Genomic DNA, 144179 nt, shown 5'->3' with positions numbered 1-144179 from the left:
TTCAATGAATACCTTGAGTTATTCCCGCCACATTCAAGAAATACCCATCATAACACTAACAAGTCATTCATGACACATTCAATGAATACCTTCCTATCACATGACATCTCAAGTCATAATATATCATTACCAAATCTTGGGGCATTGAGAGTTTTAAAGGTGTGGTCGACTTGTTGAAAATATTATTCTCAATTCACTTATCATTGTACTAGCATTAATCATGCACAACTATTTATCAAGCGCGCACAAAAGTTATTTTCACGCATCAATGCAAATCAATCATGCATTTAAATATCATTGGACGCAACACAAATGGTCATCAATCAAATGCAATAATTAAGGTAAGTAGTTCCTCCACTGAGGCGCCTTAGCTTCCCAACAATAATACAAAGGCATTTAGTTCCTCCACCGAGGCGCCTTAGGTTTTAACTAAACTAATAACCAGCCAAACATATTCTATACTTACCGCATTTCATGCTTAATTACAAAGTGGGTCGTCTTTACACAAGTAATTATTTTGACCCACCCTTCTGCCAAACCTTTGTGTATGCAACATAAATTATAATAAAACAACCATATCATATACCTAATTCCAATCATCTCATTGAACCAAATTTCACAACCACCATCAATCATTTATTATAGATTTAACGTACACTTTGATATATCATCACAATTATTGTTTAGAGTTTCTTTAAGTGTCTCTAGAACTACATTGTCTCTATGTCTTATCTAGTTTCCCTGACTACCACAATCGCTATCCAACGTCGAACATGTACATTCACATGCCTCCCCTTCATATAATGAACAACTCCGTGCGTAGCTACCCTAAGCGGGATATCGCGATACCGGTAACCCCTCACACGAAAAGCCATTATGTGAGTAATCGCCACTATTATTCGGCATAAAATATATCGGCGGCGTCTCGTTTTAATTTTGCTAACGGAAAAATCAAGCCACTATTCGGCTACACCAGAAGGACCATTCATATTCACTGAAACGCCAGAAGGGCCAATCAAATTACTTACGCCCGAAGGCCATTCAGATTCTGAAGCGCCCGGAATGGCCAATCATATCACATCACCCATCATGTTTCGACCCCACCACGTGGCAAACGTCCATTGGTAGGAGTCTCCACTTTATTCAGCGATCGACGGGGCTAAAGCCCATTCGCAATACCATGGATCAATGTACAGCCCATTAACTCATGTGTCTAAAGGTTGAACCTTAGCCACATGGCTTGCCACTAATATACATTGATTTATGTCCGATTCATTTCTTATCAAAGAGATAATTATCGGTTGAAAGTTATAGTCTATCACAATTACTTAAGCTACAAGGACTCTACTCTACCTATATAAATATCAAACTATTTTTCATTGAACTTCGTTCTTGAGACTTGATCCCACCGATAATTTGGGTGCGTGAGGCAAACGAAAGGTACAGTCTCATCATTCTCCCTATCACCGTCATTTTTCTAATTACTTTTCTACGTTCTTCGTCTTTTTTATCAACACTTGGTGTTTTGATCATATTTGGTCGAAACATAATTGGCGCCGTCTGCGGTTCTTATACTACACCCTCGATCACGTTCATGAAAAGTTATGACGCATACTCGAAGAGCTCAAGGTCCCGATGTGATTATTGACGATCATCACGAACATGATGGTCAAGGACAACTTGGCGCTGACAACATAATACCTTCTAATACTGTCGTTCCACCAATGCGCCAAATTATTCAGCGTGAGGTTATTGCCTCTGACGATTCTTCAGTATCTGATGCGGATAATGTAAGTCATATGTCTCGAGAAGCACTTCTTCAAAAGTTAAAGACTATCCATGAAAGCGTAATAATTACTACAAGCGTCATCTTAAACGACGCGGCCCACTCTTGTAGATGATGTTGTATCTGTCACACCACAACGTCACACACGCCAACGACATAATAGTATGTGGGATCGTTTAAGTGTGAGGATGAGATTCGCGATATTTGCAACAGCCATCAACGAAGTTAAGAGTAATGGGCTTACGAATTCCCGACCTCCTCCGTAGAAATCTCCACCCACTTGGTCACGTTCTCGGTAGGCAAGGTAATCGCTAATAATCGTCCCGTCGCACCCCACGATCCTACAAATTTTCGGCAAGTCCCAAGAATTGAATGGCGAAACGAGAATAATGATTGCACTCATGATCGGAACCATCGAAGATGGTGAAACACTTCAAAGAACGCGGTTCTTATCATTCGAACATTATCGTCGAAAGCCCAACGTACCATCCACAATTATCGACGACGCGAAACAATGAATCTTCGCCGTTTTCTTTCTCGTTATGTTCTTCTCTCATAGGCGTCATCATTGACTATGATCACGATCCAACAGAGATCTGGATCGATGACTCCTCAACGTGTCGGAGAAATGATTAAAAAGCTCTTCGGGACGGCGATCATTTTGAATCGACACTTGAAAATCTGGCGTTGAAGATGGTATTTTGGACAAATTTTTTCTCGCCCGTCAAAGGGCTACTCATAACAAAGACTTCAAACAACCGAGTTTGATCAATATGATGATGTCGAGGGTTGCCCTATGCTTCATGTGATTAATTTCACAAACAAACTGGTTTTATCGGAGGTGATGATGCTTTAAAATGTAAACTTTTCCCTTCTACATTAAAAGGGAAGCGTTGGTATGGTTTAGCGAATTATCTCCGCTCTCGTCGATTCAAGGACTTAACGAAAAGTTTTCAAAGCGTTTTCATCATAATCTCAAACGCCCAAATGGAGTCCGAAGTTCTTTTCAACATCAAGCAACAAGCGTGAGGAAACTCTCTCAGTAGTTTTATGTGGCGTTTCCGCCAAGTGCTGCGGTGAGATTTACGAACAATCCGATCTAATGGTGGTTTACGCTTTTAAAGAAGCTATCTTGTTTGATAAAGATGGGTTATATAACTCTCTTGTTAGGGATATTCCATCTTCCCCGACGCGTTATACCGGCCGAAGTTCAACAATTTATCAATGTTGAAGGCGACACGTTTTGCTCGAACTTTCGTGACAAAGATAATAAAGGAAAGGATTTCGGTGATCAGTGAAATAAATAGAAGAATCCGACTTTTGATCAACGGCAACCCGGTCGAAGCCTCTCGTATAAGAAAGAAGACTCCACGCGGCGGGACCAGGAAAGCCTTTTAACCGATTTTGAATTAACTCCGCTTAATACCAAATATCGCGGTAGTTTACGACAAAATCAAGGATAAGAGTCTACTCACTCCGCCATTTCCCTTTGCGACGACACTAAAACAACTTCGCGATAAATCGTTATGGTGCAAATTTCATAATGATTATGGTCATGAGGCGAGGAGAATTGTCTTTTTTTAAGGGAAGAATTGAAAAGCTTGCGAGAATGGGAAACTTGATCAATATAATGCGAAGAAAGTAACAACTCAAGCTTTAACTATCACGATCACAATGTCATTAAGGTTGGACATGTCATCATTGATTCATTGTCCAATACTCGAAAACCGCTTCGTCGTTCTAAAGTCAAATATCCGTCTAATTTATGCGAAGTTAACGGGATCAATTTCGTGGAAGGTTTTCGCGACGGAGACTATTGAAGATGAACCATTATGTTTCATCGACCAAGATCTAATGGGTGCATGTTCCTCATTATGATCTTTGTCGTGATAACTGGCATTATATCGATATGTATCGTGTACAACGATATAATAATCAACACTAGTAGTTCAGCTAGCGTCATGTTTTTCGGGTGTTATCGCGGTATTCCTTTTATTGATAACTTGGTCACCCACGAAAATCGCGCTATCGTTGGTTTTGATGGTACCGCTACTCATTTCGTTGGAAAGGTGTCTCTCCGGTCACTCTTTACGAGGAAGGAAGTCAATATTGATTTCTTATTGATGAATTGTAAATCCCCTTACAATGTCATCCTTGGTCGAGATGGATTCATTATATGGAAGCCTGTCGTCTCAACATATCATCAAGCCATCAAGTTCCCATTCAATAAAAAGTTTGTAAGTTGCGATCAACCGGCATCTCTAATTTGCCCGCGATAATGTTCTCGATGATTATAAGAAGTCGAAGTTGTTGGACAAACTATTTTGAGTTCCAATGCCGTCAAATAGTAATTACGACATCAGGGACCTTCGGTTTACTCTGCCAATAGAAATGTTGAAGGACCCCGACCGGTCGATCCACTTTTAGAAGTTCAAATTGGCCAACTCCCCTCAAGAGACTACTTTTATTTCAGCCGAACTTCGTAAGAGGAGACAACAAGAGCTTATTTTGTTATTGCGCGGAAGAATAATCATGTGTTTGCTTGGCGAATAGAGCAAATGCCTAGTATAGATCCTTCGCCGGTGGCTTGTCATAAACTTCGACATTGATCCTAATGCAAAACCGGTTCGACAAAAAGCCCGAAGGATGGCCCCGATAGAAAGATGAAAGTGAAAGACTAAATCGACCGTCTCTTGTCCATTAACTTTATAAGGCACGTGACTTATCCAACATGGATGTCAAATGTTGTCGCGGTGCCTAAAAAGAATGGCAAATTACGTGTTTGTATCGATTTCACAAATCTCAATAAGGCTTGTCGGTTCATCCATATCCATTGCCTCATTATATCTGAAATGGTCGATGCAACATCCGGTTTTCGGCGTTTGTCTTTTTGGATGCTTATTCGGTTATCATCGATTCCGTTATTCATTGAGGACTAAGAGTTCATTCATTCATTAGGACCAAGGCATTTTTATCGTTACCGGATAATGCCTTTCGGTCTGAAAAATGCTGGAGCCACATATCAAAAGCTAGTCAACACTATTTTTTCTGACATACTTGGAAAGACAATCGAAGCATACATCGACGACATGGTTGTCAAATCTACAGAAGCACCTGATCATCTTACAGATTTGCAAGCTGTTTTCGACAAACTCTCCAATTTCAACATCGTTTGAATCGGTTAAGTGTTCTTTCGGTTTATCATCCGGTAAATTCTTAGGATATATGATGACTAGACGCTGAATTGAAGCAAATCGGATCAGATTCGAAGCTATCCTTGAAATGCCTTCTCCGATGTCAAAGAAAGAAATTCAACGACTTACGGACGCTTTGGCTGCCCTAAATCGCTTTATCTCTCGGTATTACGATCGATGCGTCCTTTTTCCAAACATTGAAAGACGATCAATTTGACGGAGGACCGTGAACTTGCATTTCGTCATTTGAAAGCATACTTAGTCCAACCTCCGTTCTTGCCCGATCCTAAGGGCGGGTGACTATAGGTTCGTATTTAGCCGCCACTGATCATGCCGTAAGTGCCGTCTTATTTGTCAACGGTGGTGATGGTCGTCCTATATTCTTTGTTAGCAAGACTCTTACAACTGCTGAAACAAGATATTCTCGAGTGGAGAAAATTGCATTGGCTTTGGTTCATGCTGCCCGACGTCTTAAACCTTATTTCCAGGGACGAGTCGTCAAAGTTTATACGGAATATCCACTGCGAAAGCTTTTTCACAATGTCCATGAATCAAGTCGCCTCACAGAATGGGAAAGTTACCTTAGCGCTTTATAGCATTGTGTTTGAAACTTACCGAGAGAAAGGACAAGCTTTGGCTTCGCTTAATGGCTGATTTTCCAATTGAGGATATTCTTATGTCGACGCGATTACTAGGCGAAGAGAATGTCGCCGACAACACGCCATTACCTCTCGGGACGATGATTTGCCAAACTTATCAGATGTATTTGTTGATTGTTGGATTGTTTACACTGATGGTTCGCATAATAAGTATGGCTCCGGTATTGGGTGTGTAATCTTACAACCGAATGGAGAAAAAATTGAGAAGTCAGTCGTTTGGGTTTTGACGCTTCAAATAATGAGGCGAAAGCACGGTTGTCATTTTTGCGGCGTCTTCGCTCTTCACTTGGGGGCAACTAAACTACAATTATTCACAGATTCTAAGTTAGTCGCTAGCCAGTTTGGTGGATCGTATGCAGCTCGTGACGATAGAATGGCAGCTTATGTGGACTTAATTCATCGGATTGCTCGAAATTTTGATTCTATCGATTAATGCGGCGTCCAGCGTTATGGCGTCGCGACATCGCGGATTCTCTCGCTTATTTATCCGCGGCAGTTAAGTCAGATAAGCCTCGCCAGATTACCATTGAATTTCAAAAGGAACTGAGTATTGATCTGTCCATCGAGGATATGCGCGATATGTACATCACTCAGAGTTGTTTTTTCATCAAGACATTTTTCGATGAATCACGCGTTATGCCAATTTGATATCTCCTGTTTCGGGCATGGCGTGATCTTGATAATCAAGCTATCATTGTAGAGAAAACGCTTGATCCACAACTTATGCTATCAGATGACCACAATGATCCTGTCAATGATATTGTCTCGGTCCATACCGATGACGATCATGAAGCTGACAATGCTCCAGAGGTTCCTGATATAGAGCTAAGTTTTCCACTTACACCTTGTGACGAAGATGATTGGCGTCTTCCTTATATCACATATTTACATAATCACATCTTGCCTCCCGATCATAAAGTAGGTGATCGTGTCAAACGCGATGCTTGGAAATATTGTCTCATATCGACTTCGAACGGTCTGTTGCAACTTTATCACAAAGGCACAAGTCTTAACCCTATGCCGTTGTCTCGGCCATTTGAAGGTTTTCTCGATCTGGCGGAAATTCATTCAGGCCTATGTGGGAACCACTCGGGCGTAAGTCTCAAGCTCATAGAGCAATGACACAAGGATCTTGGTGGTCGTACATGCAAAAGGATGCTAAGAGTTTGTCCGAGAAGTGTGTTCCTTGTCGAAATATGCTAACATGGGAAATCTTCCAAAGAGCGAAACTTCATCCAATCTTGAGCCTTGGCGTTTGCAAAGTGGGGTCTTGACATCGTCGTCACACCCCAAATTCGACAGTAATTTGAAAACATTATTTGTCCCCGACTCTTGATTTCGAGGTGTGGACGACTCTCCACTCCCAAAACCCATAAACAGTTTTAAAATATGCGGATAATTAAAACCAATAAAATTTCAATTATACATAAGTCCTCTTCATTACAAAAATCCCAATTAAGATTAGGTTACAAATCTCTTTTCAATAACTCTTTAATTAAAATATACAAATGAGAATACAAAAACATTGTCTAGACTGAAAAGCTATATCACCTCGAGGAAAAACAAAACGTATCAGGAGATGTAACGCTTAATGCAAACCACAAGCAAAGCCGACCCAACCTTCTTCAATACTAAACTGTCAAAACTTATCAACTATGTTCATTGAATGAACACACCGATAAGCAAACATGCAAATCGATTGACGATTATAAACAATCTTTGGTATGAGTAGCCCTAAAATACAAATATACTTATACATATATATATACACAATCCACAAGGCAGTTAGTTCCTCCACCGAGGCGCCTTAACTTTCAACGACTAATATAACATACTCAAGTACAATAATTAAGGCAGGTAGTTCCTCCACTGAGGCGCCTTAACTTCTCACTAACCACACAACAAACTATACACATCATAAATAAGGCATGTAGTTCCTCCATCGAGGCGCCTTAGGTTCTAAGTAAACAAATAACCAACCAAACATATTACCATAATTAGATTATTTAAGGCTTTTCTTTGTGTGTCCCTAAAATCACGTCGTATCTATGTCTTACCTAGTTTCCACGGCTACCACAATCGCTACCCAACGAACATGTACATCCACATGCCTCCTTTACATAATGAGCCACTCCGGTGCGTAATCACCTGGCGGGGATGCGCGACAGGGTAAATCCTCACACGGAAGCCAAATCTATGTAAGCAGTGCCACTATTCGGCATAAAATATTGCGCATCATCGTTCTATTTTGCGAACGGAATAATCAAGCCACTATTAATTTACGCCCGTAGAGGGCGCCGAAGGCCATTCGGATTAAGCGAAACGCCGGAAGGGCGGCCGAAGGCGCCATTGATTATTGAAACGCCAGAAGGGCCAATCACATGAGTTGTGGTAGTCAGGTTCTAGGATTTTCGTTATGTAATTTATTCAGGTGTCATACATTAATGACTCATAAACATTCCACTATATCACGTACAGGTCAATTACCTTATTGCACTAATCCATAATATTTAGAAACATCTCAATTATATCTCATAACCACTTTCATTCTTTCACGTGCCAATATATTATTGCACTACACCACACTCCCGTGGGCAAATATTCACCGATACTATATTAGCATCTCACATATAAAATAATGGAGTGTATATACACTTCTCCAAGATATTGCATTAATATAACTATCCCAAAGATATTATATCATGTCACAATGCTTCAACGATCGTGATACATCTTTATTATAACGATTAGGAATATAATGTCTCCTAACATCTCAATATCGTCACGTCAAAAATACACAACATCAATGTCACATCTTTCTTAGATAATGACAACCAAATATATACTAGCTTCCACAAAGATTTTATTACTATATGTGTCCATATAACATACAACATAAAACGAAGACAATTAGCACAAATTAGGCGGTCCCGGTCAGTCCACAATCAAAGCCCAATATATATATGTTTTACACACTACTCACGTCAAATCTAAATTAGATAATGACCAACCAAGTTATATAATCTCGACAATATTTTATATAATCAAATATGTGAAAAACTAGAAAAGTCAACCTTCCACAGTCAACGGTCAAAGTCAAACGGTCAAATGTCAAAGTCAACGGTCGACGGTCAAAGCCAAAGTCAACACATCATGGTCAAAGTCAAAGTCAACACATCATGGTCAAAGTCAACACATCATGGTCAAAATCAAAGTCAACCCATCATGGTCAAAGTCAACACATCATGGTCAAAGCCAAAGTCAACCCATCATGGTCAAAGTCAACACATCATGGTCAAAATCAAAGTCAACCCATCATTGTCAAAGTCAACACATCATGGTCAACGTCAAAATCAACACGTCATGGTCGAAGTCAAACTGTCATTGTCAAAGTCAAACCGTCGTTTCCGTGTTCGACAGGTTCATGGTCCTAGCCATGGTTCATAGCTAAGGTCAAAGGTGCATGGCTCATGGGCTCATGACCAAGGTAATGGTTCGGACCCAACTGGCCAAGCCCAAACCTTAGAACCCGAAAGTCTAAACATTGGAAAACCCACATAGATCTATTTTAAGTCCAATGGGTGGTCCCAAGCAATATTAGAATCCGCCCAAAACTTTAAAATCGAACGGCCCAAAACACAACCGAAGTTCGGCCCAAAAATTAAAATGAAAACGGGTCCATAAATTTAAGCCAAATTGGTCCAAAACTTAATATAAACCGAGCCCAACAACTTAAAATAGAATCAGGGCCCAAACAAAACAAGCTAGGGCCCAAGAACTAAAAACAGTTCTTGAATGAAATAATTAACTTTTGGCCCAAAAGACCGAACTTCGGCCCAAGCCCAAGTTCGGTCATCTTCTCAACGGCGACCACCACCACTTTGAATTCCGGCCACCGCTCGTCCACCTCCATCATCCTAGCGGTTTTGACCCAAATCAAAATCCCTATAGCTTTAATGAAAGCTCCACCTCGATTTGCTAACTCCATCTCCTACCTCCAAACTAGATCTAGATAAAATTGGCCACCATTAAAGCTTGTTTCAAGCTTAAATCGACGACCAACCATCCCCACTACCACCAAACATCATCCCATCAACCCACCATACAAAACACGGTTTAAACAATTGTTAACAACGATAAACCCTAAGTCCGAAGAATGGCAAGAACGCCATTAACGCCTCAACCAAGCTTTGGCAGCCCGTTCGACGGCCATACTACACTACCCCACTTTAATCACCACTAACCAACATCACCACAAAACAGCCCAACCACGGTTCACCAACCGCCATTCTCGGCGTCCTTGAAGTTTCCGGTCCTAAAGTCGGAAGCATAAGCGGCTATAAGGCATATAACCAACGCGATTTGGTGCTACATCCCCCGACATCCGTGCGACACACACAAAGAGGAGCCGCCATTGACGCTCTCTTGAGTTCAACAGTTCAAAAGCAATAAATCCAATCACTTAACAAAAGATACCCTAACATTATCTAGTTTAAATCAATTCGACAATATCGCCGAATAACTACAACCGAACAAACCGAAAATGAATAGAAACAGTTGACAGTAGAATTTTGTCGGTATACCAGAAAAACTATAAATCCGGTGAAATAGCAACAATAGCTACTCACCTGTCTGAACAGCTCCTACGAATTCCTCCGAGTCCGAGCCGTCGCGCTCCACCCTCCAGAAATCCAGCTTTTTCCTCTGCCTCCATTTTCATTATTTTATTATTCTCTGAACCCTATTTTCTAGAAAAATGTGTTTATATACTTGGGTCCGAAACCCAAGCCCAACACCATTTCGGCCCAAAACCAGCCCACGATTATTCGAGTCCAATCCGGTGAATTTTGAAAATAAAGAATTTAATTAATTAATAAAATAGAAAAAATTATTTAAAAAATCGAGTTACATTGACTATACACATCTCAAAAGGATCTCGTCCGAGATTGAGGAAGTGAAGCTATCTGAACAAAAGCGTTGGTTATTAACTTAGAACACGTACAAGAATGCGCGTTGATTAAACTTAAGCAAGATAACATTGGTATTAATTATTTTAATTAATTACGAATACATGTCCTCATGCCATTACAAAACCTACTACCGGTTTAAGCTGTCTATATTAAGACACATTATTCTTTGTCACTTAAACGCAAGATAAACATATCATTTCTTTTTAGCATGCAGTTTCTTGACACGTAGCAAACTCTACGAAAATAATATTCTACTTAACTAATCAATACTATAGGGTAAGTTCATCCATGCATGAAACATTATGGAGTCTTTCATATCATGCATAAAAGAAAAATTAGTGTCCTAGCACACTTAAAACAAAAGTCACTCATGTCATTGATACTACAATAAACTTTATATTACTTTAGTCATGCTCTCAGAAATATTAAATTTAAAACAACCCTTGAATCCTAATCCATGCTTGCATTTGGATCAAATATAGCGTATCCAAAATAATTTTTCATATCCATGTATCAAAATCATATAGACTGAAACCAAACAAGTAAGAATAAATACTTGAATATGCAAAATCATGTGAAACTAATTTAACGATATTAATCAATCATATCGCCACGGTAATAGTTCACCTATATACAATAATATAAAATGTGTATACGCAAGTATACACATCTCAAAGAATACACGCGTGTATGCAAAGTATACACATCTCAAAAAGAATACACGTGTATACGCAAGTATACACGTCTCAAAAAGAATACACATATATTTTATTTATTATTCTTTCTATTTATAATTAATCACATATAACAAATTAATCTCTTATACTTCAAAACACTATTCATCCATTAAAGTGTACGAGTGAGGCGAGATAGTTCCTCCAAAACCGAGGCGATTAGTTCCTTACTCAGTACATCACAAAACCACCAGATAATACAGCTCATTCAATATATATTAAAGTATCTCATAGTTTATTGAATAATAACATAACACTCCAATACAAAATTCACAGACATGTGGTCGTACTTAATCCATACTCCACGTGAAAATGAACACAAACAATAAAACCACATTATAGCAGCACACATCATTTTGATCAAATCCGTTAATAATTAACATATTACACATATAACTACTCCTCATATTATAAGGAAAATAAAAGCATTTCATATGCACTCCACAAGCAACTAATATAAATATACACCTTACACATACCATCAAATCAAGAAAAAATATTGACTCTATTTATTTCTGTATCTTTTTCATTTTTTTTGTAAAAATAAAACAATTAGCGGAAATAGTTTTGAAAATATTACTTCTTAAACACTACCCATAAACCACGATCCGAGAATCACCTAGACTCACCTAAGTCTAAGCTAACCAAATGCTCTGATACCAAACTGTCACACCCCGAATTTTGACAGAATTCGGAAAAACATTATTTGTCCCCGACTCTTCGATTTCCGAGGTGTGACGCACTCTCCACTCCCAAAACCCATAAACAGGTTTTAAAATATCGCGGATAATTAAAACCAATAAAAATTTCAATTATACATAAGTCCTCTTCATTACAAAATTCCCAATTAAGATTAGGTTACAAATCTCTTTTCAATAACTCTTTAATTAAAATATACAAATGAGAATACAAAAACATTGTCAGGACTGAAAAGCTATATCACCTCAAGGGAAAAACAAAACGTATCAGGAGATGTATTATTAATGCAAACCACAAGCGGCAGACCAACCTTCTTCAATACTAAAACTGTCAAAACTTATCAACTATGTTCATTGAATGAACACACCCGGATAAGCAAACATGCAAATCGGGTCAAGATTATAAACAATCTTTGGTGTGAGTAGCCCTAAAATACAAATATACTTATACATATATATATACAACAATCCACAAGGCGGTTAGTTCCTCCACCGAGGCCTTTTTAACTTTCAACGACTAATATAACATACTCAAGTACAATAATTAAAGGCGGTGGTTCCTCCATCGAGGCCTTTAACTTCTCACTAACCACACAACAAACTATACACATCATAAATAAGGCATGTAGTTCCTCCATCGAGGCCTTTAGGTTCTAACTAAACAAATAACCAACCAAACATATTACCATAATTAGATTATTTAAGGCTTTCTTTTGTGTCCCTAAAATCACGTCGTATCTATGTCTTACCTAGTTTCCGACTACCACAATCGCTACCCAACGAACATGTACATTCACATGCCTCCCTTACATAATGAGCCACTCCGTGCGTAACCACCGGCGGGATGCGCGACACCGTAAATCCTCACACGGAAGCCAAATCTATGTAAGCGATTGCCACTATTCGGCATAAAATATTAGCATCATCGTTCTATTTTGCGAACGGAATAATCAAGCCACTATTCACATTTCGCCGAAGGCCATTCAGATTAAACGAAACGCCGGAAGGGCCAATCACATGAGTTGTGGTAGTCGGGGTTCTAGGATTTTCGTTATGTAATTTATTCGGTGTCATACATTAATGACTCATAAACATTCCACTATATCATCGCATGTGTCAATTACCTTATTGCACTAATCCATAATATTTAGAAACATCTCAATTATATCTCATAACCACTTTCATTCTTTTCACGTGCCAATATATTATTATCAGACTACACCACACAGGTAGGCAAATATTCACCGATACTATATTAGCATCTCACATATAAAATAATGGAGTGTATATACACTTCTCCAAGATATTGCATTAATATAACTATCCCAAAGATATTATATCATGTCACAATGCTTCAACGTATCGCGATACATCTTTATTATAAGCGTATTAGGAATATAATCTCTCCTAACATCTCAATATCGTCACGTGTCAAAAATACACAACATCAATGTCACATCTTTCTTAGATAATGACAACCAAATATATACTAGCTTCCACAAAGATTTTATTACTATATGTGTCCATATAACATACAACATAAAACGTAGCACAATTAGACAGTCCACAGTCCACAATCAAAGCCCAATATATATATATGTTTTACACACTACTCACGTCAAATCTAAATTAGATAATGACCAACCAAGTTATATAATCTCGACAATATTTTATATAATCAAATATGTGAAAAACTAGAAAAGTCAACCTTCCACAGTCAACGGTCAAATGTCAAAGTCAACGGTCGACGGTCAAAGCCAAAGTCAACCCATCATGGTCAAAGTCAACACATCATGGTCAAAGTCAACACATCATGGTCAAAATCAAAGTCAACCCATCATGGTCAAAGTCAACACATCATGGTCAAAGCCAAAGTCAACCCATCATGGTCAAAGTCAACACATCATGGTCAAAATCAAAGTCAACCCATCATTGTCAAAGTCAACACATCATGGTCAACGTCAAAATCAACACGTCATGGTCGAAGTCAAACTGTCATTGTCAAAGTCAAACCGTCGTTTCCGTGTTCGACAGGTTCATGGTCCTAGCCATGGTTCATAGCTAAGGTCAAAGGTGCATGGCTCATGGGCTCATGACCAAGGTAATGGTTCGGACCCAACTGGCCAAGCCCAAACCTTAGAACCCGAAAGTCTAAACATTGGAAAACCCACATAGATCTATTTTAAGTCCAATGGACTGGTCCCAAGCAATATTAGATACTGGCCCAAAAACTTTAGACTGAACTGGCCCAAAACACAACTGAGTTCGGCCCGAAAAATTAAAATGAAACCGGTCCATAGGCTAAGCCAAATTGGTCCAAAACTTAATATAAACCGAGCCCAACAACTTAAAATAGAATCCGGGCCCAAACAAAACAAGCTAGGGCCCAAGAACTTAAAACAGTTCGGCCCAAATGAACTAATTAGCTTTTGGCCCAAAGACTGAACTCGGCCCAAGCCCAAGTTCGGTCATCTTCTCCAACAGCAGCCACCACCACTCGAATTCCGGCCACCGCTCGTCCACCTCCATCATCCTAGCGGTTTTGACCCAAATCAAAACCCCTATAGCTTTAATGAAAGCTCCACCTCGATTTGCTAACTCCATCTCCTACCTCCAAACTAGATCTAGATAAAATTCGGCCACCATTAAAGCTTGTTTCAAGCTTAAATCGACAGCCCCCAACCATCCCCACTACCACCAAACATCATCCCATCAACCCACCATACAAAAAACGGTTTAAAAACAATTGTTAACAACGATAAACCCTAAGTCCCAAGAATGGCAATGCGCCATTAACGCCTCCAACCAAGCTTTGGCGGCCTTTACTTTCGACCTCTACACTACCCCACTTTAATCACCACTAACCAACATCACCACAAAACAGCCTTCAACCACCGGTTCAGCCAACCGCCATTCGCGTCCTTGAAGTTTCCAAATCCTAAAGTCGAAGCATAAAGGGGCTATAAGGCATATAACCAACAAAGTATTTGGTGCTACATCCCCCGACATCCGTTAGAACGCACACACACAAAGAGGAGCCGCCATTGACGCCTCTCTTGAGTTCAACAGCCCCAAAACGCAATGCGGTACCCAATCACTTAACAAAAGATACCCTAACATTATCTAGTTTAAATCAATTCGACAATATCACTTAATAACTACAACCGAACAAACCGAAAATGAATAGAAACGGTTGATGGTAGAATTTTTGCCGGTATACCGGAAAAACTATAAATCGGTGAAATAGCAACAATAGCTACTCATTGTCATGCGACAACTCCTACGAATTCCTCCGAGTCCGAGCCGTCGCTGCCCACCCTCCCTCGAAATCCGGCTTTTTCCTCTGCCTCCATTTTCATTATTTTATTATTCTCTGAACCCTATTTTCTAGAAAAATGTGTTTATATACTTGGGTCCGAAACCCAAGCCCAACACCGACTCGGGCCCAAAACCAGGCCCACGTATTCCGAGTCCAATCCAGCGAATTTTGAAAATAAAGAATTTAATTAATTAATAAAATAGAAAAATACGTATTTAAAAATACGGGCGTTACAGCTATACACATCTCAAAAGGATCTCGTCCCGAGATTCAGAAGTGAAGCTATACGAACAAAAACGTTGGTTATTAACTTAGAACCTGTACAAGAATGCACGTTGATTAAACTTAAGCAAGATAACATTGGTATTAATTATTTTAATTAATTACAGAATACATGTCCTCATGCCATTACAAAACCTACTACAGTTTAACTGTCTATATTAAGACACATTATTACTGTCACTTAAACGCAAGATAAACATATCATTTCTTTTTAGCATGCAGTTTCTTGACACGTAGCAAACTCTACGAAAATAATATTCTACTTAACTAATCAATACTATAGGGTAAGTTCATCCATGCATGAAACATTATGGAGTCTTTCATATCATGCATAAAAGAAAAATTAGTGTCCTAGCACACTTAAAACAAAAGTTACTCATGTCATTGATACTACAATAAACTTATATTACTTTAGTTAGTCATGCTCTCGAAATATTAAATTTAAAACAACCCTTGAATCCTAATTCATGCTTGCAAATTTGGAAAAATATAGCGTATCCAAAAATAATTTTTCATATCCATGTATCAAAATCATATAGATCAAAACCAAACAAGTAAGAATAAATACTTGAATATGCAAAAATCATGTGAAACTAATTTAACGATATTAATCAATCATATCACGACGGTAATAGTTCACCTATATACAATAATATAAAATGTGTATAATGCAAGTATACACATCTCAAAAGAATACACTGCGTGTATGCTAAGTATACACATCTCAAAAGAATACACGTATATGCAAGTATACACGCCTCAAAAAAGAATACACATATATTTTATTTATTATTCTTTCTATTTATAATTAATCACATATAACAAATTAATCTCTTATACTTCAAAACACTATTCATCCATTAAAGTGTAATGAAAGTGAGGCGAGATAGTTCCTCCAAAACCGAGGTATGATTAGTTCCTTTACTCAAGACATCACAAAACCACCGGATAATACAGCTCATTCAATATATATTAAAGTATCTCATAGTTTATTGAATAATAACATAACACTCCAATACAAAATTCACGGACATGTGGTCGTACTTAATCCATACTCCCGTGAAAATGAACACAAACAATAAAACCACATTATAGCAGCACACATCATTTTGATCAAATCCGTTAATAATTAACATATTACACATATAACTACTCCTCATATTATAAGGAAAATAAAAGCATTTCATATGCACTCCACAAGCAACTAATATAAATATACACCTTACACATACCATCAAATCAAGAAAAAATATTGACTCTATTTATTTCTGTATCTTTTTCATTTTTTGTGTAAAAATAAAACAATTAGCGGAAATAGTTTTGAAAATATTACTTCTTAAACACTACCCATAAACCACGATCCGAGAATCACCTAGACTCACCTAAGTCTAAGCTAACCAAATGCTCTGATACCAAATCATTACACCTCAATTTTGATTGAATCGGAAAAACATTATTTGTCCCCGACTCTTCGATTTCGAGGTGTGACGACTCTCCACTCCCAAAACCCATAAACATTTTTTAAAATATGCGGATAATTAAAACCAATAAAAATTTCAATTATACATAAGTCCTCTTCATTACAAAAATTCCCAATTAAGATTAGGTTACAAATCTCTTTTCAATAACTCTTTAATTAAAATATACAAATGAGAATACAAAAACATTGTCTAGACCGAAAAGCTATATCACCTCAAGGGAAAAACAAAACGATCCCGGAGATGTAACGCTTAATGCAAAACCACAAGCAAAGACTAACCTTCTTCAATACTAAACCTCGTCAAAACTTATCAACTATGTTCATTGAATGAACACACCCCGATAAGCAAACATGCAAATCGGGTCAGCATTATAAACAATCTTTGGTGTGAGTAGCCCTAAAAAAATACAAATATACTTATACATATATATACACAATCCACAAGGCGCTTAGTTCCTCCACCAGGGCTTTAACTTTCAACGACTAATATAACATACTTTCAAGTACAATAATTAAGGTGTAGTTCCTCCACCTGGTTTTTAACTTCTCACTAACCACACAACAAACTATACACATCATAAATAAGGCATGTAGTTCCTCCATCGAGCTTTTAGGTTCTAACTAAACAAATAACCAACCAAACATATTACCATAATTAGATTATTTAAGGCTTTTCTTTGTGTGTCCCTAAAATCACGTCGTATCTATGTCTTACCTAGTTTCCCGACTACCACAATCGCTACCCAACGCGCCGAACATGTACATCCACATGCCTCCCTTTACATAATGAGCCATTCGGGCGTAACCACCTCCCGCGGGATGCCGCGACACCGTAAATCCTCACACACGGAAGCCAAATCTATGGCAAAGTGCCACTATTCGCATAAAATATTGCATCATCGTTCTATTTTGCGAACGGAATAATCAAGCCACTATTCTATTTCCCGGAAGGCCATTCGATTAACTCGAAACGCCGAAGGGCCAATCACATGAGTTGTGGTAGTCGGTTCTAGGATTTTCGTTATGTAATTTATTCAGGTGTCATACATTAATGACTCATAAACATTCCACTATATCACGTACAGGTCAATTACCTTATTGCACTAATCCATAATATTTAGAAACATCTCAATTATATCTCATAACCACTTTCATTCTTTCACGTGCCAATATATTATCAGACTACACCACACTCCGGTGGCAAATATTCACCGATACTATATTAGCATCTCACATATAAAATAATGGAGTGTATATACACTTCTCCAAGATATTGCATTAATATAACTATCCCAGCATATTATATCATGTCACAATGCTTCAACGTATCGCATACATCTTTATTATAACGTATTAGGAATATAATCTCTCCTAACATCTCAATATCGTCACGTGTCAAAAATACACAACATCAATGTCACATCTTTCTTAGATAATGACAACCAAATATATACTAGCTTCCACAAAGATTTTATTACTATATGTGTCCATATAACATACAACATAAAACGTAGCACAATTGGGGGCAAATCCGGTCCCACAATCAAAGCCCAATATATATATATGTTTTACACACTACTCACGTCAAATCTAAATTAGATAATGACCAACCAAGTTATATAATCTCGACAATATTTTATATAATCAAATATGTGAAAAACTAGAAAAGTCAACCTTCCACAGTCAACGGTCAAATGTCAAAGTCAACGGTCGACGGTCAAAGCCAAAGTCAACCCATCATGGTCAAAGTCAACACATCATGGTCAAAGTCAACACATCATGGTCAAAATCAAAGTCAACCCATCATGGTCAAAGTCAACACATCATGGTCAAAGCCAAAGTCAACCCATCATGGTCAAAGTCAACACATCATGGTCAAAATCAAAGTCAACCCATCATTGTCAAAGTCAACACATCATGGTCAACGTCAAAATCAACACGCCATGGTCAAGTCAAACCGCATTATTGTCAAAGTCAAACCGTCGTTTCCGTGTTCGACAGGTTCATGGTCCTAGCCATGGTTCATAGCTAAGGTCAAAGGTGCATGGCTCATGGGCTCATGACCAAGGTAATGGTTCGGACCCAACTCGCCAAGCCCAAACCTTAGAACCCGAAAGTCTAAACATTGGAAAACCCACATAGATCTATTTTAAGTCCAATGGACTGGTCCCAAGCAATATTAGATATCGCCCAAAACTTTAGACCGAATCGCCTAAAAACACAACCGAAGTTCTACCGAAAAATTAAAATGAAACCGGGTCCATAGGCTAAGCCAAATTGGTCCAAAACTTAATATAAACCGAGCCCAACAACTTAAAATAGAATCCGCCCAAACAAAACAAGCTAGGGCCCAAGAACTTAAAAACATTCGCCCAAATGAACTAATTAGCTTTTGGCCCCAAAGATCAACTTCGCCCAAGCCCAAGTTCGGTCATCTTCCAACACCAGCCACCACCACTCGAATTCCGCCACCGTTCGTCCACTCCATCATCCTAGCGGTTTTGACCCAAATCAAAACCCCTATAGCTTTTAATGAAAGCTCCACCTCGATTTGCTAACTCCATCTCCTACCTCCAAACTAGATCTAGATAAAATTCGCCACCATTAAAGCTTGTTTCAAGCTTAAATCGACAACCCAACCATCCCCACTACCACCAAACATCATCCCATCAACCCACCATACAAAACACGGTTTAAACAATTGTTAACAACGATAAACCCCAAGTCCCAATGAATGGTAATAACGCCATTAACGCCTCCAACCAAGCTTTGGCGGCCTACTCGACCGCCCTACACTACCCCACTTCAATCACCACTAACCAACATCACCAAAAAACAGCCCAACCACGGTTCACCAATACCGCCATTCTCGTCCTTGAAGTTTCCAAGTCCTAAAGTCGGAAGCATAAGCAGGCTATAAGGCATATAACCCAAATGATTTGGTGCTACATCCCCGACATCCCTGCGAACACACAAAAAGAGAGCCGCCATTGACGCTCTTTGAGTTCAACAGTTCAAAAACGCCTCAAATCCAATCACTTAACAAAAGATACCCTAACATTATCTAGTTTAAATCAATTCGACAATATCGGCGAATAACTACAACCGAACAAACCGAAAATGAATAGAAAGGTTAATGATGGGAATTTTTTGTTCAGATACCGAAAAACTATAAAACCGGTGAAATAGCAACAATAGCTACTCACCGTCAACGACTCCTACTTAATTCCTCCGAAGTCCGAGCCGTCGCTGGCTCCACCCTCCGTAAATCCAACTTTTTCCTCTCCTCCATTTTCATTATTTTATTATTCTCGAACCCTATTTTCTAGAAAAATGTGTTTATATACTTGGGTCAAAACCCAAGCCAAACACCGACTTCGGCCCAAAACCAGCCCACGTATTCGAGTCCAATCCAAATAATTTTGAAAATAAAGAATTTAATTAATTAATAAAATAGAAAAATAATTATTTAAAAATACGGGTTACATCGTCGGTCCTCTTCCAAAAGCTCCGGCGGTGTTCGTTTCTTACTCGTCGCGAATCGATTATTTTACCAAGTGGTGAAGCTATGCCCTTAGCCCGGATCCATGCTTCGGATGTTAAAAATTCTTATGGCGAGACATTGTTTGTCGTTTCGGTATTCCAACATCATTGACTTGAGGACAATGGCAAACAATTTGATCTTTGAAGAAATTCGACAATTTTGTTCGACTTGAAGATTAATCACAATTTCAAGACCATACCATCCTCAAGCTAATGGACAAGCCGGCTACTAACAAATCCATTCTTGCAATGCTCAGCGACAACTTCAACAGGCCAAATGAAATTGGGTTAAGGAACTTCTAGCGGTTATGTGGGCTTATCGAACCACACCTAAGCATTCATTTGGATTTTCTCCATTTAATCTTGGTTATGGTACCGAAGCGGTCTTGCCTATTGAGAGTTGATGACACCAACCACATTTAACTTCTAACGTGGAATTGAGTCGAATGATCAAGCACTTGCTCAAGCCAAAGCCTTGATAGATGAGACAAGAGATGTTGGTCTTCAACAAGGTTAATTGCGTTATCAAAGGCGATATGAAACGAAAATATGATAAAAAGTTCGACTTAAAGTGTTTGAGAAAGATGATCGGGTACTCTCGGTCGAAAAGACGAGGTTGATAGATTAGGTAAATTTGAGAAAACCGGACAGTCCATACATCATAGATAAATACGCCACCAAAGGATCTTATTTTCTCCGAGATTTAGATGGGAATGTTCTCGATAAGCCATGGAATGCGTTTCATCTGCGCAAGTTCTATAAGTAGATTTTCGTTGTGTTTTTCCGTTATCCTGGAGAAATAAAATAATACAATATTTAGTTTGTTTCCAGTTCAGGCATGTATTATCCGTTGTTATCTTTGCATTTTTTAAGACTCGGTAATCAATAAAGAAGCAGTTATTTCACTTCAGTTCCAATTGTATGATTTTGGTTTTAGCGAACCTTATAATCGCTACAACAAAATCTGGTGAAATTACCACGTTTAATTTCGTCGATCCTAAGTTGAACGCTTTACGCCGCTTAGTCGTTACTATCGCTACAACAAAATCCTGGGCGAGATTACCACGTTTAATTTCGTCGGTCTAAGTTGAATCTTTATTCGCTCACTTAGTCGTTACTATCGCTACAACAAAATCGGGCGAAATTACCACATTTAATTTCGTCGCCTAAGTTGTTGATTCGTTACGCCACTTAGTCGTTACTATCGCTATAACAAAATCGGGGAAATTACCACGTTTAATTTCGTCGGTCTAAGTTGAACGCTTTTACGCTTAGTTAGTCGTTACTATCACTACAACAAACTCGCGAAATTACCACGTTTAATTTCGTCGACCTAAGTTGAACGCTTTTACATTAGTCGTTATTATCGCTACAACAAAATCCGGGCGAAATTACCACGTTTAATTTCGTCAGTCTAAGTTGAACGCTTTTACACTCGCTTAGTCGTTACTATCACTACAACAAACTCTGGCGAAATTACCACGTTTAATTTTGTCAGTCTAAGTTGAACGCTTTTACGCTCGCTTAGTCGTTACTATCGCTACAACAAAATCTGACGAGATTACCACGTTTAATTTCGTGGGCCTAAGTTGAACATTTATTACTTCACTTAGTCGTTACTATCGCTATAACAAAATCCGGCGAAATTACCACGTTTAATTTAGATCGGTCTAAGTTGAACTATTTGTTACGCTCACTTAGTCGTTACTATCAAGCTAATAACAAAATCGGGCGAAATTACCACGCGTTTAATTTCGTCGGCCTAAGTTGAACGCTTTTACGCCGCTTAGTCGTTACTATCGCTATAACAAAATCGGGCGAAATTACCACGTTTAATTTCGTCAGTCTAAGTTGAACGCTTTTACGCTCGCTTAGTCGTTACTATCGCTACAACAAAATCGGCGAAATTACCACGTTTAATTTCGTCAGTCTAAGTTGAACGCTTTTACGCTCGTTTAGTCGTTACTATCGCTACAACAAAATCTGGCGAAATTACCACGTTTAATTTCGTCAGTCTAAGTTGAACGCTTTTACCGCTTTAGTCGGCATTACTATCGCTATAACAAAATCGGGCGAAATTACCACGCGTTTAATTTTACAATGGGGCCTAAGTTGAACGCTTTACGCCGCTTAGTCGTTACTATCGCTACAACAAAATCCGGGCGAAATTACCACGTTTAATTTCATGGGTTGAACGCTTTTACGCCGCTTAGTCATTATTATCGCTACAACAAACTTACGGCGAAATTACCACGTTTAATTTCGCCGCCTAAGTCGAACGCTTTTACGCCGCTTGTCGTTAATATCGCCTCGACAAAATATGGCTAAATTACCACGTTTAATTTCATCAATCTAAATTGAACGATTTTACGCCGCTTAGTCACATTTCACGCTATGTCATCATCGATGAAGTGCCCGTTTCGTTTCGCCGTGGGTTAGATCGGAACATTTTTTCGCTCAATCTAATTTTGCAAGCTTAAAGTTAGCATTGGGGGAGTTTCATTCTATTTCGTGTCATCTATATAATTCAACAACATTGTCAGTTTTCCACAGGTATGTTATCTAACATCACAATGATATTCAATAGCCAATACATACTTTATTAAAAAAGAATTTTTAGCTCTATGGTATTACATTCACGCAATCACATAATCATTGGGTTGGGAAAAGCCAATGGTTTCTTATCAGTTTTTGTTTATACAACTCGTACAACTCTTTCCGTTTTAAGCGAAACTATATGATGACTTTATTATTTTTTCTAAGACACATTGTGCGAACTTTCTACGAAAAAATTTTCCGGCGAAATTTTAAATTCGACTTCATTATTTTTCTAAGGCATTGTTTCGATCTTTGTACGAGAAATTTTCCAAGCAACAAATTTCAACAGCTTCATTGAGCCAATCTTTCTGAGCACAACTTTCCGACAGCTTCATTATTTTCTCTAAGGCATTGAGCCGATCTTTCTCAACGAAATTTTTGTAAGCTTCTTTAATTCTTCTACGGCATTAATTGACACCTTTTTGCGCGAAACTTTTATCCGTCAACTCTTTGAATATATTTTGCTCGTAGTACCGCCCGTTTCTCCGAAGCGGTAAAAATTCGCATTACGTCAAATTCCTGTTTAAAATTTTCTCCATTTCGACACTTTTCTTTGTAGACTTTTCGTCGATATCTTTCGCCCGTGTAATAAAGTTGTTTCTACCTGCAAAAAAACAACAAAAACCCGGTCAGATAGCTCAAAAACCGGATGCACTAGCTCCACAAGGGTGAACCGGGTCAGCTCAAGGCAACACAGGTACGGTGCCATTCCTTTGCTGTCAAAGCACCGTATCATGTTTTGTTATTTCATTCCGGATACACTTTGGCTATGTTAAAAAGAGCATGTACGGTGCCCCTCATTAACTGGCGATGCACCGTATCATATTTGATAACATAAACTTTGAACATAAGCGCCAGTATTTCTTCCTCATCGTCTTCTCCAGCTGAAGATCACTACAGAAAAAAAAAAAAACACAACTTTCACCGGCGATGATGGGAGAAAAGCTTGCTGATACGCTCCAAATATCTTTTCCATACTCCAACTAAAATCACTTTCACTAGTCTATCCTTGTGATGTCCCGATTTGACTCTGAAGCTCCAAAGAGTATCACCTGATGCAACAGTTTCGACGGAAAAAAACAAGGAAAGAGTAAGAAGCATATTGACAGGATAAGCAATTTGCCAGAAGCAGTTTTAAGCAAAATAGTTTCGTTGCTCGTCATGACGGATCAGCGTTACGAAGGTTTCGGCTATATATCCCGATTGATTTTACACCAATATCTACCAGTCATGCTCATTCATGGATAAATAGTGTTACGGTGGTACCTAGGATGACAAGAAGGGCAGGAAGTCGAGAAAGTATAACCGGAAAGCATGTTATGAGCTTCTTCAACCAGCTTAAAGGCGGTATCTGCACCTGGAAATTTGTTGTTATCGGGATGAAGAAGGGAAACAAGCTTCCGTTATTGCTTCTTCATAGATGCCTTATCCACTGTATGCACAACTTGAAGTATACCATAACAGTCTCTGTATTTAAGCTGAGCGGAGCAGTGTACCTCACAAACTGCCAACATCTTCTCTATGTTTTCCAGAGTTGGATAAAGTCGCTTGGCAATCAGTGCCATCTTCCTCGCTTTAATAAAATCTTTGTTTTCCATCTTCTCCTCCACCATATTTTGGGCTCTTCTTGCCTCTTCTTTGTTGCAATCCATTGTTTGTAAATCAAGATCCAGTTTTATAGACCTCAATAGTCCGAATTGTTTGTAATTCCTTCACTTCACACCCAACTTCGAACTTATCTAGTTAGGTACATTTATTTCGGTACACTTCTTTTGTGCCCACCTCTCAGTCCAACTCTAGACCTCTAGTTAAGGTTTCGATCATAGTTCGGAATTTCAACTAATTACGTTCAAATATTATTCCAAGTCCATCCCCATTCTTATCTAATCCAAACTCTTATTTAATCCGAATTCTGATCTAATCTAAATTCTGATCTAATCCAAACTCTTATTTAATCCGAATTCTGATATAATCTAAATTCTTATCTAATCCGAATTCTTATCTAATCGAAAGTTCCAGTTTTAGTCGCTAAAGTCTTCACCTTCGAATCCAATTCGTATTTACCCCTTTTCTTCCCATTATTACTAAACTCCCCCTATATTTAATTTTAACTGTCTAATCCTAATATCGTGATTCTACTGGCATGCGTAGTCGAAATCAATTTTCGTATTATTACGTGACACGTTCGGTACAGTTTTCGCCAATCGAATTTTTTTGCAATTTTATTTCTGTGCATATTTTATTTTTTTTTCTGTGCATTTTCGGCCATCTTTTATTTAACTACATTGCGTCCCGTATACGTTGGTTTGATATTATTTCGTTCCCGCTAATTCACAAATTTTTTCCGATTGTCCGTTTTTCTATCGTTTACGTTCACACGACACTTTGTTATACATTCCGCTTACTCTTTTCTTATTCCAAGTTTTCCTTGATTTTTCTTCTCTTCTTTGCCATATGAACTTTGTTCGCATGACAAAGAGGGGATGTTTCGACCCCACCTACGCGGGCAAACGCCCATTGGTAGGAGTCTCCACTTTATTCGTTTAACCGTGCGGGGCTAAAGCCCACCGCAATACCATGGATCAATGTATGGCCCATTAACTCATGTGTCTAAGGCTGAACCTTAGCCACATGGCTTGCTACTAATGTACATTGATTTATGTCCAGATTCATTTCTTATCAAAGAGATAATTATCAGTTGAAAGTTATAGTCTATCACAATTACTTAAGCTACAAGGACTCTCTACTCTACCTATATAAATATCAAACTATTTTTCATTCAGAACTACGTTCTTGAGACTTAATCCCACCGATAATTTGGGTACGTAGGCAACCGAAATGTACAGTCTCATCATTCTCCCTATCACCGTCATTTTTCTAATTACTTTTCTACGTTCTTCGTCTTTTTTATCAACACTTGGTGTTTTGATAATATTTGGTCGAAACACATCACAAGGGCCAAATCACATGAGTTATGGTAGCTAGGTTATAGGATTTTCGTTACGTAATTTATTCAAGTGTCATACATTTATATCTCAGAATAATTCTTGTTCTATCTCATGCCAGTATATTTAATTGTACTGCACGTTTCTCGTTATAATAAAATCCACATTATCATGTGCCAATTCTATTCATTGCACGATATCCAAGCATCTCTATTTCAAATCTCAAAACTTATTATTTCACGTGTCAATCATATATTGCACTACACCATATGGAATATCTCAAGCTTTCATAAATACTACAATTTATTTAAGTAGCAACTCATAATAGTAATCAATCATGTAATGTATTCGTTCAATATAGTTATGCGAACTCAATTCACCATCAAAGGCACGCATTATTTCTATTTGTGCATAATATAAATAGTATATAAATAATCAAAATATATGTCCATTCTACCAATGTCAAAATGAAACGACTTTAAAAAGAAAGAACAACTCAGGTCCAAATATCACGCATAATTATTCGAGTCCAAATCACAAGTCAAGTCAAACTGATCGACCGTCAAAAGCCCAATATTTATATGTTTTACACACTACTCACGTCAAATCTTAATTAGATAATGACAACAAGGTTATACAATTTTCGACAATATTTTATTACTACATTTGTCCATATTCTTAAATATGTGAAAAATTTGAAAAAGTTAACATTCCACAGTTAACGGTCAATGTCAAAGTCAACCTATCATTTCCATGTTCAACAAGATCAGGGTCATAGTCATGGTTCATGGCTAAGGTCAAGGTGCATGGCTAATGGGCTCATGACTAAGGTAATGGTTAAGGTCATGGTTCGGACCCAACTAGCCAAGCCTATGACTCAACCAAATATTCAAATAATGTTAGCCGGATCCAACATAAAAGCCAAACCGAAACCGGCCCAACACTAGATTTAGCCCAACTAGAAATATCTAAAGGGAACAGATCCACTTAAAACAATAATGAACCAGCCCACAAAAATAAAAGAAAACCGGCCCATGTAAACAAAATTAGAACTGGCTCCAACCAAAAATAGAACCGACCCAACTCAAAAGATAATTTTTGGCCCAACACTAACAAAATAGAACTGACCCAAAGGAAAACCAACTAAGCCCAAGCCCAACCAAAATAGACTTGCACTGGTGAGATGGGGAGCACTGGATCTCTCTCCTTGTCATCTCCTTCCCAGCGCCAGCAACTAGTTTCCCAGCCACCACAAACCTCCACACACCACTCTACACAAACTCGGCCACCGAAATTGGTGAGGGTGAAAAACCCCACAACATTAATTAACACACAACACACTTTTGTCTGCTGTCGAGATCACTCAAACTTAGATCTCGACCTCCATCCACCACCGTCCGACGACTTCACACATCCCCACTCGACAGCCCTCGCCCACCCCCACTACCACCCAACATCATCCAACCAAAATAACAACAGTTCACTTAATCAAATCTACTGGGCGATTTCTCTAGTCGCCATTAACACCGGACTCAAAGCTTCAATCCGCCCTACTGTCCAGCCCTCAATCAACCTTCAACAACCAATAACCAACCAATAACCAATATCACAACAAAAAAAGGAGTTCAAATCATAATCCGAACGATTTCTTGCGACGCCATTACTGGCCTTTCAAGCTCTAACAGCCCACCCAATTTCAATCCCGACGTCCAACCAACACACCACATACAAAACATAATAAAAGTTCAAACAGTATATAGGGACGACTTCTCTGTCTCGCATTTTATCAATAGCTCTGGACAAAATTTTTGGAGACAGAGTTCCAGAGACAGAGTTGGTTCTTCAAACAATAATCAATATGGTAAACGTAGTTAACCCGAAATAACATGTCGTACTAAAACAGAACCATAACACACCAAAACAGAATCCTAATACAGTATGTGAACAGAAAAGAAATCGACGGTAACAAGAATTTTATAAAATAAAAAACCATAAAAATATCTACTCACCTTAATCAAAAGCTCTATGAATCCCTTGTAGTCCGATTCGTCGCACTCCAACGCTCTAAAAATCAAACTTTTATCTCCGCTTCCATTTTTTTTTATTTTATTTTAATCCAAAAACCCTATTATCTGGAAAAATGTATATATACCTGGGTTTGAAACCTAAGCCCAACACAAACTCGGGCCCAGAAATCAGGCCCACGTATCCCAAATCCAATTTAGCGAATTTTAAATTAATAAATAAATAAATATATACGTATTTTAAATACGGGCGTTACAGTCAAAGTCGATGGTCAACAACCACAGTCAACAGTCAAAGTCGATGGTCAACAGACAACAAACTCGTGTTCATAGCCATGGTTCATGGTTCATGGTTCATGGATCAGACCCAATTCAACTAACCATGGTTTAACCAACATATCATCAAGTTCTAAACCAATCTACCCAAAACCCAAAGACTAAATCCCAATAGTCTTTAGCCAACCCAAATGAACTTAAACAAAACTTAAGCCCACAAGTTTATATCTCGCCCAAGCCTACTAAAATTTGACAGATCTAATTCCACTAAACAAGACTTAAGTCCAAAAGTCTTTATAACCCGGCCCAAACTAACTCAACAAAATTTAAGCCCAAAAGTCTTTTAACTTAAAATAGGCACAATCCCAAAAGTCTTTAGCAACTTAACTTACTAAGGCCGAGAGCACCAGATCATGCTCTCGGTTATCTCCTCCAACAGATCAAAACTTTCACCGATCAGCCACCATAAAACACCAAACTTTGTCCACTCTAAACCCACCGATTTTAATCCCCCCTAAAAACCCAAACTTTTGACGTAACAAAAACCTAATTCCCTCACTCCTCAAAAATTCGATATCGACGCCATTAACGCCCCCTTCGGAGCTTCAACAACACCCACCCAATCAACCAACATCCAAACATCAATCCCTTAATCTCCCGACATCAACCAACAACTCATTCAATCAACCAAATCAATTAGTTCACACCACCATAATAAATGACAATTAATAACCGCGAAACTCCAATAATTTAACTTAACAAATTTTTGTTAGTATATAACCATCACATTAGAGTCAAGTAAATTTGAATTGTTATCAATTCACTTGTTCAACATACGCAGACAATTCGCAGACAGAGCATGCAAAATAACCATGGAACATCACAGACTGAATATAGCTTCAATTCTTCACAGTTTTAAAGTCAGTTTTATATAAACAGTAAACTTTTTGTATCGAGAGAACATTCAATAGAAAATAGAAAATTCAGTGAAAGATAAAATCTACTTACGTCTGTTGTGTTTACGAGCGGCGTGAAATAATATTAACTTGAGAACGAAAAATGCCACGAAACAATCGTCAGAAAGCAATCCTAATAATCTTCTTCTTTCTCTCTGTTTTCCACCTTGTGTAAAATTCTCTCTCTCTCTGTTAAAACTCTTGTGTAAACTCTTTCTTTTTCAAAACCCCCAAAACAAGGAAGAGGGTTTATCTCTTTACCCACGTTTTCTCTCTCCACTAATCTTTATCCTATTTTGTTTTATTTTATTTATTATTATTATTATTATTATTAATATTAATCATATATTATAAAAATAATAAATAAAAATATCCGAGTGTTATAAGCCACAACCCAAATTTTTGTTTGCAAACTTTCACTACCACACCCCCACGGCCCTAATTTAGAATTCTGGATCTGTCCCCCTCTTTTTTTTTGTAACTGCAATTTTATTTATGTGCTATTATGAAATGTACAAACAACCCTTAAGTCATTGAAAAGTAAACTATTAGCACAATGTGAAAACCTAATACTATAGAGAAGTGGTACGTGGTCAAATCCACTGAGCTAGCAGGTAAAATTTCTCTCTCCACCATCGGATGTGATCACCATGAAAGATCCGATGTCCCTGTTTCAAACTTTCAATACCAGTGTTTATACTACAGGTACCAACTAGCAACGTCGGTAAAAATGATACCAAAATTTTGGGGCTGACCCGTCAACATCAATGAGTTACTCACCTTATTTAAATCAGGTTTGCTAATAAAAAATGAAATTCTAGTGTTAGGGTCGGAAAATCACATATATATTATTACCGTAGTCCCATTTTAAACATCAATATGAGAAAAATGAGCTGTTACGTACTTTTACCGTTTTACGAAACGTAAGTAAAACAAATACAACAACGCATTAAGTAGATGGCAAAAAACACAGACGTAGACATGACGTGGCAGTAAAATCCGAATCTGAACAACTGTTAATACGAGGAATATTTATTTTGCACCAAGTCTTTATCCTTAAAATTTATCTTTAAAAACCAAATTCCATTCCCTTGATCCATTACTTTACTTGGGTAAAAAATAAAAAAATATTGTTTTTGTGGTGGGGTAAAACATTATATTCAGATCTGAAAGTTGGTGTTGTGTTGAGGTTACGTAAATAATAAGCTTTGTTTTTCCTTGCTTATTTTACAAGTTTTCTGTCTTTTGGTCGTTTGGTCTGTTTTTTTTTTTTTTGTTATAAGGTTTCTTCTCTCAACAATTTTTGTCTAATCAATTAAAAGTATGTGAATTTCAAGTGTTGGGTGTTTTTTAGTTTTGTGTTTGGATTGGTAGTAATTTGATTTGTATTGTGTGTGTGTAGGTGAATTTTGAAAGAAATGGCTAATGGAAATCATCAAGCAGTCATTAAACCACCACCATCTCCTTCCCCTTTGAGGAATTCTAAATTTTTTCAGGTAAAATTATATTCTTTTTTCGTTATTAATGTCATTTCATCGAGAATTGAGGTGCATTTACATTTACACGTGTGGGAATCCTACTTTCATAGTAGATCTTGGCATTGAGATTGAGATGTGATCGCTTTGCGTGGTAGTGTTTAAATGAGATCTGTGATTCCGTCCTTACATTATTGAAATCCTACTTTAGTAATCGAAACCAAATAGAAATTGTTGAGGTTTTGATATTAAGAGCTGAATTTCTGTTCAATTGTTGACTTGTTGTAATGGCATTATGGTTTAGTGCACCCTGAAATGCTTTCTAATTTTGGCTAGTACATTTATTTCCCAGGTTTTTGCTATTTGTTTATAGCAATTGTGAAAATCTTGTAATCATTCTCGCCCTGTTAACTTTTTTTAGTCAATGTGTTACTGAAAAAAGAAAAGTGGGTGGTTTCACATTAAGAGGAGAATGCATACCAAAATGCTATTTGCATGAAAATATATAAACTTTTCCAGCTCTTTGGCGTATAACACATTTCTTTTGGTGTTGCGGCTACTTTTTTAGTCAATGTGTTACTCTTACAACTTCTTTTTCTTCTCTGTTTTTTTTTTTTGTTGGCAGTCCAACATGAGGATTTTGGTAACTGGGGGAGCTGGGTTCATTGGTTCTCACCTGGTGGACAGACTAATGGAAAATGAAAAGAATGAGGTACTCAAGTTCCCTCTCTTTTTACATTTTATTTCTTCATAATAACCATCTGTAATAAAATTTGTGTAATCAGAGATGTAATTGAGTAGTGTGTATTTGATCTTTAAAATTTCTCTTTGTATGTTTCTTGTTGCACAGGTTATTGTTGCTGATAATTACTTCACTGGCTCTAAGGATAACTTGAGTAAATGGATTGGTCACCCAAGATTTGAGCTAATTAGACATGGTATTTTATCTATATTATTTGTTCTTTGTAACCCAAATGCAAACTGTAATGAATTGGCCCTGAGTATGTGTGTATTGTGGTAATTGTTACTGTGTCTGTTTGTTTGTAAAGCATGATATAGAGAATTTTATTTATTGTCATGGAAAACTTTGCCTAGATAGGATAAATTGTTGAAATAGCCAACCGTTACTTCTTGACTGGGAAAAAGGTGTGATTCCTATTGACTTAATTTTATTAAAGAAATTTTGTTACTTTAATGGTTGATCCCGGCAATTTGCTAACTTGTATTAATTAGAAGAATTGAATCTAAGTGAGTGACTGAATCTATCATTATAATAAGAACAGAAATATTTCTGCTGTTTTTTGTTCAAGATTGGGACTGAAAGATAACTAATGGATCCCAGTTAGCTAAATTCCTGTTAATCAATAGAATTGATCTTTGGGGATGGTTATATGAACTCACTAAAATGAACTCCACCACTTAACTCAATGAACTAGAAGCTGATTTTTGGTGGAGATGTTTTCTACACAATAGAGATCATCCTCACAAAAAATCAGCTCATTTGAAGATGTACAACCTCATCAAAAATCATTTAGAAAGTTATGAAATTATCCAACGGTCCAGATTTTTTTAATTTCGATACAATTTTTGACAAGGTTAGACATATTCAATTGAGCTGATTTTTGGTGGGGGTGTTCTCCATCGTGAGATGTACACATCCACAAAAAATTAGTCCTCAGTTCATTTTGTAAGTTCATTTTTATGAGTGGAGTAACTTTGGAGTCGCTATAAGGTGGAGTTCATATAACCATCCCCTTGATCTTTTGTCCTGTTCTACTTTTTGGCTTCTGGCTCATTTGGTCATCTTAAACCACATTGGTATTATTCTAGTGGGCGTGTTTATTCTATAACTTTCTTCTCATTATTTTAGTAGGTTTCGTCTGATCTAATTAATAACAAATACAAATGAAACTATCTGAAACTAGATCTGGTTGTCATCCGTGAGTTTTGTGTTTTTTTTCTTGCAGATGTTACAGAGCCACTGTTGATTGAAGTTGATCAGATATACCACCTTGCTTGTCCTGCTTCTCCAATATTTTACAAATACAATGCTGTGAAGGTACATAAATCTTTACTTTGTGCCTATATATTAAATACTCCGTCCTCTACAAAGCTGTATCGAGGGTGGAATTCTGAATCTGTTATTTTGTACACCAATTTTTCAACTAAGAACGATTGCAAATGATACAAGAGCCATATCCAAATTGTTCAGTGTCAGTACTGCACCTATTATAGAACTTGGGCAAATAGATATTTTAAGAAGTCAAACCATTACCTCTATCTGTGTTCAGGAATTTGCTGTCTTACCTGATTTACAACTAGAAGATTATTATTGATTGTGTTTTAGCATCACATACTCTATTTATGCGGGTATCTACACTGAGTTACAATTGAAATGAAAGCATATTTATACTGAGCATCTTTAGGTTTCTCTCCTTAAAAGTTTAATCAAGATATGTTGCGACGTGCTAATAAAACTTGTACCGAATGTTTAAGCTCCTTAGAATGTAAAATTTGGTGTTATTTTATAAATTAATCTGCTCAAATTACGTTGAAGAGTTATGCTTGAGAAAGAGCTGAGAGGCAGTCATAAACGGTTACTTTACTTTCGGCCTGATTTTCAATTAACTCTCAGCAAAATTGCTTTTGCAGTAGGGGTACTTGTTTAGACCCCCTTTTGGCCTGATTTTCAATTAACTCTCTGCAAAATTGCTTTTGCAGTAGGGGTACTTGTTTAGACCCCATCCATAGTTTGCCTTGTGCCTACTTAACTTGTAGCACGGTTTATTGTCTTAACTGCATTGCCCTGGCATGTGGAATCTATTTTGACTTGTGTGTCTCATCTTTCCAATTGTTCTTTCTGCATGTTGTGATAGTTCTACAATGTTTTACTGATTAGAGATGTGTTCAAGTTTTAGGAGATGGTCTGATTGATTTTCTGTATTTGATCTTGATCAGACAATAAAGACAAATGTCATTGGTACATTGAATATGCTGGGACTGGCTAAGCGAGTTGGAGCAAGGTAGAGGGACTAAGCAATTTCATCCTTACCATAACTTATATCGTGATATATCTGCATTTTTTTAATTGATCTTTTGGGACTTTCTCGACAGGATTTTGTTGACATCAACTTCAGAGGTGTATGGTGATCCACTTGTGCATCCCCAGACTGAGGATTATTGGGGGAATGTTAACCCAATTGGTACTTTCGCGTCTCATCGCCACTGTCTTGTTTTTTAGCTGTGTTTGTGTTTCAAAGATGCAATTGCCTGTGAGTTATTTTTTTACAGTCATGGTAGAGGATCACAATTACCTCACATTCACCAATTGACTGCTCAATTCCATTCTCAGTGATTTTATGTTATGGACAAGTTTGGACATAGATTATGTTTATGCTCAGCTAAAAAGACAAAAGGATGGCCGTAGTAGTACCTATACTAAATTGTAACCTAACTACCTATTGAACATTCATAATACTATTTTATATGAAGTACTTGCTCACTAATGAGGTGCTTTGTTATTGTATTAAAGGAGTCCGAAGTTGCTATGACGAAGGAAAGCGTGTTGCTGAGACCTTGATGTTCGATTATCACAGGCAGCATGGCATCGGTAAAATTGTTTAACCTTATTATTTTTAAAGTTAATGCTTTGGTCATAAACAACCAGGGATGCAAATTCTCATTGCTCCTATGTGGGTGGATTGTTCAACAGAAATCCGCATTGCGAGGATCTTCAATACTTACGGACCAAGGATGAACATAGACGATGGGCGTGTTGTCAGCAATTTTATAGCTCAGGCACTCCGGTAAGTTGAAATATTTTTTTCATGAAATTGTATCTTAATGTAGTGCTGTTATGTTCACAAAGTTAGACCATCGATAGCTCATTATCATATTTTCAGTTATCAGCTATATGTTGGTGCTGCTTACATTTTAATCTTGCTTGTTCAGAGGAGAATCACTAACTGTTCAAGCCCCAGGAACACAAACGAGGAGTTTTTGTTATGTCTCTGACATGGTAAGATTTTTTGGTATTTCTCATGGAACTCCAGGAAGCATAGAATTGGTCTAATGTAGATGTCCGCCTCTTATTTTTTGTTTTCTCTCATCAAAATTTGAAGGTTGATGGACTTATGCGACTCATGGAGGGAGACAACACTGGCCCAATCAACGTTGGTAACCCAGGTGTGTTAGACGCTTCTGAAAATATATTCTAGGTATATTCATTGTTTGGCTTATGACTTTCTTCAGCCTCTAAGTATTATTTTGTGTATATTGTAGGTGAATTTACAATGATGGAACTTGCTGAGACAGTGAAAGAGGTTGGTAATATTGTTTTTGGTTGATTGTTGGATAGCAATTTTGTATTAAACAAAATAAAAAAATAAAATAAAATCAAGTACCTACTCTGTCACATTTTTCCAAAATATTGGCACCTCAGCCCTACTGAGTAATGAACTTGGAAGAAGTTGTAAATTTGAAAGATTATATAAGAAATGATGTGGTTGAAACTTAAATTTTATCCTAGATGGGATGATGGGATGTATTCATGGAATCGATGTCCTTGCCACTTAGTTTTATTTAAAACTACTTGGTTTGGTTGCCAACATGTATTTTGGTTTTCAATGAAGAGTCTGAGTATTTTCACTTCTGTACTTAATTTTTTGAATATGTCACACTGTTCTAAAAATCGGTCTAGGCGGTCTCTAGGCGCTAGGCGGTGCCCAACCGACTCGCCTAGGCCCTAGTCATTTAAAAAATCGGTGAACCGACTAGGCGGGTCTAGGCGGTCTAGTCAAGTTTTTTTTTTTTTTTTTTTTTTTTGAATGATTAAATGTCGAAAAATAAAGGCCCGTATAAGCCTAAAATTTGAATGAGTTTAAAAGACTCAAGTCTAATGTAAATTATATGTCACTATAACAAAGAATATGTTTTTATATGAAGTCAATATTCCTCAACTATTACGCATTTTTGTAATAAGTATCTTTGTTTGTGTTTATTTTTTGAGTTATGATAAACGATTTTCTTCATTTCTTGTAGGATATGTGTGTATTACTATATATATTAGGAAAAAAAACCACCTAGCGCCTAGCCCGTCTAGGCACTGCCTAGAAGGCCTAGGTGCTAGGCGCTCTCCCACCGCCCGACTACCGCCTAGCGTTTTTTAGAACACTGATATGTCATAGCAGGTGCTGTTTAATTGGGAGTACTTTGCAACATATTTAGTCACTCTGAGTTCTAGCTTGATATGTTTCTAATAAACAGTTTTTTTTTTTTTTTTTTGATAATTAGAGGGGAAATTACTCTGTTGTTGATTTATGTTTTCATTGTATAGCTTGATCTCATTTTGCTTAATCATGTAATGCAGCTCATCGATCCTGAAGTGAAGTTGGTAGTAACTGAGAACACTCCTGATGATCCACGACAAAGGAAGCCAGATATTTCGAAGGCAAAGGAGTTGCTCGGATGGGAACCCAAGGTCAGTTTACGTGATGGCTTGCCTTTAATGGAGGAGGATTTCCGCCGAAGACTTGGTGTTCCCAAGAAGTGATACTACTCAGATGGTGGTTTTGAATAAATTTTTATAGGCGAAGTCCAATATGTGTTCCCTTATAATATTATTATAGATAATAAACGGTGACTGTGTCATGGTTTCTTGTGGTTTACTTGAATTTGAACTACATTAGCTCTATAAAGATAGGAGGTTTGCTTTTCTGGGTCCAATGAATTCTTTGTCGCCCTAATTTTTGTTTGAGTGGACATAATAATGACAGTAGTGATAATTGTTATCTTTGTTAAGCCTGTTACTTTTTTCTGTTCCGATGGATTTTTTTTTGGCTAATACTTCACCGCCCTGGTCCTAGTCATCATGGATGTCATGGAAGGTTGTAGTCACCATGACATCCATGAAATCGCCAACCCATAGATCTTTAAAATTGCAAGAAGGGCATAGATCTTGTTAAACGAATCCATTGCAGAGCTAAGAGATTGATTTTACTCTTAGTGACAGATGGATAATATAAGATGCAGTGATGTTATATTACTTTGGAAAATTTGATCCAACTGCAAAATTTGGTGACCGTATAAGCTCTGTTTGGCTGCAAAAGAGTTGGTATTACGTAACATGGTTTTGGTGATACAAGCAGGTAGACGGTAGAGGTACAAGTTAAAGATGATATTCACAGAAGAACCATATAAACAGTGGCCACCACTATCTCTGATAATAATAGCCAGCATACAATTTGTTTTTTTTCACTTTACCCAGTGGTGTCAAAGTTACGCTTGAAGATCCACCCTGGTAGTGGAGGAACCAAGTAGCAACAGTACTAGTAGAGCCTGTCCCATCTTCTTGGGCTGAACACGACTATACCCAAAGAAGACACATATGTGTGAGTGTCGGAGTGGCCTCCATACGCAGTGGTAAAGCTCTGATTGGTCCTTCCTGACCAAATTTCTGAAGGTGAATAGCATAAATGATATGACTAAGCACGTCTGAGTTGTCTCATTTTGCCGCCCACAGAAGTACAAATAGGATCAAAGTTAATACGTTGAAGGATAAAGTTTTTAGATTTTTGATAGGGGGCAATAGGTTTTGCTCCATAATTTACCAAAGGTAAGTTGGAACAATGAGTTCTAGCTCTACATTGAAGGCAGACGTTACAGAAAGTTCCTAGACATTGTATTGCACCAAATGAGCATGTCAGCATTCAACCAACACTGGAAATTGGTTTGCTTAACATTCTCAAAATAGGAGTAGGTAATACTGAAATAAACAAATCAAAGGCTAATGAGCTTAGCTACGCTGCATGTTAAAAACAACAGGTTCCACCAGAGAAGCTTATACACTGGGAGTCAACATTGGGAGAATCACACTACTAGTCAACTAAATTACTTATTCACATTCATCGTCCAAACCAGGCATCAGCATCACGTCAGCACCAGTACTCCATAATGCTTCAGCTTTCACAACATGCTTTCATCGAGTAAAAGAGGCATCATTATGGATTCACTGAAAGTCTGAAACTATGGTATAAGTTAAAAAAACACTTGGAGTGATAAACGGCATTCATTGCCTGCTTCTTTTGCTGTTGATGTATCCACGAAGATGGCCTATCTGTTATCGTGCACTCCTGCAGTCCTACTTTGCCTATAGACATCCTAAACCCCCTTTCCTCCTCAAGGTGGGAATGGATCTCAAGACCTTGCTCCCAACCTCCAATGGCTTGACCACTAGCATACTGAACACCTCCAACCGCAGATCTACTTACTACTACATAAACTACCTGCAGTGCTGCTATCCTTCCACATAATCTGGATGGATGGCCAGGTCCCATATTGGACTTCATCTTGGAAAGATTTCAGATGGAGTATAGGCCGAAGAACAGGATTTTAAGCACAGTTATTTCGTATCATATATTTGCAGGTTTGCTATACGACTATATGTTCAACAGTTTTGAAGGAGCCTGTTCTATACTTAAAGCCTTAAAGGCGAAAGTAATGTCAGTTGAAATGTAGAGGGTTTTGCAGGAGAACTTTCAACCTAGACGAGACACTCAGTTAGTCAGTTGTATTTGTTTAAACTCCAACTTTAAACAACTTCACCACAGATATTTCTAGAACCAAAACCATTTCAACGTCTCCTATCATCATTTGAGAAATAATTTAAACCACGTAGAAAAATAAATTTCACCCAAGAATCACCATTCTCTTTGATAAATTTAATGTTTCATACACCTCGAGTTCATCACATGTGCACACACTACCATCCGATACTTATTTACATTCCCAGAAACAAAACAAAAACCCAACAACAACTTTAAATGAAAATGAGCAAGGCACGCTTTTTTAAAAAAGAACTAGCAAAAATACTACCAAGTAAGTGCTAAAAATGATAGCTGAGCGGCTAAGCCTCTGCAGCAACTTGAATCTGTGGTAATTTTTTGTTGCCTTTTATTGGCTTCTTCCCTTCTTCATCACCTTCTGTTTTCTTTTCGATCTTCACAAATATAGGTTGAGGTTGTGCCATAACCTGCCCGGCCTTTAGACCACCCCATTTTGTCTCACTCTGCAAATAAAATGAAGTGCAGTCTTATTATATTACAAGAACTATAACAAACTAAACCGTTTCCCTTAATAACTTCTACTATCTCCACTACTTAAATTAAACATGGTTAAATAAGTGCTTGAATCAAGTAACAGGGACGGTAAAACGTGGTGGTAAAAGCAAACAGAGAGAGAGAGAGAGAGACCCATGTAAGAGTGTCAAACTGATCCTTTGAGTAACCAAGCTGTGAATATATCCTCAAGCATAAATTAGGAGCAACAGGAGATAAAGCAACTGCGATGATCCTCATAGCTTCCAGTATAATCACGAGATCCTACACAAGAGACACCAAAGGGTTACCCTCAATTAAAATGAGAACACTTGAACAAGAAAATATTCACAATCTGTCTGATGGCTAGACAAGTTGCACAGGATACACCCATATTAAACTCCACTTGTCACAGAAAAAAAAAAACACTTTGCAAAAGGAAACACTGGATGATCAAGAATAGCTGCCTTTAAATGCAGTTGAATTTATTCAAAATGTATCCTTATTACTTCATACTCTTTAGTCTTTACACATTTCTGTTTGAAAACACGTGATGGATAAAAATGTATTCAAGAGAAAAACCTTTGCAGCAGCTTCTGAAGCCACACCTCCTTGCTTAAAAAGAGACCATGGTGCGTGCTCATCCATGTATAGATTTCCAGCATTTCCTATTTCTAGCACAGCCGCACAAGCAGAAGACAATGAAAGTTTCTCATAGTGGCCTCTTGCTTTTTCTACCTACATAGAAGAGGGAAATGGTAAGTCACTAATCACTTGTTCAACACCAATTAATCAACCGAAAAAAATGCAACCAAATACACAAAATGCAATTTACAAACTACAAATGTAGGCAGAGTGGTCACCCTTTGTTATGGACAAAAAATGTGGTTACGTCATTAGTTGAGGTGTTTCCATTATAATAGGAACTACGATCTCAAGATTATGACATAATGGTTTCCATTAGTTGAGGCAGCACTATTATCGTGTTCCTTGTTTATTTAATTATTTCTACTTGGATATACAAATTGATTTTGGTGTCTCGAAATCATTTCTTCTTATTGCCTCGTTACGATTCCTGTAATCTTGTGTTCCTTCCTACCTTGTGAGCATTGAAACTGTACAAACACTTTTTGCTAATTATACAGTAGGACATTAGGTTTGTAGAAACCATACAATGAGCCTTACTTTCAGAGTCTCTTCTTGGAAGCACACATAGGATAGCTACCTCAATGAGGATAACAGGCGTTAAGCAGAAGAACCTCCAAACTTTTGCATACTCCTCTCAGAGGTGTGAGACGTTTCAGGGTATATTCGTACCAACTTCTCCAGGATACCGAAAACTATACATAGACCTGAAACTCTATGCCGGAAAGGGCATCCAAAGATCCTTTGGAAGCAAGGGATTGTTCATTTCTTTGTTTTTCTAACCCACCCACCCACCCCCCCAAACTTCTTTGTTTCACACAAGCTCTCTCAATTCAGAATACGAATGGCCTTGGAATCTTCGGTACACCACCTACAAAAGTCTTTACGAGCTCTGTCTATCTTATCAAAAATTTCCTGAAGGACTGTATAAACAGACAGGGAGAAGACAATTTTCATCCATTGCTGGCTTTGTTATACATCTTGTCCAGGGCATAACCAAAATTTCCTCCCTTTCTCTGATAGAAAACAATTGGTACAAGCAACTAGTTCTCATTTGTGTTGAACTTTTTAACCCCAACTCTCATCAGCATTCTTTGATGTTTCATCCAACACTTTTGCTCAAGAAAGCAGATTTGTCAAAATTGACCACTGTCCAGAGGCGTCTTAATATTCCTCCATGATTCTTTTCACGTTACCAGCTCCTTCCAATGAGGCTTTTGCAGATTTGTTAATGGGTTTTCTAAAAGAAACAGCTCAGAGAAATTATTCCCTTAGGTGCTTCCACACAAGAAAAACCCCATTCATCAGAAAACCGATCCAAAAATTTCCACTCTGCCTTGTCATATATGCCTTCGCACCCAACTTAAATGCCAACCAACCCTGCTTCTTATTATATACAACTCCACAATATATAATGAAAAACTATCTGGCCAGCCCCATATTACCTACACAATTTTACTCCTTCACAAAGGCTCCTTGAAAGGGAGAGGCATTCTTTATAAAGACGACATAGAGTTAACTGGAGATTCAGACTGTCATAAAGCTCGGAAGTTCTAATTTAGCACAGTATAGCATCTAGGTTTTACCAGAATTGCTTGTGTGTGCATGCAACATCTCCAATGCAAAGAACTCAACTTAACGGGATGGTTGTAGAACCCAATTCATTTGCAACAGATGAAATTAACTTTTAAATAAAGAAGCAAGTGGTAGTCCTTACGAAGTTCTCTACATTGACTTTGAAAGAATTTCCTTCAGCTGCAGAAGTCGAATCGACTGCCAATGTTGATTGACAGTTTTTCTTTAGAAGCCCAAGTGTTCGATTAAGAAGATTACCTGGAAAACCGTGTAAAGTTAAAACTATGTTAATTTCATACATCTCTCACAACAATAAGAACTAGGTTTAAAACATGACAGAAATCTATGACGCTAAAAAGAAATATCTTATCGTATCTATGGTCAGCTGTACAAATCTTGTTCCACCAGTCAATGAATCAAATATCTGGAAGGTCATTTTATCCTAAAATTGTGCCTTTCAATGTTTAAACCAACTCTTTGAGGGTCCTCCTTTGACCAACTCCACAAACCAGCCATGCAAAGTTGCCCTTTTGAAAACGATATTGGGATAGAAAAGTTATCTCGTTCAGAGCCTTTCTGATTCAGTCCCACAATTTCCTCTCACAAACATGATCTAAAAACTGTCAAGCAGTAGTCAGACACATATACAGGACATAGGGACCCATCGCCACCTACAAGATCCTATGATCCCAAATTAACCCTACTAATTACCTTTTTTCAGTAAAAGATCCAATGACCTAATCATGAGTGATAAGTATAACTCCATATGGAGTTGGCTCAGTCCGTGTTGTTTTCAAATTCTCATAATATGTGGGACAAGTATGAAGGTAACAAAATAAAATGGAATGCTTTGAATACGTCAGTAGTTTGAAGGCTTTCTAGTGAACCAATATTACCATGACCCAACCACCCAAGCATCTTCTTCAATCTATTCTTATAAACTATGAAATAAATGATACAGAAATGGGTGTAGCAAAAAGTATAAACAGACACGCAGTTCAAGGTCCAGTCACCAATATTTGTAGTCACTTGTTTGACTACTGGAACCCAATATGCTTTTTCTTATCAGTAAATAAGAAAAATAAGAAATTGCCCTCACACAGGATCAACTGGAGCCCAACATGCTCACATGTACTTTAACAGTGGTCGTTGATTTTACCAAATAGGTTAATTTGGTTACTACAGTTAACCTAATTAATCAAGTATGTCTTAGGAACACTATCCGCATCATTGATAAAATAGCTCAGAAGTACACATACCAATGGTATTGGCAAGATGCGCATTGACAGTATTTATGAAACGGTCTTCTGAATAGTCGCCGTCACTTCCAAATTCCATTTCCCTCAGGAAGAAGTACCTAACTGCGTCTGACCCAAATCTATGCACCAAATCCTTTGGTTCAAGTGTATTACCAAGAGATTTCCCCATCTTCATGCCATCCTATAATTTTCAAAACAAAAACCAATGCTGCATGAAATGAAAATAAATACATGAGATATAACATCAAAAACCCCTTTTGTTCAACAAAAACATGCTCCATTTTTCAGTTCACAAATTCAAAATTGTTGAATTTTTGTCTACATGAAAGTTAGAGATAAAATGAGCTACTGAGGAAGCAACAAGGTCAAACACCAAATAACCATATCGTCATTATTTTAATTATCGAGGGCTGAAAAGTCCAAAACAGGCCCTGAAGCATAAAAGACCACTGAAACCTTCAAAACCACTTTCTGAACAAAATTTAAAATATGAAATCCTCACACGTATTTCAAATATAAACAAATGTAATTACATTAAATCACCACTGTACGACGGCTCAAGAACACCAGGTACATGTCCTCACAAATTTCCAGATTCCGAAAGATCAGCACAAAGTTTTTGTTTTGCATGATTGTCAAGAACATTCTATGCAATTTGACAAAATAATTCCAGAAAAAGCTACAAATAACCAAGATTCAATGGCAAATAAAAAATGTGGATACATGAACTTGAATGAAAAGAATACCTTCGTCAGGAATCCATGTCCAAAAACCATCTTAGGAAGGCTGAGTCCAGCAGACATTAACATAGCAGGCCAATAGACTGCATGAAACCGCAAGATATCCTGCAGAGAAATAAGAAGAATCTCTTTCAGTGACTGCCCATGAAGGAAAATACAGAATAAGAGAACTGCTGCAGCTTGAAACTTCAGAAAAAAAATAAGTTCATTTTCCTAATAGGATTTTCGATCTATTACAGAACAAGATGGCAGTTATCTTGCAAATTGCAACTAAATATAAAACTTGTGATTCATAAAGATCTGATGAATGCAATATTAAAATTGGGCATCCAACTCAAAATTAATTAGCAATGAGTATAGAGACCCCAGGATTTTATATTATTATGCAAGGCTTTACATACCCAATATGGGATTAATAATCTCAACATGCCCCCTCACATGTGGTGTATTTTGAGCCAAACACGTGAACAGTTTTTAAATGGGTGATGTGGAGCACATAGGCCCTGCACTGATACCGTATTAAATTTGAGCATCCAACTCAAAACCTTTTTGGCAAAGAGTGGAGAGGCCCTGGGATATTTATATTATCATGCAAGGCTTTAGATACCCGATATGGGATTAATAATCTCAACTTGCGAAAGTACGAAACTGACATAATTAATCTCAAGTACCTAATATATTCACCTACAGTTCATCAAATTTGAAGAAATTAGTAAAGGGAGTGAGCTCAAGAACGAACTACAAGCAATCCCAGTCATACCTTGCCTATTAAGTGCAGTGAAGCAGGCCACCCTGAAGATACTGCGTCCTGTAAAGAGGCTGGTTTCTCCTCTGCTGATAGTGCTGATATATAACTGTTGAACAGACAGGATATTTACAGTAGAAGACCGTATCATGTAGTAATCATAGTCTAACAATGATTCTATTTCATACTTCAACGGAGAAATTATTACTAGTCCGAAAATAGTAAAATTGGAGGCTTTGCTCTATCTATCTAGAAGAATATGTTCAAATTCTTCCGATACAAAAAACTTAGCTAAATGGCATGCATCCTACAAAAAACTTAGCTAAACGTGGAGCCATAAATTTATTTTGAAGTGCAGACACAGATGTAAAAGCAGTAAGAAATATATAAATAAAAACAAATTGAAGCAAAACAGAATCAGTGAGCTTGATGTCATAGATGAAGTAAACTAGCTATTTGAGAGGTCCATCTCCCAGTTTAATCCAAGTTTTGCAAGTTGATATAGTGCAAGTTCTAAATACAATACACCCAAAGTTTTCATTATTTGCAGGGAGTTCATCCTATACAATAGGTTGTGTGCCTACACATATTCCAACAAATTGCAACCCCAATCACAGGGCGTTAGCCTTGACAAAGACTAACCAAACTTCAACAGACTACTGTTTAAGTAATGTTGCCTCTCATGGTAAACCCTTTATAAGCTATGTAAGAAGGGCAATCCATATTCTCCATAAAGCCTGTCTCTGTTACATGTTCAGGTTGGAAACACGGACGCATTACACATACTAACTATGGTTTTTTATAACCATAAAGAGACTAACAGCACAACTTACTTATGTGGTCGCAACTTCACCGCATGCAAAGTAATTTATTAGGAATAAGACGCTTTGTAAGGTCTTGAGCAAAACAAACAATTGTGCGACTAAAGAATAGTAATAGTATTTTGGACTAGGTTATTGCCCCCTACTAGATGGGATGATTAGATTTATCCCCAGCAGATTGGAAACAAGGGTCTCTCCCCACCCCCACCACCCAAACATGGCACATCCAAGTCAATTTTGGGTTGACCGTAAACCATAAACCTTGTGGTCAAGGTTCATGAAACCAGACCACTTCCCTTCGCAACCCAAAACAACCTTTGACTTTGCCAGGACCCAATCCATCATACTTAAATAATTACACCGGAAACCATATGTCATCATACGACGGATTGTGTTCCTCTTCATCCTCAGCCCCACAATCACTAACCACCAGTGCTATGAAGCACATACATTCCTCTAGAGGCAAATTATTGGTGTCTGACATGTATACATCACCTTCGCCCCCCAATACGTGTTCAACATGTGTCCAACACACGCAGGGACACTTTTTATGTTTTTTTTTAGTGATAGAATACTTTAAAAGAAAACATGGCCAGTTAGGGGTTCTATGCTCGTGGATTAAGAAAAAGGAGGCACAACACGCGACTGCACTCGAAGATTGACAAGTCCTTTTTATTGTTATGTTTTCAATTCTTATTGTTATGGACTTCTATTTTGTTGGAACTTTGCTTGCGCTTTTGGACATGTATGTTGCTCCTTAATTGGACATGTTTTGAACTGTATTTTGATTTGAATTTGGTGGAGAGTGTTTAATTTCAGTTAATTTTTTTAACATGTTCATGACGTATACATGTCCTACTTTTTTGAAAAATGTCGTGTCCGTCTCACGTGTTGGTGTCCATGCTTCTAGACCACCACCCTCCATAACAACCGGCCACACCACAAAAAATTACACCAAAATTTACAAAACCTCATAACTAAAAATCTCAAACTAACAAACCCCATCACTAAAATCAACAAATTAATAAGGTGTTGAAGAATTTAACAAAATTGCATCACTAAAAGAAAATGGAGTTGAAATATTTAACCAATCGATCCATTGACTATTGTTATTAAGAGATACAGAGACTCCAACAAGTCTTGGTTACTACAATTCACTGGAAATAAATACTAGTTAATGATTAGGATTACCCCCCCTATCTGTAATTATAACAACTAGGAATACCACCTACTTACCCCTAGTATTTTTTTTTTAAAAAAAAAGTAAAAAAGAAATAGCCGTGTCTTTGTGTCCTACGGGTCTAAATGTTTGTATTTATACTAGCCTGGGGAACCCTTCATATAGATCACCTTGTCGGGCACTGACTCGCCTACCTGTGTCAACATTACTTAGTTTACAAGTAGTGTGCAATTGTAATGGAAAAATAGGTACTTCCTGGTGTGCATTTACTTGTCTAGACATCAAAAGTATGATCTAAAACACCTCCAACAATCAACTCCTGCATTATGCAATGTTGCATCCTAACCTCAAGTATTGTTGTCAAGCTAAGATGCCTAGCTTCAGATGAATATGTTTGTAAATAACTGAAGAAGAGACTATACCCCAATAATGCATCGAACCAAACATAAATAGTTTGCTTATTGTCGTTGGGCACAGGAATACCCCAATCCAGAAATGCGCGGGAAATAGAGAAATCTCTCAGGCCACTCTTGATCCAACCTTGCACCTGAACAAGTTTATGCTTTAAAGATATTATACCTCAAAGAGTTTTAAAAATCCACAAGCATACTCAAAGATGTCTCTTGAGGATAAATTAACTAAAGTTGAAAGAGCAGTTTTGCATAAACAAAGAAACTAAAAGAAACTTTAGCATTGACAATGAACGTACCAAAAGGAAGTATGAAGCAACCCATTCAGTAGAAAATATATGACGATGAGATATTAAGTTAGAAAAAAATAACAATTTAAGGCATATTGTGAGCAAATGTTTATATTAAATCATGAAATTTTAAAATGAAGCACTATCTCAGTTTCAGAAAGACCAAAGGCGGAATGAGGCCATGCAGTGATCCCTAATAGCAGTTAAAAGATTGTGCTTATAAGTAGGCAGTAGAACTTAATTGTCCTTTTTCTTCCTCTTCTTCTTCTTCTTCATTTTCATTTTTATTAAATACATTTCTCATTCGATCTCTAGTTTCAATACTAATATCAATTCTACCAAGTTACAAGGAAAACAAACTCACAAGTCTCTCACCTCATTTAGACGGAAAGAAGGCTGCACGAAATCTGGATTTTTCACGAGAACTTCCTCCAGAGACTTTTGATATTTTGACAAGGCAAAGAAGTAGTTATCCTCTTTCCTTGGGATGCAAGGCTTTAAATGGACAGGACAATTGTTGTTCTCAAGCAATTCTTTTTCCTCCTGTGGGCTTAACATAATAACAGATACAGAAAAGTACAACCAATGTTACATACGAAATACAAGAACGATTCTCACTAAAAAGAGGAGAAAAAAAATAAAAAAAAAATAAATAGATATCTTGATAAGGTTGCCCCCTCCGCTCAAGTAATTGTCAAAGACAGTCTTAAAAGACCGAGAGAGCTCCCTTTACAGTAAAACTATCACTTGATATGTCCAACCGCAAGTGAAGAAACCAAACCAAAGAATAACATTCTAAGACAAGGACGACTGTAAAGAATCGAAATACAATATGTATAAATTGAACATGATAGAATGGTTAAACTGCAAAGGGAACAGTTACCAAGAGCATAGAAGTACGTGTGGCATACATCCAAGAAAATAAATTTTGAAACTGGTTTGTCTTACGAGTCACAACGATTATCAGACCAAAATGACTCAATTGGATGGCTAGAACCTCAATTCTCACATATGCTTCTTTGAGCTCATGCTTTGAGATACAAACATTAAGCATGATTATTCAAGCACGCAAATATTTTCAAAATGCAAAAGTACCACCTTGTACTCCTCACAGTTAACGCAATAAAGACCCTCATATTCTGCACGGTAAATGTCACCACTGGTTAGAACTCTAGAGTAAAATTCCTTAACAATCGCTTCATGGCTTGGATCAGTTGTTCGAATGAACTTGTCATAAGCAATATCTAGCTGTAAAGACAAAAAAGAAGAAGATTTACAATGCGTTTACATAAAAAAAAAAAACAAAAAAATCATTACTTACATCATTCCAAAGCATCTTATAAGCATGAGAAACATTGTGACAGTGTTGACTAGGAGTGGAACCAGCAGCAGTGGCAGCTGTAGCAATTTTCTCCCCATGTTCATCCGTGCCCGTAATGAATATAACGTTCTTTCCCACTAATCTCTGCCAAACAAAAAACGAACAAAAAAATAACAAGTGGCCACCCACGATATAATTCAAACATAATGAAAATGAGGGTGTGTAACCTGGAAACGAGCTATAGCATCAGCAGCAATGGTAGTATAAGCACTGCCCATGTGAGGTGGGGCATTTACGTAATAAAGTGGTGTTGTTAAAACAAATGGCTCCTGTTTCTTCATCTGTTTCTCTGTGTTGTTATTATTCACGTTCAAACTGCAAAACAAAGCTGCTTTCGAACAAGGAAAAAGGTTTTGAGGATGAGGAAAGAATCTTGTGTTTGTACAAGTGACTAGTGAACAACTGAGGAGCAGTCTCACTGCCATGTCTTGTTTTCTCAAGGATTACAAAAAATGCCCATCGCCCACAAGTTTAACCGGGTAGTAGGGGTGATAATTTAGCCCACGGGCGCTCAACCCGCCCCGACCCGGCCCTCAAAATTGCATGTTAAAACCCTCAAAAGTTAGCCCCCCTGAGGGGCGGGCCGGGCGGACTAGGGCCTAGGCTCTGAAGCATGAGCCCGGCCTTCAATAAGCCCTCACTTGGCTCTCATACGTTTTTTTTTTTGTTATTTTACATTATATAATGTACTAGAGATAATACTTGCTAAGCAGTGGGGGCGTGGCGGAGAGTGGAGAAGAGAGAGGGAGAGATGGGTTTGTGGGTGGGGAGAGAGAGAGAAGACTGAGAGTTAGGATTTGGTTGAGAGGAAGATGGAAGGAAGGAGAGAGAGAGAGAGAGATAGGTGAGACAGAAACCTACCAAACTATATTTTGTCTCCATCGATCTCACTCGCTAAAAACGTTAATTTCTGCTCACTTGAGTATACTATAATTATCTAAGTTGTATAAAAAAAATTACTAAATTAGTTTACAATAAAAGATAAATTAGAACATAAGATAACATATGTGTTTTTTGTAATTAATTAAATGATAGGTATATAAGTCATACATAAAAGCAAATCTAAAAATGTGTAGATATTTTAAAAATATCATCTATTTCACCATTTCTATCTTTTTTTTTTTTTTCAAAAGGCATAAGAATTAGTTTTATATACTTAGTTAAAATTGATATACATATTCAAAGTATGATAAAAATCACAAAAAAAAAAAAGTAAACTAATAAAGTATAATTAGATCGGCCCCGCATTATCGGAAAAAAAATAAAAAAAAAAAAAGACCGGGCCGACCCAGCCCTCATTTGGCCCTAAAAAATGAGGGTTGAGAGGCGGACGGGTTAAGAGGTTTGAGTTTTCATGTTTGACCCTACTCGACCTAGCTCTCAATACAAAATAGGGGTGGGCAGACCCGACCCTCAATTATGAGGGATTTTATGGTTTGAAACTCAAGCTAGCTCAGCCCCACCCTTTTATCACCTCTACCGAGTAGTAAGGAATATGGATCCGGGTCGATGGGTTGGGCCTAATTGTTTTGTAGGCCCAATTGGGTGTTATATGAGTTGTTAAATGGTTATATAGCACCCCAAACACCAAAATATCATTTCAATGGGACTGCTAGAAGGGTCCTAAATATGGCTGTTGTGATAAACCCAACCAAATTTGTGACTTTCAGCTAGCAGCTGTCATAATAAGTTGTCGGAGGATGGACGACACAGTTTCTGCTGTCTATATGTTAAATTTCAATGGACGACACACTTTTTGCCGTCTGTGTTTTAACTTTCAACTTAAGTTACGAAAATATTAGACGGACGGCACACTTTCTGTCCGTCCATATCAATTTGGCACTTCAACTTTAGAACCTCCATTGGAATTGTTTTTCGGTTTTCACATGCCAAATTTGACTTGCCTAGCTAAACCTGCTAAAAAAACTTAGGTGGCACTTTATACCAGCTCTCCATTGGACTTGCTCTAAAGGGAAAGTACCGTCTGAAACATAGCACATTTGCTTTGAGAAATGGGAATAGGGCCAGGTTCAAATTTTCAGCGTGCAAACTAAATTCTGAGGCCATGTATGTAAGGATACCAAATATTTACTGTTTCTTCTCACCCTGTAGGTCACCAACCAGCACAATTTCAGTTTATCCTAACAAAACTTATCCAACAAAAACTACATTTCTACATTATCAAGGTAAAACAAGCTTCTAATTTAATATTTACATTCAATATCGTACAACACTTTTTTAAAACAGGCTCCAAGCTTGTGCTCAACTTGTGATATAGTAATCAATGTGGATCCTGCTCTACCTAGTGACAATTAAAGGAAGAGCAATCAAATTCCAACCCCATCATACGGCTTCCATCTTTCATTTACAACCCTGAATTGGTCGTCCCTCTTCCTAACCTGCAAAACAGAAAGTTATAATTTCTGTGTAAATATCAGAGTTCAAGTGCCTGTACATGTAGTGCATATCGGCTTATACAAAGATGGCAAATATGTAGCTATTCTGAATTCACATCCCTGATGGCAAACTTGTAGCTATTCTATACTCTATACAGCTATGCTTTTACCCTTAATCTGAGAAAATGGATCTATCTCCACCTATAAAATGACACGGGTCATTATATTGCCACAACTAAGGGCTTCTTTCCGTGGAGCAACATATCCACACTCCTTTCCGTCTGCAAAAGAGAGCAGAAGAATATTTGAGGCAGTTACGTAACAGCTGTAATTAACCTAACAATAGGATAATCTTGATCTAAGACTTGAAATTTCTATAGAAAGTAAGAGGAATGTTGTTGAAAAGTTTCCACAGGTAACGTTATGTATATCAATCTGTCTGTATATCCATTTGGGAGGGTTTGTAATCTCCTTGGTGGAACCATCAAATGTTGGCTGACCGTATGATGCGCATGTGTTCCACACTTCCACTTCCACATATGCCATAAACTGTAAGGACTACTTTTGTTTTACTATGTGTATAGGGCGTATTCATGACACGTGGGGTTATAGGTGGCAAGTGGGTCGTATGCCGAATAGCGAAGAAGAAACCTAGTGTAACGGATCGTGTCCGCGGCAATACAATTGCCGAGAGCTACCCTATGACGGCAGAGAAGGAGCGAGTGGGAGCGACGGATCAAGCCCGTGGAACAGAGATATATCGCGGAACCTAGTAAGGCATAAGATTCAGTGAAGTATCGGGGGCCTAAATGGATGTGGATTAAGGAAAAAGGTATGAGGAGCACAAGAGCGGACATGATACTTAGAGAGACGGTTGGACAAAGGGGCGGGCGTGGGACGGGACAGAAAAGATCATGGAGAGCGGTTAAAGAAGATGGAGCGGTTGGAGAAAAGAAGCGGTTATGGGATATATATAGAGCAACATCAGTGAGAGAAAAGGAGGAAAAAAACAAAAAAAAGAGAGAGAGAGTAAGAGAGAGATACTGTGATCTCAGTGGTTGTAGAATTTGATCATACATTTTGGCGCCGTCTGTGGGAAACTTGTAGGAGAAAATGGCCACTATAGAAAAAAGAGGTGTAGGAAGACCTAAGAAAGGAGCAGTTAGAGAAGACGTTGAGGAAGTTGAGAGCGCTGGGTTGGAAGGGGTAGGAGTGGAAGAATTATCAGATGTGGCGGCTGACGCCACCAAACTTCTGCAGGAAGAGGTAGTTAGGCTGAGAAATGAAAATGACGAGTTGAGGAAGGACAGGGAGACTACCCGGAGGGAAACAGAGCTGGGGGATCCTAGGGGCAGTGAAGTAGAGGGGGAGAATGTGGAGTACCCGCCACCGGACGTCGAACCAACGGCGGGTATCACCTTAGAGGTAGTTCATGCCATGATCGAGAAAGATAGGGAAGTGAATCGTGTGGCAGAAAAAGTGAACCAAAGTGCGGCTCAGAAAGAGGTAGCGAGCCTCAGTAAAAATCCGTTGGTAGATTCAATATGGAATTAAGAACCATGATTAAAAAGTACCTAAGAGGTTCTCCCGGCCAGTGATTTGAGCGATGCGATGGGAAAGGAGACCCAATCGATCATTTGCACCATTTTCGGCAAAGAAATGCCGTTATGGCGAGAGAGAGTAAGTATGATGGGCTCGGCCAGATGATGTTTACCCTTGGCGGGGGGGTTTCCGGACCGGTATTACAGGTTGGCTTTGGCGGAGCATCAAAGTGTTTGAAGAATTGGAGCTGGCGATTTATCGACCACTTCATTCACCAGAAGAGAAGGGTGGTCGATATCGCGGCTTTATTCAATATTAAACAAAGGTCCGCATAATCATTAAGGGAGTTTCTATGTAGGTTCAAGGAAGAGACGCTAAGAGTGGAAAATTTGGAGGAGCATACGGCGGTCATAGCTTTCCAGCACGGATTGAGATCAGGAACGAGGGTCCATGAGTCGGTTTCTAAAATCGAAATTACTACTTTGCACGCACTATACCCGAAAGTAGAAAAATACATACGGTATGAGGATATAATGCAGAGAACGGCAAAGGAACAGAAGAAATCGGGAAAGGCAGTGTAAGAGCTTGAGAGAGAAGATCGAAAGGGTAAAAGAAAGATAGAGGACAAGGAGAGGGGATCTTACAAAGGAGAGAGCCGAGGTCCGGAGAGGACATGAGACCGGGGTAGGAGGGACATACGAGAAAGGAAGCCGTACCGTGAGTTAGAACAAACACCTCTTAGCAGACCTTTAGAGGAAATCTTGCCTCTAATCAAGGGGAACCAGTATTATGAGGGGCCGCGAAGTATCCCGAGGGAGATAGAAGGGAAACCATTTTTGAAAGTATCATCAAGTCGAAACCATGCTACAAATGAGTGTTACTTTGAAATGGCTAGTAGAAAGGATGATAGAAAAGGAAATGCTTCGAGAGAGTTTGTTCGCAGAAGTTCACCAGCCGAGAGAGTGCGGCCCGGCTAGAATCTTGGGTACCATCAATGTCATTTTCATTGGAGAGGCTTGGGTAGGAATACAACACAGGGGATAAGATGAGAAGGGTAGCAAGTCTACGACGGTGTGTGAGGTGGTGAGCATACCGCGGTTAGTCGATGGCGATGATGATAGACGGAGCATAATGTTCACCCCGAAGGATTTTAGAGTCGGTAATTTCGCCAAGATGAGGATGCCTTGGTAATTACCATAGTGACGGGAAATTACCCGGTTCGAAGGGTGTTGATAGACTGCGGCAATTCAGTGGATTTGTTGTTCAAAGGGGCCATGGAGGAGATGAACATCGACCGAAACCAGTTGAAGGCTCCGCAAACCAATCTGTATGGGTTCAACGGTAGCATGACTGAGCTCGTTGGGGAGTTAACGCTCCCTGTGACAGCAGGACCAGCGACTGTATTCACTAGGTTCATGGTGGTGGACACTGGTTCGCAATATAATGCGATTTTAGGGAGGAAATGGATTCATGAAATGAAGGCCATTCCATCGACGTATTACTAGGTGATCCGCTTTCCCACGAAGGGGGGAACATATGAAATCAAGGGGGATCAAGTGGCCACAAGATATATACAGTAATCGCGAAGAGCTTGGTCCCGGAAGAAGGCGTGGGGACGCCTCATGAGCGAAAGTGGCGTAGCAATTACTGAGGCGGGCGGCGTAAACAATCGATCCGAGCCGCCATTGGGTCGAAAACGTTGGATCGCGGTTGAAGTAGTTAACCCGGGGTAGGGAGACGATGAGAAATTTACATCTGTAGGAATAGACTTGCAAGGAGAATGGAAAAATAAACTCGTGCAGTTCTTAACTGAAAATTCAGACGTGTTTGCGTGGGTGATAGAGGATATAACGGGTTTGGATCCAGAGTTTGCATGTCATCATCTGCACATGAACGAGGGTGCTAAGCCAGTTCGCCAAAAGATGAGAGGCATACGTCCGAAGTACGCGGACGCGATTCGTGAGGAGGTTATTCGACTGAAAGGGGCGGGGATAATAAGGGAGGTAGAATACATGGAATGGTTGTCCAACGTGGTCGCGATTACGAAAAAGAATGGCAAAGTCAGAATGTGCGTGGACTTTACGGACGTGAACAAGGAGTGTCCGAAAGATTGTTACCCTATGCCGCGGGTGGATGAACGAGTGGATAGAACGGCCGGATTCAAGGTGTTCTCTTTCATGGACGCCTCCATGGGATACAATCAGATCGCCATGTACGGCCCGAATCAGGAAAAGACCACGTTCGTGGTAGAGGGGGGCACTTACTGTTACACCAGGATGCCCTTCGGGTTAAAAAATGCTAGGGCAACATTTCAACGAGTAGGAGAAAAAATGTTCCAAGGGAAGATTCGGAAGGGGATGGAGATATATATTGATGATATAGTGGAAAAGAGCATGTCAGAAGACGAACACTTGGAAGGTCTTCAGGAAACTTTTCGCATACTACGAAGGCACCAGCTGAAGCTTAACCCCGAGAAGTGTACCTTTAGAGTAGCGTCTGGGAAGTTTTTGGGTTACATAGTAACACACCGTGGTATAGAAGCAAATCGTAACAAATTAGATCATCGATAGAAATGCCGCCCCCGCAAAATGTGAAGGAGGTACAAAGTTTAGCGGGGAAGAGTCAGCGCACTAAATCGGTTTATTTCTAAATCATCGGACAAATGTCGGCCACCGTGATCGACCGGCTGAGGAAAACACGGGACTTCCAATGGACCGCTGAATCGCGAGGGACCTTCCCGTGAGTTGAAGAGTTATTTAGGTAAAAAGCACCACTTTTGTCGGCGGCGGAACAAGGGGAAAAACTATATTTGTATCTGGGGGTTTCAGAGTACGCGGTGAGCTCGGTATTGGTGCGAATCGTTGAAAAGATAGAAAAACCCGTTTACTTTCAGAGTAAGACCATGCCGGACGCAAAACCCGATCTGTTTAATCGAAAAACGCTTTGGCACCGGTATTCTCAAAGACCAAATTGAAACCTTATTTGAAGCTCATTCCGTGGTGGTGGTGATAAGCTAACCCGCCTCTCAAAGCAGGTGTTGAGGGTGGAGAAGTCGGGGAAGAATCTTTGAAGTGGGGCAGTAATACTTCGGTTACTACGAAATACTGATGCATCGTAACCGCGGAAAAGGCAATGCGATGGGCGGAGGTGTTAGCAGCGTAATTCCCAACCGAGGACCCAACGTGGGGAGAAGAAATGGTCATGGATCGCTGAAGCGAGACCTTAGCCATGACCCATTGGATCCATGGGATGCGCGGAATGGTTGGAGAGTTTTCGCGGATGGGTCGGCTACTGATCTGAGGAACGGAATAAGCGCCGCCCGGTGATTCGAGAACAATAATTTTGGAATTGTCGATGAAACTGGGATTTGGCGCTTCCAACAACAATGAGTCCGAAAGTACTGGGCGTTGATAGCAGGTTTGGGTATGGCCCAAGATTTAGGAGTGAGTTTAACCGCCCGTTTTACTCGATTCTAACCTAGTGGTGTGTCAAGTGAATGGAGGATTCATGGCTCACGCCAAGGATGGCGAGATACTTGGAAGTCTTGCGAGAAAAGCACGTAAGTTCAAGAATATTAAGTTTGCTCATTTGAACCGAGGTGAAAATAGACATGCCGATGCATTGGCATATGTCGCCGCTAGCACTACCGAGGACGAGGGAAGATCTATTGAAGTAAGGGTGTTGAGCAAGCCTAGTACCACGGAAGAGGAAGATGTCCGCCTTTGTCGCCGATATGGAGTCCGGTTGGATAACACCCATCAAAGCTTTCTTGATGGGAGTGGAGATAGAAAACAAACAGAAAGACGCAGAATGGAACAGGTGAGCCGAGATACACTTTACTCGATGGGGATCTCAGATAGGAGAAGTTTTGGCGGACCAATGTTAAAATGCATAGGGCGGCCGCAAATTCAAGAAGTTCGCTTAGGTGCATGAAGCGCGAATCGGGAAGTCATTCTGCAGGGGATCGACCACACACCGATTGATCTCACAGGGTATTTTTGGCCACATATGAAAAGGGATGCAGTAGGATATGCAAAAGGGTGTGAAAAATGTCAGAAATTTGCACCGCCCGATACATGCTCGGTGAGCCATCGCGACGGTGTGTTTAGTCCGTGGCCATTCGCCATGCCATGGCGATGGATATAGTAGGGCCCCCGCCAACGGCAAGCGGCAAAGAGGAGATTTATGTTGGCAAAGAACCGATTATTTTACAAAGTGGGTGGAAGGAGTGGCACTGCAACAAGTCAAGGAAGAAAATGTGAACAAATTTCTGTGGGAAAATATAATTTGTAGGTTTGGATTGCCACATACAGTCATTGCGGATAATGGAACCCAATTTACTAGGGGAAAGGTACGAAAGTTCCTTCAGGCGTTTAAGGTGAAGCAGGGGTTCTCCGCCCCATACAATCCAGAGGGGAATGGACAGACAGAGGCTTCGAACAAAATCATAATGGATATTCTTAAGAAGAAGCCGGAGGAGCGGAAGGGAGCATGGGGTGACCCGGTTGCATCATGTGCTATGGGCTTACCGCGACAACACCACTAACATCTACAAATGAATCACCATTCACAATGGGTATGGAGTAGAAGCCGCGGATTCCGTGGAAATGATAGAGAAATCAACAAGAACAACCAAGTAATGGAGTCGAGGCAAAAATGAGGGGATTCTGACCACGGAGTTGAACTTCATAGAGGAAAAAAGAGAATTGGCGCGCATTCGTCTGGAAGAATATCATCGGAAGCTACAGAGACAGTATGATAAAAAGATGAAGCCGCGAACTTTCAATGTAGGGGATCAGGTGCTGCGACGGGTTACGCCGGCCACCAGGAAGGAGAACGACGGCAAACTGGGGCCTAATTGGGAGGGACCATATGTCGTGACGGAAAAGGGAACTTCTGGGACTTATAAGCTACGAACTTCAGCAGGGAAAAAGATTGATAAACCGTGGAATGTAAGAATGTTGAAAATTTACCGTAGTGAAAGCCTTGTTTAGTTTTCAAGTGAGATATGTGAGTCGGAGGGTAATACTGGTACATTATATTTTTATCCATGAATAAAAGAAGTCCTTCTACTGTATTGTTGGTATGGAAAGCAGAAGGAAGTTTGACATTGTACTCCAAATCAAGTTGGGGGCAAGCTGAGTTGCCCATCCAGGCTTCACAGCCGTTTGAGAAAGCGGGGGGGAGGAGCCCTTCGCAGACTACATGTCCGAATCAACTGGGGGGCAAGCTGAGTTGCCCCTCCAGGCTTCACAGCCATTTGAGAAAGCGGGGGGGAGGAGCCCTTCGCGGACTACATGTCCGAATCAACTTGGGGGCAAGCTGAGTTGCCCTCCAGCTTCACAGTACCGCCGGAGAAAGCGGGGGGAGGATTCTTCGCGGACTACAAGTCCGAATCAATTTGGGGGGGCAAGCCGAGTTGCCCCCTCCAGCTCCACAGCCATTTGAGAAAGTGGGGAGGAGCCCTTCGCGGACTACATGTCCGAATCAACTTGGGGGCAAGCCGAAGTTGCCCCTCCAGCTTCTGGCCGCCGGAGAAGCCGGGGGAGGAGCCGCCCGCGGACTACAAGTCCGAATCAACTTGGGGGCAAGCGAAGTTGCCCTCCAGCTTCCGCCACCGTTTGAGAAAGCGGGGAGGGAGGCCCTTCGGACTACATGTCCGAATCAACTGGGGGGCAAGGCCGAAGTTGCCCTCCGTGCTTCATAGCCATTTGAGAAAGCGGGGGGGGAGGCCTTCGCGACGGACTGCAAAGTCCGAACCAACTTGGGGCAAGCCGAAGTTGCCCCTCCAGTTTCACTGGCCGCCGAAGAGAGGGGGAGCCTTCTGCGGACTACAAGTCCGAATCAACTTGGAGGCAAGCCGAGTTACCCCTCCAGGCTTCACGGCCGTTTGAGAAAGCGGGGGGAGGAACCCTTCACGGACTACACGTCCGAATAGACCGGGGCAGGCGAAGTTGCCCCTATAGGGCTTCAGCCGCCCGCGAGAAACAAGGGGGAAGAAACCCTTTATGCGGATTATCGCCCAAATCAACAAGATTGTGCGAATAAGTGTCCCATCAGCGCCACGCCTTAATACATACACTCATATCGGGGCACTCCATCGTAAATTTTGAGTACAACTCAATTGAGAATAAAATATATACAATGGTAAAGAGAAGAACTCTAGCGCAAAGTGATTAACATTGAAGACTACCGCCATTCCCTTAAAACCCGTGAAATAGATGGTACATTCAAACACTGTCAAAGTGGGAATCACAAAATCTCAAAAGTACAAGGAAGTACATTTTATGTACAAAACATCAATAGGAATTCCTAGAAATTACTGAGGCCCTTCGCCACACGATGCGGTGAGCAGGTAATCGATTCCACCTCACCGCGCGAAGGAGGGGAATATCCACGATCATGGGGGCAGGCTTCACAGAATTAACGGCTTCAGTTGGGGATGGGACCGAGAAAGGAGCTGAAGTCGATGCAACGGTTGGAGGGCGCGCTATTGGAGGATCTGCACTCTGAACAGGAAGGAGGCGACCGGCCACGGAGAGTTCCTCGAGCTGATGTTTAAGCTCGCGGCTAATCTTCTTCTCCGCAAGGCTACTTAAAACGGTCTCATGGCATCTTGAACGCCTTTATCTACGGGCGACCTTAGCTGCCTCTTTCGGTTCTCCGGTTTGGATGAAACACCGAAACATAGTCGCGGTCTTTCTTCTTGACACACAGCGCCTTTTGGGCCTTCACGGCCCAAATGAAGAAGAGCATCGCGATCTTTTTCCAACGCAGCATATTTGGCCTTCCAGCCGTCAGGTCCTTCAATCTCCTGCTTCATGGTCTCCACAGAGTCCAGCGTGTTGGTGAGACCGCGGATCATATAACCAATATCCAAGCTCAGCTGAAAAGGGTAACGGGTTATCAAAGTGTTAAAAAGACTAAGAAGATGCAAGAGACAAAATAGTACCTTTTCCCAACCATGGTATATGGATGTTCTATGAGATGCAAAGCTGCCAGAATCACCGTATGCTTGATCTTTGGGCAGATGAGAACTGAAGAAAAGAGACGCAGCGACAGAGGGATTGTCCAGGGCCGAGTCGCGTATAGTTACTTCGCGATCTCTAGCCCTGAACTGAGGTCGCCATATATCAGGTACGCCAGGTGGCATTGACCCAGATGGCTGGGAATTTATAGAGGGACGGCGAAAGCGTATGAGGAGGCAGCAAGCAAAAGAGCAGCAGCCGAAGATGGGGTTAGAAGCGCCGCAGTCCCCTAGCCTTTTAGCAGGAGAGCTCTTAGCGGTAACTTCAACGGGTTCATCCCCCTCAGAGTCACTATCCCACAATTTGAGGTTAGAAGAGGCCATGTCAGCTTCTTGAACTGGGGAGGAAGGTTGATCTAAGTCGTCTTCCCAATCCGCTACAGCAGAGTAGGAAGAGGGGGCGGTATATGGAGCAGGGGGATGGGCCTTGGACGCAGCGGCAAAACGTTGGGCTACGGCTCTGGAATGCGATATCTTGTTAGTATACTTAAAAGATTTGTAGGGCTTTCTCTTTGGGCGAGGAGAAGGTTTGGGGAGTCTCTCTTTGGGAGGGGCTGGGCGATAAAGTGGACCTTGATACGGACCAATATTTTTCAACGAAGGATCAAGGAGAAGAGGATGGCCTTTTTCTGGATCTATGCCGAGGACTTCACTCTGTTCACTTCCCAAGTCGCGGAGTTTTTGAAAAATAGCTGAGTAGACACCGTTGTAAAGTTTGGATCGCAAATCACGGGCTCCAACCCGGCGTGATACAAAAGAAAGACAAGTTAAAAGTAAAGTTAGGAACGAGCACGGCGAATAAAAAGTTTGACGTACCACTAGAAAGGAAACTGAGATGCCTTAGAGAAACGTCAGAGGGAAGATCCGCGGACAGAAAACTACCGGACACATATAACGGATAATGATGCCACACTTTATCAGAGGTAGTAAGGTGGAGGATAAAGGACTTCTTCTGCGGACGGGTACAGAAAGACTGATATCCTACACTACCAAATTTGGTACTCTTCTTTATATAGTAGTGAGCTATCATATCGCAGAGTTGGATTTTGGGAGAATGGGTTTTGTTGTAATGATCTGTGGCATATAAGATCGCCAAAAGTTACCAATGCCTTGCGGGGGATGTTGAAGTGGTTACATACTCGACATCAAGGAGAAGTTAAGGAAAATCGCTAATCCGCCGCCCTTATCCGACCAAGCGGTTGCAATGAGACAACCGCACAGCGGTGGGACTAGATGCGGAAATGGGAGACGCCGCACGCGTGCTCAAAGGATCACGTTGGCGGGGATGCCATAAGCAGCTTTAATCGCATCTAAGTTGGGCCCACAAACGGTAGGATGGGGAGAGGCAGAGTGGCTTTCCTTCCGAGGTGGAAGGTTCCGCGGATTGGCTAGCAGAGCTGAAGCCGCTGAGTCGATATGTCCGCGGTGTGACCGCTAGATCCGGGCGGAGGACTCCGATCCATCGTCGGTAGTTGAGGAACTCGCCGATCCGGACTCGAACATGACAAAATTAAACAACGGAGAAGCCCTAAACCGAAGAACGATGAGTGAAAATAGGCTATGGAGGAAGAGAAATCGGAACAATGACAAGAACTAAGGGGTGGAAAACAAACCTGAGGAGCAAAGCGGTAAATAGCAACGAAAAGGGAAGTTCGAATCTTGCCAAATCAAAGACCCAATGAAGATGAAGAACGGGGAAGAAACGGGAAGAAACCGGAAGAAGAGGAAAATGAAAAGGTTAGAGACGAACGAAGTTTAGGGGTTTTGAAGGAAGAGAGAGGTTTGGGCGGGATATTGATCGACAAAGGGCAAAAGAGTTATTTCATTTGGGAAAAGAACCAAGAAACAAAGGGACACGTGGGGCCTTGAAAAATGGAAAAGCAGACTTCGAGGTGCGCGGCGCCGAATGACAAAGCTTCGATGCACGGCGGATCGGACATCGAGATGATGATAAGCGCCGACGTGCCATGGGTGCACGCGCCACGATGTAAAAAGAAAGGGGAAATTTTTCGGTCCTCGTAGTTTATCCGCGGACTTAAAACGATATCGCGGAACATCAAACGGACCGAGAAGGGCATCAGATAGGGCGTATTCATGACACGCGTGGGTTATAGGTGGCAAGTGGGTCATTATGCGAATAGCGAAGAAGAAACCTAGTGTAACGGATCGCGGTCCGCGGCAATACAATTGCCGAGAGCTACCCTATGACGGCAGAGAGAGGATGGGAGCGACGGATCAAGCCCGCTGAACGAGAGATATATCGCGGAACCTAGTAAGGCATAAGATTGATGAAGTATCGGGGCCTAAATGGATGTGGATTAAGGAAAAAGGTAGGAGGAGCACAAAGTAGCGGACATGATACTTAGAGAGGGTTGGACAAAAGGCAGGCGTGGGACACGGAAAAAAGATCATGGAGAGCGGTTAAAGAAGATGGAGCGGTTGGAGAAAGAGAGCGGTTATGGGATATATATAGAGCAACATCAGTGAGAGAAAAAGAGGAAAAAAACAAAAAAAAAAGAGAGAGAGTAAGAGAGAGATACTATGATCTCAGTGGTTGTAGAATTTGATCATACACTATGTAAATCTAGTTTTTGGCATAAAATTACAAAGAGTATTACGTACTCGATGCGTAACCCAGTAGTTCCTTTCCCTCATTTCAATGGAATGTAGGAGGAGCTTTCCTCTCCAGAATGCTTTTCTGACTACATCTTGCACGAGCTTCATCATCTCCAAGAGTAACAGTTTCAACTCCCCTAATCTGGATATACACGAAAATCTGAATTAGTTGATTAAACCATTTAGAACGGTTCAGCAATACAGATGCGTTTAAAAAGAAAAATGGAGTAATTATTCGAGTGGAAATTGAATCCAGGGCCTTGGCAATAACCTTCCAAGATCTGACCAACTCTCACATTGGATTTTCTCCCAAGTACATTTCTAACTGAACTCATTTATCAAACAGTTCAATTCAATTTAAACATCGCAATTCTTTTTCTAAATAAATAAAAATATATGTCGAAAATTTCCATGGAAGTAGAAAGACTAAATATTAGTAGAAGGCATTGGTGACAGTAGTGGAGAAAATTTGTTGTAATATTGAAGACGACGTCATGTTAGGATATAAAGAGCATACCAGATCACCTAGTGTATGATTCTTTATTATGTTCTCGAGCCGCTCTCCATGGGCAGTGCCAATCAGCATCACTTCCTCTTTCGGCTATCGAACAACAAGCAAGTGCCTCTGCTTCAGTCCCAATCTCGTCAACTATGATCACCTCGGGCATGTGATTCTCTACTGCCTCAATCATGACTTTATGCTGCATGGATGGTTCTGGAACCTGCATTCTCCATGCACCTCCAATTGCCTCGTGTGGTATGTCACCATCTCCTCCAATTTCATTGCTAGTGTCGACAATTACCTATCAAACCAATACTATTATTTGGTGAAGGTAGCACGTTTTATATTGTGTTAGGTAAATAGAACATGCTAACGGAGGAAATCACCATGGAGCCCGTTGCACATAGAGATTGAGATAACACTACACACTAACACACCACTCTTTTGTGAAGCTCATCGATCAGTCAGTACACGTGCAATCTCACGCATAACAGTAGTCATACCAACTCCTGGCCTAGTAATTAAGATCAAAAGATAACTACTGTAGTACGAATTGAATAATAAAGGCTCTGGTTACATATTTGTACTTGATGCTTGTGAGGTATTTAAACATACTGTTAGTTATTGTTAAAACGTTTTTAAAAAGCACAAACAAAATATTGTTGCAATTAGAAGGTATTTGGTGTGAGAGTAGTGTTTCCGAAAAAATGAAACCTTTGTTTCTTAATTTTAGCACCGCTAATGTGTGTAGTGTAAGTTGTCCGTGTGTCAAAGATGAATTTGGTAGAACAGTAAGGGATGGTGGAAAAACTCAAGGAGATGGAGTTCTGAAACAACAAATGAACAGGAGCAGCACTTTGGAATTTCACAAGGTAGGACACTACACCATATCTGTTAAAAAAAGACACTTTTGGATGTCGTTTTTCCTAAAAAAAGACACTTTTGGGAGTCGTAGGGTGACCCGTTTTTTTTGCAGTCTTTTTTTTTCTACCACACTTGACAAGTGTCTTTTTTTTTTTCATTTATTTTTAAAAAAAGGCCGAAACAGGGCAAAAAAATGCCCCTACAGTTCTGTAGCATTAATAGCATCAGTAATAAACAGATACTTGTGCCTTTTGAAGTGTGCAGTAATAGACAAATTAGGATACTATCCTATCCGTGCCTGTCTCTTTGATAATGAAATTGCAATCAAGTATTGTTACTTCGAATTCTTAGTTGATATGAATACTCAGATATGCGAGTCCAAATTAGGATACTATCCTATCCGTTCAATATGTCTGAACTTCAACAAAGTTCACCACATTACACATTGTTTCAAGTGGTACTCACCAGGAAATAAAAAGAAGACAGTATATTAAAGAACTCCTTTTCCGCCACCACTATCGTTGCTAAACCAACGTCTTCAATAGCACATCCTGTACTACCATTTTCATATTTCAGTACCACCATCACCACTATCATTGACATTTCACCATCTTCTTAAGGCCATGAACCACCTCCACCACTGTCCCAATGATACCATCATCACCATTCACCACGATGACGGACACCATCTTCAGTACCACTGCCACTCCATAGATGCTCTATTATAAATGTGGCCGAGCCATTTCAAAGTAGTACAACTGAGGGAAAAACATGTACAGTAAAGCTTAACAAATAAATTATGAATAAAATTGTTAATTAAGTCTACTGACAAATGAGAATTACAGTTCCGGCTGGACTCTATTAAAGCACAGTTGCACTGAGCTTGGAACAAGATTATTACAACCCAACGAAAGTCGGTATTTTGCTTTTTCAGCCATGAGCGAACTTAGAGAGTGACAATCTTAAAGAAAACAAAAGACATAAACAGAGAGGTAATCGGTCTATTTGGATTTTGGACTGACCAGTGCCGACTTACTCCGCCCAACATTATTGTGGCAGACTGGGTAAGGCAGAAACCTTAATTGGATTAAAGGCCCAAGCCCAAATAAAAAGTGATTATAAAGGCCCAGCCCAAATACCATTCTAGTAACAAGGGTAATCATCACTCTCCTTCTCTCTCTCTCAGCTCCAAAAGTGAAAACAAGGTGCTTACTCATCTTCTCTACACTTCTATATAACCAGTAAGTTCTACATCCTTCTCTGTTTATTGAAACAAAACCTTCCGTACCATAAAAACTGTATGCTATTATATTCAGCTTAAAAAAAAAACAAGCTAAACTAGAAGCAGTATATAGACTTGGCCATAACTAGTCATTCTAAGCAAGTATATATACTCTAGAGTGCTCCTTCTTCCCTATCTATCAATACCTGTCAAGGCAGAACAAGCAAATTGGACCTTTTTTGAGACCTGCAGAAGGTGAAACAGAAACTTCAGAGACCACATGGGGAGATGTTGAACATTTATTTGAAGGATATGATGACCAGCAGAAAGCTGCTATCCAAAGAGAGAGGGCTAGGAGGATAGAAAAACAGAACACACTTCTTAATTTCTGCGTTAATCATTAAAAGCTGCACGTCGGGTATTTTCAGTGCGCAGGTATCAGGAACCAGTATAGATGCAAAATAAAACAATGTGACTCGTAACAAAGTAACTGGGACTTACTCATCCTTCAATTTCTAGATCTTCTCTGGATCCGTCTCTTAAATTGCTGGCTCACCATATCCACTACAAGCTCCGTATTGTGTTGCTACATATTTTGAAAACAACGTCATCACTCAATTTGCTGAATAGTTTACATAAGTTAATAGAAAATTGAATGAGTAACTGATAATATTTGTGACTACGTACATAAAAATGGAAAGCTAGATGATAGTTTGATGCTGATCAAAACATATCAACTCAAGGAATTTATAAGTCCATGCAAGCCAAGGAACTCCAACTTTGTATAAAGCCAACTAATATGGAAAGTAAGAAAATGAAACCACAAAATTGTTGGAATAGAAAGATGAGAATGGAGAACAACACAATACATTTATTAATCAAAGATCTTCAAAATGCATGCATAGTCTGACATAATAGAGAAACTTAGTTCTCTACAACCAGAATGAACTTCTATTAACTGAACAAGCATAGTGGGCACTCCCGCTATCTTAATTAGTACCTGAACCCATACACCGAGACACACTAACTACTTTAACCACGCAGCAATAGGTCTTTTCACAATGAGATCTACAACTGAGTCAACACATTAAACTAAAGAGGGACACATGGCTGTACGACCCAGCCTAAATACTAGACAATAACATAGCGTATGTATTTGTATCATATCTCATCCCTCCCCCATGATGCAAAATTGCAAATATAAGAAACACCAAGACAGGATCTGAACTTCACAAACTTGCGAAATGAAAGAACCTTAGTAAACCCATCTGCAACTTGGTCATTGAAATCGCTGACTTGCTGTCACAGTAGATTACGGTAGTCAGTATTAGCAGTCATCTTCTTTTCTTTAGAATGAATTTTAACATGACAAAATTACGTATTGATCTTTATTGTCCAGCTCTTCAATGAACATGCAGAAAGTGATATGTGCATTTAAGAGAAGAGGCAAAACTCAAAAACCCTCCAAAAAGATGTCAAGTGACCTGATATCCAATCATGTACAAGGGGGGGAGAAAGAAACCACTTGTACCATCTTTTCTTTTCTTTTTTGCAAGAGCAAGCTGGGTTTAGGTGGACCACTACCAATTTTCATACTGGACCACTACTCGTCTCCATAAATCAAAACTTCCCTCTGGTGCATAAAGTACCCTACGGCATATATCGGTTTACAAAAGAACCCAGCTGTTGAGAGAAAGGCATTGAAAACCAAGCTACAGTTATTAGCTAAATAATCTTGGCTTGGTTGGTCCCCCTGTATATGTGATTATACCAGACTCATTTGAAGCAATTAACTATCTAAGATCAAATAACTCAACAACAGGACCAAATTAAATTGTTCTCCTAGACTCGTACGTTTACAACTTTTGAGATATATTAATACTGATTACCAATTGTTTCAGCAGCTATTCCAAATGTGTCTTTTAGGTTATATTTTAGTAATTTTACGCATTCTACTCTACCCATAACAAGTTCCAAATAAAGATCCGACATCCATATTGTATGAACTTCTATATCCATGATTTTCCACTTCCCCACAGTAAAACAAATACATTGAAAAATATGCTTTAGTTTGTATTTATTTATAGAAGAACCCCCTGTGCAACTATCAAAATTGAGGACTATAAAGCAGATGAAAGGTAATCAAATGTAATGAGCCAAATGAAATATACTAGGAAGTGAAGAAGCTTACCAAGTAGGATAACGATTCACAGAAATCTGCATTTTAGCTACCACCCAAATCAAGTTTCTACTGGTCATGGCTTCCGTTGAACCAAAGCCATCACCTAGCAGCCCCACAGTCTTAGCATGATTAAGAGCTATTTCCTGCACATACCAAAGTCATGTAAGAAATCAAACATACTTAAGAACAAAAGTATACACATGAATACAACGCTATACAAAAGTTTTTTTGTTTTTTTCCTTGCCTGTAAATGGTTCATAAACGATTCTATAAACGTAGTCCCATCAATCCCTATCTCATACGATCTAATCGAAAAATTCTGTTGAAAAACAAGTCCATCCTGAACTATCTTCCCTAAACCAAAAGGATCTACAAGCATATCAGATCTCCTTGGTTTCCAATCAAGAAGTGTCCACTAATTCTCAGCTGCCAAAAACATCGCTGTTATAGCAGTAAGAAGTAAACAAAAATCAACAGAAAACAGTACGTGGACAAAGTAAGTCTAGGAACATATACCACAAGGTTCTACTTCCTCATAGTTGGACAGTAACTGTCTATAGGTATATAAATATACGATAAAGGAAGTTTGTTATTTATGCTAGGAGATACATATGGTGGTTAGTTTGTTAGGTTAAAGGGATTGAATGTATAGAAGAAGAAGAAATGATGGAGGCACAAGAAGAAGGTAGGGTTTAGAGTATATATTACTCTAACCTACAATATATACATATATTTATACTAGAGATAGAATAACCAAAATAGCAACAAGCTAAATAAGGTACAGTCTCACACTTATAGAATGTGTGAGACCGACACTACATACTTCAACACCCCCCTTCAAGCTGGAGCATAGATATTGCTCATGCCCAGCTTGTTACCAATATAACTCAAAACTGGATGAATCACTGGTTTGGTGAAGATATCAGCTAACTAATCCCGAGAAGCCACATAAGGAGTACTTATCTCCTTTGTTTCAACCTTATGTCTAACATAATGACAATCTACCTCTATGTGCTTAGTTCTCTCATGAAATACTGGATTAGAAGCGATATGAATGGTCACCGAGTGTCACAATGTAGAGGATCGGTAGTTGTACCTCGAAACCTAACTCATGTAGCGCATTACTTAATCCACATTAACTCGCTGATCCCCTTGAGCCATAGCTCTATACTTTCAAAGACTAGACTTTGACACCAATTTGTTTGCTTTTTTACTCTTCCATGTCACCAAATTTCCACAAAGGAAAGTACAATACCCAGTGGTGGATCGTCTATCTAAAACTGATCCTGCATAATCAGCATCTGAATATCCAACAACATCAAAATTTCCATTAGAACAATAGACCAATCCACGACCAGGAGAACCTTTCAAATACCTCAGAATACGAATAACTGCCTAGTAGTGAGGAATCCGTGGTGCATGCATATACTGAGATACTACACTGATTGCAAAGGAGATATCGGGGCAAGTAATAGTAGCATAGATCAGCTTTCCCACCAATCTACGGTATCCCTCAATATCGGCATACATTTCTCCAACATTCGACTGGAGTTTGTCGTTCGAATCCATAGGAGTCTCTACTGGGGGAGCTCCTAAATTACTTGTCTCACTGAGCAGGTCTAATACATACTTTCTCTGTGAGAGATGAATTTCACCAGGGAACTTGGTAACTTCAATGCCTAAGAAATACTTCAGTTCTCTAGATCTTTGGTCAGGCGTCTTTGAGATTGACTTTAAGTCGATCAATACCTGTTTGTCGGACCACGGACAATGATATCATCAACATACACAACTAAGACAATAATCCCTTTATTGGGTCTTTCGGTAAAACACGGAATGATCATATTCACACCTAGTCATTCCATTAGCCATCAAAACCGACTAAACTTCGCAAACCAAGCTCTAGAGAGCTTTAGCCCATAAAAGACTTCTTTAATCGGTGGACTTTCCCCTTGAGCAACAAAACTAGGAGGTTGAACCATATAGATTTCCTCCAGAAGATCGCCATGTAAAAAGGCATTATTCACATCCAATTGAAACAGAGGCCAGTGATGATGAACAACAAGAGAAATAACAATACGCACAGAGGCGAGCTTTGCAATCGGAGAAAACGTCTCGGATCTGGGTAAAGCCTTTTGCAACCAGACGAGCCTTTAAACGAGAAATAGTACCATCCGGATTATGCTTAATAGTGAAAACCCACTTACATACAAGCAACTGCTTTCTTCCCAGAAGGAAGATCTGTAAGAACCCAAGTGTCATTAGAATACAAGGCACTCAACTCCTCGTCCATTGCTTGCTTCCAGCCAGGATGAGATAGAGCATCCCCCAGTAGTTAGGCGGACGAGAGCACAACAAGGACGTAGCAAAAGACTTGACAGATGGTGGTAAATGATCAGTGGAAACATACTTAGACATAGAATATTGAGCATACTTACTAGGAAGATGCATACTTGTAGAGGGATGTTCAAGTTTTCGGATGGCAATAGGAACATCGAGGTCATATGGAATGACAATAGGATCCACAGACATAGTGGGCAGAGGTGGGGGGCAGTGGAGCAGTTGAACTTTCGGCCTCAACATCCGGAATTGGGCCAGCCCTCGGAAGGCTATCAGTGGGCGCAGGTCATGCTACATCGCCTGGAACTCGACCATCAAGGGAGCAGTGCGCTTCGGGGAAGGCCAATAGTGGGGCGCGAGGTGCGCTCCATCGCCTGGAACTCGACCATCAAGGGAGCACAGGTCCCGCTATGTAAGGCCATCTATGGGTGCAGGTCGCACTCCTTCTTCACGAGCTCCCTCATTTTCACCAAGATCATATCCAGCAACACCAGATGGCATAACACAATCCTCAAATGGTTTAGAGGACATCTTCCCTTCTGAAGAGTAAAACGGGACATCTTCAAAAAAAGTAACATCAGTACAGACAAATGATTTGCGCAGATGAGGACTATAACACTTGTACCCTTTCTGTGTACGTGAATACCCAAGGAAAACATACTTAATAGCACGAGAGTCTAACTTGTCACAACCTGGCTGAAGATTATGAACAAAGCAGACACAACCAAAAATCCGAGGGGGAAGATGGAAAGAAGGTTGACCAGGAAAAAGAACAGAGTGTGGTGTTTTTCCCCTAATACTGAAGAGGGCATACGATTAATCAAGTATGTGGCAGTAAGGTCTGCCTCTGCCCAATAAAACTTTGGGAGATTTGTTTGAAACATTAAGCATCGGGCGACTTCAAGAATGGGTATGCTCTTTCTCTCAGCAACCCCATTTTGTTGAGGTGTATCTACACAGGAGGTTTGATGTGTAATGCCATGATCATCTAAAAAACACTGGAATATTGTAGAGGTATAGTCTTTGGCATTATCAGTTCGAAAAACATGCATGTGTACAGAATACCGATTAGTAATCTCAGTATAGAATTTTTGAAAAACAGAGAATACTTGAGAACGATTTTCCATAATATATACCCAACAAACACGAGAAAAATCATCTATAAATGTAATAAAATACTTGGCTCCAAAAAGGCCAGTGGTTCTACAAGGACCCCAGACATCTGAATGGACTAACTAAAAAGGAGCACTAGAACACTTATTTAACCTATTTTTGTAAGAAGCACGACGATGTTTAGCTAACTCACAAACCTTACAACTTAAAGACTGAATACTAGAAGAAATACTGGGAACTAAACTACGCAAACTAGCGAGAGGAAGATGACCAAGACGTCTATGCCATCGAACAGAGAGATCGAGGAGGCTGTGAGAGCGCTTACGGTGAGAGTGCCCATAATCATCTTGAAAGTAATAGATGCCCCCATGCTCATACCCCCCACCAACTAGTGTCTTTGTCTGTAGATCCTGAAACACAATATGAATGGAAGAAAACATGACATTACAGTGAAGAGATTGGGTGAGACGATGAACAGACAATAGATTAAAGGGGAAATTTCGAATAAGCAAGTCTGAGACAAGTGATATATTACGAGTTAACTGAATAGTACCCCGACCAAGAATACTAGCCTTAGCCCCATTTTCTAATGTGACATATGATGGAGTGTGAGTATACACAAGATTAGAAAACAACCGGGGATTACCTGTCATATGATCAGAAGCTCCTGAGTCAATAACCCAAGAGTTGTTACCACTTGTATGAAGACATGTTTTACCCGATCGGCTATATTTAAGGGGTGGTCGGACAAACTTGATGAACTGGGAATAGCTTGTATCCACTTTATCAAGGCTGCAAAGTCTTCTTGAACTCGTTGAAAATTTGTCACTTTCTGATAAACTACTATGGCATTGTTGGCTTTGTGCAAAGGTGGGCGTCCTGTTATATCCCAACAAAAATCAGAACTATGATTTGTGCGCTCACAATGCTCACAAGGCTCAAAACTGCCAATACCACGACCACGGCCACTCCATTGGGTACGACCACCCCCATGGCCACGACCCCCTCTACCTCCTCTACCTCCATTACCACGACCAGAAGAGGGGTTGTTATTACCGCTTGGAGGGATCAATAAAGCCGCGACCTTGTCATTGTGCCTTAGAGGAGGTGCGAATCTGAGACAAAGCGAGTAAATGAGTAGGGAGCTTAGATTCAGCTTGAACTTGGGCTTTCACATTAGCAAACTTCGATCGTAGCCCAGATAGGAATTTGGAGACTCGAAAATCCCTCTCTTTGTTTCTTCAATCGATTTATGTCCGTAGTAAGTGGGTGATATATATTCAGTTCTTCCCACTTGCTACGAAGAGAGTTGTAATATTGAGAGATAGACATATCTCCTTGAGTGAGATCAAAGATGTTCTCATACAACCGAAAGATACGAGAAGTGCAATCGAGATTGAGAGTATGATTCTTGTAGATACTCCCAAATCTCCTTCGAGGTTTTAAAACCCACCGCGATATTACAAACATCTTTCTCCATAGTATTCCACGAAAATTCTTAACCAAGGCCATCTTTTGTCCGGGTTGTCTTTCCTTTATCATCCGGGGATCGTAGGATGATTTTTCTTTACCTTTTCCAAGAAGATAAACAAGAATTGCCTGTTGCCCATTGAAGGTAATTGGCAACACCCTCCAATTTGACAGAGGTCATACCAACAGAGAAAACAGACGTATTACCGAATTCATCGGATTTTGGAACAACATCAGTCATTGTAAAGAGAAGAGAAACTCACTTGATGAAAAAGAATACGAAACTGCGAACAAAGTACTACAAAAGATGGGCGAAGAAGCTTTAATCGAACTGGCGACCAGCGCTGCCGCACGTAGAGATTGAGAAAACCAACTTGATGATGATACCACACCTTCGCCTTATGAAAACCTGATATACTCCTCTTTATCAAAACCAAGAGATTGCGGAAGCGAAACAATACTAAGACAACAACTAATACTAAAACTGGAACCTTGAAACTGAGGATCTCTCTCCTAGCATTCTCTAAACAGAGTCGGCTCTGATACCATGTTATTTATGCTAGGAGATACATATGGTGGTTAGTTTGTTAGGTTAAAGGGATTGAGTGTGTAGAAGAAGAAGAAGAAATGATGGAGGCACAAGAAAAAGGTAGGGTTTAGAGTATATATTACTCTAACCTACAATACATATATTTATACTAGAGATAGAATAACTAAAATAGCAACAAGCTAAATAAGGTACGGTCTCACACTTATAGAATGTGTGAGACCAACACTACATACTTCAACACCTGCCAAGAAACAAGATGCTTTTACCATAATGAAGGAGATCATGAACTATGTCAATGTGGCCACTAACAATTGAGCAAAAGAATGAAGCATTAGACAAAGAGCCGAGCTCATCAAAGATAGTTCTAGAACATTCTGTTGTAACTAACTAACTCACGTAAGCTAATGACTATATAAAAGTGTAATCAATATTGTTTTGAGTAACGAGAAAAAATATTCTATCATGGTATCAGAGCCATTATGCTCAGTGCGATTCGATCCACCATTAAAGCTATTTTGAAGCTTTGCCTCAAATTGATTTCTTCAGTCAATTTGAAGTAATCATTCAATCATTCGTCTTCATCTAGATTCATATCTTCTTATAGTTTCTGTGTTTCTGTGTATCAATATCAAGAAATCATCAAGAAAAATGGTCCGAACCAATCAAAATCAACAACCTTCTTCTTATACTGATGTGGTGCTTATTCAACAAACAATGGATCAAATAGCTTAACATGAACTTAATCGTCAATCAAATGATCAAAGCGATCGATTCAAGATCAACAAATTCCATATTAGAGAAATCAATTTCTATATCAAGATCGTAGTCATTCAACAATCAGTGATCAAGGTTTGAATTCAGTTAATCTATTCTAATGGCAGTTCCACCGTGTAATACATCATATTCTTTTCAGAACATTACAAATCTAGTTACTCTGAAGCTTAATAGGGAGAATTACTTGCTATGGAAAACAGTTATCATGCCAGTTTTCATCAGTTTCGATTTATTAGGACATATAGATGGTACAGATGTTTGCCCTTCTCGTTTTATTATTGATGAATGTGGAAATCCCACAAACAAGATCTATCCTAATTTCACTACATGGCTCAAAAGAGATCAGATGTTAATGATTTGGATCAACGCTACTTTGTCAAATGAAATACTTCCTTATGTTGTTGGTGTCACTTCATCAGGGCAATTGTGGTTACAACTGGAAAAGAGGCTATCTACTCTTTCAAGGTCTCATATTAATCAACTCAAGGCACAACTTCAATCTGTAAAGAAAGGGAATCTTACTATGGCGCAATATCTTCAGAAGCTTAAATTTCTTGCTGATAGCCTTGCTGCATCTAGTGAACAAGTTTTTGATGCTAATATGGTTTTTCATACACTAAGAGGTCTTCCAGAGGAGTATGTTGCTTTTGCTACTTCCATAAGGACTAGGTCGAACAATGATCTAGTACAAGTTGATGAATTACATAGCCTTATTATCAGTGAGGAACTTTCAATACAAGATCTTAGAGGCAATATTCAAGCTGATCCAATGCAAGATTTTGTAGCTTTTAATCAAAATCAAAATCAATCAAATAGTTTTGGCAGAGGAAGAGGGTTTGATAATTACAGCAGCAACAGAGGAACTGGTCGAGGTTTTTATAGAGGCAATGCTTGAGGAAACTATAGCGGCAGAGGAAATAGTTTCACTAATGGTAACAACACTGGCAGAGGAAATGGATTTAGCTACAATAACAATTCCAGCACCTCTAATGGTTACAATAATGCCTCACAAGGTCACCCTCAATGTCATATTTGTACTAAATTTGGCCACTTGGCAATTGATTGTCACAATTGCATGAACCACTCCTATATAGGACGAATTCCACCTACTAAACTAGCTATGCTTGCCAATATCAATGATGCTATACCTTAGCCTCATGGTTCTCAATATCATGGTTCTGGTTCACAGTACGATGGTTCTACTTCACAATATGCTGGCTCTCCTTACTACAATGGATCTAACAATTATCCTGGTCCTAGTTCATCAAAGGAATCCTACTGGTATGCTGATACAGGAGCTTCAAATCATCTCACGCACGAATGATCTTTCCAATTTCTCCATACACTCCAACTATAAAGGAGCTGACAAAGTCCTTGTAGGAAATGACCAAGGTTTGTCCATTCTTCATACTGGTTCTGCGTCTGTTAAACCACATAATTCCTTGCATAACTTTCATATGAAAGACATTTTACATGTTCCCCAAATATAACACAATCTTCTTAGTGTCCATCGATTTGTCAATGATAATAACTGTGTACTCATATTTGCTCCAAATGCTTTCTATGTTAAGGACATTGCAACATGGAGGACTCTTTTCAAAGGTCCAACTGAGCATGGTCTGTATCCCATTCATCTCTCCACTTCATCAAGTAAAATCCTATTTCCTTCTTCTTTCATCACCAATAAAGCTCCTGTTGCAACTTGGCACAGAAGACTTGGGCATCCATTTGCTGCAGTTATTCACAAACTTCTTTAAACCAACAGTATTGATCTTCAAGGTTCAAAACAATTTAATTTGTGTGCTGATTGTGCCATGGGCAAAAGCACTAAACTTACTTTTGGTTCTTCATTTTGTAAAACTGTAAAACCTTTATTATTACTGCATATTGATCTTTGGGGTCCATCTCCCATTGTTTCGATTAATGGGTTTAGATATTATGCCAGTATTGTGGATGATCATTCTCGATATTGTTGGATATTTCCTCTTTGTAATAAATCTGATTTTTGCTCTGTGTTTCAATCTTTCAAGTCTCTAGTTGAGAATCTTTTGACTGGTAAAATACAATGTGTCAGAACCGACAATGCTGGTGAGTTCATCAATACTCAATTTAAAAATTTTCTTATCTCCCATGGTATCAGTCATCAATTCACTTGCCCTCATACCTTTGATATTGTAGAGCGAAAGCACCGGCATATATTAGATATGGCTAGAACCCTCATTTCTCAGTCTTGGATGCCACCTAAATATTGGTGTGACATTTTCTCTACCTTTGTTTATCTCATTAATCGACTTCCTTCAACTTCACTTCAAAATATTTCTCCTCTTGAAAAGTTGTTTCATGTCCAACCTAATTATTCCAATCTCAAAGTTTATGGATGCACATGTTTTCCTTGGTTAAGACCTTATACAACTAATAAGCTTGATTTAAGGTCTAAACCTTGCATTTTTCTTGGTTATAGTTTAAATCACAAAGGTTACAAGTTCATGGATATACAAACTGGTCGTATCTACATATCTAGGCATGTTGTATTCAATGAGTCTGAATTTCCATTCAAAAACACAACTCTACATTCAAATTCAATGTCTCCTACATAATTTCTTCTTTCATCCTTTTGCAATGATATCATTTTCCCTTCTTCTCATACTTCCACTCCACCATTTTCTGATTCTACTGAAGTTCTTACTTCTTTATCACCTACTGCACTACCTGTTGACACTTCTTCTTCAACTCATTCTATGACCACAAGAGCCAAAAATGGCATTTTCAAACCAAAATCTCTCATCACTACTAAACATCCTATTCCTCATGCTCTTCAAACTACTCTTTCTTCTCTGCCTATTACACCTACTTCTTTCACTCAAGCTGACAAAGATCCAAACTGGAGAGCAGCAATGGTCAGTGAATTTAATGCTCTAATAAAAAATGGTACTTGGATTCTTGTACCTTATTCTCCTTCACAAAATCTTGTTGATAACAAGTGGGTATTTTATTGAAACGTAGAAAGCATATGGCTCCCTTGATAAGTATAAAAGAATTTGGTAGCTAAAGGCTTTCATCAAAACATGGTTTTGATTATGATGAAACCTTTAGCCCGGTTGCAAAACCTCCAACTATCGGACTTATTATATCTCTAGCAGTTTACTATAATTGGGATATCAAGCAATTAGATGTCTCAAATGCCTTTTTGCATGGTCATCTCAAGAAGGATGTGTTCATGACTCGGCCAAAAGGTTTTGTTGATCCTACTAGACCTGCTCATGTTTGCAAACTGTTGAAATCTTTATATGGTTTAAACAAATCCCCGGGGGCTTGGTATGAAGAGTTATTTCGGTATTTGTTATCTCTTGGATTCTCTACCTCACATCTTTGATCACTCCTTATTCATCAAGAAAGACTCAAAGATCCATTACTTATATTTTGGTATATGTTGATGACATTCGATTCTTGGCGATTCGCAAGTGTATATCAAAAGATTATTTCTCAACTTCGGCAATTGTTTTGCATTGAAAGATTTTGGCTCTCTCCATTATTTTTTGGGTCTAGAGGCTAAAAGAAACTCTGAGGATTGTTTCTATCTCAAACAAAATATACCTTTGATTTGTTGACAAAAGCAAAGATGTTAGATGCTAAGCCTATTGCTACTCCTCTTGCAACTAATTGCAAACTTGACAATCACTTGGAGAACTTCTACGATCCCATGGAATCTGAGATCACTTGTGGGTGGTTTACAATATTTAACATGGTGCAGATTTGACATTTCATTTTGCAGTTAATATGGTTTGCCGGTTTATGCAAAGCCCAAGAGCTCCTCATTTATCAGCAGTAAAAAGAATTCTCAGGTACTTAATTAAAAGGGACTATACATCATGGCATATGGTTTACAAAGAGCAATCTCAGAATACAAGCATATAATGATGCAGATTGGGTAGGCTATCCAATGGACAAAAGGTCAATTACAGGGTTTTGTATTTACATTGGTCATAATCCTTTATCTTGGTCTACTAAGAAACAAAAGACTGTTACTCGATCGTCGGTGAGAGAATATCATACTCTAGCTCAAACTGCTGGTGAGATCTATTGGATATGTGTACTTCTAAAGGATCTCGGGGATTTCTCTACCTTGACTCCATTGGTTCATTGTGATAACATTAGTGCAATTTCTTTAGCTCACAATCACGTATTTTCACGCAAGAACAAAACATGTGGAAATTGACTATCATTATGTCGGAGAATTGGTCACCAGTAAACTTCTTGATGTTCGGTATCTCAACACCAAGGATTAGATTGTCGATGTCCTTACTAAAGCTCTATCTTCTCAACGATTTCATTTTCTTACCAGCAAGCTTTCAGTGCTTTCTAATCCCTTCAGCTTGAGGGGGGAATTGAACAAAAGAATGAAGCATCAGACAAAGAGCCAGCTTATCAAAGATAGTTCTAGAACATTATGTTGTAACTAACTAACTCACGTCATTCTATTGTAACTAACTAACTCACGTCAGCTAATGACTATATAAAGGTGTAATCAATATTGTTTTGAGTAATGAGAAAAATATTCTATCACTAACTGCACGACCAACTCTGCAAGTAAAACCAACGACCAACCCTTTGCGACTCCTAATTGCAGAGATCCTGTGCAATGTGCTCTCAATGCCAGCTCTATTATCTCCTCCAAACTCTCCAACAGCACTCTGAGCATCTTCCAACTCTTCCATCGATACCTGTTCAAAGCAATGGAAATTTAAAAAAAAAAATCTAATTATGGAAGAATGGTGAACTTGCCTCTGTGCTGCGCAAAAATTGGCCACCAGATTCACCAAGAAAATGTGCTTCAGGATAACGACCCCAAATCCAATATGACTTACAGAAGCAGATATGCTAGGATGATAGAGAGAATATTCTAAACAAAACCTTGATGGACAACTCAAGTTTGTACGAATTAAGTTTGTAGGGAAAAAAAAACCTCTAGAAGTTGAGCTCGATTGTCACGCAAATCTGTGGAATAGAGATTGAATTAAATAAACTAAAATGATGGGAGTAAGGAAATATATAACTCCAAGAGTGCGTGAAGATTGTCTTCCACAACCACAAATCCATTGTTGTTTGAAGATGATAATATTGTGTGGCAATTGAAACCAAAATGAAGAGGAGAGTGAATTCTCTTGGGACGAGTAGTCAAAAAAGTAGGGTAGCAGTAGTAGAACTAGTGTTATGAATTTACAACTTAATTCTACTTACTCTTTACCAATCACCAAACGGTATAAACCTTTTGTCTAGTAAGTTTCTTGTACTTCTTAGTTAAATCTAAGCCTTAGCGTAGAACCACTGACATATTTACCCCCTCACAGTGCTCCAAGGTAGATGGGAAACTGTCTCCCAAGATATAACGGATTTCTTTCTATAGAAAGCGGCACTTCAATTCTACAGAATCAACGAACATAACATAGTATTTGACTAAGAACAGGAGGAGAAAAGAAAGATCAGAACTCTGTGTAATATGGTGTGTCTTTCCTTCTCATTTCATCCACTATTTATAGGTGAGTGGTGCCTCTTCGAAACAACACATTGACTCTTAGGAAAAAGTACGCAATTTTTTGAAAAGTCACATGTTTCGAAATGACGCAAATTTTCAGCATAAAGCACTATTTCGAACTAGTGCCTATTTCGAAAGATCGCACATTTTCAGCATAATATACTATTTCAAACTAGTGCACCCTTTCGAAAAGGTGTCTCTCATTTTACTGTTTTAAGAGAAACTAACTAGCTTGATGGGCCCAAAACGGATTGGGCCTTATTAAGAAATAAGAAAACTGTTAGTCCAAAAAGAACATACACAAACCTAGACCGACCCGATGCCAAAGCCAAGTCAAGTCGGTCGGGCGGGCAGCGACGTGCGTGTGTTGTTGACCTTGACTACGTTCTGTCTCCACGGAAAATTAGTGGTACCCTTTGGGGCCCAACCCAAGTAGCCACAATTAGGCCTTATCTACTCAACAACTCTTTGGTTTTCTTCCCATGTGGGACTAAGTGTTTTTCACACTTTTCCACATGCATTTCTCAAACATTTCATCCAAGTGGGTAACTTGGGAGACAAATTCCTCATTTATATCTCAATGGATTTGAGTAATTCCAAGTTCCATGTGTTCACCACACTTTGAACTTTGGATTACAACTATTTTTCTAACAATCCCCCACATGAATGAAAATTTGGCTTTTTCACTCCTAAACAATGGATTTATGTTCTTTTACAAATGAAAATATACGCATCAGGTCAAGTGGCATGGGAGGTCTTGAACTTGCTTTAGTGAAAGACTATCGGATTTAATTGGATGATCAGTAGACTTCAATTAATGTCCTCTAACTGTTAGCCATTTGTATAAACCTAGACAATCATCTTCACGTAGTGCATTCTCGAATATTGTTGGTTCTCACGTTTGTGTTCATTTTGGCCTTAAACACTACTTGGTTTCAGATAGTGCTTTTGAGACATTTGCCTTTAAAATTCTCATAGAAGCGGCCCCACTTCTGCACTAACATAGATGATTTCTATAAAGAGTATCCTGCAATACTCTACTTGGATAATTTGAGATATTTGCCTTTAAAATTCTCATAGAAGCGGCCCCACTTCGCACTAACATAGATGAATTCTATAAAGAGTATTTTGCAATATTCCACTTGGATAACATAACTTTTTAAGATATAATAAATTATTAAAAGCTTAACTTATCCTGGTTCTCGCGGCAAATATACACTTTCTTAACATATAGGAATGGGTTAGAGTGTAGTATTACTCTCTAGTGCTCACCGAGTCACAGACATAATTCAGTTGGCCCTTTGAACCTAGATCTTGGGATCTCCAGTCAACTAGGTTGGTTTTTCCATTATGAGGACTCTTGGTTTGATTATCTCATAGAGGCTTCAAGCCCATTTCCCCTGAATAATCTTTCCACTTGCTCTCTTGTTAAACCCTTTGTAAGCGGATCCGCAATATTATCTTTTGAACTTATGATAGATAGGTAAACTGATGCTTAATTATCTATGGATGAACACAAACAACTAATGATCAACTACCTTATCAATATTATTCCTATTCTCAATTCATTATGCAATATAGAGAGTTATGATTCGTTCCGCTCTTAATCGTTAATTAAGTGCTTAGAATTCTACTAGAAATCAAGGTGAGAACAATGAGAGTAGTGTTGTGATTTATTGTTGTGATTTATTTAAACTAAAACTAATTATAAATTAATTAAACTAACAATGTAATAAACTAATTTAAACTAAACAATTAAAAGGTGAATTTAATGAATAGGAAGAACATAAAGGAAGGATTAATCCATCTATGTAAAGCTATGATTATTCTAACTAGTTTCTTATGTTTTAATCTTAACCTTTATTAATCTACACAAGACAAAACAACAAAAGTCATAATTTTTATTGATCACTAATCAATCCTAGCAATCTCTGTACTAAGATATGATTAATATAAGATAAATTCTCCTCTACAAATCTCTTTGTGGAGTTTCCTTTATCTAGTTCAACTTTTATAATCTCTATCTCTAGACAACTATAGAACTTGAACTTAAAGCACATAAAACTTGAATAGAAAGCTGAAAACTAAGTTTTTTGGATTCAGCTTTGGAAAGTTTTTCTTTATTGTCAATCTATAATTCCGGCTTTGAAGGTATTTTTCTTTTAATTCTTTTTTGATCAATAATAATAGATTATCATGTTAAAGATGTAGGATTAAAGTAATCCCAACAATTGGTATCACAGCGGGTCATGCTATAATTTATTTTTGATTTACTATTAATAGAATAATCATATCTATTTTTTTTTTTTTTGTTATATATAAAATATATGGTAATTTCATATCTGTATGTTCTAAGTGATAAAGGAGCAATTTTTTTTAAATATTGGTATATACTATAAAAGAAAAGAAAAGAAAAATACATCATATACTCAATAGTACATGCGATATTAATAATATATGCTTGATTCCGTTGTGTATTATTATTTTGATGCAATTCGGTTGTGATATTAACGTGATTGTTTTTGGTACTACGGTACCTGTAAGGTTTAAAAGTATGTTATACTCGAACAAATTTCTTTTGAGAGAGAAAAGTCTATTGTCTTGAGTCTTGACTCTTAATCCTGATATATGCACATGGGACCTGGACATGAGTGTTTGCTCTTAGTAGCTTAGGGACTTTGTCCTTTAGTGCATGCCCTTAGTACTTGCTGTACATGAATTTCTTTTTTATGCTTAAGCTTTAAACCACGGGCAGAAGCGTTATTTGCTTTTGTTAAAGGGGCAATTTTTCTGAAAATTGTATTGTTGTTGGACTTTTGTCTCGGAGATATTATGCTATGCTAGTAAAAGGTATAGGGACCACTTTTTACGTAATGACCTATTTTTTTTTTTTTTTTTTTTTTTTTTTAACAAATAACGAGTTTTACAAATAATTAGAATGGCGTCTGACAAAGTTGCGCCCATGAAGTTCTTTCGAATAGCAAAACCTATCCTCCTAAAAACAAACTCGTTAGAACCAATTTGTCATTACGATGTCAGTCCATAACTTTCTCGCAATCTCTTAAGGAGCTCAATGATTTGTTGTGCAAGAAACCAAAGGTGTCAAAACCGAAAAGAATGAAACAATCTTTGGTTAGCTCTACAAGCCTCCTCCTGTTTTTCAATTTTTCCTACCCACGCTTCTATTAGTCGCTTCTCCCACCTCAAAGACTCCATTCCCAAGCCCTACTAATGGAGAGGCTCGGTTACATCAACACATGCATGCCTCCCACCGGACCAATTATTTGTAGATCAATACATCCAGCGGCCGAAGTGTCGATCTCCCCTCATTCGGATCGGTGAGAAAATTCACATGAGCCTCCTTCTTCACTGCACCCCAGCCCTCCAAAATGCATCACATAAAATATCTCCGACATGATCATGCCGGTATTTGAAGCACAGGAAATATCTACAATGCGGCCGCATGGTCCCCTAAAAGTATCTAGTCCGCTCTTTTTGCACACGGGGCATAGACCACCATCGAGTATAAAGGAATCATGAGGCGATCTTGGAGAATAGAACGATACTCTACCGTACCGGCGATATAATGATGTCCAAGTCCCTCCATCGGAATAGTAAGTAGGAAATCCTTTGCATGTTACATTTGTAAGCATCAACGGCGCTTCGACGAAAGCGGATAACGCAAACTCCCTCTCAAGACTAGCAACAATCTTACCATAGAATGCTTCCGCCAAAACTTTTTGTGGTTTTGAGGGGACGGTAGCACTCACGACCATAAGGCGAGGTCAAAATCGGGTAGAGCAGAGACTCAATGCCCGCTAGCAACATCAAGAATCTCGTCCAAAGGTGCTTGGGCCACAACTCCTAAGAATATGGTTCAAGCTCGAAGTCCGACGGGAGGGCCACAAAAGAAAATGTAGATACATCAGTGGCACAATAAATACCTAAACTTTTTTTTTTTTTTTTTTCCTGAAAAGTATATCCTTGTCTACTGACACATCCAGGAGATGCTTGTAAGGCTTCTAAGATTTGTACAGTAGACATGGCTAACGGGTTTGTATTGGTTATTGAGATAACTTAATATGCTTTTATCAAAAGATTCATGGTAAAGTAATAGTTGATATTCATGTGCTATGGTATGCTACTATTAGCAATTTTAAGGTACACAAATTGCATGCTAATTAATCTAATATTTCGGTTAGATACATACATTATATGTACTAGAGAATTTCAACATGTATATAATACTGGCGGTTAGCTTAGCTACTATTAATTTAGTATCACTATGATATATTTACACTTATTTATTATTGGCATGAGATGCATGGTCCGTTAAATAGGTAGTATATAACATCATTGTTAATTAGTGACATATATACATAATGTTACATTCATATTGAAAATTGTCGATGTATGTTGATAATTAATTGTTAATACCCTCAGTATATATAAAGCAAGTGGTAAAGACATTTAATTTGCGAATTGAATCCCTTGCTACACCATTATCAATTCGATAGGAATTATATTATTAGATGTGATTAATATGATCCCTACGGATAAATTAATTGCATACTAAAATATTTTGGCCTATTGTCTATTCTTGAGAAGAAAAAATCATGTATGGCTAGTGAGAGTGTTTTCCCTTACAGATTCATTATCTCACAGTTACATTAATGAATTATATGATGATGGTACACTTGACTGAAATATAGTTGACAGCTCCACGGTTTGTGCAATTATGTTTTAGTAGCAACAAGAATGATAATAGAAATCATATTACTTGTATGTAAAATTGATGAGTCTAGTAGAACTTGCCTGATTAAGTTGAATAATTTTGATGCCCTATGGATAAGATATTGTTCATAAGTATTAGGTTTCCATTGCTTATATTTGTCTTAATGATACAATACTGAGGGTGTTGTATTTTTATTATATAAGCGGGAAATTGGTTTATTAAATTCCCAAAATCAATATTAAATGCATTATAATAATTTTTGTGTATATGTAAATGTTCCAAATATGTCTCAATCAAATTTCAATCCTTTAGCATCTATCTTGAAAGAGAATAAGTTAACTGGTCCTAATTATATGGATTGGAAACGTAACATTAACATTATCTTGACTGCTGAAAGTTACAAATTCGTTCTCACTACCCCTTGCCCCCGAACCAGCTGACAATGCTAGTGCAAGCTAGGCTGAAAGATGAGTACAAAATATGGCAAAAGGCCAATGAGATGTCCAAGTGTTATCTCCTGGCATCCATGTCAAATGTACTCCAGCACCAACACCAAAATTTTGGTATAGCTACTGAGATCATGACCAATTTGCAAGAGATGTTTGGCGAACAAAATCACACTAAACGTCAGATTGCAATGACAAACCTAATGAATACAAAAATGGATGATGGGACTCAAGTTAGGGAGCATATCCTCAAAATGATTGGCGATGTCAATGAGTTGGAGATCCTAGGTGCGTTGAAATAGACGCCAATTCTCAAGTTGATGTTATTCTTCAGTCTTTGTCAGTTTCATTTAATCAGTTCATTGAACTACAACATGAACAATATGGATCTGACACTACCAGAGTTAATGAACTCTTTGCAGTAGGCTGAAGACTTAGTTAAGGTTAAGCTAAGTGTAATGGTCTCAGAAAATGTTGGTGTTTCCAAGCCTAAGCCGAAAAGCAAAGGCAAGTGGAAAAAGGGTAAAAAGTTTGCCTTTGGGGCAAAAATGGGAGTGGAGAAGAATTCAGGGACTAAAGCAAAAGGTAATTGTTACCATTGTGAAAAGCCTGGTCATTGGAAGCGGAACTATAGAGAGTATCTGGATATGAAACAAAAACAAAAAAAAGGTATGCAATCTTTTATTCTTGAAACCAAAGAGTTGATTTTTCCTTCTAACACCTGTTATGTGGAATAAGAGGCTACTACCTACTTTTGTAAAATGTTACAAGAGTTTCAGGGGAAAAGAAGGATGAATGAAGAAAAGGTGTACCAGGCACTAGGGATAGAGGCAAATGTTGCTATAGTATCAATAGAAGTTTAGCATTAGAAAAGAAATTGTTGGTTTTAAAAGACTATTATTATGTTCCAGGGACAAGGAGAAATTTCGTTTATGTTTCTGCACTTTATAAGTTAGAATATAATATTCTATTTCATTTGATTCAAAAGTTGTAATCATATTAAATAGAAAGATTATTGCCTCTGGTATTTTGGAAAATGATCTCTATTTACTTTCTTCTATGATAGAAATAAATGATACTGATATTAGTAATTCATCATATGTTATTACCTCAAAAGAGGATATTTTCTTCAGTTAATCCAACAAACTTGTGGCACTTAAGACTTGGTCATATCAATCTGAATAAGATTGATAGCTTGGGTGAAAGATGGGATTTTAAGTTCACTCCCTTTATAATCTTTATCAACCTGTAATCTTACTAAGAAGGAGAGATGACTAAAAGATCTTTTAAAGTAAAGGGTTAAGAGCCATATATTTAATGGAGTTAGTACATACAGATGTACATGGGCCTATAAATGTGAAAACAAAAGGTAACTTAATGCAAAATATGATTTTGTTTCAATTAAGTGCACTAAGAACTCCACAACAAAAAGAGATTGCAGAAAGAAAGAACATAACCTTATGGGGTATGGTTTGGACTATGGTGAGTTATTCAAACTCTCCTTATATCTTTTTAGAGATAAGCCTTAGAAATGTCAGCAAATATTCTTATTTATGTTCAATCTAGATTAACTTATAATTTAGATAAAACTTCCATGTAAAGTTCAGAGTTTATCTAAACCTACTCCGGTACTTCGTCGCAGTGGGAGGACAATTAGTCCTCAAGAAAAGTTAACCCTATTATTAAGAGAAACTTTATATGTTATATCAGATGACAAGGATGTAGATCCTATAAACTACGAAGAAGCAATTTCTGACATTGATTTGAGTAAATGGCTTGAATCAATGAGATGAGAAATGGAGTCCTTATATTTTAACAATGTTTGGGAACTTATTGATCCATTGCCAAATATTAAGCCTATTAAGAATAAGTAGTTATTCAAAAGTTAAAGAGGAGTTGTTAGAAAGGTAGAGACTTTTAATGCGAGACTGGTGGAGAAAATGTTTACTTAAAAAGAGGGTATCAATTATGAGAGAACTTTTTCACCAGTAGTCATGAAAAGTCCATTAGAGTCCTTCTAGTGATTGCTGCTCATTATGACTATATAATTTGGCAAATGGATGTAAATACTGCGTTTTAGAACCTGGAGGCTTTACAGTTCCTACAAACTTTAAGAAGTTGGAATATAAACTTTGATCAAACAATCAAATCGTTTGGTTTTGATCAATGTGAGGAAGAACATTGTGTTTTACAAGAAAGTTGAAGGTAAGATGGCAAAGTTTTTGGTCTCATATGTATATGATACACTATTCATCATGAATGATATAGTCTACAAGGACCAAACACTAAATATTGTTATATGATTATGAAGACCTTTTTATAGATAATATGGGTCTTATAATAGTTGCTAAATGGCTTTGAAGGCCAGTGGGAGATTGTTGGGATATTTAGCCTTTACAAAGCCAATGAACATTTATTATTTATACATGATGGGATGATTAAATACACAAATTTTATTATTATGCATATGGGTGAACTAATATCATATGATGAAACCATAAGTTCAATAGGTAATAGAATTAGAACAATCAAACATATGAAGAGTCATGTGTGGGAGATTTGATTGTATCTATTTACCTAGAATGCTCACAGTTAGGTGTGAAGTCGGACGCTTCACTTATAAGACTGTAATATACATAACTGCTATATGATAGGATGATGATATTTCAATCATTTGAGTATGACTCTAAGTTTGTATATTGGTGTAGTCACATGATGAGACTAAGGGGATCAAAGTGAGAACACACTATAAATTCGCTGTTAAGGTTAGTGTTCAAATCTCACTCTACCAATTAATCCCTAGACTTAAGGAATTGTGAAAATTCATTGTGTCTCAAATTTATTACTTTGAGATGTTAAAAAGTAATGTCTATTCATAGACTAGACTTGGCGTTTTGGGTAATGAATGTAGGACGTCATGAATCACGAATTCTAATAAATGATCCACCACTCTACGGAGTTATGTATTAGAAAATTGTGACATAACTAATTGAGCTCAAACCCAACCCGTATAAGAAATAGTTTCTTAATGCTTAATTGATGTTGAATGTCACATTGGATCAATTAGACATAGGTGTGACAGTGAAGAACATATTCCCAATGGTCTAATTGTGAATACAAGTGAGGTGGATAGACTTAGATATAATTAATGGTAGGAAATGACTTTCTTGAAAGTTCCAGGGGCCTTATTGTAAATATGGATTTGTTAATGGACATTTTTCATATTAAAGAGATATATATTAAAAGTGTTTTAGTATATCAAGTATAAGTACTTGTATAACAAGGACTTGTCCTCTTAAGATAAAACTTGGAATCCTAAGTGGATCCCACTATACACACACTTCCGTATTTTCAAAGTTTCTCTATATAAGAGAATGAATTTTTGGTGAAAGGGACTATTAGTCTTTCCAAGAAAAGTACAACTAAAAGTAGGAGAAAAACAAAAGTGTTTTGTAGTGTGTTGTGTGGTGAATACTACTAGAAGGTTGAAGACTAAGTTTTTTAGATTCAGTTATGTATTTTCAAAGTTTCTCTATATAAGATAATGAATTTTTAGTGAAAGGGACTATTAGTCTTTCCAAGAAAAGTATAACTAAAAAAGTAGGAGAAAAGCAAAAGTGTTTTGTGGTGTGTTGTGTGGTGAATACTACTAGAAGGCTGAAGACTAAGTTTTTTGGATTTAGTTTTTGAAAATTTTTCTTTATTGTCAATCTCTAATTCTGGCTTTGAAGGTATTTTTTTTTAATTCCTTTTTGATTAATAATAGATTAGCATATTAAAGATGTATGATTAAAGTAATCCTAACATTATGGACCCATAAATCAAGTCTATAACCTAATTGGTTGAATCCAAGACTTTCAATTCTGGTCGTGCTATTATAGTGCACATTTTCACCAACTTATACTACTCTGATCGAGTCAAGGTATTGACCATTGGAAAGAGCTTTCTGAGCCGGTCATTTTGATATAAAATGGGCCCAAATCTGAGGCATGAGTCTAAAGATATGACCTTTTGAAGTTCTGTTGACTTTTCTTTAGCTTTTTAATCTAGTTTGACTTTCACTTAACAGTTTTGACTTGGGCTTTTTATGGGCTTTTTCTCTATGAAACTTGGTCTTTCTTCATGGAACTTCCATAGCAATCACTTTAGCTCCTTGTAGCACCTAATTAGTAACGAATTGACATTTATTCAACTCCGAAGCCTGAAATACTCAAAAGCATGAAATTAGTGATAAACCTAGATTATTAATAATATAATTGGCTAAATAGAAATACTATTAAAGGATTTAAACTATATTTTTGGGTGCTTATCATCTTACATAGTTGATTGAGATAACTCCATTTGAGAGCAATTGTCTAACTGTGTTATGTCTACGACATATGTGTCGAGACTTCCCGTTATACATGCTACTGCACGTGCTCTACCAATATGATTGGCTATCCGCGATGTACACACACTGCTGGCACAAGTTTAGCCCAGTTTGGAATATCCTCTAAGAAATTTCGAAGCCACTCTGCTTCTTCTCCAGCCTTGTCCAATGCTATGTATTCTGATTCCATAGTTGACCTTGCTATGCACGTTTGCTTTGAGGATTTCCATGAAATAGCTGCACCTCCAAGTGTAAAGACATATCCACTTGTGGACTTTGAGTCTTTAGTGTCAGATATCCAATTAGCATCGCAGTACCCTTCTGGAATAGCTGGATATCTTGTATAGTGCATACCAAAGTTCTGAGTATATTTTAAGTATCCCAAAACTCTCAGTATGGCAGTCCAATGATCTCTGCCAGGATTACACATATATCGACTTAACTTGCTCACAGAGTATGCTATGTCAGATCTTGTACAATTCATGACATACATTAAACTGTCAAGTATACAAGAGTACTCTAGTTGAGATATGTTATCTCCAGTATTTTTGGCTTAATGAAGATTTACGTCAACTGGTGACCTTTTTAGTGTGATGTTATATTTCTTGAACTTTTCAAGAATCATCTCAATGTAATGAGATTGTGATAGAACAAGTTCATCCTCTGTCCTAGAGATCTTAATTCCTAGGATAACATCAGTGACACCTAAATCCTTCATGTCAAACTTACTAAACAACATTTGTTTGGTAGATTTTATAACATCCATATTACTACCCAAAACTAGCATATTGTCCACATAGAGACAAACAATGACACATCCCTTTTGAGTGCTTTTGACATAAGCACACTTGTCACACTCGTTTATTTTGAAACCGTTTGACAACATTGCACTGTCAAATTTCTCATGACATTGCTTAGGTGCTTGCTTTAATCTATATAAGGATTTAACAAGCTTGCAAACTTTCCTTTTCTGTCCAGGAGCAGTAAACCCTTTGGGTTGTTCCATGTATATTTTTTCATCTAACTCACCATTCAAGAATGTCGTCTTTACATCCATTTGATGTATCTCAAGTCCATGTATTGCTGCTATTGCTATTAGCATCCTTATAGGGCGAAGTTATTCTTGTAACCGGAGAGTAAGTGTCGAAATAATTCAATCCTTCCTTTTGTCTAAAGCCTTTGACCACAAGTCTAGCTTTATACTTATCGATTGATCCACCGGTCTTAAATTTCTTTGTGAATATCCACTTATATCCCAAAGTCTTGGAACTTAGTGGTAAATCCACCGATTCCCATGTATGATTTTGCATTATGGATTCAATCTCGCTATTTATTGCTTTTTTCCAATAAGTAGCGTCTGGAGAAGACATTGCCTCCTTGAACGTTTGAGGATTATTTTCAAACAAGTATGTTAGAAAATCAGGTCTAAAAGACATTGACATCCTTGACCTTTTGTTACATCTAGGTTCCTCATCTATTTTGCTTTATGTAGGATGGTTACTTGTTGTAGCATCTAAAGTTCTCTTTGATGAACTTGACTCTGTACACATGTTCTACGAAAACATATTTTCAAAGAATGAAGCATTCCTGACTTAATAATCGTATTAACATGTATATCTTGAATCTCTGATTTATGAACTAGAAAACGATATGCACTACTATTGTTTGCATATCCAATGAATACACAATCAATAGTCTTGGGTCCTATCTTTACCGTCTTAGGTTTTGGGACTTCCACTTTATTAGCAAGACACCCCCATACTTTTACAAATTCGTAGGAAGTCTGATGACCTTTCCACAATTCGTATAGTGTTTTAAGTGTTGATCTTCTTGTTAGGAATCTTGTTGAGAATGTAATTGGCGGAAAGCAAGGCTTCACACACACACACACACAAAGATGTAGTTTGATGAATGATTCCATGTTCAGAACATAAATCTTCAAAAGGTGATTCATATTCACCCCCTCTATCACTCCTTATAGCCTTAATATTTTTGTTTAGTTGATTTTCAGCTTCATTTTTATAGTGTTTGAACACTTCAATTGCCTCATCTTTATTTCTTAACGAGTAAACATAACTATATCTAGTAGGAGTGGGAATTTGGCCCTAACGACCCTAACCCAGCCCTGACCGACCCGACTCTAAGCCCTATAAAGCCCTCACAAAGTTTAGGGCAGGGCCGACCCGGCCCTAATGCCTTCTAGGGCGGGGCTAGGGCTAAGGTTCTAAAACATAGGCCCGACCCTAATTCAGCCCTCATTAGCCTGGCCCTAACCAGGCCCTAACTAAGCCCTAACCAGCCCTATTTCACACTTTAACTATAAATACACATATCATAATTGTCCAACTCTTTGTTAAATATTTTCAATTAAAATAACATTGTCCTTTGTAATTTATCACTTACACCCAATGATACTTCCAATAACTTGTCTTATATAACAAAAACTTGTCAACTTAGCAGCCATGAAGAATAATGAGCACTAGTCTAATAAAAAATAAGACTTTATTCATTTGATCATCAAGTCAAAGTCTAGAACTTATTATTCTCAATTTCTTTTCCCACTTACTTTTTATAAATTATATTTTTATTCACATCCAAGCCAAGTCTAGAACTAAAAGTTTCCTTCCACACCATTAAAGCGAAATATAGAGCAGACATTTGTAACATAGAAACCAAAAAACAACCTTTGTCAGAAAAGTGGTATTTATAATCTCAAACCTTTCTCCATCACTTGTTCAAAAGCCAATATTTTTATTTCCACATACAAAGCTTGAATCACTTTTAAATTAGAAGAAAGATAATATTATATTTGTTTGAATCTATTATAGAAATAATTTATGATATTGGAAACAGTTTAACAACTTCCCTGGCCCTTAACCAAAACTATTTTGTTTCTTCTTTATATCTATTATTTCTTCATTTAAAATGATAATATAATTATTTGTCTATATATTTCAATCTTAAATATATTTTTAGTGAGGTTTGAGTACAAGGAAGAACAAATTCCGAACTCTCGATGTACTTTAATTAGTTCATTAGATTGTGAATGTGCATTTTAAATTGTTGGACTTATCTAGGATTATTACTAGATTGGTGGGACTTTGAGTTTGTAGATCATTGTGTATTTTTGTAATATAAATGAGTTTTAAAACTAATGTAGTAAAAAGAAGAAAATATATAGGCCCGGCCCTAAAGCCTTTAAATAAGGGTAGGGTTCTGAGATTTGCGTGTGACCCGGCACGATCTTTGACTTTAGGGTCGGGCCGACCCGCCTTAATAAAGGGCTTTAAATGTTTAGGGTCGGGAAATTGCCCACCCCTAATATCTAGTGCTATCGTCAATAAAAGTAATGAAATACTTTTTACCACATCTAGTTTGCACGTACTTAAGATCACATATATCTGTGTATATTAAGTCTAGAGGTTCAGTATTTTTTTCAATGGAATGAAAGGATAATCTGGTCAACTTTTTTTTTTTTGCAAAAATGCAAGCTTTTGTTGTATTAACGTCTAAAAAAAAATAATTTACATGTTACAGCTCACTCTTAGACATTCTCATCTACACATACTTTCCACTCTAGCAGTCTACACTACATACATAAATCTCTCACTCACTCATCTTCCTTATCTCTTATAGATTGTTCCAGTACTGTCTTCAAGTAGTATTTTATCTAGCTCTTCTTCTACTGGAAGGAGTAAGTGGAAAATTCCTAATGGACCTCGTAGCGATGCCAAGTAATCCGCAGCTCGATTTGCTTCTCTATACACATGGACTATAGTCACACGTTCCAGCTGTTGCATTAGGTCCTCGATCTCCAGCACTTCATTCTCAACCATCCAAGGCATCGTTTCCATCTTGTTAAGGATTTGAACTGTAGTTCTTGAAGATGCTACTTTGATTGAGAATTGGGGTACGAGAGTGTTATCTTTGATTCTACACAAGTTTCACATTTATGGTGTGGGTCTATTTTTATCTTTGGTATATAGTTCAAATTAATTAATCTACGTAAAATGTCATAATTAACATGTCTTAATCTACCATGTCATACATGTGAATACTCAATCAAGTAAATAGAAGATTTAACTTTATTATCTCTCTTCGACGAAATAATAAAACATGACATCTTAAAGAGCCCATCACTTAGATAGTTTTTGCCCACAAATACATCATTGATTATTCCAATGTCATTTGCCTTAACTCTTAGGTGAATTAAAACATCCCCATGTTTGATGTCATTTTAGCAATGCATCAATAATTTCCAATTTTGAATTGATTAATTCAAGGAGATACATAAGCCCCCACATTTTTCCAATTTATTTTCCAATTTCTCATGACAAAGTCAATAAATTGGAAAACCATTTAGATGTATATTTTCCAAGTGAGGTGTCTTGTTAGTGTTTAAACACTTCTAAGACTTCAATTTTTGCTTACAAGTATGTTTACATAACAATATCTTAAGCAATCTTCTTTATTGGCGTTCTTCATCGCAATAGTAAACCACATACATCCATCTTACAAATAATATAATTCTTTTTTTAGCACCCGCCATTCCTAACATCTGGAATGAAGCAAGGATTCTCGAAATCTTGGATCATAATCCCCCCCAAGTGTGGCATTACCACCACCTTGTTTGCTTTCAAGAAGTCCATTCCAAGAATGACTTGAAAATGGTCCAAACGAGTTACCATCAGGTCCACCTTTCCTCGCCAGTTGTTCATCTTAATGTCAACTTCCAAAGCGAGTCCTTTCACCAGTTCGACTTCTTGGTTCAAGCCTCTCATATAGCCTTTACAATATTCGAGTTTCAATCCAATATCCTCGGATACATACATACTCTGAGATTAATGTATGAGTTGAACTAGTATCTACCGTTGTTAAGTTCCACTTCTACGAACATAAGGTCTTCATCGGTGACTGAAATGTTCATACCATTCAACCAACTAGTAGGTCCAGCAACTGGAACAGGAATAGTTACAATTTGTTGTGTTGCCATTTCAACTGAAATACAAACACACTTTGTTATCCCTTAAACCAAAAAAGAAAAGAAAAAAGAAACAAATTCTGTTTGGTAAAGAAGAAGAAGAATAAAAATCTGTCTTAAGTTGTTAGGAATATACAACTTAATTGTACTTACTCTTTACTAATCACCAAACGGTACAAATTTTTTGTCTTGTAAGTGTCTTGTATTTCTTAGTTAAATCCGAGTCTAGTGTAGAACCACTATGTCCTTAAGACAGATTTTCCCCCTCACGGTGCTCTAAGGTAGATGGGAAACTGTCTCCTAAGATAGAACATATTTTCTTCTATAGAAAGTGGCACTTCAATTCTATATTAGAACTCTGTGTGATCTGGTGTGTCTTTCACTTTACTGTTTCAAGAGAAACTAACTAGCCTGATGGGCCCGAAACGGATTGGGCCTTATTAAGAAATAAGAAAACTGTTAGTCCAAAAAGAACGCATACAACGCTCAAGCCCTGACCTGAGTCGGACGGACGGCGGCGCGCGCGTGTTGTTTACCTCGACTACGTTCTGTCTCCACAAAAATTAGTGGTACCCCTTGGGGCCCAACCTAAGTAGCCACAATTAGGCCTTGTCTACTCAACAACTTTTTGGTTTTCTTCCCATGTGGGACTAAGTGTTTTTCACACTTCTCCACATGTATTTCTCAAACATTTCATCTCAAGTGGGTAACTTGGGAGACAAATTCCTCATTCATATATCAATGGATTTGAGTAATTCCAAGTTCCATGTGTTCACTACACTTTGAACTTTGGATTACAACCATTTTTCTAACAAATAGTAGTGTTTAGAGTAAAATGTTGAGCTGGAACAAGTAGGCAGACAAAGTGGGATAACACTTAAACACATTGTTCGTGTCCTCTCCCTCAAATTCAACAAGTAGTAGTAGTAGTAGTAGCTCAGTGTTTCAATGTTCGCAATTTCGAACCGGGTCGGGCCTTATGGGGTATGGACTTTAACATTAAAAGTCTACGATCGAATCGCACGCCGCGTGTCATGCTCAAACAACAACAACGAGGATAAGGGACTGTTCTGGAAGCCAGCAGAAGTCTAGAGTCAATAGTCGTATAGATTCTTCTCATCTACTCCTTAACCTATATTTTAGATTCACGATTTACATTCAATCAAAACATCTTGCAGTTGGTGATTCTAGGTGCATCAAACCAGCACTTTTTTATCTCATATTAGATGTGGTTGCTAACTTGTTACGGTTTCCATAGGTGCAGGTTTAGGTCCAGGGATCCCTGGGTTACGGTGTAGGAAGGGGAGTTGCACATGATGAGAGTCGACGCTACACCAATATTGGAAACTTATTCCATGGCCCTGGATATCTGCCTTCTCACTAAGAAGTTTTTTTTTTTTGAGTTATGAATAGTGTCTTGGGCATTAGCGCTGCCCTGACTGCTCAGAGGCAATTGAAAAGTATAATAGGAAATAACGAAACCTCTTAGTTCTGTACTTAAAACTCTATTTTCAAGTCATGCATTTGTGTGTTGTTAAGGTTATCTCCAACTCTAGCTTTCTCTTAGAGCATTTGCAATGCAGGTGATAGAGGGGGGGGGAAGTGATAACTATCACCTACTTTCTTCTAAAAGTGCTGTGCAATGCTGGGTGATAAATTCGGTGATAGTTTTCCCGAGTTCAAAACAAGGTGAAACCTTCCACCGAGTTTATCATTGACTTGTTAACCGGACGGGATGTTGGATTAAATACGGATTACTAAAACTCACCGAGACGGAATCCAACGTCCCGCCCGAGTCCTAACGGCTAGTGTACCAACGGTCAAAAGAACGGTCAAAAAGCGGTCAAAATAAAAACTTTGGTATATATCAACATTTGTTTATTTCAACTCACACTTCCAACAATCATATATCATACCCTTTAAAATCGGTTCTTAAAAACCAAATATCAAATGGCATCAACTCAAGCATCTCAAGCAAGTGGTAGCACTCAAGCAAAAGCGAGAGCTCACTTTAGCATGTCCAGATGATCAATATCTATGTCTTGTTTGGATAAAAATTAGTGAAGACTCCATTGTTGGTGCTTTCCAAAATGCAAAAGGATTTTGGAATCGTGTAATAAACGAAGTTCAATCAAGCACGTGGGGTCGGATAGGTCTCCCGATTCAATTAGCGGAAGGTGGAAATATATTTCAAAAATGATGAACAAATTTGTTGCAATTGTGAATGGAGGCTCGATATGCAAGTGGTACAACAATACAAAGCCGGGTAATTACAACGTTGTCAATTTGGAATTTATTGATTATCTTAGTCTTAGTCTAATTATTTTCTTCGCCTAATTATCTTAGTGTATTTATTATTTCCATTTTAGTCTTAGTCTAATTATTATTGCGGTTTAATTATCTTAGTCCTAGTGATTATTTTAGTCTAATTACCATTTTTTTTTTTAGTTGTGCGAGGCAAGGATGACGCATCCAACTACAAGAAAAATCGGCTTTTTCACTTGATCATTGTTACGTTATCTTTCAAGGATAATCCAAAGTGGATAACGCGTTTTTGAAGCAAGGTCAAGGTTACCATTTACAAATCAAAAATGATGGTGAAGATTCAACTTCTAATTCACCAAGTGTTGGTGGAGTTGAATTGAGGGTTCTCAAGAAATAGAAGCGTCAAAAGAAATGGAGTTCCTCTTGGATCGAAGAAAGCCAAGTCCAAAAGGAACCAAGAAAAATCAATTGGTATGTTGGAGGGTTACTTTACACGTTTAGAGGATACATTTTCACGGGATGCAAATGAAACACAAAAATGCTTAGAACTTAGGGAAAGGGAACTTGCATATGGTCAAAGAGTGTGATGGCAAGAGAAGAAAAAAAAATCGGATTGAGAAAAAAAAATCAGGTTCAATTGGAAAAAAAAATCGGCTTCAAAAGATGCAATATGAAGCTAAGATTTTAGCGACCGATACAAGTGTCCTCCATCCCGATACCGCTTTTATAATCGAAAGCAACAACAATTGAAATACGTCTTTGAATGGGGAAGGGCTAGAGTGTGGTTCTAGCTCTAACTAAGCTTATGTATTTTAATTATCTAGTATTTTATTTTAATTAAAGCACTATGTATTTTAATTTCTTTGTCTTTTTAATTAATGCACTATGTATTTTTATCTAACTTTTTTTTTTTAATTAATGCACTATGTATGTTCTCATTCAATATAATTATTTTCATAGAAATACAATTACCAATAAAATTAAAATACATTGTAATATAGTTCATTAAAACACAACTCATTAAATACGTTGGAACTACATAGGAAATACATTAGGAAATACATAGGAAATACGTTGTAACTTAATAGTTCACGTTAGGAAATACATAGGAAATACATTTTCATTTCCATTTTAATTTTCGCCTCCTTCTCCCTCATCCGGATCCGACCAATTTGGATCATAAATTGGTACCAGATCTGATTTTTTCACAACCCAATTAAAAACATGTTCAACTAAGTTCTTTTGAAGATTAGTATGTGTAACTTCATTTCTCGATCTTATTTCTTGCTTCAATCATCCGATAGACAAAATGAAAACCATCATCTTCCCGAAAAGAGCGGTATTGTTTCTTTCCTCGACCTTTCCAATTTCAAACTCCACTTTCACGTTCATTCTCAACAATCATATTATGCATTATAATGCATGCCTTCATTATATCTCCAAGAACAACAATCTATGACAATAACGAAGCCTTAACAATATGCCATCGCGGCCTACAAAACTCCAAACGCCCTTTCAACATCCTTTCTTGCTTCTTGACGTTGAGTAAAGATCTTTTCATGCTTATTTCTTGGATAACGAATGGCTTGAACAAATGTGCCCCATTTTGGGTAAATACCATCAACAAGATAATATCCCATATCATAGTCATTACCATTCACATTAAATGCAGGAGCCTCACCTTGCTCTAATGATTCAAAAACATGAGAACGATGAAGCACGTTAATGTCATTTCGCGAACTGGTAGTAGAAGAAGCAATGCCGGATCCAACAATGTTTGTCCGCAGAACGGCTTCAAGTATCAAAGTTGGTTCCTTCTTGTACCCTACATGTGTTCTAGCCCATCCACTTGGGCAATTCTTCCACACCCATGCATACAATCGATTGATCCAAGCATTCCCTGGAAAACCCCTTTATTTTCAGCTAATATCCTAAATTTGGTTCCGCCTCACTTGGTCGCTCTCAAGTACTCTTCCTCAAACGCCGTGATAATTGCCTTGCACCCTTCCTTCATAGATACATTTTGTGGAATCTCCAATTTGTAAATACTCATCCGTTGAATCGGAAGAACAACCGGTTGCTAATTGTGCAACTGCAGCTAGTCCCTTTGTAACCCGTAAATTGCTTGCCGACCCAATCCATCCACCTTGTCTTTAAAGTAATCGTCGAATGATGCAACAAATATGCAACATATACATAAAAGCTCTCTTGTCATCCCCAGACCTTCGCCTAAACTTATGAGGAGGCCACCTACAAGGTGTTGTGAAGTAATCCCTCATTATCTTTTGTTTATGAAATCACCACCATCTCTAAACGCGTGTACTCTCCGCCCTTCACGGATCCAAGCGTTTATGCAGATCCACATCTTCAATTTCAATGGCTGCTTGAGTCATTAATGCCCCCCAGTGGATAATAACTGCAACCTCCTCCCTCCTCCTTTTCATCATATCATTATGCTCATCTCTTACTCTTTCCATGTAGTCATCTTTAGTACGTAAGACGACCGGTGAAACCGTAAAGGCTAACTATTACTACTAGATCCTCCCCATAACCTTTGGTTATATGCAATTCTTTATTCTCTAGACATTTTTCCTATTTTTAGCTTGGTTGTGGGGAAGAAGATGGATGTGTTGTTTGTTTGATCTAAAAGAAAGAAGAGTAAAACGAAATATGAAAGGTAAGGTCACATATGATAAGGTCACATGTGATACTTCGATTTTGCTCCACTTACCAATTGACAACACATTTTATTAGATTTTTGTTCACTCTCCAAGTGACAACACATTGTATCCAAATGTCTATCCAAATGTACCCTCAATAATTCCAAATGGGCCACCATCCCCATCCATAATTCCATTGTTTGGAATAGTAAAATGTGCAATGAGAAGTGCTTAAAAACCCGCGGGATGTTACATTCGTCTCGGTCTATAAAACCCTGGGATATTACATTCCGTCTCGGTAAATATGTTTAACCGCCGGAACAAAAACCACCTAAAAATGAGTGATATTCCAAACTAAAAATTTGTTTCAACAAAGACAGGGAAATGAGTGAAACAAATGTGAAACGAAGTAAAACGAATGTTCCATTTTGGAAACATACTAAACTTATAAATTTTTAATTTTTTTTGCCATAACCTCATTTGTTTTATTGACATATATTCATATCAAAAACCTGCTAATATACTTTGAAAATAATAAATAAGACAAACAACAATCATGAACAACACCCAAGTCTAAACACGTAAACTTCGGTAAAAAACTAACTTATAATTTCTAAAAATTGGACATAACCTCCTTTGTTTAATGACATATTCATATCCAAAACTCATCAAAGAAAACACGCTAATCAAAAATTCATTACAAACAACAATCCCAAACGCCATAAGACAAGTAATGAAATACGTTATTACAAACTACAAAAATATCCATCGAGACCTCCTCCCCTACGAAAGGCTCGGTCGAAGAGCTCTCGTTTCGCCTCTCGGTTGAGCTTGAGCTTGAGGTACTCCACTTCCAGCATTCTCTAACTCTTGCACACGTCTTTGAAGCGCAAAGTTCGATTCACGTTCTTCTTGAAAGTACTCAAAACTGCGACGAGAGGACTCCATGAAGGACTCCACGCGATGACATAACCGAGAGTAGTTAAGGAGTTAGGACCTTACTTCATCCTGTTTAACAAAACAAATGCAAGTTAGGGGTTATAGTGAATACTAATAATAACAAATCATAAATAAATTCAAATCATACTAACCTCGGCTAAGCGCGAATCAGTATCGACAAATCTGCTACCCACCGCGGCATCTTGGTGGAATAGGTATTCTCATATCTTGCCCCCGAAGTAATCATGCTCCAATGCCAAAGGTCATCATCATCAAATATCGTGGAGTTCTTTTGCGGCATCCGAATATCATGAAACACCGATCGTGGTCGCGGGCAACTCCACTCCTCCGGGAAATGAATGTCGGCCTCAATGCTCGAAGTAACCCTTCAAAATTGGTGCCCGGTATAGCGCACCTAGCAAGAGACCTCGACCAACCCTCTTCCAATATAAGTCATAGCCGTAAAACTGAAAGGCGATCGCCTCGCCACTCATTTGGGTTTGCTCTATAGTGTGAAAGAACGGCGGGGAAGAATATCGAGGGTCATATCTATAGGTGGTGGGTAAGGTATAACAATCTCCGGATACTTGCCGCCAACACCGGGTCCCCAAGGTACCATTGATCGACCCTATAAGTATCATTCGCGGTGAGAAAGAAACCTTGCTCTATGACACATATATGATAGTCTATGGTACTTTCGGTGTTCTCGGAACATCCGGAATATCCGATAAGTGGGTCTGAAAGATGAAGGACTCGGCCCAGGGTTGCCACTCAATTCGACTAGCTCCTAAAAGCTCAATCTGCTGACGAGTGTTATGAATATTATGCGATAGGTCCCCATACCCCCTCTACCTACGATGAAGCCCCCATGCTGAAATCGTGGAATCAGGTCATGAGTCTCATCCTCTTCCAACCTCTTCAACACAGGATGCATCACACGAAAATGTTCGTACCACCAATACTGTCATCAATAGATAAAATACAATATCAATATATATATAAACATGTCAACATTAATAATTAGATAAATAAATGAAATGAAACAATAACTTAATAAATAAGACTTACCGGTATAATCCAAACAAAGCCGCACAAATTGCCTTTAGCGGCTTTCGTCTCAACTGCGAGGTCTAGCCAGCGGTAAAGGTATGCCAAGATGGATTGACCCCAGTCATAATCCCACATCATCCTCTGCCCGGGGACGAAATGGCCATCCACCGATCACGTAAATAACTAAGCATATCCAAATAATACCGCACCAACAAAGTAGAAGAGGAAGGCACGTACATACTCGTGGATCGACTCCTCACCAATATGATAGTCTTTTCGGCTTCTCCTTGAGTCTATTCAAATATCTCAAGTAAACCAACTCATATTTATAGCTCCTCCCTTAAACTGCTTTCGGCCGATAATCTCAAAAACTTGTCTTGCTCATCATCTTCAACCAAATCAAAACCTTCAAAGGCTTCATCAGCCGTAGTAAAACCTCTAAAGTTTCATCAAAGGAACGTCATCTCCATAACCAATTGGGATACCCGTGAGCATTGTGAAATCAAGAGGGTAATCCCAAGCTCACCCCATGGGAAATGGAATGTGTGGGTAGTTTGCCACCACCGCTCAACTATCCCAAAAACAACAACGCTGATCATTTTGTCCCAAATTAGAATTCAAAAACTCCCCAAATGGTGTGGCGGATATAATATCGGTAACCGTGACAAAATTAGGATCCGTTTTTATTTCATACAACGCCACCACGACACAACATTTGAAAGTGCACAACGACTTTCCATAAGTGTACTTCCTACATTCAACAAACCGCATAATACGATATAATTACAACTATTTTTTTTTTTAAAATAATGCGACAAATTCAAACTAATTACACAACAACAAACTTGATATAAACTAACATAAATAATAATAATTAACATAAAAAAAAAAAAATCAAAACTTATTTGAGACTCCGCCACTCGATTTAAACGGTCGGACCGATGTTGACGCTTAATGGTGGGTGTTCCTCGATTTCTAGCGGTGGAAAATTAAACCCAAGTTCAATTTCGTCCTCCTCGCCCACATTACAGCGTTCTCGACGATCCTTTTTGCCCCTTTTTTTGAAAATTTTAACATTTCCAAACCATCGGGAATGCTTTCTTCATGTGGTGAGGTTGGTGGGGATGGGTTGGGGGTGGAGAAGTCATTATGAATGGAAATTTGTGTTAAAAGGTTGTTAATGGAGGCTACAAAATCGAATTTTGGCTGGAAATGAAGTGAAAATGGAGCCCTGAAGCGTCTGTTGATATTGAGCTATCGGGCCGGGATGTTACATCCCGCCTCGTTATAAAATAACGGGATGTTACATTTCGTCTCGTATCAAAACCTCCGGGACGGAATCCAACATCCCGTCCGAAATATTTTTATCACCTCTGCATTGCAACAACTTCACCTTGTTTTTCACGGGTTGGTGAAAGGGGGGTGAAAAGTGATGAGGTGGCGGTGATAGGGGGGGGGGAAACTATCACCGCATTGCAAATGCTCTTATCAATTTCAGGGATGAGCTTGGCGTTCTGATTGATTACCTGGTTGTAAATACTAATCAGAGCAACTTCGAGAGAGGTTGAAAAGTGGAGAAGGTGAAGAGACTACGAGTTTCAACAATTATTTATAAGAAACTCAACCCTGTATACGTAGTACAAAATATGAGTATTTATCGATATTTAATTTCTAGATATATATCGTGGATATATCTTTTTTTTGGGATATTAAAATATCGACAAATATTATAAATATTTTTGATATTATAATATATTATTTATATATACAAAATATTACTAAATATCTTTAAATGTTGCAAAATATTTTCAAATATTGTTAAAATATCACCGATATTTATAGTTGTATATATCTCTAAACATATCGTGATATTTATATATATATTTTTTGAAATCTAAATAGAAATTCCAAATATTGCGATATATCGGGGTATTTTGTACTATAAGTGTATATTTGTTACCATTTTAGCATCTAGCTGCAGTTGCCCAGTACACAGTATGTTATGATATTGACATTTTTCATTTTCTTATAAGGACACATTCCTCATAGCTTTAATTGTTGTCATTAGAGTTAAACGCAGTTGATTCCTCACACTAAGAGAGAAAAGGTGGTTAAGGTCAAGTCTAGTCTAGTATACAATATGTAGCTATTCGCCATATATTCTGAAAGTAAAGTCTCCAGTTTTCCTTTTATAACGTTCTGCATATATTAAGACTGGATTGATGATGGATTATCTTTACTCCTCTTGCACCTCCAGCAATGAAAAAGAGGTACCTCAGTTTTGCATTTGTTGGACATTAGAAATTAGTGCTTGGCACTACGGTTCCGTGTATCGCTACTGGGCATAAACTAAAAGATGCTAACTACAAAACTAGTTCTAGCTTGTTTGTGGGTAGAGGAAAAGATATTGGAGCATAATCAAACAGATTTTCAAATTTTGTAGAACAATGATCACAATAGTCACCGATCAATCTTGTTTCTCTTTGTAGTCTTCTTTTATTTGAGTATCCTTGGCCAACTAGATGAGCCAATTAAGATTCCCCCTAGATGGGAAATTAAGATCTCTCCCAAATACACATAAAAAAAACATAGTCTCCCCCCAACTTGATTTTATTTTTTGTGTATACTTCAGGAGACCCTAATTTCCCCATCTGGTGATCTAGTGAGGGGGAAATCCTAATTGGCTCATCTAGTGGGGGGTAATAATCGTTAACCCATCTTCTAATCTAGAAAGAAATTAAAGCAGCGAAGTTATGAGTTTCTACTTTATATTTCTTCTACAGGTACTCTGAAGATTCAGCCAAAATAAAGGAGCCAAACACATGGGAATACTTCTTTAAGAAACTTGAATTGCAATGGATACAACATTTGCATGAGCGTAGAAGCCAACATTTGCATTCCCTTAACAGCTTAACTACCCTAAAAGATTGATAAATAGAGAACAAATACATAATACAAAATTATATAATTATGTGAAAACATTTGTAGGATGCAGCTCCTCCGGAAACCAAAGTACGTCATGGTGAGCAATGATTTCTAAGGACCTGTCTAGCAAGATCTAAAGCACCGCTTTTCCTGTATATCAGATGCAAATTGTATACTGCCTCCCTACGAAGGTTGCAATATCCCTGACTATGACTTTGTGGAAGACTTGAATCCTCTATAGGCATTTTAGGAATAGGGTAACCCTTTACCTGAGTTGCAATCACCTTTTCATAATATGAAGCGGCCAAGGTCACAAGGCCAACATGCTGATATGCTCGGGCAATGTTATACAAGGCTTCCAGCAAAAGTTTCTACTGTAAATACGAATTTCACATGAAATTAGCAAAAGCCATTTCTTTTTCGTCTATATTCATGAATGCTTCTCTCCTCATAGTTATTGGAAATAATGAAGAAGAGTGGATTTTTATTAAAACTGGTCCAGGTATTCACCTGAAAAATACAAAATATGATATTGTGTGTTTGCCCCCAGCTAGTAAGCAGTTCCTTTCATATATTGTTGATTTGTTGTGCCTCTCCTCACCTCGGGCTTATAGAGTGAAGTAGTTCTCAACATTATATCAAAGTGGTAGTTCCAAAGATGTTCTGGTACATCCATCCATCTGTCTGTCGTGTGTGTGTGCACCCCTAGACCATAAGTTAGACCGGGGTTCTACAGCATCATTACTTTTTACCACTTCACATCAGCGAGAGCTCTTAAAGTAAAGTGGTTCCCAACATAAACCAACCATTATGGCCTCTAAATTCAGCCATATGGGCAATTCGGTCTCCATCATAAGAGATAGTGTTAAATATATTATAATCTTCAAAAGATGGCAAGTAAAAGAGGCTCACAATGCAAAAAACGCAAGTTATCACTTAAACTATAAAGAGTTAGACGAAAAGCGAACCTGACTGTTATCACTTAAACGCAAGTTATTGTGGAGGAATGCAAATACTTGAGCAAGACATTGATGTTTATTCTGAAGTCTAAATCCCAGTGCTAAGTTGATCAAAGCAGTTCCTGCGAAGAAAATAGAAGAATTATATCCACAGTCCAGAGTGAAGAAAAAGGGAAGTGATTAACAAGCCTCATACCCACACAGAGATTGATCAAGGGGCTGTCAGGCTGAAGTTTACAAGCCTCGAGTTATTTTCTTGCAGCTGACTGGTGCTGGCTGATCATCGTAAACTTGCCCGGAAATGATAATGGGTGCTACACATTTTGGGTGAGCGCCTCATATGAATCAAAAACTTTGAAGGTCTTGACAACTTGTTCTCCAATCTAAAACATGAATTAAACCAATTGCAATAGGCATTGGTAATCTTAATAAATTATGTACATTCTATAATAATTTATACAGATATATATAAAAGCAAATGGAAACATTCTTGATGAGGTTTTATAAGGATCTGGTAAAATCATCAACCGTAAACAATTTTTGGCTTTTGTGGTCTAATTAGGATTAAACATGGATCAGTGGAGATTAATAAGAATTTAAGTCTATCAATTTCTAAACACAGGATATAACTGAAGCTCTCTCCTTTGGATTCATTAGCGGTTCCAACAGTTCTGGTAGCAGTAGATTCTTTTCTAGCAGCTTGAGTTTTGAAGTGAATCTTTTTCACAAGAAAGCCGCTGGCTTTTAGAATCCCGTGTTAGCTTTATTCATTAGACATCTCTTTGGGGAAGCAAAGAGTCTAGCTACAATTGTTGCTTGTTAGGTGGCACTATTACTTTTATTGCTTCTTTACTCGCACAATCATGATCATTAAGTCATGTCTTATGTAAGTCTGCATTTTTTTTCTGTTTAATCCATCCTGTAGGGTCTCAATAACTCCATTTGCTTTGACCAAAGAAAAACAAAAATATCGAATGGCCTCTCAAGCAGGTTTTCGTATATGAAGAAATTTATGGGAATTGGGGAAATAAAGTTCTAACTATTCAAATAAATAAATAAACAAAACTAACTTAAATTACATCAACAATAGCATGTTCAAATAAAATCACAAAGCATACCGCAAGTAGCTTGTACAATATAGATTCCACGTCCTCTCCAACATAACCAGCCTGTACAAAGCAGTATTATTTAGTTTTTTATCAATACAGCAGCTCAAATTTCACAAGGACATTCATATTACTTTTGTTCTGATTATTAAAAAAAATAAGTGCACAGCGATAAAATAAACAAACACAAGAACTTAAAATGCTGCTACCTACAAGAACCGAATGATGCACTTATTTTTCCAGACAGTAACACCTTGGTAGGACACAATAAAGTTAGTCACACGTTAATTCCTGATAGAAGAGTGTGGTATCCCTGCAACAAATATATCTTCATTTAAGTGTGTCTAGTTTCCATTTGGCCGCGGTCCTCCACAATCCATGTATTTGAGCAAACATGTTATACTAAAGTTGCTTCACAAAGAATTTGCATTATGTTTCTCTAGGGGTTTGCTTTCAGAAATACCCACATAGTGTACTAATTGTGAGGAAATCTTTATTTAAGACAGAAATAAGAGCACTCTACTTCTCCACGAGGTCATTTAGATGTTCATTTACTATCAAAGTACCCACATAGTGTACTAATTATGAGGAAAGCTTTATTTAAAACAAAGATAAGAGCACACTACTTCTCCACGACATTTTTTAGAAGTTCTTTTACTATCGATAGTGTTAAGAAGTTAACAAGCAACCATATAGGTTAAAATCTTCAAAAGGGGGATGGATTTAGCTTGACACGAAAAGCATATTTGATATCTTTGGTTAGGAAGTTATACTATTTGTAACAAGAGTTAGAATTAGAAGTAAATGTAGTCGATTTTCAAAATATTCAATTATACAGAGTAACAAACTTGCCTGCGCTAATGTGGTCGCATCTGCAATAACAAAGGGAACATTAACAAAACGAGCTAGGGTTTTTGCAAGTAACGTCTTCCCTGTTATCACAGGCAATTGAAAGAAATTATCGATCATCAGAGTCTTGTTCATGATGCAAGGAAACATTTTACTACTTTGCTTGTCATAAAGGTATAGTTATTACCTGAGCCAGTTGGACCCATTTGCAGTACATTGCTTTTTTCTAGCTCAACCAAATCATTCTCGTCAATTTGAACAACCACATTCTCTGATTCCGCTGCACCCCTAGAATTTAAATGAACCATTTTAAATCTATGAAACAGGAACCACAATCAATTACTAAGTAATAACAGCAACAAAAAACAATACACGCTACTACATGCAAATGCCTAAAGAAAATTTAGTATTGGTTGTACAAGCAATGACATAAAAATTGAATCAAGCATGAAATGAATCATAAGTCTAACCCTTTGTGCAAAGAGCCATGATATATCCTCTTGAAGTGGTTATACACAGCCACCGAGAGTACCTGCAACATGAACAAACAAAATGATTGTTTTCGTCCTTGCAAAAAACTCAATGTAATTAGCAAAGTAAGGTGCAATAACCTTTTTGCACATAAGCCTATTTCTCATTAGGAAAGCATACCATATCATGTCCTTCCTGTAAGCAAAGAGAATAAGAGACTGTGCACCTGCATGGCTGCATAGCAAGATCTGCTAGGTTATGGCAAAATTAACACGAGAGATCCTCTTTAGCCTGTGCGGTGATTTCAAATGTGAGACTGACCACCACAATATAGCTCAAGAATTAAATAGAAATGAACAATCCCTCTAAGAATCAAGGGGTCCCAGTAATACCAAACTATCATTCATTACTTGTGCTTAATTCTTTGACATCCGCTGGTACTAATTAGGGTAAAGAAATGAAAGCTACACATATGTAAAGGTATCTTTCTTACCTCATATTTGTTTTACTCTTTGGCACTTATTGAGTTTGCTAAGGAAAATGCAATGAAAAACTTGTGCTATTTTAATTCTCTTATATGTATCTTGCCTACCTATCTTAGACTCTTAGTTGTGTTATATGATTATTTATAAATGTCAAAAGAAATTAAAGTATCTTACTATTCTTAATATTTTACGGTACGCATTATGACAAAAACAATGATAATACACAAAAAGATGCACATAAACTTAGTGATAAGGTATGATACAACAAAATCTTTTCCTTGTGGAATGGAACAGTCAGATCTATTCAAGGATACAACATTTTAGCTTAAATATAGCTTACAAAGACAAAGAAACTGGTTGGGATTCATCTTACAAGTACAATGTCACATCAGGTCATCTTGACAGGGCAGCGATCAGTCTCTCCTTCAAATGCTCACTTGCTCCACCTTGAGTCCGGATTGAGAATGTGTGAAGAACCGAATCATTATCTGTGGTAGAAACTTCGGATTCGTGGACAGTAACTTGTGTCTCCTGAAATGCCCTTATGACTCTAGAAACTGGGTGAGCATCCAATGGGCAGCTAACCCGAACAACAGTGTCTTCTTGCCTTGTCTGAACATCAATATCTGGGACAAGTGGTTGCTTTTGATTATTGTTTCTTGTCATCTCCTTTTCAGTTTCCAAAACTCTAATCTTCATCTGCAGATCGGTGATATAAGTAATAGCATCTCCAAGTAATGACGCTTTGTCCATCTTAGAGATGTTTGGGACAACCGCTCTCAAGGCATAGAATCGCTGGTTAAGTTTCTCACGCCTCTGCCGCTCAGCTTCTACATGGTTCAGTGGCTCTTCCCTCCCATTAGCAGGTTTTCTACCTCTCTTTCTAGGTTTCCGCTCATCAGGCCTACTAGACTCATCCTTTAATGACTGATCTGAACTCAAAATCTTAACTTGGGGATTCAAACCCCCAGGTAAATTATGGTTCCTCTGAAGAAAAAATTTCTCTTCATTGTTCTCTTCTATTGGACACTCATTAGGATACGTTCCATACTCTTGATCCGCCAAGCCATTACTATGTCCAGAAATTGAAGCTTGATTCGTATATGAAGCAGATGAAAAATCCACATCTTCCTCCACCTTTGGAGAGAAATTCATAGTGAGAGACCTAGGTTTTGCATTACCAAGGCTAAGGTCATGCCCAAAAATCTTAGGCACTAGGCTAGTAGTTGAACGTGAGCCAGAAAATACATTTTGGATCATTTGCAAAACATTGTGATCTTCAGGGCACTGTTTGAGAGATCCTAGCTCAACCACGCCAGACTGTATAGGAACACAAACTAGGGTCTTGAAACCAGCTGATCTAGCTAAAAAAGATCTAGAAGAATAGTGATCTAAGCAATTCTTCTGGTCTGATGCCCAAATGGGTCTATTGGAAGCAAAAGACCAAGCAGGGCCAGATGGAGCATCATCAAAAGGAAATGAGTAATACACCGAAGTTAAATAGAAGATTTGTACATCAGAAACAGAGTCGAACCTCGGGGGAGTAGCTCCTCCAAAGAGTCCATGGAGCTGCTGAAGAACCCTCTTGTTGTTGTTGTGAGAGGGAGCCTCTTCTCCTTGGGTTTTGCAGTGACCTTGCCCCCAAACCAAGTTGAGCTCGCCAGATTTGGACCTAGAAACTTGCCATAGAATAGCATAGGTCCAATCCAAGGCGTCGACGAGTCGAGCTAGCTCTTGCTGCACAGCCGGCGAGACCGCCACGGACTCTTTGGAAGCACCGCCACTAGAGGCAGATGAGATCAAGAATTCAAGTGCTTGAGAGCCCAAAACAGATTCGGCTACGGCCTTGTCTTCTTCACTGCCCCAATAAGCATCTCCCATATTTTACTTTGAGGCTTGGTTCGTGCTAGTGCTAGTGCTAACTGGTAAGCAGATCTAGGGTTTATTATTATCTATGTTTGTCACCAGTAAACTTACTATTTCTTTTTAGGCCTTATCTTCTTAGATTTATGTTTCTCACCCCCGAACTTCCTAGCTTCTTTTTTACTCACTAAAATACCCCCTGCAAGTTTGCCGACCTAATCAGCCAATCTCCATCGTCCACGTGTGAATGGTCAGGGGGATACAAATTTTAATTGTCATTTTGAAGCACCCACCCAAATCCGAAGATCAACAACTCCTCCACTACAAACTTCATTGCCTAAGAGTAAGTTCATCTCTATCTCATTTTCATTTTGATAAAATTATGACATTTTTCGTTTGAGGCGTTTATTATACAAAAATGAGGGCATGCGTTTTTTGTAATTTTTTGTTGTGCTTTGCTTCGTGTAAGTTAGAATTTAGACTTTTCACAATGTTACTGTTTGGGTTCAAACTGTTCACATTCATAATTCTTATTTTTTGCTATGTCTGTTAGCATACGTTGTTACTTTATGTATGACCATTCTCTTTCTTTATATGTATAATACCTCATGTGTGTGAAACTCTAGTATCATATGCTATATGCTGATCTAAATATAATTTGTCTCCTTTCAGTGAAACTCCATTGCCCAAGATACAAATGAGAGTGCACCATGGGGGAAAATTCATTGACCATGGTGACTACTGGTCTGCTAAAGATTATATTAATGGATCTGATTATTGCATTTTTAATGTTGATACAAAAAAATTGTGCTTGGTTCGATTGAATGCATTGATACTTACGCTTGTCCCTAACCCATTTGGTTATGAACTTGAGATTGGTGGTGACCCAATATATTGCTTAAATAGGGATAGACTAAGTATAAAGAATGGCAATGACTGTATGATGTTTGTGAAGAATTCTGATGTTGATGATACTGGGCTTTTGAATTTATTTGTGGAATTTGTTGTTGAGCCTCCTAAAAGATTTTCAATTAGGGATGGTGAAGTGTTTGAAGTAGTATGTGAAGGTAATTGAAGTTTTGTGAGTATATGTGGTGATTGGGGTTGTTGTTCATCTTGAATCTATGATAAGGTGAATGGTTTTGATGGATAAAAACTTCACTTCTAACTCTCTTCTCCTACTCTCTTATGGTTATTCCAAATGCTTTCTTAATGTAAAACTCTTGTTTGTTTAGTAGAGGGATTAAAACTTGCTTTTTTATTTGTTTAGATCAAAACATGGAATGAAAGGAGATTGATTTGGTAATGTAAACTTAAATCACCAAGTTACTTCCATTTGAACTTGTCAAATGGACATAACTGGCTTGGGGTTGATTTGAATGCAATAAAACAAGATGATTTAGAACTTGATGATTGATTCAATCAACTTGAAAACAAGGTTGTAAAAACTTGAGATAGATTGATTGAAAGTAAGAACTTGATTAAAAGTTGAAGCTTTAAGACATGAAAATGGAAATTGCAATAAAGTAAATAAAAAGACTTGAAATTAAAATGACTTAAATGAAAATTTACTTTACTGTACTCCTACAAAGCAAGTGGTTTGGACCCTAAATGCATGGATAACTATCTCTCTACATTTCTTTGGCTTATATATGGTGCCTTTTACATTTGACACATTTGCCCCTTCAATTCCCTATAGATTCATGACACCTCACAAGCTCACTTTTTGCTTTATGTTTTTCTTCTTTATGCTTTTCTTTTTTACCAAGCTAGGGCACATAAGAGCAAGTTAAGGCGCATTTTGAGATAAGGACATCATCTTCCGTCTTTTTGAGCCAAGGACATAATGTTTCGACTTTTGGGTTTGGGTCCTTGACCATTGGCCATTGACTTTTACTTTTCAGCATGAATTGGAATCTTCTTAAGTGGCGGCAATAGAGCTTCTTTTGGTGTTTAAATGCACGTATTAAGATTCTGAGTCCAAAATAGCCTGTAACCTGAAATTGATAATAAAAGCAATGAGTTGTCTGTTTGTTAAGTATAATGAAGAATTTGAAGGTAACACACATTATTTGTATGCAAATGAGGAAGTGCTAGTGGATTTTGTGCCAAACAAGACAGTTGAAGAACCAGTGGATGGCATGGAGTGGCCAACAATCCAAGAGTGTAGGAACTACTTCAGGAAGTATGCAATTTTGACTGGGTTTGAGTATCTACTGATAAAGAATGATGGGAATAAAGTCAGAGGAAAGTGCCTGGGTTTAGATTTCCAGTGGTACTTCTATGTTAAGGTGCCATATGATAATGTAGGCGATGGCTACACTTGTGAGCTGAAAGATATGAATTTATACCATGTTGAAAGTTGTGAAGGTAGTGAAGAATGGTACAACTATTTGTGCAATTCTAACTTCATTGCAGATGCATATGAACATGAAGTTAAATTGCACCACTTATATTACAAAGCTAGGGATATAATTAATAAAGTGTGGTATGACTATGGTGTGAGAATAACTTACTTTGTTGGGTGGCATGCTAGACACAAGATACTTGAGAAAGTAAATGGAAACTATAAAAATTCATATTTGCTTGGTCATGCTTGTTGCTTAGCTGTGTTGGGTAAAATCCTGGAAGTTAGGTTACTTGTTCAGTTGATGTTGATGATGCTTGTTTCAATGGGATGTGCATTGCTTTTAGGGGAAGCATAAATGGCTTTGCTAAGGGTTGTAGGCATGTACTTGGTCTTGATGGATGTTTTTTAAAAGGAAAGTATGGTGGTGTGTGTTTGAGTATTACTGCACTTGATGACAATAATGGTTTGTTTCTAGTGGCAGTGTATTTATGCAGGGGGGAGAGTGCCACAACATATATGGTTTGCTTTCTTAACTCAAATGCAACCTTACTTGGAGGAGCATGAGAGAAGACTTACTTTTATGTCTGATCAGCAGAAGGGTCCACACTCAAACCATATGTTCTGCTTCAGACACTTATACAAAAACTTCAAGAACAAGTTCAAAGGTGGAAAACACCTTGAAAACATGTGTTGGGCAGCTGCAAGGGCTTATAAGACTAGGGGTTATCAATATTAGTTGGATCAGTTGAGATCTTCCAACAAAGAAGCTCATGATTGGCTAGCTGGTCAAGGTCTGGAGTCATTTTGCAGGTCATATTTTCAACCTCACACTACTTGTGAGCATATAACTAACAATTTTTCTGAAAGCTTTAATGCTTGGATTCTGAATCTAAGAGATAAGCTTGTATGTACATTTGTTGAAAAACTATCATTGTTACTTATGACTTTGATGAGAAAGAGAAAATTGATTGCAAATTCACTAGATCGATGGAAATGATCGATGTGGTGCCTAGGGTCAGGAAGATTTATGAGACTATGAAGAAAGGTGTGACAGACTACAACTGGACTTCTTCTAATGATTATGAATGGATTGTCACAGGCAGAGAAGGGCAAAGGTGGACTGTGAACATACCTGAACACACATGTGAGTGCAAGAAGTGACAACATACTGGTCTACCAAGGCCATGTATCTACGCAGTGTGCATCATATCATTAAGAAGGCTGAATCTAGCAAGGCAAGTTAATGTTGTTTTCAATGCTTTCAATCCATTTCTTTTTCAATTTTTCTTTTGGTCTCACAATGATAGTGATGCAGGATGTGTAGTGATTACCTAACTGTGGCGGCATACAGAAGGACATATGAAGAATTGAAGGTGTGAGGCCTATTCCAAACTCAGATGATTGGGCAGAAGTAAGTGAATAATTTTATGCTTCTGATAACTATATATGCTTGTAATAAGAGTTTGTAATAACTAGGGCCTAATAACTATGCCTATTCATAGCCTCCACATGTTTGTCCTCCTCCACCATTGAAAAGACCACTGGAAGACCAAAGAAAAATAGAAAAAGAGATGTAGAGGAAGAAAGGCTACCAAAAAACCCTAGGCAGAAGAGAAAGATGAAATGTAACAAATGTAAGTGTGAAGGTCACAACAAAGCCACATGCAAAGGACCTAGTGCTGCTCAGATTACTCAAAGGGATGGAATTGATATAGAGACAAGCAAGGGGTAGAGGAAGAGGACAAGGCATTACTGGACCATCACAAGCAAGTGGAGGAAATGGAATAGGACAAAGCATTAGGGGACCATCACTAGCAAGTGGAGGACAAAGTGGACCTGCCGCAGGACAAAGTGCACCAGATGTAGGACCAAGAAGCCAATTCCAAGCACCAATACCTATGGGCAGGGATGGCTTAAGGTTGTGAACACTTATATTTGTGGTTGTGTTTATGACTATTTTTGTCAGACTTTTTGGGTACCCTTGTTATTTGGAGTAGGTTTAAATATTGTTTTGCCTTTTTGAATTTTGGACAGGGTCATGTCTGTCTTGCTTGATGTTTTATTGGACAAGATGCACTTTAGAAATACTGAATGTTAGTTTTATTGTTATTTTACTGAATTGGGCAGGGTCATATCTGTCTTATACTTCATGTATTTTTACAGGTCATTTTTGCATTCATAAAGAGGACCATACTGCATTCCATGGTATATTTGCATTCATATGTTACACACAAATCATACTACATATGTAAAACTATTTTTATGTTAGAATGCCCCATGTAATGTGTAAAACTATTTGAGATACCACCCTCTAAAACTCTATAGAGGTTAAATCATCACATCCGTTGGTTAGATCAATGGTGCTGGTTAAATGATTAACGTGGACAACTAATCCACGTTGGCAAACTTCTCAAATGCAAGCAGGGGTATTTTAGTCAGTAAAAACTAGTTAACTGACGGGAGACGTTAGTTTAGGGGTGATATGTCAAATTAACCCTAAAAGTATTTTCAGTATTTTGGATGGACGAATCATGACGACCTCATTTTTTAGTTACGTCACTTACCCTTCTGGAAATTTTCAATGTCAAACTTAAAAAATTCGGATGAAAATGACTCTTGTGTATATATATCGAAGTCAATCTTACATCCACTTTGAAACTTATATGCTAGAGCATTCTACGAATTCACATGTTTCATGCTTCATCTACAGTCCCGATCTGTATTACTCTCACATCACATCTCTCGTGGCAACTTTTGAGTGTAGGAAGTGTACAACGGTAGAAGTTGAATGCATTGGTAACTTACTAAATACTAGTAAAACTTTGCAAAGATATGTCGTTACACCACTCAATGGTAGGGATGTAAATGGGACGGGTCAGGGGCAGGTTTGTCATCCCCGATTTCAATTTCACTCTTCATACCCGCCTCATCCCCACTCGAGAGGTAATCCGAGATTCCCTATACCTGCCCCAGCCCCAATTAACCAACTTAACCAAACAAAATTTATACTTATAATAACCTAACTAAACTATTTTTCTTTTTTATATTAAAGACTTTTCGTAGATTTTGCATTAGCCTAGTGGAAAATTGGTTATGATTTTAAGAATGAGATATTGAGTTTAATTTATAATTTTGCAATATTTTGATAAATATACATAATATAAATTATATATGTAATTAAATTATATACAATACATAGTTTATTAGGGCGGGGTCGGGTAGGGGACTCCAATCCCCGTACCCGCCCCATATCCGCTTGGAAGGAGTCAGAGATTCCCCATACTGGCCTCATTAGGGTCAGGTCTCTATGGAACCAGTCCGTCCCCATGAATAATATTTACATCCCTACTCAATGGCATGGCTATCTCATGATTTTTTTATTTATTTTTTTTTCCATGAAAATGTCATAATTGAAGCACGTGAAGAAAATTTTATAAACTAATAATAATCACTAGTTCCTAATCACTCTAGACTTTCTACTAATGTGGACACGAGGTATTCAAACTTTTCAACTCAGCTAATTCGGCGACGGTAGACTAGTAAGCCCAAAATATCATGATATATCACAATATCTATGGAGGAATTACAAAATGATTTGGGTACCGATATCCTCTTCAAATCTACTGTAAATACCATCGATAGATCAACAAATATCCCAAAGTCATAATTTACTTATAAGAGCAAGTCCAATGGAGGGGTACTATAATGGGTTGTTAAAAGGTGCCACACAGGCCTTTTAGCAGGCCCAGCCAAATTTGGCATCTGAAAATTCAAAAACCAAACACCGCTTTGGTGCACCATACTAGTAAATTTCCCTATCTATTTATCTATTGAAGTTCGATTTTAGAAATAGTTATTTTATTTGATTGATTTTGAGTTATTTTGATTGTTTGATTAGTTTGTTTTGTCGTGGAATTGATTAGTTTGTTTGATTGATTATAAATGTTGGAATTGTTAGATTGAAGTAGTGATGTTGACGTTGAAATGTGTTTGAAGTGTTGTGAATGTTAAGTGAATGTTGGATGGTTGTTGGATTAATTGTGTTGGAGTTTTGGATAGTTGTTGGTAATGTGTTTGATAAATGCCTGAATTGCAGGTGTCATTCAAAATGAGTAACAATGGTAAACGATTTTTCGGTCGAAAATTAGTTAGTAGATTGACACAAGAGTCGACTTCAGCGCTAAACGTCGAAGGAGATGAAAATGAAGAGTATAGTTTGCAAAACCCTCCAGTAATTTCATTTTTGAAACCAGTCGATCCACTAACACATTGTACATTGGCTAGAAACCCGGAAACTCATATCTCTCATCGTGCGAGTGTAAATATGCACTACAAGAAGAACGACTTTATCCGACAGACAATAACTGTCGCAAAAGGTATTACCCGACAGACAAAAATTGTCGCACGACTGTTGGAAAATGCTCGGTCGGCATAGGCTTCCGATAGTAAAAAACAGTCAAAATAGGCCGTCGGCATATGGTATCTATACCGACAGACATTGCAGCTGTCATAGACCGTCGGGTATTGCTGCAGACACTAACCGTCGGATATTACTACTGCCAAAGACCGTCGGATATGGCTACTGTTAATGACCGTCGAGTATTACTGGGGTTAAAGACCGTCGGGTATACCTACGACAGTTTATGTCCGTCGGAAATTAATTCTTTTTTTTTTAAAAAATATATTGGGATTTTAATAAAAGATCCCAACATCACATTCTTTTTCAAGCCAACATCATAATTATTACAAAAGAGCTATACTTAGTATCTAGCACAAGTGGAAAGGACGTGTAACACCAATGATTCGATAAAATTATAACACCGTCTCTCCATACTTCTGTAATGCCCAAGTCTACAAGGATGTCAAGCTCTTTATAGAAAACAAAATGGTGTCTTCTAACACTTTCTAACTTCCCAGGGCAAACCCTGACAAAAACCAAGTACATTTTCACTTTCTACCATTGTTTCGATCCAAGATGCGGTTTCCCTTTGACTTCACTTTCCTACCAACCAAAAAAAAATGTCAGAGGGAAATTATGTACTTAGATTAAAATTACATTCAATCACTTGAACCCCACATGATAAAAGATCATTAAGGAAAAGACGTAAACTACCACTAATCATAGTCGTGGATAGCTCAAACATTTTTATTAGACTTCTGTAATCTTAGTCTCAAAAGGATCCCAGGTACTCTGAGCATGAACATGCCAATTCTTATTTTTAGCACCTATCCAATTCAAATCTAATATAGTTTTCTAGTCTAACCAGAACCTAAGAACGTTGGGCACAAAAATAATATGGTACAATAAATAAACTTATATTCAAGTTAACAACGTAAATGTTGTTACCTGTGGTAAGTAGAGAGGTAAATATAATTCTTTGTTGCTAATGGATTATGATTTTCTGCACCCTTGCTCCAGTCATAACCAACCTGTGCATGACAACAAAGATCCACTAGAGTTAGTGTAAGAGCTAGAACAATTATTTTGATATCACTAGACAATAGTAAACATGTCACAAGAACAAGACTAATATACTCCCTTGTTACAGATGTTTCCCTAGTACAAACTCAATACGGTAATTATATAAGCATTCCATACCATATTTATGTAGAAATTAAGGGACCCATGTCATTCCTATGAACAGAGTTTTCACTGTACACATTTATGTAGAAAAAGGAATAACCGCAGAATATGAAAATGGTATAAAACAAACATTTGATGGTTCAGAAACTTGTAATTAAGAGACTAAGAGTGCTCTATAACTACTTAGAGGTTCACCAAAACTTTAGCTAATAGCCATTTAAGTACCCAGAGATGATAATTGGACTTTTTTCAAAACAATGAGATCAATATAGAATTCTGAAACTTTTTTAATCAAAATAACTAAAAAGAAAATGAAATAGTGGAAGTTAAAAAAAAATGAGATAAGTATTACCTCAGCAAAGACGACAACGATTTTAGGAAGATATTGATTATTAGGGCCTAAAAGAACCGCATCTGACCTGTAGATAAACGCCAAATATGCAATTGAATTGAACACGCTCAAAAAGAATCAAGAGCAAAATGAACCATGACACAATGTATAACAAGGATAGTTAGGACATCGTGACTCTGCCTTACCTTTCAACCATTGAACATAGCTAGTCATGCACAAGTTTTGCTTCGATTAAATCACCTTTTATTGGCAAGCAACTTAACCACGCAGGAACAACCTGCCAAGAACATAAGAGAGTAACGATTCATTACGGTTCATGTACTATACCCTAGCGTAAAGAGGAGAGATGAGATATGACAAAGACCAGACTTGCTCTGAAAAAACATGTAATGGAAGCCGAAAATTTGCCTAGGCAGCATCAATACTCTCACGATGAAACTGACATATCTTCCCAAGTCTGAAACAACATTATCATATGCCATTACATTATCGGAATGCATTGCATTAGGATGCCCTATAACAACATTTAGTCTGGAAAGAGCCTCTGTAAAGAACAAATAGGTTCAGTTTTTGATACCGAGTATAGTGAACAATTCAATGAATTAACATAAAAATATGCACCCAACCTCCAACAAGAGGCCTAAAAGGATATCCACCAAATTATGCACATACACCGATCTCATAAACAATAGCCTGAAAGTAAAATGCAATTCAATAACATTTTTGAGAACTATTGACACAAATCTCGTGGAAATGGAAAGGACAAAGCTTGAATGAAGAGCAAACCTGTCTAACATATGAGTTCTCATCATTGCAAGCTTTCAACAGAAAAGGAAGATAAGTGTCATAGTATCTGTCAACCAAGTTAGAGAATACACGCATGAAAAACATACACAAAACCTCACACTAAACAAATGTAGTTTCAAACACTGCTTACTTAATAGCTGATTCTCGCCATTGCTCCGCAACATCATAAAAAATACAGATAGCAATCCTCCTTTCTCCAGCTGTTTTATCTTTTCTCTATACATTCAGAACCGTAAGACAACATGTGAAAAATCTTAAGGCTCTTTCAAACGTACTCCAATCATCTCGAATATTAAGATTTCTAGTCAGACAAAATACAAAGGAGACAAACACACACACACATTCCTGAGATTCCAAATTATAATAAACAATTAAAAAAAAAGTTAGTATTAACAAATCGATAACTTTACAATTAACAGAGAAATATGAATGAACAAGACTGACCTGAGAGATATGATGAGAGAACTGCCGGATACAACGACAGTTAAAGCACCCCTCTCTTTCACGAAGCTTTTCGACAAATCAGCAGTGTATTTGGCTAGAGAAATCGAGAGAGCATCTTCGTTATCAAAGATCTGGATATCTGGTTTCGCTTTCTCAATAATAGATACAGCGGCCATGATGGTTGAGGCTTTGGATTTCAAGTTGTTGGATCTGTTGGAGTTTTTGACGGTTAGAGATAGTTGTGAGATGGATGACGTTTTCGTGGGAATTAAGACGAGGTTTGGAGATGGTCGTAGTAGTGCTGAGGGAAGAAGGTTGAGCGTTGGAAAAGAGGAGAGAACTAATTGAGCGTGACTGTGTAAGAGATTTGAGATTTGAGATTTGATATTTGATATTTGAGATTTGTGAGGGAGTGAAGCGGGCAGCAAGTGGCTGAGACAGGACTAACAGTTAGCTTTAGGGTTTTTTTTTTTGTTTTTTTCTTATTTTTCCAAAAATAATAGGTGGGAAGTGAAATTAGTTTGCTGCTTGGTATTTGGAAGAGAGATGCCTACGGTTAACAACTCTCGTAGAACCGTCGGCTACCCAGCGAGATTACCTGACAGATGGTCAGATTATACCTGACGGACAAAATGTGTTAGGAACTTCCTATAGACGGAATCCGTTGGGTATTCTTTATGGCGTCTGTCGGGTAAACTCCTTTTTCTGGTAGTGATGGTAAACATTTTATCGTTAAATTTGATTTTTTTTAACATACTAATTTGTATTTTCTTTTATTTTAATGAACTATTTTGAACAAATGTTTAGGCGGCGGGGGAGATCAGATGAAATTGCAGTGTTATTGGGCATCCGTGAACAATTGGTGGAAAATAATGGGTGTCAAAAGAAATTGTTTTGAAGCTAAGGCATACTGAATGAAATTTTACAATCTCCATTTGGTCCGCCGGCTGTGGGTTGGTATATGCTTTGAGCAAGCGGTGGTGGGACGCAACTCACACTTTCCACTTTCTGCAAAGCGTGATAGGCATCACTCCAATGGATGTTACTATGTTCATGGGAATGAGCGTAGGAAAAGGAAAAGCAGTCACGTTTGGAGAAGGCTGGTACTCGACTTTTGATTACGCAGAGATCTGTTGGCCCAATATAAGGCCGAAACATTGGTCTAAAGGGGGTATCAAACCTTCTTTTTTTGTGAATGAGTTCATGGAGAAGACTAAAGAGAGTAACGAATGTTGGTGCCCGATGGGTACACATCGAGAGAGATACTTGTGAGCATTCTATTTTTATTTAATCACGCAGTGTTTCTTCCCCACGAGTGATAGTTCACTGAGATTAGGTTGGATAGAGTGTTTGGATTAGTTAGAATACATTCATCATTATGATTGGGGTGGTGTTATGTTTGGAGCTTTGATTTACGTGTTAGATCAAGCGTGCCGAGTTAATAGTAATGTTGCGAATGGTCAATGTGGTGGCCTCACCCCTATTTTACAAGTAAGTTTTAAATTTTTAGTATTATAATTTTATATTAGATTACAAGTTTGATTTTGATATTTGTTTTTATTATAGTATTGGTGGCATGAGTACATACCTACCATGGCTCATCTTCTGAGAACGAACATGGACCGTGATATTGTCCCATGCATGGATTAGAGCATGGATGAATGACTTTAAAGATCGTCGATCTGGTCAAGGATGCCACAACATTCACTTAGACCGTAACTAACTTGAGACTAGGTCGGCATTGGCGATATAGTGGACACTGATAAGTGCCCAAATATGCCTATTTTTATATATTGATTCGAGGCCTTATAAATACTCTTTTATGCATAATTCCCCGTTTTCAAGTAAAATCATGCATTTTTATTATTTCGTTGTGAAGTGCTCAATTTCACGAGTCCAATTATATATTCGCATGTTTTATATGAATTTTAGAAGTGGCCAATGGAAAGTGATATCAATATATTTTTTATTTAGTTATTTTACGTGTGATTGCAGAAAATTGAGCTTTAATGTTGATCCAAACCCTTTGATTAAAGTCCAGCACATTAGTTAGGCCCACCCGAATAAGGTCTTGATCCGGATATTATAGGCCGGTCATTGGTACAGACACCATGGTATACTACAAGATATATGCAATTAAATGTTGATGATGAGGTTGGAGATACTATGGATGATGCTTGGCTGCGTGAGGCGATTCGCCGTGTACGTCATTCATATGATCTTACAATGCGCCGAATAGCCTTTGAGTTTGGAGGTATCATCATGTGGTACCTGGGCGATAGGTGCCCATTGGGAAGAGCTAGCCAGTGGAGGTTCTTTCTTCAAAATAATGAAGACTTGTGGCCACAAGCTTCACTCTATTTAGATTTGAATGGTGACTACGACAGTTACTGGGATCGCATTTCAAGGGGTCCTATATTACCTGTTGACATGTACAGAACTGTTAACATAGATTTTGTGGGACATAAGGGTATTAGAAGTGATTTGTGTATCCCACACCATCTCAAGGTCCTTACGAGCTTTTTGCTCCACCTCCTTTCGATCCGGATAACTCATAGAGCTATGACATGGTTACATCTCAAGGAATGCATATCGTCATGCCTATACCTCACGTTGATCAAAGTTATCTCCCAAACCTTGTCCCAGATTTTGACACTCTAGATGAGGTTAGTATTTGGTTTATTTTGAAACTCAATTTTTTTTTGTTTATAATGATGATTTCTCTTAAAGTTATTGATTTTTTTGTAGGGTACACTTAGAGCGCGATATGCCGAGTCACAGCTAATGATGCATGGGGTGCATGATTCATTTATGACTACAACCGACGACTACTATCATTATTTGGTGGCCGAGCGAGAAGAGAAGCAAACGTCATAGGATAGAGTCGTGGAGTTAGAAGCGCAGGTAATAGCAATAATATTGCGAGAATCACACTGAGCGAGTAAATAAAAGAATAGGCAATCTGGCGAGGGTCCGAGCGGAAGTTAGTTTATAATTTTTTTTTTTTTTTTTTATGTTTGTATTGATTTACTTCTATAGATTATGTTTAATGAATGAATTGAATCATGTATGTTTAATGAATGGATTTTGTTAGTTGAATGGATGTGTGGATTGTTGAGTTGTGGAATGAATGAGAATGAATTGTGGAGTGAGGGAATTGAATAGATTGGATATAATTGTATTGACCTTTTATTTGTATTACCTATATTTTCCTATCTTTTATGTTTGGTTAGTTCAATTTTCAGGTATGATGCTACAATTGAGTTTCACACCTCAATTGGTTACAATGTCACCTACGATGAATGGGGAAATAAGGAAGAGGTATGCCTTCGTCTAATTGCATTGTAGAACCTTGAAATCTGACAAGAGTAGTGTTATTGAATTGAAAATAGTTTCATGGTACCGTTGTAGTAGTTGATCTTTCGTTTATGATATTAGAAGATACAGATAGTTTGAAACTGAAAAAACTAATGAGAAGGATTTTTTAAATTGTAGCGAGAGTTAAAATTTAAATTTGTGTAATGTAAATAAATAACACAACATAAGACCCCTTGAAGTTTTATGTGTTGAACTTTGACTACCCCCATCCAAATTGGTGGTGACCTACATTTGATTTATTTTTCTAATGAAGTAGTTATTCATCGGTCGGGTGGAAGCAGAATCCTAGTGGAACTCCACCATTTGAGGATGCCATAGTATTTAAATTTTGCTTAAGATATTACTCCCTATGCTCTTCTCTTATTCCTTAACCATTATTGTTAAACTCTTGTTTATTTTGATGAATTAAAACACAGAGAACAAACATGAACGAGAACCAACCATCTTTACGTGGGGATCACAACATGCAACACACATCACAAATGTGTCAGTGAAAACTCAAAAACAATAATAAATCAATGATTTTGAACTTCGAAAAGTAAGTATGTGATTTCAAAAAGTTGACGTCGTATAAACATATTCTTAAACTTCAACCAAGGATTTTGAATCGCATGAACTCATTAATATCATAACAATAATAAATCAATGATTAAATGTAAATAGACATACATTAATCCGTAGCTTTAGATGAATGAAACATGTAGAACAGCGAAGGAGAACTTGTTTCTCACCCTAAGTCTTTTCTCTAATGTGTTTTCATGACATAATACACAACATGAGGTATGTGTATATATAGAGAAAAAAGGGGGAGAGGACAGTTTCCTTAATTGGATAATGATTATAATTTCCCCTAAAAATTAGACTATAATTGGAAACAACTTCTAATTGCCAAAATATTTATATGGATTTGGATACTTTATTATATAAGCCCATGTTTTGTAAACCATCAATTATACATGACATGTGTCCATCATGTGGGACATCTTAAGGGATTCAATAAAATCCAATAGTCTCCCACTTGACCCACATGACAAGTGTTATAAAAAAAATATATACTTCATAATAGTTCTGTAGAACGACTCATCATGGGGTTAATTTAAAATAACTAACATGCGTACGCGATTTTAGAAAATATATCAAATCCAATTTTCTCATTAATTTGGCCATCATAATGTCATTATCAAACAATCTACTAATGCGAGTCACAGCGGTCGTGTGCCATTTATGCATGTGTGCGACACCATTCCTTCCATGTACTACGTCAATAGTAACTTGTTTAACATAACACGTAAGTAAGAAGTTTAGGTTAATGTATAATTGCCTAAAATGTCCAACAGTAATAACTCATTTCATTCATAATATGTACAAACTTCCACTAATGAAACAGAGTTAGCAAAACACACAAAATTGAGCTCTTAAGGTGTCTAATAGAAGAAGCATAAATCATCAATGCATCCGTATAACCATAACATCATTGGTTGTATCAAAGAATTGTATTGTCGACATAATCCATAATCGTCTTTGATATTAACCAAATGGTTATGCTAGTTCATAAGTTGGCGCTATTATAATCCATAGACACTTATTGTTTTAATTTGCATTCCATAAGTTCTCTCCAAGTTCACCAGTTTAGCACCTCCATAATGGTTTGTCATAGTTGCAACTTAAGTTCTCAGCAATTTGGAAATAAAGTTAGCAACCCCAAATTCTAAGATAATATGCACACTATATATCGTAAATTGTGATCTCAAAGCAAACCACAAACTCAGTTTTATTAGTGAAAGTAGCAAGGTAATTTGCTTCACATTATTTCACAAACTTGCCTGTTCATAAATATAGTAACAAAACTCAAATTTACTATAAAAAAAGAATCAACATAATCTGAGTTTGAACATTCAATCACGATTAAGTGATTCATCATTATATATAAATGTGAGCTAATAGACAAATATTACTTTAAAATGCATCAGTAGCTGAAAAACATAATATAGATAATATATCTAGAACTTTATTAAGATGTGTTTCATGAGACAACTATAACAGTCATTGCCATTGATCTAGAAAAATTTCGATTTCAATTACATATGTTGCCCCTGTCAATATCTTTCATTTCAAAGTTCTTTAAGAGAAAAATTATCTATTTTTATGCAATTAAACCAAGATCACAACTAGCTAGCAAAATGTCATAACATACATAATCGAAAAATATGCTCCCACTGACCTTCAGGTATACACACTAATCAATAGTGCCTCCCTCAAAGCTGAAGAGACTAATGATATTGTTCAAGTAAAAATATCATCATTGGGACGAAGTTTGTTTAAGTTCATAATATGGCTCTTAAGTTTGCAAACTATGTGTTCTTTTCATCATGAAGTTACATACAGAAAAATGATTTTAACATTCATTTAATTGTGAAGCTCCAAATCGTAATGAGTCATAATGATTCTAAGTGATACCTGCTATGACACAAGATAACGTATCACATTATATTGCGAACACCTTTGACAGTGGAATATTTGGAACAAGTCTGGCTATGTCTTTTATTATTTCCTTTATAGTCATGCTTTATCTTCAAGACACATTTATAGCTGACTTTTTTGTATCATTTAGGCAATGTGACAATATCCTTAACTCCATTATGTTCCATTGGTTTTAACTTTATTTTATGGTGTCAATATAATTAGTAGAATCAATACTTATCTTGGCTCATAGAAATGAAACCGAGTCTTCAAAGACCCTAGGTCATATTCAAATTCTTGTAGATATGCCACAAAATCATTCGAAATTGCAGATCTATGTTTCAATTAAGATCTTCCATAATGTTACTCCTTGTGATTTTTTCTACTATATTTTCATTGATGAGAATCTCATTATGGAGTGTTTGATCTTACAACTATTGTTCATTCATATTGAATTAATTAATATTATGAGGAACAATAGTTATTGTAGAAGCTATAAGTATCGATCAAGACTTGCACTTAAACTTCTTTACTCTCTATATTTCATGATTGTGTCATTGTTCTTCTTTAGTAGACACATATTATGATATGTCACTCCCACTGATTTCACCATTGTCAAAGGATCTAACATTATCGGTTTCTACTATTCTCGTACTATGGTTAGGTAAGTCAAACCTATATACCCTTTGGATTTTTCAAGATAACCAATAATGTTACCAGTAACTTTTCTAAAATCCAATATACTTTTATGTGGATAATTTATGAGTTCAAACTCTGTTAGTATCCCCAAAAGGCAGATAACTTGAACTAGGTTTCCTATTATTCCATAACTACTCAAAAGAGTCTTTGGAACTATCTTACTTGAAAGCGAGTTCAGTTTATACATAACAGTATTTATAACTAACTTTAAATATCTACAACAACTAACTAGAGTAATTGGACTAACTTAACCTAATCCTAACCATGTCTTATAAAGTACGATTACACCTTACAATAATATTATTATATTGTAGTGTTCTAAGTATTGTGTATTTATCACAAATACCGCGCTTTTCTAAAACTTCAACAATTATTAGTCTAGGACATTGACATTTATCTTAATTTTCACCACTTCAATTTATCTTAACCAAATTTATACTTATAATCACCTAACTAAACTATTTTTCTTACTTATAATTCTTTGACATCCACTAGTACTAATTAGGGAAAAGAAATGAAAGCTACACATATGTAAAGGTATCTTTCTTACCTCATATTTGTTTTACTCTTTGGCACTTATTGAGTTTGCCAAGGAAAATGCAATGAAAAACTTGTGTTATGTGAATTCCCTTATATGTATCTTGCTTACTTATCTTAGTTTGTGTTATATGACTATTTATACATGTCAAAAGAAATTCAAGTATCTTACTATTCATAATATTTTACGATACGCATTGTGAGGGAGTGATATCCTCATTCAGGAATATCAAGCACGTGTTCAGCATAGAAGAAATACCACACCAACCTCTGACTTAGTTCTCCGAACTGCTTTCAAAGCGACCTACATCATCGACTCACACCCGTAAGCTACGAGATCACTCCAGAACAGATCGACTCGCACATATTCACATAGAGTGTTCTACCTCATGACTCAGCCTATCTTTTAGAAGCAATAATTACTAAAGCCTTACTTACTCAATCACTTACCGTAAATTATGAACCACTATAACTACTCCCCATCATTACAAACTTCCTACCAACACCATTCCAACACTCCTTCTCAATCTCAGCCCTACATTTGTGTAGATCAGCACATGTGTTAGAGGGATCTCCACTTTCATCTGCTATAAATACCTCCCATATGAACTACGCCAGACCTGATTCTTCTCTCCCCTCAGAATCGAGAGATAGGCAGTTCGCTCAACAGTGAACTCAGTTTTATCCATTTCCAAATCCATTCTCCTCTTCTATCGTATTTGTAAGGGATAACTAAACCGCTCCTTTACATTGGCGCCGTTTGTTGTCTCGATTTCTTGAGAAACCACTTCACAAATCCCAAAACCAAAAAACAAAATCCTTAATCCCACGAAGCATGGCAAGCCTCAAAGCTCAAATCCAGAGTTTGGCAGGTCAGTTATAAGGTACAATGAATGAGCAAATTACCCTACTCAGGCAGGAGAATGTTACGTTACGTGCGCAAGTGGACACACAAAACCCACCAGGTGTCATAGCAGAGGACGGTATCAATGAGGTTAATCAACAAATTAACGAACTGTCACAAAGGATCGACCAAAGTGCAGTTAAGAAAGACACCACTCAGATCGTCCAAAAGATGTTGAAGACATATCGTGTGTCCCCGTTCGCTGCTGAGGTACTTAGTAGAGCTTCTCCTCCATATTTCATTCAACCACGTTTCCCAATGTACGATGGCAGCACGTGGCACGTTACATTCAAAGCCTGGCAATCTATAGTGCTCAGGAGTTTGACCATATTCATTATCATCTATTTCTAGCCAGTCTTAAAGATGGCACGCTCGATTGGTTCTTTTCACTCTAGCCAGACTCGATAAAGACCTTCAAGCAACTCACCGATCTGTTTGCTAGCTAGTACGTCCACAATAGGTGTAAAAAGCTGATCTTGATTCACTGTTCCAGCTCTCACTTGGCGAAAATGAAACCATTCGTGAATTCCTAGGTCGGTTCAAAACCGAACTGCTATATATGGAGAGCGGTCTCAAAGAGTCATTTGCCATATTGGCATTCTCCAATGCCTGCCGTGTGCGCAATACGGCGCTCTCCAGATCGCTGATGAAAGAACGTTTAGAAATGTTGTCTGAGCTATATACTCGAGTAGACAAGTATATTAAATTACAAGAAGGCCTGAAACATCACGGTTTAGCAGAAGAACAAGAAGTAGCAGCGATCTCTGATGACCCACTTGCTTCAAAAAAGCAGCCCTGACAGCAAGGATAGAAGACTGGGAACAGACCAAGCAACAACCGCAAGTTCGATGTACTCACCTGATCTCCCAGTTACATACTAGACAAGATCAAGCGAGCTTCATATTACCGACCTGAAGTACGACAACCAGAGGATCTCCCTGGCAAGCCTTACTGTGCCTTCCACCGAGCAAAGTGTCATGAAACCGATGAGTGCTGGGGGCTTAAGCACTACCTCCAAGACCTCATCGAATCAGGGCATATCAAGAATTACGCCAATATCGCTGATGGCGACCTATGCCATAAGCTCATGGCTTGCAGGGAACGGAGTAGGTCTCCACCTCATCATAACCGACAAAGCGTCCAAGCTCGCTCCCATAACAGAGGGCGCCCAAGTGACCGTTCTCGCCACGAGCGCCGTCAGCATTCGTCAGACAGAGATAATGACAGAACGATACATATGATCACGTTCCAGGAAGATTCTATTTCATCTTCCAGAGAAAAAAGGAGGCAAGTTGGTGCTCTCCAAGAAGTATACCAATTCTCTTCACAAGTCGCCCTGCCCCGCGCTGTTCAGGTCGAAGTTCAGGAGATATAACTTTCACAGAGGTTGACCTCAACAAGGTTTGCCTCCCTCACAATGATGCATTAGTCGTCCATGTCAAAATCAGCGACTGGACAGTCAAACGAGTCCTGATAGATCCTGGTAGTTTGTGCGACATCTTGTTCTACCATACCATCCAAGAGATGAATCTGCCCAAGTCAGTCTTCATAGACCCAATAGCTCCTCTCTATGGGTTCAATGGTTCAGAAGCCGACCCAATAGGTGATATCATACTCCCAGTTTTTGTTGGATCCAGGGAAGACAAAGTCAGCTTCAATATGTGTTTCAACATTCTAGACATCCAATCGTCCTATAATGCCATCCTAGGACGACGTTAGATCCACCAAATGCAGGCTATATCATCCATACTACATCAGGTGCTCCGCTTTTCGGACCCTAGGGGCATGATAGAGCTTTGTAGCAATCAGCTCGAGGCTTATCACTGCAATCAGATCCTTTCAGGGAACAAAGCCGCTGACCCGTTTGTCAGTACTAGGAGCGAGCCTACCAACTACATGATGGCCAATGACTTAATCGCTGAGGTCAGATCCAAAGCACCAAAACAGAATGCTGGGGGCTTTATCAGAAAAGTCCAGTAGTCTGTCAGGACCCCAGAGGTCGCCCAAGTTCATGTGCATCCACCAGTCAGGACCCCAGAAGTCGCCCCAGCACTAGTTACACCACCTGTCAGGACCCCAGAGGTTGTCCCATCACTTGTTAATTCACTAGTACAGAGTTCAGAGGTCGCACTAGCCCCTGTTGTCATGACCACAGAGGTCGTATCCGCCCTGTTGTCGTAACTACAGAGATGGCTCCAGCTACCGCTGCCAAGACCTCTGGTCCTCAGATCGACCAAGCACCACCAGAAACCAGTCCCCCGGAGGATGCCCAACCTTCAAAAGTAGCAATTCCAGTTGAAGAAAGGAAGCGAGTGAAGTTAGGCACAGAAGACGATCCCAAGTTTGTTTATGTGGGGGCCAACCTTGACCTTACACTCAAGGCCCAACTTGTAAACTTTTTAGCAATGAATAAAGATGTTTTTGCTTGGTCGTATATCGATGTGCCTGGTATAGATCCTAATGTTGTATGTCATAGATTAAATGTAAACCCTAATGCTAGGCCAGTTCGACAGCGGCCTCGGAGGTTATCCCTGAGATTTCAGAAAGAAATCAATGATGAGGTCAACAAACTCAAGCAAGTCGGTTTCATCCGAAAGGTCGATTACCGAAACTAGATTGCTAACATAGTAGCAGTTCCAAAGAAGAATGACACAATTCGCCTCTGCGTTGACTTCACCAATGTCAACCAGGAAACTCCTAAAGATAACTTCCCTTTACCTAGAATCGACCGACTTGTGGCCACGAGCTCTTGTCATTTATAGATGCATACAGTGGATACAACCAGATCCCACTCACTGAAGAAGATTAAAAGAAGATGTCATTCATCACAGAACAAGAAATTTACTGCTACAACGTCCTCCAGTTTGGCTTCAAGAACGCTGGAGCGACTTATCAGTGGCTTGTTACTGACATGTTCCAGGACATGTTAGGTGATACCATGGAAGTCTATATCAACGACATGGTCATCAAGAGCAAGAAAGCAAGTAACCACCTCACTCACCTAGAGCAGGCGTTCTCCAGATTATGCCAAACTAGGATGAAGCTAATCCTAAAAAATGCCTTTTTGGAGCGTCCTACGGAAAGTTTTTGGGGTATCAGGTATCCCAACAAGGGATTGAGGCCAACCCAGACCAAATCCGAGCGTTCTTGGACATGCCCGATCCAAAGACAAAGAAACAAATACAGAAGCTATCAGGAATGGTTGCAGCACTCAACCGATTCATATCAAGGGCATCAGACAAATGCCGACCGTTTTTGCAACTTTTTAAAAAATGTGAACAGTTCTCATGGAACGACCAGTGCCACCAAGTGTTCTCCACCCTCAAAGAATACCTGACCACACCACCCGTCCTAGCAAAACCAACAGATGGAGAAACGCTGGGGCTTTATATAGCAGTGTCAGACTTTGCTATCAGTTCGATTCTCTTCAAAGAAGACAACAACTCAGAGAAACCGATCTACTTTACAAGTAAGACATTAACTCCAGTTGAAAAGAACTACTCTTACATCGAAAGAGTAGTGCTCACATTATTGTACTCGGCTAGGAAGTTCAGGTCGTACTTTCAAGCACATCCAATCAAAGTACTCACCGACCTCCCATTAAAGAAGATCCTTCTTAAGGAAAACAAGACAACCCACATGGCAGTATAGGTAGAAGAGCTCGGAGAGCATCACATCGAGTTCGTCCCATGTACTTCTCAAAAAGGACAGGTCGTTGCAGATTTTCTAGCAGATTTTCCTGTCGACGACCTCAATTAGGAGCTAGAAATAGATATCCCATCTATGAAGAAGCAGGACAAGTCCATTTAGTCTCTCTTTGTGGATGGTTCTAGCAACCCCAGAGGGAGTGGAATCAGAGTCGTCTTAGTGTCCCCAGATGGAGCTATGATGGAGAAATCAGTTCGCATCAATTTTGCGATCTCCAACAACGAGGCGGAGTACGAGGCACTAATCATGGGGCTTTGAATGGTGCTACAGCTCGGTGTACAAGAACTTCAAGTCTTTAATGACTCGCAACTGGTTGTTCGCCAGATTGCTAAAGAGTACACTACCCATGAAGGTAACCTTTCTAAATACCTTCAAGTTGTTTATCATTTACTTCCTTCTTTTAAGAGAGCCACTATACATCACTTTTTGCGTGACGAGAACCGTCACGCAGACAGTTTAGCTTATCTGGCTACCCAGACACCAACTGCACCCCTAGACAGTTACTCATTGAAGTAATTGACCAACCTGCTTACCAAAGTGAACACATCTTGGAAATCAGCGACCTATGCCCACTCTTTGAAAGCCAGATGAGTCAAGCATGGATGCAACCCATAATAGAGTACATCCAACATGGTACAATCTCAGAAGAGCGTGCCAAAGCCAGAGAAGTTCAATATCAGGCACGTCGTTATTGCCTAATCAACAACAAATTATTCCAAAAGTCTACTGGCGGACCTCATTTGAGGTGCATATGCCCAGAACAAGGTCAGTTGATTTTTGCAAAAATCCATGAAGGCGAATGCGGGAACCATGCAGGAGGTCACTCTTTGGCTCACAAAGCGATCTCCCAGGAATACTTTTGGCCTCGGATGCAGGTCGATGCCAAAAAGTATGTGCTCAAGTGCATCAAATGCCAGACTTTTGGCCACAATATCATCCAGCCAGCTTACGAATTAATCAACATTGCAAGCCCTTGGCCATTTCACATGTGGGGCTTGGATATCATGGGACCATTATATTCATCCCACAAAAAAGCACTGGCTTTCGGTTCGTCTTGGCCGCAACTGATTACTTTACTAAGTAGATCTAACCAATCCCCTTAGCTCATGTCAAAGAATCACACATCAGAAACTTAATCTGGACACACATTATCACCAGATTTGGCTTGCTACGCACACTGGTGATGGACAATGGTTCCCAGTTCAAGGGAAAAAAGTCAAACAGTTCCTGGCCAAGTGGAAGATCGTTCATTCATTTTCCACTCCACAGTACGCCCAAAGCAATGGCCAAGCGGAAGCCACTACTAAAGCAATCTTGGAGAATTTGAAGAAAAAGATTGAAAAGAACAAGAGCCAATGGCCAAATCAGTTAGAGAACATTCTGTGGGCTCACCGCACTACAGCTCGCTCTAGCACAGGTGAGTCACCATTTTCATTATGCTATGGCATGGAGGCCGTTATTCCTACCGAACTGACAGTCACCATGACTCGATTAGAACTTGTCGAGTCTGGACACAATGACTCCATCCTAGCTCGAGAGGTCGACTTATTGGAAGAACGTCGTGACCTAGCAGCCATCAGAGTGGCATCTTATCACCAAACACTAAAGAAGTCCTACAATAGGCGAGTCAATCCTCGATCCTTTCAACCGGGTGACCTAGTTCTGAAAAAGACACAAGATGATGCTAAGCTAGCACCAACATGGGAAGGTCCATACATAGTAGAGCGTGTTGTCGGCAATGGAGCGTACTGGATTAAGACCCAAGAAGGAAAACCATTACCACGCCTTTGGAACACTTATTTGTTAAAGAAATTTTATCAATAAAAGTGTAATGTTTTGCAATCCATATTTCTATTTAGTACAGAGTTTGGTATAGTTTACTTATGTTCATTATTACAACCTTCTCCATTCAATTTCATCAACAAGACATGGAATTCGCACTGAAAGCACCACCAGTATACACAAACTGTCAATACTCTCATGAGTTTCAATGCTCTCTGTGAGCAACACGCTTTCTTAAGCTAACACGCTCTCTGCGAGCCACATGCTCTCTTGAGCTCATAGGCTCCATAACCTCTCTAATTCTCACCAGTTGAGGACCTACAACTGTAGGATCAACCTAGTGAGAACGCTCTATACGGGCAACACGCTCTCCGTGAGCAACACACTTTTTTAAGCTAACACGCTCACTCGAGCTACCAGACTTCATAACCTATATGGTGACGAATTACAAATCTAGGATCAACTAAATGGGAACACTCTCCACGAGCAAAGACTCTCCCTAAGCTAAGTCTCAGGCTTCTCAGCCACTACATGCCTTATTTATTGTAAACAAAACAATAGATACAAGCAGTCAAGCATAACCAAAAGACATACATTCCGTAAACAATCTGAACTGCCTGAACAAACTCAGGAAACCATTTCACAAATCCACCAATCTGCTGGGAGTACCCAGAAATCCAGATCGGTATTCTTACAACTTTTGCAAAAAGCGAACTGCCACTGGCGTGGAAACCAGTTCTTAGTGTAGGAAGATAACTGTGAAGCAAGGCGAACTGCCCAGGCACGCCTGAGAAACCAGTTCTATAGTTTAATTCTCTTATAAAGAGAAGAATAGACAAAACATTCAAAAAAAAATTCATAACTTACAAGAAAACCAATCCAGTATTCATATTCAAGAATCACCAACAATGTGTTTATCCTTCGGAGCAACACTGGTTGAAGGAGTGTACCTCGCATCTCTGGGTACGACACACATACTCGTACCTAGAGCCCCACGGTCACACGCCTCTTTCAGCTGTAAGTACTTCTCGTCCAGCTCGGCATACTCGATATATGACAGGTCGTATGCAACTTGCGTCTTGTGGGCAACACCCTGACAATGCTTGGCATACTGTGTCACTTCAGCCAGCTTTTCTCGCAAGTCCTTCATCGAGCTAACCAACACTGACTTCTCATCAGCAATGTCCTGGTACTTCTTCGTCATCGCTTGCAATTTCTTCTTATCAGCTCCCCACGCAGCTCGCATGCATCCCAGCTTAACTTTAGCAATGTCATCAGTGTCAGCGCATTGAACAGTATTTTTCAGTTTATCATACCCAACAAGGAACTACAAGTAAAATACCAGAGTTAAAGTCGCCCATCAAACAAAAGGAAAACATATCAGATGAAGAGCTTATCAAACAACAAGCCATATCCATGGTCCCTAACAACGTCCCCAAGTTTTCATCTTCGACTTCTGCTTTATCACCATCTAGAACTATCCCTTCCAAAAGACAGGTCGCTATGGGTGCCGAGTGGAAGCTACAGTCAGAACGTTTGACAGCGTGCTTCTTCCCCGTCTTCCTAACATAGAAGAACTCACTCCCTACGTCACCAGAACGCTGGGCAGAGCTGTCACCAACAACATTTTGGCCTTGACCCAGGTCGCCACATTCCTCAGCAGTCAGGTTGGCCCCATCCCTCCGACTGGGAGACCTGAACACAATGCCACCAGTAGAGCGACCTACACTTTTGGAGCGCTTGTTACTCTTGGCCCCATAAGCAACAACCTTCCTCTTGCCATGATCACAATGATGATGGGGGTCTAAACTCCATCTCTTCCATCACAAGGGAAGAGGTATCCCTTGCCACCTCATCACCAGAAGCATCTCCATGTCGCCTGGCCATAATCGAGTCTACAAACAAACCAATGTTCAGTGCACTAACATAAAAGCAAAGTTTTCTTGGGCAAAAGAAAAACTGAACAATGAAGAGCACTTACCTTAGATGATTAACAACGAAAAAGGTGCAAGAACTTTGCAACAGAGCAACTTGAAGATGACAGAGAGCAAATATCCTTGAACTTCTAGTAACAGTTCTCTTATATTCAAGTAACGCACTTTCCCTAGGAGCGTCATAATTATATCGAGACGCCAAACGTCAGGCCACCTGGCAACCATCATTTCACATCTCCAACCGTTCATATTCCTACACATGCCACGCACGTACTGCGGTCCCTTCAGTTCTAAAAGAGAGGACATTTCATACATCCTAATGTTATTCGCGACCTACAACGCTAGGAACGAATAAAAAGCACGATGATCACTCAGACTCAGAGGTCACTTAGCCTCCCTCACTCTTACCAAGGGTTGCATACATAGCCAAACAATAACAACAATAGCAAGAATCGCACATTCAAATCATTCAAGGAACTAAATAAAATGGAGAAGCAAAAAAAAGCATGGCATAAAACTAAAAGGATGAACTGCTCCAGTTCGTCTACTAGCCGAACTGCTGAGTCTACTCAGAAAATCCAAGTCGGCTAGTTACCATTCATCATTCCATAAGCTCCCAAGAACGATATGGGAAGCCAATTCGGTTAGTATTTTGAAAACCAAAATAGAAAGGCGAACTGCCCAGGTTACCCTAGGAAACCAGCTCTAATGTATCACAGCTTACACCATTACAACAAGCAAAAATCACTCGCAGCTCACAACTTCAAGACAAAACTAACATATTTTCAGTAGACAAGGGGTCCAACACGCCCTCCGCAGCGTCCTCATCACCTACTACAAGCGAGAGACCATCAGCACCTACATTCACAAACACATCCGGCGCAACCTTTTCAATTCGGGACTCAGCGACCTCCAGAGCAGTTTCAGGCAAGATAGAAGCATCGCATGCATCTCTCAGTACATTTAACACTATTGTACTAGGTGCCCCGCGTTCATGCTCCTCTCTAAAAGCTTTATATTCTGCTTCAAGCTCGAGGAAATCAGCGTCTAGGATGTTGTAAGCTTCAGTAGCCTGCTAAGCGACGTCTTTACAAAGCTTGGCATAGCCAGTCACCCTGACAATCTCTACATCCGCAACAACAAGTTTCTCCTCAGCGGCATGCAGTTTCTATTGGACATCCTCCAATTTGGTGGCCATCACAAGCTTGGCCAAAGTAACGTCCTGGTGATCTTTCTTCAGCGCATCGAAGCCCTCGCGATGTGAAGTATACGCATCCTGGACATTTTGCAGCTCTTCCTTCAGCTTGCTGGCAGACTCCTTCTCCGACTCAGCAATCTGAGCAATCTCCTTTAGCTTCTGATACCCACTCACAAGCTACAAACACAAAAGTATAACAACAGGCGATAATTAACATGCAAATACAAAACTAGGGAACAAGATCTGAAAAGCGTCACTTACTAGACAGTGAGCCACATCCATTCGCTTCAAATTATCAGCGAGTCCCTTGGTGTCCAGTTCCTTAAGGCTTCCATCCAGACATATGTGGTCAAGCAGGCAAGATGCAATCTTACTCGACCTGAAGCCGATATCAGTTTGCTTCACAGTTTGTTACACCCCCTGGTCGTCCACATACACCAATTGGTGCTCCAAATCATCCTCAGCCATAGCAGACTTCCCACTAACCTTACTCGGAACCTTCAACTTCGCTGATGAGCTGGGTTCTCGGGATCCTAGAGGAAGACTCTGACCAACCCCAAAAGTCTCCAGATCCAAGAGTGGCGCAGGCCTCGACCTGGAGTTACGAGTGGCCTTACCACAAACTCATTCCCCACCAGAAGCGCCCCCAGCATCGGAGCTATCCCCAAGCACATGCCTCATAGCCTTGACAATCTTAACAGCATGCTGCTCACCCGTCTCATCCTTCCTTTTCAGCGAGCTACTACGCTCGCGAGGTTTGAAGCTGATAACCTCCAAGTCCAAGGGAGAACTACTAGACCCCCCTTTAGGTCGCCCACTCGACCCACCAGTCCCTGAGGCACCAGCACCTTCGGTAGGTCGCTTCGGACCAGCCCGACTTTGGTTCTGGTCCTCCCTTGTCACCAGATCACTCTTACGCTGATCCATTGCTGCTTCACTAGTTTGACCCCGAGCTCTTTTCTTCTGATCCTTCCTCTTCTCCTTGATCACACGCTCTCCTCGCTCTACAAAATAATGTGCGACCTCAGGCAGTTTCTCTCATTTCTGAGCTCGAGATAGCTTTGCAAACTTCTCTATCACCGACCGTTTAGTTCGCTTCTTTATAGTGAGATCTGCAAAAACAGCAAAGACACAAGTCAGTTAAAATATCAACAATTCAAACATCAAGACAGAAGGATAACACACTCCTACCCACCAGCAAAATTGCAAACCCTAGTTTGCAAACTACATCCTCTAGCACAGAAGTTCCCCACTAACAGCAACGGATTCCTCTCCCAAGCCTCATTGCTTACTCCATCCAACACGCTAGATTTCCCAGTCAACGTTTGCAAGATAAAGTTAAAAGCACTAGATCGCTTTATCGTGTAATGCTCAATAATGTCAGCGGCCTCTATGTGGTATTCACCACTCGCATTCAATAGATCAAATACCCTAAGCAGCTGCCAGGTATTACCCACAAACTGGCAGGGCGATTTCCAGCAGAACGTCAAAAAATCACAAGTCAGCTTCGAGAACAGTATCCTCATACCGGCCCTCAGCTGCCCCTCGCAGACTAATATTCCATAGTTCGGTGGCATATACTTCTCACTTAACACCTTTACGCTCTTGTCCAGTTTGTGTATTTCCAGGTCGTCTCCCTGGATGCCGTACACTTCCTTTAGATTAGCGAAAGCTTTCGTGGCACGCTTATCCATAACCCTAGGGGGCAACCCACTAGAAGCTGACCCTTCATCACGACCTGAAGTACTAGCCACAGCAGCAGCAAATTCAGATCGTACCTCCTCCTCAACATCCTTACCCTCAAATTCCACTGATTCATCCATCTCATCCTCCATTTCCCCACAGCTCAACGATATCTCTCGAATCTCTTCAGATCGAGTATCGTCCGAATCATACATTCCTTTTTCTTAGTGATTATAAATCCTAAACAAGACAAGCTAAAGACGACCTAACAACTCAGTGAAACTAACAAGAACACAAGAAAAATGAGCAGCAACAATGGTGGAAACATTAACCTGAAGAGTTTTTAAATTAGTCTCGGTGATTCTGGAAACAAAACAAAAAATGACTTTTCAAATCTCCAAAAGTTATTTCATATAACCGCCCCTACAGTTCCCAATGCATCATGATAACAACCTACGCCTTAGCCCACACACGTATACCAAGGACCTGTCTTTTCAAGATTCCGGAAAAAGCAGCGACACGTTTCCTCACCAACTGCCCATATTCTGTCACATGCTAGTCGCGTGCCAACTATCACCCCATATCAATTCGTTATACAACACGAACTGATTTACATAGCACGGTGGGTGTTCTTACACCCGTTCACATCTGCACTAGTGCTAAACACGCGACATCGTTTTCTCTCAGCAGGTCACTCGCGTCTTACTGAGAGGGGGCTGTGTGAGGGGGTGATATCCTCATTCAGGAATATTAAGCATGTGTTCAGCATAGAGGAAATACCACACCGACCTCTGACTTAGTTCCCCGAACTGCTTTCAGAGTGACCTACATCATCGACTCACACCCGTAAGCTACGAGATCGCTCGAGAACATATCGACTCGCACATCTTCATATAGAGCGTTCTGCCTCATGACTGAGCCTATCTTCTAGAAGCAATCATTACCAAAGCTTTACTTACTCAATCACTTACCGCAAATTACGAACCACTGTAACTACTCCCCATCATTACAAACTTCCTACCAACACCATTCCAACACTCCTTCTCAATCTCAGCCCTACATTTGTGTAGATCAGCACACGTGTCAGAGGGATCTCCACTTTCATCAGCTATAAATACCTCCCATATGAACTACGCCAGACCTGATTCTTCTCTCCCCTCAGAATCGAGAGATAGATATGTAGGCAGTTCGCTCAACAGCGAACTCGGTCTTATCCATTTCCAAATCCATTCTCCTCTTCTATCGTATTTGTAAGGGATAACTAAACCGCTCCTTTACACGCATTATGACAAAAACAATGATAATACACAAAAAGATGCACATAAACTTAGTGATAAGGTATGATACAACAAAATCTTTTCCTTGTGGAATGGAACAGTTAGATCTATTCAAGGATACAACATTTGAGCTTAAATGTAGTTTACAAAGACAAGGAAACTTGTTGGGATTCATCTTACAAGTACAATGTCACGTCAGGTCATCTTGACAAGGCAACGATCAGTCTCTCCTTCAAATGCTCACTTGCTCCACCTTAAGTCCGGATTGAGAATGTGTGAAGAACCAAATCATTATCTGTGGTAGAAACTTCGGATTCGTGGACAGTAACTTGTGTCTCCTGAAATGCCCTTATGACTCTAGAAACTAGGTGAGCATCCAATGGGCAGCTAACCTGAACAACAGTGTCTTCTTGCCTTGTCTGAACATCAATATCTGGGACAAGTGGTTGCTTTTGATTATTGTTTCTTGTCATCGACTCATTGGAAGCACCGCCACTAGAGGCAGGTGAGATCAAGAATGCAAGTGCTTTAGAGCCCAAAACAGACTCGACTACGACCTTGTCTTCCTCACTGCCCCAATAAGTATCTCCCATATTTGAGTTTGAGGCTTTCTACAAACCCTAAAATAAACTTGGTTCGTAGTAGTGGTAAGCAGATCTAGGGTTGGAAATGTTAATCTTACTATTTGTAGGACTTATCTTACATTTGTCACACATACGACTTCTTAACAGCAAAAGTATTTTCAGTGTTTTGGACAGACGAATCATGATGAACTCCTTTTTTAGTTACGTCACTTACCCTTCGGGAAATTTTCAATGTCAAACTTAAAAAATTCGGATGAAAATGAAACTTATACACTTACCTCCAGTTTGAAACTTATACACTTGAGCATTCTATGAATTCACATGTTTCATACTTCATCTGCAGTCCTCGATCTGTTTTACTCTTTTACATAACATCTCTCGTGGAAACTTTGAGTGTAGGAAGTGTACAACGATAGAAGTTGAATGCATTGGTAACTTTATTAAATACTAGTAAAGATTTCCAAACATATGCCGTTACACCACTCAATGGTAGGGATGTAAATGGGACGAGTCGGGGCGGGTTTGCCATCCCCATCCTCATTTCCGACTTCAATTTCACTCTTCCGCCCCATCTCCACTAGAGAGGTAATCAGAGATTCTCCATACCCGTCATTAACCAACTTAAGCAAACAAAATTTATACTTATAATCACCTAACTAAACTATTTTTCTTACTTTATAGTAAAGACTCTTTGTGGATTTTGCATTAGCCTAGTGGAAAATTGGTTATGATTTTAAGAATGAGGTATTGAGTTTAATTTATAAATTTGTAATATTTTGATAAATATACATAATATAAATAATATATGCAAATTATATATAATACATACTTAATTTGGGCCCCATATATACTTGGAAAGAGTCGGACCCGCCTCCATCCACATTTAGCACAAAATATCAAGATATATCATGATATCTATGGAGGAATTACAAAATGATTTGGGTAACGATATCATCTTCGAATCTATTGTAAATATCATCGATAGATCAACAAATATCACAAAATTAGAATTTACTTATAGACCGAACGGTTGGATGGAATGCCGAGATTCAGTTTGAAATTCGTGATAACGAATATATCAATATATTTCCCAAAATATGAAACGCGTGCGGGCCAAGTAGTGCCATTTTGGTCTTGTTTAGAATATTCCCAATGCAAGTCATTAATTTTCTCCTCTTTTCACCTCCACATAGGCAATATTTTCCCTCTTTTCCACCGTTTTGGTGAAAAGCAAGGTGAAGCTACCCAATGCAAAGGTGAAGCTTAATCTCGGACGGGATGTTAGATTCCATCTGGACATAAAAATCAAAAAAACGCTCCGGACGGAATGAAACATCCCGTCTGAAATTTAAAAAAAATCGAAAAAAAAGTCGAAAAATCATGCGAGATGGAATGAAACATTCCGTCCCGGAAAAAAAAAAAAAACCCAATTTTTTTTCAAAAAAACACATTAGACGGAATCCAACATCCCATCCGAAGTTCACAACTCAACCACTATCTCGATTGAAGGTTTCACCTTCATTTTGACTTGGGAAAATAGTCACCTTAGTATTCACCTTTGCATTGGGCAAAGGTTTTGAACCATTTGGAGGTGAATAAAGTCACAAACCCACCATAATGACTTGTATTGGGAATGCTCTAAAAGTAAAAAAAGTGGAAAGCAAACCCTTCTCACATAGGTCGTGGTATTGACACCCCAAAAAATGGAGTTAGCACTCTTTTGCCTAAATCCGTCACACTGGCACCCCTCCATTTAATGAGACATTATCCATACACCCCGCCATCCAAAACACCCCACCACACTTTTCAAGTGAAAAATGAGCTACAACAGTTGATTGTCGTCAGTGTTGTCTTTTAGCGGCACTCTTGTGCCGTGGGTTTGTTCTATTGGCGGCATCTGGCTATCGTGGAATTCCAGTAGGAGTAAAGAAATTTTTGAATGAAAAATAAACTACAACAGTTGATTGCCATCAGTGTGGTCTTTTGGCGGCATCAGCTTGCTGTGGAATTCCAGTAAAGTAAAGAAACGCGTTTGGCATCAACTTCCTTCTGATCGAGCATGGTTTTTTTATCCTTATATTGAGATGGTATTAGATTGTAGTATTAACTATACAATAACAGGTACATCGACATGCATATAAAAGATATGACACTTCTGGGATTCCAGTATCACAACTACAGTGTTGAAAAATATAACCGCAAATCAACTTAGCATTTGTATACATAAATTACACCAAAAGTTTCCATGTGAACCAAATCATATTGAGAGTATTGTGCTAATTAACAATATGGTCATGCCACGCCCATGCAACAAAACTAGATATGCATTAAGCGGTTTATAATCTGCAACAACAAGATTGCATTGCTCGACTCTTTTAAAAGACTCATCTGAAAACCGCGAAACTTTGCCCAAAGAAAACCATAACAGAAGGGGGCACCACATAGGTAGCAAACTTTAGCACCACCATATCATTCAAAGATGAAAATTAAGTTCCAACGGGTATATCTTGTTTGGCAAATATCCCAACTCTAATTTTCCCCAACACATTCCACTTCTTTGTTTCAAAATTTGGTTGGTTGAAAATTCCAAAAAGTATGAACCGATAGTCAAACCAGAAATTTTCGAGTAAAAAATGAGCTACGAAAGTTGATTGTCGTCAGTGTTCTCTGTTGGCGGCACAAGTGTGCCGCGGGTTTATTCTGTTGGCAGAATCTGGCTGCCGTGGTATTTTCTTCACTCATATTTGAATGAAGTAAATTTTTATGGAATTGAAAATAACGGGAATTCGGTTTCGCTAGGACAAGAAAATGGATGGAGAGCGTCTGACAAGAATGAGAAATATAAGGTTTGAATTTCTTTTTTCAAACTTGGGTGCCAACTTGGACAAAAAAAGGTGGGGTGCTTGCTGGGGGTGGTAAACCCCATATACAGAAGGGACATGTAGAATAACCACATTCAACTACCCTTTTACCAAAAAGGTGCTAGTCCCATTTATCAGGGTGTCAATACCGCAGCCCTTCTAACATATCTTGTACCGAGCATAGGGTTTTCTTTTGTGCGACTGATCATCTAAGCCACTTCCAACTCCCAAAAACATTTTCATATGAATTCTAAAAGTGAATAGTTTGTTAATGGAGAATACCCAGGAAATAAAATTACTGGAAACAGCTAGCACACAGAAAAGTAAAAGCACACAAAACCACCCACTACTTTTCTATGATTCAACTACTTTTGAGATTTCAAGCATTTAGATTAGCCAAGATTCACTTAGCCGGCATAGAGACCACTGAATTCAGCACACAATGTGTTCTGCAATCTACAATCTGCACAACCATTGCACGTCTGCCATGCATGGAGGAAACGCACTAACTACAGTACTAAAGGAAAAGGTTGCATTTTCATACATTTCGACACAGTTTACTTATCCATCTGAGGAAAAACAAGCGTACGAATGAATTGAAGTCCAACTTTTTCATAACGTCAACTTATTGAGCTCAAAAACAGCTATTTACTTCAAAACAAGAAATTTAAGAAACATCAGTGTTTTCTGAGCATTTGACAAGATAGAGCTGAACTTGCACAGTCAAGATAACAGCCCCAATCAAACCATCGCTCCAGCACTCCTCGAATCACCTGCAAAAAGGAATCATCGTCCCCATGAAAATGTTTTCCAGTCAACTACCTCAGCAAATAGGTTCAAAGATCTTCCATTACTACCAAAAAACAAAAAAATACAAAACAAAACAACAACCAAAAAAAAACTAAATAAATTCAGTAGGACAAATTTGATAGGTTGTGCAGCCATGGACCATTTATGAGGCCTAGAACAAAACCTTAGATGCAAAACCAACTGTCTGGGCAGTAAATGAGAAAGTTTGAAGCACTATAGTTGTACAAGAATCTAAACAATGAAAAGTGTTGAGATACCCAACAACTGGCCAATCCAAGTAACTTCATGACAGTATTTACTTACAGAAATGCAGTCAATTTTCGCTCAACCTTCCTATCAATTACTCAAACTGCTATGTTATTTAAGATGGCCATGACAAGAAGCTCTCCTACATGATCTAAGTTCGGTTGAGTTCAGAATCTCTTATGGTAAAATCCTCACTATTTGAGTTCTGAATCTCTTCTGGTAAGAGTTCAGAAGTGAATTTCTACGAGAAATCATCATCAATGGAACATCATGCTGCTAGAATGAAATGGTGAGCCTTTCTAATTCCATTTACACCTTTTTTGAGCCACCATCGTCTTCATGGAATAAACTGGATCTACCTGCGTCCAACTGCTAGTTATGCTAGCACCAACTCAAGTCTAGAACTTTTAGATTCTTTGAAGGAAACGCCATCTCCCTAACCTTGAAAGTTAGCGCTTTGCCTATAATTCACTTCTTCTAGCGAAGTTGTGGGTTATACGCAAACTCTTCCTTTTATAGTTAGTAAGAGCTGGAATTCAGAGAGAAACGAAAGCATCTCTTGTTTGAAGCCTTGAGGTAGAACAAAGTCTACCCACCACCAAAATAAGACAACAGGAGAGAAATTGACAACTTGTCGTAGTTCACTCGAAATCTTTTGAGATAGAAAGATGTGATACGACAATAGCAGAATAGGTAATCTGAATCACAGAGAGAGGAAAAGGAAAGGTGTCGTGCGAGTCCAGTTTGAAAAGAGCTAGTGAAACCTCCCAAACCTTAAGATATGCAGATCATCGTGTATCTATCGTCACAGTCTCCAGGAAGAACGATTGGGGAGAATTCATTCAGGCCATGCTCTTTAAAAAGGGCAACAGATACCCATCACGAACAATCATTTATCCGCCAGGTGATGATAGAGAGGGTTGGGCAGACTTGGGCTTATGTTTCCTGGAGTTGTTCACTCTGGGTAATAGATTTGGGGGTTTGTAGAAGGTAGCCTCTCAGCCAATCACAAACAGAGGCTTTGATTCAGGTCAGCAGTGGCCTAGATTGGTGCAGAATAATGCTTCTTCGGGAAGAGAAGTAACTCGCCACAAAGTAACCATAACATCTAATAGCTCGCCAATTTACTCATGGTGGGAGCGAGCTGTCATTGCCAAACTGTCCATCAATATTACTGATTGGAGTCACGTTCACCAAAACGTGGAGAGAGCCGTGGATAAGGCTTCTGAATTGGGAAGCTATGTTTTTCCAAGGCTTCTCGACTCTGGTTACAGCAAGGTCTATGTGTCTGCATACCACATCAACAAAGTGACAACTACTATCCCTAAACACAACTCCATATCCTAAAGGGCCTGGGTTTCCTTGTGAAGCACCATCCACATTCATTTCCATAAAACATCCCCATCCGGGGGATACCATTTACAATTCTTGATTATTGGTGCTCTTCCAAGCTTTTCTGGTAACCCCTATTTCTTAAGAATCTGAGAATCATGACCTCCTCTATTCATGTAACCAGTAGTCACCCAAAAAGAGTTCTGAATATGACTTCTCATTTGACGTTTGCATTGGGTTAAAGTGAACAACTTGTCCTCGAAAAGCCATTTATTTATCTGCTTCCAGTTAATCACCATACCAGCTAATACAGCTGCCTCCCACAGTTGCTTGATAAGAGGACTATGTCCTCTATTCACTTTAAGAGCATTTTGCATGTGGTTGAAAGATGTATTAAACCAAACTATGCCCTCAAAGTGTCTCTTGTTTCACTCCAACCACAGTCCCCACAAGATGGCAAAAGGAACCATACTCCAGATTCTCCTCCCTTCACATGAGTGAGCACATACACTCCAAGAGGCTAGAAGCAGCTTCACTGAACCCAGGCACACCCATTGGTTCCCTGACATATGAATGACATATGAATAAAAGCACTCCATACCCTCCAAGAGAAAGGACACAAAATAAGGGTATGGTTCACAGATTCACCATCAACTAAACATAAAGGTTTTGTTTTATTGACTGCTCTCCAATCCACACATCTCTCCATAAAGCAACCCTTTCCCCACACCAAGAAGCCACCGAGAATTAATAGTCACTTCAGGCAACACCCATTTAACACCGGACCAGATTGTGGATTTAGTACAATAATCAATGAGCTCACCATCTCTAGTAAAAAACTTCAGCTTCATGATTTTGGCATAGTAATTCTCGTTGTAAAGTATATGCCATGCCAGCTTCATCAAAAGAGCCATGTTTAGCTCTTTTTAAGTTTTCT

General features: G+C 38.6%; 6 protein-coding genes, 4 long non-coding RNA genes and 1 pseudogene across 27 annotated transcripts in view; 4 read left to right on the top strand and 7 right to left on the bottom strand.

Moving 5' to 3' along the window:
- Positions 1-30420: 30420 nt before the first annotated feature.
- Positions 30421-36730, top strand: LOC147488796 (UDP-glucuronic acid decarboxylase 6). 3 transcript variants are annotated; one of them, XM_086571623.1, is made up of 13 exons: positions 30421-30653; positions 30867-30960; positions 31565-31651; positions 31790-31877; positions 32907-32998; positions 33898-33962; positions 34054-34142; positions 34472-34549; positions 34652-34745; positions 34891-34957; positions 35061-35124; positions 35221-35261; positions 36308-36730. In XM_086571623.1, the coding sequence occupies exons 2-13, from the start codon at positions 30883-30885 to the stop codon at positions 36488-36490; spliced, it is 1026 nt and encodes a 341-aa protein (XP_086427749.1). In that variant the 5' UTR covers positions 30421-30653; positions 30867-30882; the 3' UTR covers positions 36491-36730. The 3 variants fall into 3 exon arrangements, with proteins under 3 accessions (XP_086427749.1, XP_086427751.1, XP_086427752.1); XM_086571625.1 differs by having other exon boundaries at positions 30643-30785; XM_086571626.1 differs by having other exon boundaries at positions 30650-30747.
- A 1893-nt stretch (positions 36731-38623) lies between these two features.
- On the bottom strand, positions 38624-48596 carry OVA1 (methionyl-tRNA synthetase / methionine-tRNA ligase / MetRS (cpMetRS)). Its single transcript, XM_086570878.1, has 12 exons — positions 48246-48596; positions 48019-48162; positions 47796-47945; positions 47073-47240; positions 46420-46544; positions 44012-44105; positions 43258-43356; positions 42512-42692; positions 41395-41510; positions 39615-39770; positions 39189-39317; positions 38624-39004 (listed from the first exon to the last, which is right to left on the bottom strand). Exons 1-12 carry the CDS (start codon positions 48501-48503, stop codon positions 38843-38845), a joined length of 1782 nt encoding a protein of 593 aa, XP_086427004.1. The 5' UTR covers positions 48504-48596; the 3' UTR covers positions 38624-38842.
- Positions 48597-50332: 1736 nt separating this feature from the next.
- LOC147488793 (uncharacterized protein ycf45-like) lies at positions 50333-92752 on the bottom strand (annotated as a pseudogene).
- Positions 63357-66896, bottom strand: LOC147488794 (palmitoyl-acyl carrier protein thioesterase, chloroplastic-like). 5 transcript variants are annotated; one of them, XM_086572916.1, is made up of 7 exons: positions 66674-66896; positions 66439-66572; positions 65502-65546; positions 64935-65041; positions 64749-64833; positions 64454-64493; positions 63357-63783 (listed from the first exon to the last, which is right to left on the bottom strand). In XM_086572916.1, the coding sequence occupies exons 1-4, from the start codon at positions 66806-66808 to the stop codon at positions 64981-64983; spliced, it is 375 nt and encodes a 124-aa protein (XP_086429042.1). In that variant the 5' UTR covers positions 66809-66896; the 3' UTR covers positions 63357-63783; positions 64454-64493; positions 64749-64833; positions 64935-64980. The 5 variants fall into 5 exon arrangements, 3 of the variants coding, with proteins under 3 accessions (XP_086429042.1, XP_086429044.1, XP_086429043.1); XR_015202263.1 differs by lacking the exon at positions 65502-65546; XM_086572918.1 differs by lacking the exon at positions 64454-64493.
- An 823-nt stretch (positions 92753-93575) lies between the features above and the next one.
- On the top strand, positions 93576-94283 carry LOC147488792 (uncharacterized). Its single transcript, XR_015202165.1, has 2 exons — positions 93576-93931; positions 93999-94283. It is a non-coding gene; the product is annotated as an uncharacterized LOC147488792 (long non-coding RNA).
- Positions 94284-101155: 6872 nt separating this feature from the next.
- Positions 101156-103296, top strand: LOC147488791 (uncharacterized). Its single transcript, XR_015200698.1, has 2 exons — positions 101156-101234; positions 102438-103296. It is a non-coding gene; the product is annotated as an uncharacterized LOC147488791 (long non-coding RNA).
- On the bottom strand, positions 102465-108475 carry LOC147488790 (basic helix-loop-helix (bHLH) DNA-binding superfamily protein). 11 transcript variants are annotated; one of them, XM_086569757.1, is made up of 9 exons: positions 106823-108468; positions 106145-106255; positions 105964-106025; positions 105681-105781; positions 105497-105576; positions 104657-104707; positions 103735-103921; positions 103548-103660; positions 102465-102953 (listed from the first exon to the last, which is right to left on the bottom strand). In XM_086569757.1, the coding sequence occupies exons 2-7, from the start codon at positions 106202-106204 to the stop codon at positions 103853-103855; spliced, it is 423 nt and encodes a 140-aa protein (XP_086425883.1). In that variant the 5' UTR covers positions 106205-106255; positions 106823-108468; the 3' UTR covers positions 102465-102953; positions 103548-103660; positions 103735-103852. The 11 variants fall into 11 exon arrangements, with proteins under 11 accessions (XP_086425883.1, XP_086425887.1, XP_086425885.1 ...); XM_086569761.1 differs by having other exon boundaries at positions 103090-103660; positions 106105-106198; XM_086569759.1 differs by having other exon boundaries at positions 106105-106198.
- A 1361-nt stretch (positions 108476-109836) lies between these two features.
- On the bottom strand, positions 109837-111933 carry LOC147488789 (uncharacterized). The gene is made up of 2 exons (XR_015200697.1): positions 111795-111933; positions 109837-110309 (listed from the first exon to the last, which is right to left on the bottom strand). It is a non-coding gene; the product is annotated as an uncharacterized LOC147488789 (long non-coding RNA).
- Positions 111762-112771, top strand: LOC147488788 (uncharacterized). 2 transcript variants are annotated; one of them, XR_015200696.1, is made up of 3 exons: positions 111762-111897; positions 111978-112073; positions 112165-112771. It is a non-coding gene; the product is annotated as an uncharacterized LOC147488788 (long non-coding RNA). The 2 variants fall into 2 exon arrangements; XR_015200695.1 differs by having other exon boundaries at positions 111978-112771.
- A 2838-nt stretch (positions 112772-115609) lies between these two features.
- LOC147488787 (uncharacterized) lies at positions 115610-118025 on the bottom strand. Its single transcript, XM_086574487.1, has 10 exons — positions 117850-118025; positions 117747-117750; positions 117536-117621; positions 117385-117451; positions 117273-117291; positions 116963-117142; positions 116839-116875; positions 116599-116665; positions 116010-116092; positions 115610-115664 (listed from the first exon to the last, which is right to left on the bottom strand). Exons 1-10 carry the CDS (start codon positions 118023-118025, stop codon positions 115610-115612), a joined length of 774 nt encoding a protein of 257 aa, XP_086430613.1.
- A 23347-nt stretch (positions 118026-141372) lies between these two features.
- LOC147488786 (ATP synthase small subunit 6, mitochondrial-like) overlaps positions 141373-144179 on the bottom strand; it is a 10619-nt gene continuing 7812 nt past the window's right edge. Inside the window, exon 3 of the mRNA XM_086569977.1 lies at positions 141373-141627. Coding sequence (XP_086426103.1) covers positions 141624-141627 — 4 coding nt within the window. The 3' untranslated portion in view covers positions 141373-141623. The remainder of the gene's footprint in view (positions 141628-144179) is intronic.

Source organism: Coptis chinensis, chromosome 7 (genome assembly GCF_015680905.1).
Source record: "Coptis chinensis isolate HL-2020 chromosome 7, ASM1568090v1, whole genome shotgun sequence".
Lineage (NCBI taxonomy): Eukaryota > Viridiplantae > Streptophyta > Magnoliopsida > Ranunculales > Ranunculaceae > Coptis > Coptis chinensis.
This window is presented reverse-complemented; position numbering and strand designations above follow the sequence as displayed.

Bases quoted from the DNA above. Each gene is read 5' to 3' on its own strand.
- LOC147488796 (XM_086571623.1), top strand. From the start codon at position 30,883: ATGGCTAATGGAAATCATCAAGCAGTCATTAAACCACCACCATCTCCT. The intron at 34,958-35,060 runs GTAAGATTTTTT...CAAAATTTGAAG, and splicing joins TTTGTTATGTCTCTGACATG to GTTGATGGACTTATGCGACT. The intron at 35,262-36,307 runs GTTGGTAATATT...CATGTAATGCAG, and splicing joins TTGCTGAGACAGTGAAAGAG to CTCATCGATCCTGAAGTGAA.
- OVA1 (XM_086570878.1), bottom strand. From the start codon at position 48,503: ATGGCAGTGAGACTGCTCCTCAGTTGTTCACTAGTCACTTGTACAAAC. The intron at 47,946-48,018 runs GTAAGTAATGAT...TTGTCTTTACAG, and splicing joins ATAAGATGCTTTGGAATGAT to CTAGATATTGCTTATGACAA. The intron at 39,771-41,394 runs GTAAGGACTACC...TCTTCTATGTAG, and splicing joins AAGTCAATGTAGAGAACTTC to GTAGAAAAAGCAAGAGGCCA.
- LOC147488794 (XM_086572916.1), bottom strand. From the start codon at position 66,808: ATGCTTGTAGATCCTTTTGGTTTAGGGAAGATAGTTCAGGATGGACTT. The intron at 65,547-66,438 runs GTAAGCTTCTTC...CTACTGTGACAG, and splicing joins GTGAATCGTTATCCTACTTG to CAAGTCAGCGATTTCAATGA. The intron at 65,042-65,501 runs GTTCTTTCATTT...TTTCCATATTAG, and splicing joins TTGCAGATGGGTTTACTAAG to TTGGCTTTATACAAAGTTGG.
- LOC147488790 (XM_086569754.1), bottom strand. From the start codon at position 108,330: ATGGGAGATGCTTATTGGGGCAGTGAAGAAGACAAGGCCGTAGCCGAA.
- LOC147488787 (XM_086574487.1), bottom strand. From the start codon at position 118,025: ATGGCCGCTGTATCTATTATTGAGAAAGCGAAACCAGATATCCAGATC. The intron at 117,452-117,535 runs GTAAGCAGTGTT...CTTGGTTGACAG, and splicing joins TGGCGAGAATCAGCTATTAA to ATACTATGACACTTATCTTC. The intron at 116,093-116,598 runs GTAATACTTATC...TGTCATGCACAG, and splicing joins TCGTTGTCGTCTTTGCTGAG to GTTGGTTATGACTGGAGCAA.